We start from the raw sequence: 113,716 nt of genomic DNA, 5'->3' as shown, positions 1-113,716 counted from the left end.
AAAGACATACAAAAAACATATGTGATGCCGCGGAGCGGCTGCGCCCGTGAGCCATGGCCGCTGAGCCTGCGCGTCCGGAGCCTGTTGCTCCGCAACGGGAGAGGCCACAACAGTGAGAGGCCCGCGTACCGCAAAAAAAAAAAAAAAAAAAAAAAAAACATATGTGAGGACTAAAAACAGTGCCTGCCATATGGTAAGTATTCAATAATTTTATGTATCATCATAGTCATTTCCATAAATATTTAAAAATACATCCAATTCATTCATTCACTCATTCTTTCAACAAACATACTTAGCAGTTATGATGCTAGGAGCTGAATAGTTTATTGTATTTTGTTACTGTTCTTTACGTCTTTTTAATCTGCTTAGAAATTGCCTGTAGCAAATGCCAGGTCCTCATAAGTCTAACTTACCCTCCTCAATATATTTTATTTCTGTTCCATCATCCTGCCAGTTAAGCAATTAGTTGAAAATACAGCCAGAGTTTTTACTCTTTATATTAAAACCAATACTATTGACTCATCACAGGATGTCCCTGCTGTTAGCATGCCAACAATGATATAGAAAAACACAAAAGGCTGAAAAAAAGAGAAACAGAAAGTGGCTTTGTCACTTAAGGAGCTGTGATTGTAAGACAGTCATTTGCAAAATGAAGACAATACTACACTGGCACAGATTTTTGAGAGAAACAAATGAAATTTTTTTTTTTTTTTTTTCAGTACGCGGGCCTCTCACTGTTGTGGCCTCTCCCGTTGCGGGGCTCCAGACGCTCAGGCTCAGCGGCCATGGCTCACGGGCCCGGGCCCAGCCGCTCCGCGGCATGTGGGATCTTCCCGGACCGGGGCACGAACCCGTGTCCCCTGCATCGGCAGGCGGACTCTCAACCACTGCGCCACCAGGGAAGCCCAAACAAATGAAATTTTGAACTTCCCTGGTGGTGCAGTGGTTAAGAATCTGCCTGCCAGTGCAGGGGACACGGGTTTGATCCCTGGTCCAGGAAGATCCCACATGCTGCAGAGCAACTAAGCCCGTGTGCCACAATTACTGAGCCTGTGCTCTAGAGCTGGTGTGCCGCAACTACTGAACCCATGTGCTGCAACTACTGAAGCCCGCGTGCTTAGAGCCCATGCTCCTCAACAAAAGAAGCCACCGCAATGAGAAGCCCGTGCATAGCAAGGAAGGGTAGCCTCCACTCTCCACAGCTAGAGAAAGTCCACACGCAGCAACGAAGACCCAATGCAGCCAAAAAAAAAAAAAAATATATATATATATATATATAAAGTTTCTAGACTTACAATAAATTGTGATAAATCTGCTTTAAAAAAAGAAACAAATGAAATTTTATATGTGAAAATGCATAAATTTATTATTATGAGTAGACCCTACTCATAATAGGTTTTGTTATCAAAAATAACATACTACTCCAAAACTAATATATGTCAATTACACCTCAATTTTTTAAAATTAGAAATTATTTTCTTTTGATTGATAAAGATTTTTAGCAATAAATATATTTATATAGTAATTTCCTACTGAAGAATTCATGAATTTAGGTCTCAGAATTCCTAAGAGAGCTAAGAGACAGAACTTAATATGTTACTCTGAGTTTATATACCATTTTTTATTGTATTGAAGAAAGGAAATTATCCAAGATTTATTAATGGGCACTAGTGCTAGATCTATAATTTGTATTTCCTACTTCCCAAATTTGCATTTCTCCCCTTGATTCTAAGACCCTTAGCCTTTCAAAAGGAAAAACATACTTTTAGACCAGAGGTTTCTCAACCCTGGCTGCTCAGTAGAATCATCTGGGAGCTTTTGAAAAATACTAATGCTCAGGCCTTACCAGTTACATCAGAATCTCTGAGTGCGGAGTCTGGACATGTGTCATTCTAAAAGCTTCCCAGGTGATTCTAATGTGATCCAATGTTGAGAATCACTAGTAGTGAATTAAGTGTCAGTGACGCAATTTAAAAATCACACACGTGCAACAATACACTTTCTGATGTCAACTTCTCACCTGACATGGTTTTGTTGAGCAGGACCTGCACACAAGGCACAGCGCTGAGTGTTGACTGTCATGGCATCCCCATCACCCTTTTTTTGTATCCCCATCACCCTTTACTTATACTTGTTGAGGTTAATAGTCCACCTTACTGTATAGATATTTGTGTACATATTTAAGCCAACTTTTAGAATATACCTTTCTTGAAGACAAGAACGATGACAGTGCCCTTTAATGGCAGAACTTCATTAATTGTTTTAGTTGCCCGCCTTATAATTTCACTGTAGAATGGCCCTGTATCCCATCTCCCCAGCTTTCACTCCCACCTTGCACCTCCCCTCTGACTAATACACCTATTTTCTTTTCCTATTTTCAGCTTTCACATCCACACACTTAATTTCGTTTTCATAGAATTCCATTCACCATTCATACTCATTCTTCCAAATGTTTCCCCCCACCCCAAAATCACCAGAATGGCTTTACAATTCTTCCTCTCCCTCCATGGTTCTTCCCTTACAGTTTCACCCTTTTCCACTTCCTGCTGACTCTTTGCCTCATTCCTTCTCCCTACCACTTAACCGCCTTTCTTCTAAGTTCCCCACAAGGGGTATTAGCCCTATTCAAAAGTCTTAGTTGCCTGAGGACAGAGCTGGGCTGTTCCGGAGCATCACTTCTGGCCAGTGTTGGCGAGGCATTCCATGAGAGCTCGACCTTGAAACAAAAGAAAGGGTAGCAGTGGGGAAGACCAGATCACCCATTCATGCATACTGGATAGGCAAGGTGGGGGACAAGCAGTGGGTGAGGGTATGGGCCGTTGCTGAAACGCCAAGTGGAAGAGGTAAGCCAAGAAGAATAGCCAGCAAGTTCATGGATCCAGCCAAGAGGAGACAGGTTAGAGTCAGGGACAGATAGAGAGGAAACATAGGTAACGAAGTGCAGAGATCAGAGTCCGTGAGCCAGTTAATGAATGGACTATTTAGAGCTTCGAGCGTGAACAGCACTCCACACCTCTTTCTGCTGTACCCTGTCAGTCTTATAGCCCTTAGATGCTTTCTCACTCGGCTCGTTATAGACCTTCTTCCTCAGTGTTACCACACTGGGACTTGGTGGCATAAGAGGTGAAAATTGCTATGAAGCTATAGTCCTTAGACGGTAGACAGATACGTTATTCTTATATGTGATTCCTATCAACAGGGGGAATAAGGAGGTAATGCCAGGAATTATGGGGGCTGGGCTGAACCAGGCAGAAGTGCTGACCCATAGAGGTGGAAGCAGAGGTAATCTTAGGGGTAAATGCACGTTACTGTTGTGAAGAGAAATCGAAAGTCCATGCTGAAAGGACAGCATCAAGCATGAGATTGGAGGGACAAGTATAAAGCCAGAAATAGGAGGAGGGGCAAGGGATCAAGAGCCAGAGGGATCAGAAATATGTTCATGAAGCCGAGTGCAATCATGAAATCAACACTCATCGGCCCAGCCTGTGCACAATGTATCAGCACAGGCATTCGTGAGGATTGGACTCGTGTGCTAGGGGTAGCTAGCCAGCTTACGGACACAGGGTCAGATTAATTTCCTCCAATAGGTCCATCCTACCAGGCAGGATAGGCCCAGAGCTGCCCATCTGGGTTTTCTTGATGGAGGTTGGAGCTGCTGTCTTGGGTGTGTGTGAGTAGCCCGTGGCCATCCTTCAGTCTGTGCCCCTCCCACGGGACCAGCGTTGGAACAGGTCTCGAAGGCTGTGGCTACATCAACCTCACTAATCATTTATCTGGGCCTCAGGTAAGGTTGCTGGGGTGAGTCTTTAGAGCGTGTAATAGAGGACAGGTGCTAAAACGTGTGGACTAGCAGGTACAGGGGGAACTGAAAACGGAAGGCAATCGGAGCTATGAACTTTGTAATTCCGAACTTTGTAACAGACTCCCCGGCAAGTACAGACGGGGAGGACGGTGGAAGGAGAGCCAGGAGATCTCCCATCGGAATCATTCCCCTTGCTATCTGCTGCTTATTGACCATGGCCTTGGATTGTAGTGTCCCTTGTAATGCTGAGGGAGTCCTACTGGTGTTTCTGAGCAGTCTGAGCTCCTGTACAGAATTGACCAGGAGCTGGGCTCACAGAGGTGCTGGCTGATACCAGGAAGAGGTGGTAGTAAGACCATAAATACCACAAAAGGGTGTATTCAGGGGACATGAGTTCAGAGAGCCGTTGTTTCTGGACTACTCGCTTATCTTGTTCATCTTTGCCGTCATTAAGGTGCACAAAGAGTGCCACTTTCCAAGCTCCTCTGAAAATTGTTGTCCACGATAAATCCTGCAGCTGCATAAGAATATCTGGGTGTTGAAGATGGTGAGTTCCAAACTGTCCCAGGAGAGTCATTAATGCAGACAATGTTTCAGACTAAATCACAAGACATAGGGTCCTTGAGCACAGTCCTGCCCTGTCCTCCCCCAAATGGGGGGTAGAGGATCCACTTGGGGGTCCTCTACCCTCAGCATAACTTGGTGACAGTAAGCGACAGCTCTATCAGAAGCTCTCCCTTGGCCTTGTTACAACCATCCTCCAATCCCATAAGGTGAATAACATCACCACCTGGGCAGACAGAGACACGGCATGATCAAGTGACTCGCCCGGTCACATAGCTCTGAGCCGAGGACCCAGAACTTGAACCCAGGTTGGCCTTGTTTCAAAGTCCATGATCTTACCAACTAAGTTAGCACTGCCTCAAGGTAGAGGACAGTACTGGGGGACAATAAAGCACAGCTGAAGGCCACGTCAGTCAGATGACGGTCAGGGCTTGTTGATTTCAACATTAGTTCCCATCACAGCCAAAAGGGAAGGGAAAGTGAGTACAAATTATGGGCACCTGGTGTTCCAGAAAGGCACTGGAGCCCAGCTATGCTAGAATCCATCTAAATCCAATGTGGAGGTTTTCAGTGAGTCTTTGCTGGGCTGCCTAGAAAAAGATGTTTTCGCTGTTGTTGCTTGTTTGTTTTTATTTCTTTTTATCAAGGGCCAAACCTGCTTCTGATGGTGAATTGATGACACTCTCAAAATGGCTATGTTTATACTCACTCAAGGCTCATTCTAGGGCCTAGGACACATCGGGACAGCAATAAATTAATCAAAAGAATCATTTAAATCAAAGAAAGAGTCTAAATAGGAAGAATTACAGTATCTTTAAAACAAACACAACCATATTATAGAAATTTGGAAAATAGAGAAAATAAAATCACATGTAATTCCAACTCTATTACACAATCACTGTTACCATTTGATACAATTTATATACATATTTTATATGCATATTTACATATTTTATATGCATATTTATAGACTTGTAATAAGTCTGTGCATATTATTTCATATCTTCTTAAAACAATATTATATCATATGCACTTTTCCATCTAGAGTAATAATCTTCATAAGTTTACCTAGTTATATAATATTTCATTAAGTGGGCTATAACTAAAATCAATTTAAATCATTCCTCTGCTGTTGGATATTTAGGTCATTGCAAGTTTTTGCTATTATAAATTATTCTGCAGTGAACATCTTTATGCAAATGGCATTTTATTTGCATAAAATATTTTAGATTCATTACTTCTTTTTTTGCGGTACGCGGGCCTCTCACTGTCGTGGCATCTCCCGTTGCGGAGCACAGGCTCCGGACGCGCAGGCTCAGCGGCCATGGCTCACGGGCCCAGCCGCTCCGCGACATGTGGGATCTTCCCGGACCGGGGCACGAACCCGTGTCCCCTGCATCAGCAGACGGGCTCTCAACCACGGCGCCACCAGGGAAGGCCTAGATTCATTACTTTTTATATTTCCTACCACTCTAGGCCAGATCTTAAGCACCACACAGCTCCATTAATGCATTCATGTGCTAGCCAGTGTCCCCAGCTTCTGATCTACCCTGCATAACACTAAGAGATTAATCATCCTAAAATGCTACTTTCATCATGTCACTTTCTTACTTAAGATATCCTTCCCTGCCTGCCCTCCACCACGTCGTCTAATTGGACTACTCTATTATAACCTTTACAGACCAAATTGGAAGTAGATTGGGGCCCCAATGGCTAATCAGCAGGACCCAGGAAATACACTGGAGCCAGTGGGACTAGATTTAGAATACACCAAGCCAGGAACAGTGTCGGGTCCCAAGATGCGTGTCACAGTGTCTCTGGAGCAAGAAATTCTTGGGTCCAGTTCAAGTTGGATCCACCCAGGTGGGCTCATCCGGTAAGGAAGGGCCAAGCCTTAATGCTTACTGAGCAGTGGTAATGCACGTGGTCAGGATGGACCGGAAATCAGAGTCCACGGGAAGTTGATCCAGTGGATGGAGCAGTGTCACCCACACTGGGCGCAGAAGCCAGCAAAAGCTAGACAGGGCATCAGAGCCCAGTAGGTCCAGGTTTGTGCCATGGTTCCAGAACTACCGATTACTAGAGTGCAAACAAGGAGCAGGACAGAAGCCCGGCACTATGACCTAGGATTGCGTGGGGAGCAACAGGAAGGGCCGTACCTACAAGCAGCAGGCAGGCTTGTAAGCAATCAGGTTTTCAGGGAGTCACTACATTAGATGTGTGGTTGAGAGCGGCAGACGACACCTGGAACTAGCGGGCCCGGTTCTTAATCAATTACCCATAGACAGAGAAAACCTATGACTCAGAGACTGTGAACACTTAGCCTGTGGGTGCGGGCACCCACTATCTGTAGGTGGCAGAGACTGACATCCAGAAAGATCCTCCACCAAAGACAAAATAAGGAAAACACACGTCTACGTGTGTATAATAAAATGCACATGTCTGCAGCAGCCCACCAGCCTCTCAGCACTCCTTTTGCTCTTTGGTTAGAAGACATTATATGGTTAAAAAGATATATAATGCCCTATCAGTTTCACATAAACAACACTCTAGTGTAAATCATCTATTTCTCCACAAATTAGGAATTAGCCGAAAGCTGATTTAGGTTGAGGGCAGAAAGAAGGCAAGAGAAATTCGGAGCAGGTAGTACACTATTAGCCATTGTATTAGTCAGGGTTCTCCAGAGAAACAGAACCAATAGGCCATATATATATATATATATATATATATATATACACATGTATATATATATATATATATATATATATATATATATATATCTCCATATATATATATGTGGAGAGAGAGAGAGAGAAATTTATTTTAAGGAATTTTAAGGAATTGGCGCATGCAGTTGTGGGAACCAGCAACTCCAAACTCTGCAGGTGGGCCATGGGCCAGCAGGCTGGACCCAGGGAAGAGGTGATGCTGCAGTCTTGTGTCCCAAGAACTCCTGGAGATAGAATTCCTCCCTCTTTGGGGAACCTCAGTCATTTTCTCTTAAGGCCTTCATCCGATTGGATGACCACCCTCAAACCCCGTTATGGAGGGTAATCCGCATTACTCAAAGTCTACTGATTTAAATGGTTGGTCATATTGAAAAAGCAACATCTAAACTGGTTTTTGACCAAACAACTGGGTACCGCAGCCTAGCCAAGTTGACACACAAAAATAACCATCACAGCCATGAAGCAAATCGGGGTCGCTGAACCCCTGGGCTTGGGAGAGAGATAAAGACAAATGTATCTTCTCCCACCTCTTCCTAGATGGTGTGACCAAACCCAAATTTCTCATTCTTATGTTTAAGAACTTAGTCCTCGTGGCGCCTGAACACAAGCCTTCACTCGAGTCAGGTCAGCTCTGCCTCTTTCCCATTCACTAGCGTTCACTCGCGGCCACCCCTGATGCTGTGAATCTCAAACCTCTCTGCCTGTCCAGTCCTCCCAACTCCCTCAAGAACGAGCTCCCAACGATACTTCTCTACCAAGATCTCTTTCGCACGTGGGCTCACACCTGTGGTGGCACTGTCCTTCTGACCAGCTCGTAAAGGAAAGATACAACGCGGCATCAAAAAAAGCCACCGTTAGAGGAATGAAACCTGGAACTAGGATTCTCCCCTCTGCATGTTAGTCAACCTGAAAGACCAGCCATACGAAGGAACGCGTTTGAGAGCCATTCTCCACCTACTCATGAAGCTCGAGAACACGGCGGGGACTCTTCAAGGTCAGCAACACTTTTTCACAGCTGAGTCCTGGTTCCTTTAAACTTTCCCGTATTGCATCATATATTTAGTTGACTGTAGCCAACTGATGATAATACAGAGTTGATTTTTTATTTTTGAGATAAAATTTACATGCAGCTAAATGTATAGATTTTAAGTGTACAATTAAATGAGATTTGATTCATGTATACACGTGTGTAAACACCACCCTGGTCAAGATAAAGACATTTCACTACAATGCTTTCCTCATGGAATTGACTTTTTAAATTTCTTCTATTTTTCTTTAGTTTGTAAATTAATAGAATTTATTCTTTAAGAGCAGTTTTAGGCTACAGAAAAACGAGCAGACAGTGCAGAGTTCCCATGTACCCCGTTAATCCTCCAACCAAGCTTTCCTTACTCTCAGCGTCTTGCATTAGCATGGCACGTTCGTTACAATCGATGAGCCTAAATTGATACATTATGACTAACTAAAGTTAACCTTCTGGGTAGACTTTGCGTTGTACGTTCTACGGGTTTTGACAAATGTATAATGACGTGTATACACAATTACAGTATCATACACAATAATTTCACTGCCCTAAAAATCCCTTGGGCTTCACCGATTCATCCCTCTCTCCCTCCCCTAACCCCTGGAAACCACTGGTCTTATTATTGTTTCCGTAATTTTGCCTTTTCCACAATGTCATACTGTTGAAATCATACAGGGTGCATTTTTCTGATTGGCTTCTTTCACTTAGCAATATGAAGTTAAGTTTCCTCTATGTTTTTTCATTGGCTTAATAGCTCATTTCTTTTCATCACTGAATAATATTCCATAGTATGAATGTAGCACAGCCTGTTTACCCATTCACTGACTGAAGAGCTTCCAGGTTTTGACAATGATGAATAAAGCTGCTGAAAACATGTGTGGGCAGGTTTTCATAAGGACATTAAGTTTTCAACTCATTCGGGTAAATACCAAGGAGCATGACTGCTGGATCATATGGTAAGATTATGTTTGGGTTTATAAAAACAAACAAATAAGAAAAACTACTAAAGTGTCTTCCAAAGTGGCTGTATTCTCACCAACAATGAATTAGTTACTGTTGCTCTGCACCCTCACTAGCATCTGGTGTATCAGTGTTTTGGATTTTAGCCATTCTAATAGGTACGTAGTGATATTTTATTGTTGTTTTAATCTGTGATTCCTTAATAACGTCTGATGTTGAGCACCTTTTCATATAATTATTTGCCACTTGTATATCTTCTTTGGTGAGGTGTCTGTTCAGATCTTTTTCCCATTAAAACAAATTGAATTGTTTTCTTATGGTTGAGTTTTAAAAGTTCTTTATATCTTGTGAATATCAGTCCTTTAACAGATATGTGTTTTGCGAAGATTTTCTCCAACTTGTGGCCATTTCTTTCTCTGAACGGTGTCCCTTGCAGAAGTTTTAAAAATTTTAATGAAGTCCAACTTATCAATTTTTTCTTTCATGGATCACGTTTTAGTCTTTTTTTGTCTTTTTTTTTGGCCACACCACATGGCACGAGGGATTTTAGTTCCCTGTTCATCTGTCGATGGAAACTTAGGTTGCTTCCATGCCCTGGCTATTGTAAATAGTACTGCAGTGAACACTGAGGTGCACGTGTCTTTTTGAATTACGGTTTTCTCAGGGTATATGCCCAATAGTTGGATTGCTGGGTCATACGGTTAAATACCTTACTTTTAAATGCAAAAGGACAGCCCATGATCACTGGGCAATTGAGGAACACCTCCAGTGTTGTTCTTTTTCAAGATTGCTTTGGATATTTTAGGTCTTTTGCCCTTCTACATAAGTGTTCTGATTTTTTCCGCCATAGATCTGTTTTGTCTGTTCTAAAACCTCATATAAATGGAATCAAATCGTATGTATTCCAGCTTTGTTCACTCAGCATACTGCCTGTGAAATTCACCCACAATGCTGCATGTACAAGTAGTACATTCCTTTTGATTACTGAGCAGTATTACACTGTATATCATAATTTTTAATACATCTTCCTACAGATAGATTTTTTTTTCTCCAGAGTTGGGCTATTATGAAGAGAGCTGCCACAAATATTCTCATCCAAGTCTTTGAGTGGATATACAGTTTCGTCTCTCTTGGGTATATACCTAGGAGAGAAATTATCAAACCTTTTCCAAAGTGATTTTATAATTTTACATTTTACTCTCAGCAATTTCTGAGGGCTCTGGTTGCTTCACACCCTCCTCTCAACATTTTCCGTCATCAATTTTTTTAAAATATATTAGCCATTAGAATGGTATCTCACAGGTTTTATTTTGTTTTCAGAAGTGCGTATTTACTTATTTTGGAAACAATCTCCAACTTAAGAAAAGTTGCAGGTAAAGTACAAAGTACATTAGCCCACTTGAACCAGTTGAGAGTAGTTGCCAGTATCATGTTCTTTACTCCCAAACAGTATTTTCTACAGAAAAGGATATCTTCCCACTTAATCACACCTTCGTCAAAATCAGCAAGTTTGCATTATTACATTACTACTATTTAATCCTTTCATCCCATTTAAATTTTACCAATTGTCCCAATAACATTCACATACGTACATTGCATTTGTTTGTCACATCTCTTGAGTGTCCTTCAGACTAGAACGGTTCCTCAGTCTTTCCTTGATTTTCGTGACCTTGACAATTCTGAAGATTACAGAATAGTTATTCTGTAGAACGTCCCTCAGTTAGATTCAGCTAATGAATCCTTGACAGGAGGATTGCAGAAGTGATGTTGTGTGTGTTTTTCTCATTGCATCCCGTCAGGTGGCTTTGACTTCCATTTGTCCCATTACTAGAGATGCTATCTCTGCTCATCTGATTAAGATGATGTCTGCCACGCTTCTCCACTGTAAAGTTACTTTTTCCCTTTGTAATTAATAAGTGCTTTATGAGTAGGTAATTTCAGACTATGTAAATATCTGTTCCTCATCTAACTTTCAACTCATTCACATATTTATTTATTTCAAATGTGGATTTATGGATTCTTGTTTTATTCAATGGCTTCTAATTCATTACTATTATTTATTGTGATGTCATACTGTCCCAGATTTTGCCAGTGGGAGCCCATCCAAGCTGGATTCTCTGTCCTTTGACGGATCACCACCATTCTTTGGAGATTTACTTATTTTCTGGCACAAAATGTTCCAGGCTTATTTTGTACATTCCCTACCCCAGTCCTCAGATCATTCATGTAGTCAAAAAGCCTTGATTCTTTTGGTTGAGAATGTTTTTCAGAAGTCAAGATTAGGCCTTTATATGTGCTCATTGCCATTAGGATGCTGATGCTTTTGAGCCTTGTCTGTGATCAGAGCTAGAAATTATATGGGTGCGTGTGTCTACGGATATATATATCCACATATATACATATATTCATGGACATATATACAGGTATATATGTACATACATACACATATTACATCTGTATTTATGTGTTTACTTATGTATATTGAAAGCCATTGATTCACATGAATTCCAATACTACTGGTTCATTCTAGTTTCCTGCTCTTATGTTTGTAAACTCCCTTTTCTGACCATAAGAAACATAATACCCACTATCATTAATATACTTTCTGCTATTTGTTTTCTATTTGTCGTATTCATTCTCTGTTCCTCTGTACCTCTTTTCCTGCCTTCTTTTGGGTTATCTGAACATTTTATAGTATTCTACTTTGATTTCTCTGATGGCTTTTTAGCTATATAGCTTCCATTATTTCTAGTACTTGCTCTAAAGATTTCAGTATACGTCTTCAACTTGTCACAATCTACTTAGGGTTTATATTGTACTACTTTACATAAAATGTAGCAGACAACACAGTTATAATTTGCAGTATGCAGTCATATGACTTTTCAAGAAGTTAAGAAAACAAAAGAAAATATGTACATACCCTTATATTTACCCAAATACTTACCATTTCCTGTGCTCTTTATTGCATCCACTGAATCCAAGTTACCACCTGGTGTCATTCCCCTTCCACCTGAAAAATTCCCTTTAGTACTGCCATAAGAAATACTAACTATACAAGTCTGCTGGGGATACATAGTCTCAACTTTTATCTGAAAATATCTTTTTTTTTTTTTTTTTTTTGCTGCACCGCGTGGCACGTGGGATCTTAGTTCCCCAACCAGGGATCGAACCCACTCCCCCTGCATTAGAAGTTCAGAGTCTTAATCACTGGACCGCCAGGGAAGTCCCAATCTGAAAATATCCTTATTTGCCTTCGTTTTTGGAAAGATAACTTTGCTACACATAAAATTCTGGGTTAACAGTTTTATTTATTTCAGTACTTAAGGACATTATTCAATTGCTGTCAAGGGTTGGGCTCCCTGGGAGACAGACTCTGAAATGGAGCTTATCCAGCAGTTTGTTTACTAAGGAGTTTCCTTGGTATCAAAAGCTTGCAAAGGGGAAGGAAGCAAGAGTAGCGAAAAGGAAAAGTTGGGCTGTGATGCACGCCCTGTAACAGCCTCAGCTGACCCTCTGGGGGAGATCTGGAGCAGGGATGGCTCTTTGGATTGTCTTGTATTTCACCAAGATGGTCAGTTCTTTATACTCCTGCATTGATCAGTCACTGGCTGAAGGCATTCCAGGAAGGGACATGACCTTGAGCGAGGCAGCTCTCTACAGCTGAGGCAAAGCCTGAAAGAGGCTGACAACTGAAGGCTCCTCGCAGCTGGGGCAACAAGTTTTTCACTGAGGGAATCTGGGTGTGCATCACGTTCTTCTGGCCTCCATTGTTTCCGATGAGAAGTCTGCCATCATTTGTATTATTGTTTCTCTTTATGTAACGTATAGGTTTTATTTTCTCCTGGCTCCTTTCTCTTCAGATTTCAGCAGTGTGTCATGGGTCTAGTGTAGTTTTCTTAGTATTTCTTCTGCTTGTGGTTCACTGATCTCCTTGGATCCATAAGTTAGTGTTTCTAAAGTTGGAGGTTTTCAGCCATGATTTCTTGAAATATTTTTTCTTCCCTCTTCTCTTTTACTCCATCTGGTTACATGGATTTGACTGCTTGGTATTGTCCTACAGCTCTCTGAGGATCTATTTATTTTTCTTCTATACTTCCTCTCCTTTTTCTTGAATTTGGACAATTAGTCTTCAGAGAATTCATTTTTAATATCTTCACCCAGATTTTATCATTGTCATCTGGTTGGGAAACCAACCAGGCTAATCCCCCGCTACCAGGAGCCGAATTTCCCAGTATTACTATTTTGCTCCATGCTGGAATCACACCCCCTTGCCCATCCCAGTTTTCTTTGTTAGTAGAACAGAAATTGTATTAAAATGTCCATCCTCCTCCCATGTATCTCTGGGGGCAAATCCTGATTTGTCTATGCCAGTGCTGTAATTCATTTCCCCTGCTTCAATGATATGTTTAGGAAGGGTCATCTCTCAGTCAGGAAACTAGAAGCTACTCTTTGCAGGCTAGATATAAAGGGTTCTAATACAGGGAACTGGTGGTTTACCCAGAAAAAAGGCCTAAGGGAGCGGTGGTCAGATAAATCACAACTGACCTTCTCAACTTGAAGCGCTCAAAACTCACCTTGAAGTTTCTCCGAGTATCACATCCGCTCACCGTTCTGGCTAAAACAGACGGAGAATAACGGCCTCTCCATCGCTCTGACTCAAGGGTGCCTCCTGTCCACATGCTCTAGTCTGGAACCGTACGCTCAAGGGGATTCTAGCAAATGTCGCTCCTGCCTTCTCCTCTTCAGAGCAAAGGAGACCTTAGAAGGGGTGGTGACAAGGCCAAGTCAACAACGGGTAATCCAGCACGTGTGCCAAATCAGCGGCGCGGGAGGCAAAGGGAGCTGGAGAGCTTCTGATAAAGACTTATTTGCTGATAAACTAAAGAAAACAAAGACTCACAGTAAGAACAGTCTCTCTTCGTTTTCCACTGGATTTTTTTTCCATGTGACTCTTGGAACCAAAGCCTCGATCTTATGATCACGAGAGGAGCCAGTTGAGATGCAGGCAGACAGCATCTGTGTGAAGCTTGTCCAATCTGAATTTCCTTTATGTGAGAATAAATGTTATTATTTAAGTCATGTTCAATTGTTTTTTTTTCTGTTAATTGTAACAGATGTAACACATTACTTAGATCATGGAGGTAGATCCCAGAAGAAACCACTTACAGGAGTGAAAATGGGAGCCTTGATAGAACAAGACCAGGGGTGATGAGATGTGGTGCAGAGCACATTGGTTTTTATTCTATGCCTCATGCTATTTCACATCACAAAGAGGATATATGTACTTGGACAAAAAATTGAATTAGAAAAGGGACAGTCTGACATCTCATATCCATCTCCTCATTGTGCTTTTCTCGATTTACTCTGATCTATAGAACAAAAAGAAACGGCAGCTAAATGCAACCGTTCATCCTTGCTCTTATTTCAGGCGATCATCAATTCCAGCTGCCCGCTGAGGAGCTTCCTAAGTGAATTCCATTCTCATCCCCCTTGATCTACTACCTGTCACCAAAATAATCATTCCTTGGGGCAAATATGATCACATCCCTCTTCTGCTTAAAATCCTTAATCCAGGGACTTCCCTGGTGGTCCAGTGGGTAAGACTCTGCGCTCCCAATGCAGGTGGCGGGGGTTCGATCCCTGGTCAGGGAACTAGATCCCGCATGCATGCCACAACTAAGAGTCTGCATGCCACAACTAAGAGCCTGCATGCCGCAACTAAGAAGTCCGCATGCCACAACTAAGACCTGGTGCAGCCTAAATAAATATTTTTAAAAATCCTGCTCTCACTAGGGTTGTCGCAAGTGGCTCTGAGGAAAGCCAGTTTGGGGGGTGTCTTGCTCTCGCTGAGGGGGCACCTTGGGAACGATGGAGGAAGGAGATAATCGCAGCACCAACCTGCCGGCCGCGGGGACTGCAAGTCTGGAAGAGCAGCTGCAAGGATGGAGAGAAGCGATGCTGATGGCAGATAAAGTCCTCCGATGGGAAAAGGCCTGGTTTCCACCTGCCATAATGGGTGTGGTCTCTTTGGAGTTTCTGACTATCTACTATCTAGATCCATCCGTTCTGTCAGGTGTTTCCTGTTTTGTTATGTTTCTGTGCTTGGCTGACTACCTTGTTCCCATTCTAGCGCCTAGAATTTTTGGCTCGAATAAATGGACCACTGAGCAACAGCAGAGATTCCATGAAATTTGCAGCAATCTAGTAAAAACGACACAGAGCTGTGGGCTGCTGGAAACGCCTCTTTACGCTAAAGGAAGAAAAGCCTAAAATGTACTTTATGACCATGATCATTACTCTTGCTGTGGTTGCTTGGGTGGGACAGCAAGTCCACAACCTCCTTCTCACACACCTGATAGTGACTTTCTTACTCTTGCTTCCTGGACTAAACCAACATGGAATCATTTTGAAGTACAGTGGAATGGCCAAAAGAGAGATAAACAAGCTTCTCAAACAAAAAGAAAAGAAAAATGAATAATGCATCTGCTTTATCCAGTGTGATTAACGGCGTATACGTTGTCCTTGGGGACAGTGTCTGTTATGCTGTCTGGATACTAACACGTTACAGAAGTAGCTCTTTGCTGTCCCTCATTCTGCCCTTAGTTAGTAGAAATTCCGACTTGCCAAGTAAGGCTGTATGCCCAGTGTCTTCATGGGTATGTTCTCATCAGCTGGCCTTATATGGACAACTCATTCATCATTACCACCTGTCTTGGTTTTTCTCACCCAGGGTTAATTGAACTCTTATTTTTAAAATAATACAGTGGTGAACGTCATCCTTTAGTACAGTTAACAGTGGCTTGGGATAACTGTTCAAGTTGATCTTTGCTGTAGCTGGATACAAGATAGTGGTCTGTGACTACAGGAAGCTGGTTCTACTGTCTGCTTCCACAGTCTGCTTAAACAACTGTCTGGCTTCATGAATATACAAACCAAGTTTACCACTTCTGATGAAGAGACCAATTAAGATTCACTCCTCATTCTATCTTGATACCGTGGGAGAAGAATCCTCGTGGAATAAAATGAAACTAATTCCATGGCCTAGTATGTGTTGGCTTCTCCCTTGTGCAGAATTTAGCAATTTGTTGGAAACATTGATCCTTCCTCCCAAATGGGGAATCTGACAGGCTTAGAACTCTTGTTCCCTTGCACTTAAACTTGAACTTAGTACATCCTTAAAGACTTTTAAGTAGCAGGCTTACACGAGATGGTATTTAGGATTTTTAGCATACTTTTAATTTCAGATTTTCAGCTAACTGAAACTAAAGTACATAAGAAGTTAAGAGTCATGTCTATGGCCTTCCCTCCAAGACCAGCCAATAAAGAACAAAACTCATCCCGTGTTTAGTTCAGTAGAAAATCCTACTAGTTTTTCAAGACCGGAATAAGCCTTTAAAGGTAAGCCTCAAGATTCTCATTTTATGGTAACACTGGCCGCTTTTTGTCCCCATAGATGGAGTGGTTGAAATCTGTAAGAATGAACCTCCGAGGGCTGGAAGCGTGACATATTTGGGAGCAATTCTTAAACTGATGAACTAGCTGTAATATAGTTTTGGGAATTGATTGCACGGATGTTGTAAAATCTGGACCTTGTGGTATATCTGTTCCTAGATAAGTGCCGTTTTCTCCCCTTCAATATTGCTGTAAACAGTGGCACCCAGGGAGCATATGTTTGACTTTTCTTTTTTAATGTTTCGTATACAAACTACCATGATTTACATGTGTTTCCTCACTGTAAATAAACTTGTCTTCCTATCTGGATTTTTGTGTGTATGTGTGCTCTACCAAGTAACTACTTCTGCAGTTTTAATCCTGTATTATTTCTTCTACTTTGTTTTGTGTAAAAGGGGAAAAAGAAAAAAGCTGGAATCCCCCCACCCCCCCCAAAAAATCCTGAATCGGGATAACCAGCAAGGACCTACTGTATAGCACAGGGAACGCTGCTCAATGTCATGTGGCAGCCTGGATGGGAGGGGAGTCTGGGGGAGAATGGATACATGTACGTGTATGGCTGAGTCGCTTTGCTGTGCACCTGAAACGATCACAACATTGTTAACCAGCTATACTCCAATATAAAATTAAAAGTTACAAAAAATCCTTAATCGGACTCACACTGTCTCTACCAGATGAAGTCCGAATTCTATAATATGGCACCCAAGACTCTTCATGATTGGCCCCTAACACTCTCATGTACATATTCCAGTTATTCTGAAAATTTTACTTTTCTTCACACACGCCATGTTCTCTCAGACTTCCATTCCTTTGCATACACTGGTTCTTTGGTTTGGAAGGTCCTTCCTAACTAACTCCTTTTACAGCTACCTCTTGTGTGAAGATTTCTTAGCACTACCTTCCCCCACAGTCCTTCTGCAATCTTTTCTTCCCAGTCTGTCATGAATACCTATAGCCTCCATCAGCACCAGTTAGATTACAGATCAAAAGTCACTTACTGGGAAGTCTGAAATCCAGAAAAATCTATGAAAATGAAAATATTTTTTGGTAACTCATTGGATGGCAAAAACTGAACTATTTGTATTTATAACCTCAATGGATTCTAATTTTGTTGCAGAAATATTAATGAGTTTCATTAGAGTGAAGCCTCAGACCCTACTGGCGTTCCTATGTAACGTGTAGCATATATACCTGAGGCCCATTCCAAAAATGGCTACTGCAATATTTCTCGTGCCACAAGTTCTAGAACTTTCACTACTCATCAAGAGGTGAGTTCTATTTCCTCTCCCCTTGAAAATGAGAGTAATATTAATATGGACTTGATGAGTAAAAGCAGTGAATGACACCCATTGACTTCCAAGGCAGAGTCATTAGAGATGATATGCCTTCTGCCAGTTCTCCTCTCTCTCAGAATTCTTCCCTTGGAACCCAGCCACCATATCATGAGGAAGCCCAGCCACATGGTAAGACCACTTGCCCACAGCCCCAGCTAAGGTCTCAACCACCAGCCAGCATCAACTGGCAGATGTGTGAGTGAGTGATGCCTTCGGATGTTGACTGCCCTTGGCATTCAGGTGCCCCAACTGTTGGCCGAATGGAACAAAGACAAGGTGGTACCACCACGCCCTGCACAAAATGCATATATATGAGAAAAATAAACATTTTTGTTGCTTTAGGGCACTAAGTTTTGGGGTAATTGTTCCGCAGCCGTAGTCACTGGAATCCCATCTTCACAAAAATGTGAAATATTCTTAATTCCAAAACCCATCAAAGGTTTCAGATATGTATACTCTAACTGTGCATTTATATATCAATTTTCCAATGGAATTACAAGTTTCCAAGAACAAGAACTAAGTCTTTTTATCTTAGTATTCTCAAAACCAATGTCTAAGATTAGGTAGGTCCACGAGGCATGTTTATTGAACGAATTTTGAATGAATGGGTCAATAAACAAATGAATAAACACAGTCCCAAACAAACAGTTATTTTAAAATAGTTTTGTGGGGGACTATACTTTCATTTAACTCAATCCATTGCTCAAAAATCATTTAGAATGACTTATTTTTATAATTATTTTCAGTTGAGGAGCTATACAAAAAGTCTCATTAATGTTGCTACTTTGTTTTTATCCAAAAGTGTTACCTGTTATGATTACATACTTTATCCATCACAGTATGTTCCAAATTGTCTTTGGCTGTTTCCAAAAGTCAAATGCGTCTTTAAGGATGAAGATTTTCCATTACTGAGAACAATCAAAATAATTTGACGTAAACTCTGAAGGTAATTCCAAAACAGAGACCCCAGTGTTTTTGAACAAGGCAATGTTCAAATGCAACGCAATGATGCATAAATGCAAAGATTTCAACATCCACGTCGACAACTTCGGGGAAAAAATTCCATTAATTTGGAGTGTAAGTTCTACTTTGCATGACAAAAATGTTTATCTCATGGTCACACATCATGTCACACATATATTTATCTATATGAGGGGAAAGGGAGGAAAGGAGGTAAAGAGGAAATCCACAGTGTCATGAAGACATGAAAAGATGATGTCAATTTATTTTTTTAATGTTCCTGTTGAGAATAACTGTTTTAGTGCTCCCAGGGAATCTTATAAAGATGGAACAGCGAGGCACTAGTTTTACAGTTTTGCTGCCCAACATCTGTTTGATCAGAGTTTGGTGGATTCTTACTGCTCCGCTTTTCCCCCTCTTCACTTTGTATGAACAGCATAAGCTAGGTTGTATGTAGGTGTACCCGAGGATAATTCACATCCCAAGGAAACATCACTGTGACAGCAAAAGGTCATTAGATAAATATAAATATTAACCACAGTGTCTCAGAAAATGCCAAAAGGGGACAGATCTTACCAACCCCAGCAAAATTTCTTGAAAATCCTCTTTCTTTCTTTCTCCTCTCTGAAATCTTCACAGGAACAGTGCCTCCAGACTCCCTTCTTTCTCTACATTTCCCCTCCAAACTCCCCTCTCCCCCTCTGTCTCATATCCCCCCCTTCCCCACACACACACACACACACACACACACACACACATCGCCTTCTTCCTTTTCTGCATTACCGCTCTCATCTTCTGAACCTGTTCCTTTCTCCTTTTGTCTCTTTCTGAGATCGGTGGAACTGTCCTCAGCTGCATTTAATTCCCTCCCTCTCCCATGAACCTGGTGCAGGGCAACCCGGGACCAGAGACACAGTGCCGGTGAAGACAGGATTCTCCTTGCCAAGGTGAGAAGCGGGAGAGGCTGTGAATCCTCAAGTATTTTTTTCTCTTGTCATACCAACAACTTACAGGCAGAATTACGTTTCACTACACAGCATCATGGGCAACCTTAACCAGATATACTGTTAGGACATCATCAGGTACAACATGGCCCGGCTATAGCGCCCAGGTGAACAATTGAGGGAACATACTCACTGATAAATATTGCTGCAGTCCTGCTGGAAGCTGGTTAAATTGGTATTGATTTCAATGGCTGGGTAAAGCAGTCCTACGAGGAGGTTTCTCACATCTGGGGCTACCTCATTCCTGAGGACCTCTTCCTTTTCCGGGTACCTCAACACCACTTTTCTAGGCCTAAGTTGGTGTTTAAAGCTCCGGAAAGTCCCAAGAGCCCTCCTACATCCCCATCCCCTCCCCTTCTCTCTGGCCTCTGAACCCTGGGTGAAGTTCTGGAGATTAAAGGGTAGGGAAGCTGCCGGAACGGAAATTCCTGTTAATGATAGGGTTGCCAAATAAAATATAGGCCACCCAGTTAAATGTGAATTTCACGTAAAGAATGAATGATTTAAAAAATAAACTATAAGTCTATCCCGTCAATATTGGGGGCATACTAAGAAATTATTCATTCTTTATGTGAAATTCAAATTTAACTGGGTGCTTCTGTTTGATTGTTTGCTGCTACCTAGCTCTGGTAACCCTAATTTATGATAATCAACCACGAGTGAAAACCTTAGGCTTCAAAGTGGGAATTCCTAGGCATACACTGCCTCTTGAGTTGCCCACAAGAAAATATACCTGAGACATCAAAATATCAGAAAAGCAGTCTCTGAAAACGTCAAGATCAGACAGAGGGAGTCTGCAGCATTAAGATGCTTAAGTAGCTGGAAATGTTTTATTGGTGTCCTACAGACAGAGACCAAGTCAGCTGGTCCTTCGAATATATGGTGTGGTAGCCACATGAAAATGTACTTGTCAGCAAGTACAGATGAGCTCAAAGTCTCTTCTCAGCTCCAGGAAAGGGAGCTGGGAATTTCAAAGCAAAGAGCTTATAGGAATGTTTAAAAATCGGAAGGAAATCTCCATTGCCAAACTGACATGAGGCAGATCAAAGATGCTACAGTGAAATAGAACTACACCGACCCGGAAAACTTAAAGACGGTTGAGGGTAGCCATCGGCCAAAGTGTTCAAAAAACACATGATTTTTTTCTCCTTGAAAAACACTAATACAATTGAGTAGAAAAGTGAAAATTTGGAGTGATAAAATACAGTCTAATCTGGCTAATTCGCACTTTCTTATCTTCAATCCTGATCATTCTCATAAAAGAAAAAAAAAAGACATTTCACCCTAATTCTTCAGAAAATGAAACTACTGCAGTCTCACTTCATAGGGCTAAATCATTATTTTAGAAGCAAATATGGAATATATTTTTACATAGTTATACACTATTTCAGTTAAATTAGTAAAAATTATTAGAATTGTATGATGTATCTATATAGATTATTGATTACTAATAATCAAATTATAAAACCAGAAGAATCACCAAATTACCCAAGTTTCATAGCAGATATCTAATTTATTTGTTTTGCTTTGCTGTTTTAAAAACTATTGCTACATTACCTCCACTAGATACAGATCTCATCAAAGCATTCTTGAGCAAAGGTTTTTAACGACAGGGCTTCCCTGGTGGCGCAGTGGTTGAGAGTCCACCTGCCGATGCAGGGGATGCGGGTCCGTGCCCCGGTCCAGGAAGATCCCACATTGCCACGGAGCGGCTGGGCCCGTGAGCCATGGCCGCTGAGCCTGCGCATCTGGAACCTGTGCTCCGCAACGGGAGAGGCCACATCAGTGAGAGGCCCGCGTACCGCAAAAAAAAAAAAAAAAAAGAAAAAGAAAAAGAAAAAAAAAAAAGGTTTTAACTACAAAGGATTTCACAGGTGAAATGAGCCTGTTTGGTCCCCCAGCAAGGATGGAACAGAGCCCGTACAAGATTAGGGGCAGCAGTAGCTATGGAAAGCAATGAGTGCGAAGCAGCTTCCTGCTCGTACAACTATCCCCTGTTGCCTGAATAGGATGGGGGCTCCCAGGTGAGTTTGAGTCAATGGTAAGATTCAGCCTGAGCAAAAGCAGAGCTTCCCTGAGAACAGATCAGGGAACTAGGAAGAGGCTTCAGAGTGAAGGCACAGGCAGTAACAGATGACAGTGCTGTTTATGTCTCCTCCGAAGAAGTCCAAAAACGACTTCGCACGTTCAGCGCTCCGTTTGAAAGGATGCTATTCTGCTGAAATATGACTTCAGAGTCATGATGGTTAATTTTATGTGTCAACTTGACTAGGCCATCGGGTCCCCAGATTGAACGTTATTTCTGGGTATATCTGTGGGAGTGTTTCTGGATGAGACTAGAAGTTGAATCAGTGGACTCAGTAAAGTAGATCCCCCTCCCCAGTGTGGGTGGGCATCATCCAATCCATTAAGGGCATCGGTAGAACCTTGAATAGAAAAAGGCAGAGGACGGAGAAATTTGCCCCTTTTGCTTGCTACCTGCCTGCTTGAGACGGGACACTGACCTTCTCCTGACCTTGGACTGGGATTTGCACCATCAGTTCCTATGGCTCTCAGGCCCTCAGACTCAGACTGGAATTACACCACCAACTTTCCTGGGTCTCCAGCTTGCAGATGCATTTCATGGGACTTCTCAGCCTTCGTAATCACACGTGCCAATTCCTCACATAAATCTCTTTATCTGTATGTCTACTGTTAACCGAAAACAATAAAGCGGCCAATTATTTTACCAGGAAAATGGGTTTATACTGGGGCAGCAAAGAGTTGCCATTCACGGTACGCAACCATGGCGAACCACCTGCAAGTCTGGTAATACACAGGAGAGGAAACTTTATAGAGGAGAAGGGAGAGTTGGGCGGGGCTCTTACAAGCAAAGAGTCCATTGGAGGAAACTGGGAGTTGGAAGTATAGTGGCTTTTCATTGGCTGAGTTGTAACAGTCTCTAATTGGCTGAGCTGTTGCCAGACAGAGAGAAAATTTTTCTTCCTCCTACTGGCCGTATTAAAGTAGTGTCACTTCGTGCTGGAGATACAAAGTAGGTCTCTTACTATTGGCATCTGTATTGACCTCAAGCGGTATGTGTGTGATCACTGTTCTGCCTCCCAACTCCATTTCAGTGAAGTTCCCTTCATTAATTTTCACAGTATGTATATGTATTCTATATGTATATGTATATCTATATATCTATAGCTCTTCTATTGGTTCTGTTTCTCTGGAGAAGCCTAAAACAAGTCCATTAAGCATCACAGAGGGAAATGAACCCATACTCGCCAACCTGGAGGCCTCCTCCGGCACGTCCTCTCTCCCATCCACAATCACTCACCATCTGAATTCCATTTCCTATGTTTCATTCAGCGTTTTAGAAGTGACGGCCCTGTAAAAACAGCAGCTCTTTCTCATTTTAGCAGCTAACCAAACTGTAAACTCACCGAAGGCAGGAGAAGTCTCTCAGATCTGTATTTCCAAGTGCTTTGCGCATAGATAGGGGTTTCAGTGAATTAATGAGTGTAATCTCCGAATTGCTAACATTTGCAAACAGTAATTAGCATGGTATTATTAATCTCCAAAACCAAACAAGACTGAATCACAGAGACCAATCTGCCTTCACAGTTCTCACCCGGACTCCTTCAGAAAAAGACCGAAGCACTCTGCCAGGGGAGTGGAGAACAGACTGCAGCCTCCGGAGGTGTGGCTGTGGCTTTACCAAACTTTGACCAGCATTAAATTAGCCAACAGAAAATGAATGAAAGTCCTGTCAGCATGTTACGCACATCGGGGAAAAGAACATAAGAAATCGTATTAACAAAATACGCCTCTCTTTCTATAGAATTTGTTCCTTTGATCTTTATCCCAAACCTTCTTTGACATAATTAACTAAAGACTGAAAACCGAAGATGTGAAACACACGAAAGCCCATTAGATTACATAGCCCACGTTATTGGGCCCCATGTACAATTAAGTGTTCTTTATGGAAGTATTTTCTAGAACTTTGTCTAATCCATTTCCAGTAGACTTGCTCTAAATGTTTCAAAGTCTTCTTCTGAAGAACTTATTCCAGTTAGGCACATCTTTGATACCTGACTGTTATTCTGAGATTTCTGTTTCAATTTGTCTCATTTCATTTTTGCCCCATTACTCCTACTTAGACCCTTTCCCCGTCACCATATTGTAGATAGTTTTCATATTCCCTTTTAGGCATAATTTAACCATGCTTCACACATTAACTTGAGTAGACTGTATATGGTATAAATTACAGAGAACAGCGATGTGTGAAGACATACTGTGAATAAATTAAAGCATTAATTTCAGGCATATCAAACTAACACTTTTCAAATTTGTGGTTCCTATAATTTTCAGACCTGTTTCTGAGGTCTTTGGAATGGGGGGAATTGAATGGAAAATTAGTCTAAAACTTTTACTTTTATTTCATAGGATGGAGACCGGCCATTTCCATGAATATTTAAAAGAGGAAGAATTTTAAAAGGTGAATTTAACACAGAGGACCTACTCAGATTTAAGGAGATGTTGACATTCAGACATACAGGTGAGAAAGACTGTTTAGCAACTCACCAGACGTAATCACCACCAATCTAGCAGTGAAGAGAATTAATGCTATTGCCAATCAGGAGAGGACTTTACGGCCCTCTGAGTATTTGTGCAACTTGGTACAATGAGTCTGAGTTGACTGAAGAAGAGAACATGTTTATAATATGAAGGGAAGATTTAAAAATGAGAACCTAACTCAAATTTAACCGAAATCTCTAGGTGGAAATGAAAATATTCCCAGCACAGGCTCTCCTGGGATCCTGGGGTTTCTGGTTTCCACAACTGATACAGAATCACAGGATATACATGGAACTGGCACCAAAACACACACACACACACACACACACACACACACACACACACTTCTTTTTAGGTAGTGAGACTTGAGAAGAAGGATCAAGTTCATTCTTGTTTGCAGTTTTATTACTCTTCATAGTATTTATCACTTATGCCATGCCTGACACAGAGTAGAAGTTAATAAATGTTGGTTGAACAAATTCATTTATTTGGCACTGATTTCTCTAGTTAAGGAATCAAATAGAAAGATACCATGCGTACTTCTCTGCTAACCCTCCCCCCGCAAACCAATATAGAATGGGAAAAAGTTCTTTAATTTCCTAAAGGTAGGCTTTGAGATAGTATTAGTCCTCAGAATATAACTGGGAAGCATCTAACATCTCACCATCTAATGAAGGTCCTAAAGATGACGCTCATGAAGGCAGAGGCAGTGTCCCATTTTTCTCTTGATATCAGCTCATGACATGGGCATGGGATGAGGTAATAAATAAGAGCCAGTTGGAACAGCTGACCTACACTGTGTTAGCCCCCTATCTGAGCGCTTACATGCTTTCTTTTTGGCTGCACTGGGTCTTAGTTGCGGCATGCAGGATCTTCACTGTGGCATGCGGGATTTTCTTAGTTGCGGCATGAGGATTCTTAGTTGCAGCATGCGGACTCTTAGTTGCGGCATGCATGCGGGATCTAGTTCCCCAACCAGGGATCAAACCCAGGCCCCCTGCTTTGGGAGCACGGAGTTTTACCTACTGGACCACTAGGGAAGTCCCCGTGAGCACTTACATGCTTTAATCCATTTACTTTTTACAATAATTCTGCGTGGGGGTATAGTTCTTACCCACAGTTTCCAGTTCTTACCATAAGGCATTCTAAGAGGATTAGTATCAATAAGTAACTGCCAGTTATCAATGTACTGTCTCTCAGCTCCAAACCCACCCTTCTGTGAGCGGGAGGCTGGCGGAATGTGAGGCTGTCAACAGAGGGCGCCAGAGAGACACTGCAAGGCCACAGCCCCAGGAAGACCCTCCATGGCAGGTATTCAGGTGGGAGCCCGGTGGCTAGCTTGGAGGAGTCCAGCTGCACTTCGGGCCACAGTGTCCTCACTGGGAGCTGTTTCTGCAGACCAGCTCTGGTCCCACCTTCGGGAACGTCTCTCCCCACTAGCAGGCTACGTGTTCACGAGGTAGCCACAGCTTCTCGGAAGGGGAGTGACTCCCAGCCTTGGGGTTGGGGGTGGCTTAGGGGGATGGAGGTGGAGGTGGGAGTGGGCCCCTCCCTTCATCCTAAGTCCCTTTATTGTCTCCTTTCCTTCAGCCAAGACGCAGTGGCTGCAACCTCTGTACCCCTTGGATGCTTTTTATCCCGTTTAGGAGCTAAGCTCCTTCTACTGGTTAGGAGTTCTTCATATTAAATTGTCCCGATATAGTGCTGGGAGGATGCTGTATTATATCACACCCCGAACTGACCAAGATGGTGCCACTAGGAAGCAATCAACCTGGACTTCAAAGCCAGGAGGTCTGATACCAGAGGACACGCTCCAAACTTCAATGCTATGTTGTCTCAAACATTTGGGAGAAAATCCAGGTTAACTTCCCCTATGGCCTGGGCACCACTAATGCCGCAGGAAGAATTTACTTATTACCTAGGAATTTCATTCAATGGCAAAGATGAGAATTGTGATACAAGTACGGCACAGACTAAAACCATGACCGTGGATTTCAATATTTCAAATCACTTTCACATGCAGGATTTTACCCAAACAACTTTGTAGAGGGAATAAGCCATGTGTTATTATTCCTGTAGATATAGAAACTGAGGCCTGGAGACATTAAAAATTTACATGGGTAGTTGTACTAAGGTCTCCCAACTCCCTGCCAGAACTTTGTCTATAATATCACCGTCTTGTCTTGAAGTTTAGTTGCTCTGGAGTCAATCTGACAAGGAGACCAAAAAGACCCACGTCCTAATTCTTGGAGCCTCTGCGTATGACCTTATATGGAAAAAGGGTCTTTGCAGATGTGGTTGAGGATCCTGAGGCACAGAGATTATCCTGGAGAATCAGGGCGGCTCTAAATGCCATCATAAGAGTCCTTATAAGAGACAGGCAGAGGGCTTCCCTGGTGGCGCAGTGGCTGAGAATCCGCCTGCCAATGCAGGGGACACGGGTTCGAGCCCTGGTCCGGGAAGATCCCACATGCCGTGGAGCAACTAAGCCCGTGCACCACAGCTACTGAGCCTGCACTCTAGAGCCCGCGAGCCACAACTACTGAGCCCGCGTGCTGCAACTACTGAACCCCGCACGCCTAGAGCCCGTGCTCTAGCAACAAGAGAAGCCACTGCAATGAGAAGTCCGCGAACCACAACGAAGAGTAGCCCCCCGATCACCACAACTAGAGAAAGCCCGCGCGCAGAAACGAAGACCCAACGCAGCTAAAAATAAAATAAAATAATAAATAAATTTATTTAAAAAACAAAGAGAGAGACAGGCAGAGTGAGACTTCACACACACAGAGAAGGTGTCATGAAGACAGAGGCAGAGACTGCAGGGATGCGGCTACAAGTGAAGGAATGCCTGCAGCCTCCAGAAGCTTGGCCTCCAGAAAGAGGCCAAGAAAAGTTCCCCTCCAGAGCCTCTGGAGGGAGCACAGCCCTGCTGCCACCTGAATTTTGGCCCAGTGGGATGGATTTCTGACTTCCGGCCCCCAGAACTGTGAGGGGCCACCAAGTTTGTGGTAATTTGTTACAGCAGCCTCAGGAAACTAATAGATTGACAAATTCAAGTTTAAAAGAAAAGCATGCATATAGAAAATAATTTCTTTTTCTTTTCTTTTTTGTTTTTTGGCCGTGCCACGCAGCTTGCAGGATCTTAGTTCCCCAACCTGGGATCGAACCCACACCCTCAGCAGTGAAAGTATGCAGTCCTTACCACTGGACCACGGGGGAATTCCCTAGAAAATAATTTCTTAATGTGATATAAAAAGATCTATACGGTTGATCCTTGAGCAACACTGATTTTAACAGCACGGCTCCACTTATACTGTACTTGGATTTTTTCCAGTAATAAGTGTTACAGTACTGCATGACCCGCAGTTGGTTAAATCCTCGGTTGCAGAACCTCTGATGTAGAGGAAACACAGATAAGGAGGAACTGCATATACAGAAAGCAGACTATAAGTTACATTCAGATTTTTGACTGCGCCAAGGGTCAGCGCCCCTAACCCCTGAGCTGTTCAAGGGTCAACTGTAAACCTACTTTCATTAAATTTCAGAATGTTAAGAACATTCAGAATGAAAATACAAGCTACAGATTAGAAGACATTTGTAATATAAATATTCTACAAAGGATTTATATCCAGAATCTAGAAAGAACTCCTTCAAATTAATGAAAAAGACCAACAACTCAAAAAGTTTTAAACGGCCAAAAGTCTTGAACAGGCCCATCACAGAAAAGGATATCCAAACGACCGACAAGCACATGAAAATGTGCTTAATGTCACTGCAAGTTAAAATCCCAATGAGAGGGCTTCCCTGGTGGCGCAGTGGTTGAGAATCCGCCTGCCGATGCAGGGAACGCAGATTCATGCCCCGGTCTGGGAAGATCCCACATGCCGTGGAGCAGCTGGGCCCGTGAGCCATGGCCACTGAACCTGCGCGTCCGGAGCCTGTGCTCCGCAACGGGAGAGGCCACAACAGTGAGAGGCCCGCGTACCGCAAAAAAAAAAAAAACCAATGAGACAATGGTGTACCACTACACCCTGATAATACCAAGTGTTGGTGAAGATAAGGCACAGCCAGCACTCGCATACACTGCTGGTGAGAGTGCAAATTGGTACAACTACTTAGGAAAACTATTTTACAGTACCTGCTAAAGGCAAACATACACACACACACACACACACACACACACACACACACATAATTCAGAAATTCCACTCATGAACATATACACAAGATAACATGTGCTTATATCCACCAAAAGACACAAACTGAAATGTACAAGAATATCCATCAAGAGTAGAATGGATAAAACTTTGCAGTATGTTTATATAATGAACTAATATAGAGCAAAGAAAAAGAATGAACTCATACTGTACCCAACAACAGAAGTGAACCTTGCAGACCTAATGTTGAACAAAAGAAGCCTGACACAAGATGGTACACACTGTACGATGCCATTTTTTTTTTTTTTGCAGTACACGGGCCTCTCACTGTTGTGGCCTCTCCCATTGCGGAGCACAGACTCCAGACGCGCAGGCTCAGCGGCCACGGCTCACGGGCCCAGCCGCTCCGCGGCATGTGGGATCTTCGCGGACCGAGGCACGAACCCGTGTCCCCTGCATCGGCAGGCGGACTCCCAACCACTGCGCCACCAGGGAAACCCTGTATGATGCCATTTTTATGAAGTTCAAGAACACGTGAAACCAAGCTCTAGTGATAGAGGTTAGACTTGCGGCGTCCTTGTAAGGGGTATCTGCTGGGAGGGGAGCAGCTCCCACAGGGGAGCTGACCGGTGTGCTGGAAGTGTTCTAGATCTTAACCTGGAGGGAGGGCAGTTATATGGATGTAGACGGAAGCAAAAGAAATTGATTGAGGTGTACACTTAAGAGGCATGTTCTTTACTGTATATAAGTTAGATCTTAATAAAAAAAGAACATTAAATTTTTATCTTAAAGAAATGGCAGAAAGGTAGTAAGGTTAACGTATCACATTTAAGAGTCAGGAAACCGGTATGGCATTCGAGTTTCACTAAAAAATGGTCTTATGAAAACTGATTGTCCTCATTTGCGAAATTGGAATATTAATATCTACCAACCTCCTATAGCAATTAAGAGCATTAGATAATGTGTAAGTATTCTTGAGTTCCTATAAGAGAAGCCTCATATAAATATAAGGTAACATTTTGGGTGACACATTCCAAGATCTCATTTTCACTTAAGTAATCTCTTACAGATATTACCTCCTGTCTTTTAAGTTACAGTCGCTAAACTCATAAAGTAAATGAAAGTGGAAACTTGAGTTATGCCAGCAACAAATTGATAAACTGAGGCTCCAGGAGAGCCGCCTCTTATTCTTTCTATGACCCTTCTGAAGGGCGATCATCATAAAATGAAAAGTTAATACTTATTAAATCTTCCTGAAGGATTCAGAATCTACTTACAGGATTTTCAATTCCAGAGACTCCAGTCAAAGATTTATAAACAGCCTCGAGCCCTAATACCATCCTGCTTATCTGCTTCTTTGTGAGGGTTAAACAATAACCAGGTGTAGTCATATCTATGTACACAGCATGGTTGAAATCATATAATTCCTCTGCATCTGAGCCGCCTCATGTGGTAGCACTGGCCGTATGTAGCTGTCAAGCACTTGAATTTGGCTAATCTGAATTGGTTTGTCCTCTAAGTGTAAAATACACACCCTTTTCAAGAGATTGTACACAGAAAAAGAATGTAAACTATCTCATTGATATGTTTATATTGATTACATGTCAAAATGATAGTATGTCTAATATACTGGGTTAAATAAGATACATTATTCAAATAAATTTAACCTGTTTATTTTTACTTTTTAAAAATGTGGCTACTACAAAACTTTAAATTCCATTTATGGCTTGCATTATATTGCTGTTGGACAGCAGGGCTGTGAATAAAGATGGAGATCTTCATGATGCTATTCCTCTCAGGACAGAGTTTTCAGAAATGGAGTTTTAAAAATTAGGGTTAAGATTGCTTAAATGTTCTCTGGCCAAATTACCTGTCTTATGTCAGAGATTAAAACCTACATTTAATCCTTATAATCAACTGAGTTTTAGAATGGTCATATGATAAGATATTTGGCCTACCTGAAGTCATGGAATATTTGACCAGTTTTCCCTGAGCATTAATCATATGTAAACCTGCGGTTCTAAAACCTTTGGGGAAACTTGAACTACTGAAACAGAGACGTGACCTTAGTACGTCTCCTACAGGACTATCCAGAACACCCCGACACAAAAAGTATATTCAATTAACCAGAAACAATACTGCTACAAACTGAACTGTGTCCCCTGTCCCCGAACTCTTATGTTGAAGCCCTAGCCCACAAATGTGATGGTATTGAGAGGTGGGGCCTTTGGGAGGTAATTAGATTTGGATGAGGTCATGAGGGTGGAAAAAAGTCAAGGAGAACGATCATTATTTTAAAACATTATCACAATGAAACATTTTTTCTTAACTGTATCAAAATTATTTTCTTAAGCAAATGGAATTCATATTCCCACTTGAACTGAAAATGCTAAGTTTTTAATATCCCCCTAGGGATGTGCTTCCTGGTGTGTCACCTTCAATGATTTTATCATAGCTTGAGCATAATAAAAATCTCATTGTATGCTCCAAGGCATGAACGATCCTAAATGTTCCTCCATCAGTACAGTGCTCAGCCTTGTGGCTTCTGGAATAACATTTTTGTTTGTTTGTTTTTATTTATTTTATTTGTTTATCTTTGGCTGCGTTGGGTCTTTGTTGCTGTGTGCCAGCTTTCTCTAGTTGCAGTGAGCGGGGGCTACTCCTCGTTGCGGTGCGTGGGCTTCTCATTGCGGGGGCTTCTCTTGTTGCGGAGCACGGGATCTAGACACGCGGGCTTCAGTAGTTGTAGTGCGCGGGCTCAGTAGTTGTGGCTCGCGGGCTCTAGAGCGCGGGCTCAGTAGCTGTGGCACACGGGCTTAGTTGCTCCACGGCATGTGGGATCTTCCCGGACCAGGGCTCGAACCCGTGTCCCCTGCCTTGGCAGGTGGATTATTAACCACTGTGCCACCAGGGAATTCCTGGAATAACCTTTTTAAAGGCATTACAAAAAAAGAAAGAAAGGGTCCCAGCCCAGGGAGCAGCCTCATATGCTTTGTTTCTTTAGAAATCTTCAAAACATCTTTAGGTGTTTGGTTTTAAAGAAAGAGGGGGAAAAATGGTAGAGAACCAAATAGGGTAGTTGATCAACCCTTGTTATCACGTTAATCCCTTCTGCCACCTTTTAGAACTCCAAAAAATCTATACAAAATTTTGTCCTGCACATATTTTCTTGGAAAAGGCCCTGAGCTCTGAACATAATCTCCAAGGAGACAGTGACCAAAAAAGTAAAGAACCTCTTATTTAAGGGTTTGCTTTAGCGCACTCGGTGAATGGTCCTCTCTCTCACCTCCATGCCAGGTATAACCAGCCTCCCCACTTGCCACATACAGGCCACCTAACATAAGACCTCAGAAGGCATACCAGGCTCTGCTTCCACTCGTTGCCGGGTTACCTTGTTCCTTGATTTAATTTCCTGGTGTGTATATGTTTACTCAGGTTGCTGTCTCCTCATTTGAACGAGACTCGCAGTGGAACCTGTTACCACACTTATCAACATACCCTTTCCCCTTATTCCTCTCTACTCTTTTGAGGCCACCTGAACTTGTCACAGTGCTGGATGGGTTGTCCATCTCTTTACTCTCTTTGTGTTCTGGTCTAGAGATGATCAGTTTGGTGGCGGTACTCTTAAGCTTGTCAGATCACATTTCTGTCCCGCCAGTCCCAGGTGGTATAGAATTCTCTTCCATTCCCACAATAAAGTTGTTGTGAGAAAGCAATGGTGTGCTCTTAGCTCCCTAGAAAAGAATATTGTATAAAACTAATACAAGCTTTCGGTTTCCTCCAATTATTCTGGCGTTGTCACACCAGAAGGCAGAGCTCTCTGCACCTGCCTTGGCCATTTCTTCCCTAAGAGTCAGCAGGGCGCTCGGGCACCCCCTGACGTCGCACCGCTCACCCCTTCCGCCCTCCCCAAAGCCCCCATTTCAAGTTCTCTCCTTGAACATAACTCCCGATCTTCCTACAACCCTCCTCGTATTGGGGTAAAGAACTGAAGCTCACTCTTTTCCATACTCGGCTCATCAGTCAATTCTAAAATCTCTTTTCCTTGCAGAGCGCAGATGGGTAAGTTTTTGGGTTTCGGTTGATTTTTTTTTTCCCCCTAAAACTTGCCTGAAACCAGTGAGTCTGGCCCTCGCACACCCGGAATCCCAAGGCGAGGAGTGGGCTGGCCAGGAGGGTCCCCGACACCCAGGGCTGTTGAGAACGAGATCGGCCCCGGGGAGCGGCGAGGAGACGCAGGCGAGCTCGGGGCCCGGAGTCGGGCCCCCCGGGCAGCCGCGCCCCGACTCGCCGACCCCCGCGGCGCCGGCGTCCGGACCCCCGCGCCGGGCAGGGCCCTCGGTCCTGGGGGGACCGGAGGGCCGGCCGGCCGGGCCGAAAGCGCCGCGCCGCGGCCTCCGGCTCCTCCTCGAGGCCAGGCCGGTGGGTGGCGGCGGCCCGGGTCCCCGGGGATGGCGGCAGCCGCGCTCCGCCAGCAGGTGGCCCCGGGGTCCCGGCGGCGCCGCCTCCTCCCGGCGCCCCTCCTCCCGCGGGGGCGGTCAGCGCCCCGACCCGGCTGGCACCCCGCCGCCGCCGCCGCCGCCGCCGCCGCTGCCGCCGCCGCCCTCAGCCCGCCCGCCGCGTCCCCGGGGCCGCGCTCGCCGCTGCCGCTGCCGCTGCCGCCGCCGCCGCCGCGTCCGGAGCTGCGCCCAGGCCGACCCGCGGCGAGCGCCCAGGGCGCCGGCAGCCCCGGCCCGCCCTCCCCGCCCCCAACTACTCGCTCCCCAACGGAAAGTTCGGCTCCGGCGGCTTCTCGCCCGGCAGCGGGGATGAGCCGGGGTCGGGGGGCGCGCTGAGCGGCGGCCAGGAGGGGGCAACTTCTCCCGGGAGAGCGCCTCCCGCCGGGCCCCGCCGGCCGCAGCCCCCGGCGGGCTCGAGTGGTTTTTCCCTTGCCTGTGCCTCCCCCCTGCGGATCCAAGAGACGGACCTAGGTCCCCGCGCTCCCGCTGCCGGGTGACAAGAGCCAGCGCCGCCGCCGCCGCCTCGGCCGCCGCTCCCTCCGTCCCTCCGCCCGGCCGGCTGGCCGCTCCCGGCCGCAGCCCCTGCCCTGCCCGCCCGCCTGCCCGCCGCACCATGGAGTTCTCGGAGAGGAAGCGGAGCAGGAAATCCCAGAGCTTCAAACTGGTGAGCCGAGGTAAGCGGCTGGCCGGGCCGGGCCGGGCGGGGGGCGTGCGGGCGGCGGAGCGAGGACTTGGCGCCGCGTAAACAGCCCCCGGCCCCTTGCCCGTCGCCCGGGCCGCGCAGCCAACTCCCGCGGGGCCGGGGCTCCCGGGACCCCCCGGTCCCCTCCCGAGGGGGGGCTGCGGCCGCCGGGCGGCGAGGAAAGTTGTGCCGGGGGGAGGCAGGATGTGATTCCGCGTAAACAAGTCGGAGGGCACATCAGGAAATTAGCAAACAATGACACTTGGGGCGCGGAGAGCCTTCTTTGGTATTCCACTCTTGCGGCTCGGCGGCGGGGTGGGGGAGGACGCCTCTCCATCAGGCGGTGCGAACACCAACCCGGACCAGTGCTTGTGGTGGGTTGGGGGTCGGTGTGTTTTCCAACCCCCAAAGAGGAGGAAGAAAGGTGCTGGTGGCGTTTGGAAGATGGAGAAAGACGCTCATTAGGTGTCCAAGCCCAAATAAGAATTGTTGACATTCAGCGTCTTTTCTGGGTACGTTATTTGGCCTGGAAAGGTGTTTTGGAATAGATCACTTATCCATCAGGTAAGTATTATTAAAAAAAAAAAAACATCCAGCCGACCCCTGACGATTTAACAGGTGTACACCGCAGTCTCTGGGCTTGGATTTATTTCATCAGGCGAGGGGAAAGTTGAATAGTCCTGCCTGTGGTCAGTGACTTGTTAAGAGTCTCTGTTTTTCCTGATGTGACTTCGAAAAACGATGAGAACTTAAGGGCAGATGTAAAAAAAAAATCGAAATGCATTGTGTTACCTTAGAGGCAGGTGACTTTTTTCTCCCCATCATGTCACAAGTCCCAATATTGAGTTTAGAATGCTCCTGTTTAAGTATTGCCTTTGAATCAGCTTGAAGTCAGAACCAAACCAGAGAACCTGTCCACTTTGGTCCTCTGTTGTTTTATCTAGCATGGGCATCAGAGCAGAGAGCAAGGCGATTGTGTTACCAACCTGGAGAAGTCCCATGTAAGCTGATGAAAATTAGAGGGCGATTGCAATTTCCAGCTAAGCTGAGCTAACTATGATGCAGATTCAGTAAAGCCTGCTTTGGGTTACTCTGAAAATGGTTTGATTATAGACATTTTGGAGATCTACTCCTGTTTCCTCCTGTTGAGTTCGGATACTGTTTAATGAAAAAAGCCTGAAGTAGTTTTACGTATTCAAAATATTTGGCTTTTCCTTGTCTCTACGTACATTTTGTTCCCCCAGCAGTGTTGATTGCTCAGTCATTTGTACTTTAAAAGTCCCTCCATATTTGACTGGCCTGTTGGTCTATCTGATTCATTCTGGAATGTAGGCTGCTTTCTTATTTATGACCTCAGGAAACCTACTACTTTATCTTAAAAGTGAGAGGAGTTTTGTAGACCTTGTCCTGGGAGGTCTAAGGCCCCAAAAAGGGAATCGCTGTTAACAAGGGACCTCGTCTAGTTTCTTACCTAAGCGATCCTACTTTTTAGAAACAGACAACTGCCAAAGCACAGTAGCCTCTATAGAGAAGCTTGTAAAATACTGTGTCTTAAAGTTTGACCGACATAGCAAGTTTGTTTTTTTCCTTTTTTTAAAAAAAATTATGGGTCTGATTTTTCTCTCTGCTCTGCAGGTGCATTTTTAGAACGTAAACGGTTGCATATTAAAGTGCAGTAGCTGAACGCAAGACTCACTTTCGTATCCAAATTATACTATACTTGACATAACAACTCAGTATTTTTCATGTGTGCTTGCCTGTAAGCTGCTCAAAGCCTGGGGTTTTTCTGGGTAAACTGAGAGTACCAGGTAACTCGAAAGCATACTATCCATCTCCTCATGAAAATGGGTTGTAGAGATAAATTTGGCATCTTCCCCTGGCCTCTGATTGGGCAAGCTTCTTTCTATTCCTTGTAAACATACTTGTCATTTGGAAGAAAAGAAGCCTCGTAGGTAATTGGCATCCGTGGGCCAAATTTCCTGCGAAAACTGTGTGATCAAGCAGAAATGTTTTCTAAAGTCAAAGTAATAATGTCAAGTCTGTGTACTTCTCCAGAGTAAGCGAAGTTGTAGGGATGACCATGACTACAAATTCTGTGATTAACTGAGTTCTCGAAAATTATATTTATAAATTAAAGTATAGCTTATACCTACTATATATAATGAGATGCTAGCCTTTCTTGCTGATTCACATCTTGTAGGTCATTAGAATTCTAATTTTTCGTTGTCTTCTTACCCCAGATTATCACCATGAGGTCTGTAAGATCTCAGAATTCAGCACCGATGTTAATGGGAAGGCCAAAGAGACACAACCCATTTTTTTAGGTAGGTTCTCATGTCAATGAATTTCTCAGCAAGACAGCATGGCCATTTGCAATTAGAGAGAAGGAAAAAAAAAAAAAAAAAAAAAAAAGATTGTGCCAGAATGGGAGATGTCTGCCATTGCTTAATGTCTGCCATTCTTTTCAAGACCTTTTATTTTACGGATTGCCAATATATCCCTTATTAACATTGCTAAAAGTTGTAATTTCAGACATAAATGTTTATTAGTGTCTACACACAGTGCTAATTATCACTCACACCCAGAGCCAGGTGCTGACCGTGCAGTTCTGTGGCTCTGCGTTCGCCCCATTTACATTGCATATTCACTGGCATGCTTCACCGGCAGTAGTTTGTGTAATTGGGGTATTACATCTTTGACATCTGGGTAACAGAAATTCAATTTCCAAGAAGCTGCTATTTGTTTGGTTCTGCCTCTGCCTTGGGTGGGACAGAGGATTAATATGCTGTCTGACGATAATGTCCCTTCACCTCTGTGGCCTGGTTGCTAATCCTGCCACGACAAAATTAAATTAACTCTCCAGCCAAAAAGCGGAAGGAAGAGAAAAGTGTGATTGTCCGCCGAACCACCTCTCGATAGGACTAGCGATCACGGAGCCGCTTCTCATCTGTCTGGCTTTGTTTTCATTTCACACCAGCATCGGTGGTCAGAGAGAAGAGCCACACTTTGCTCTCCCCACCCTCCTTCCCAGCTCACCCCAGGGCCAAGCAGAGCCAAGCAGCATCTTGGAGGCCATCCGACAAGAGTAGCTGCCTGATGGATAAGTAGGTCCCCCAAGACGATGCCCCTCTCTCCAAGTGTGGTTTTTGGTGCACATACTGTACCTGAGGGGCCTTGCCTGTGCAGTTTGTTATTTGCAGACCATGAGCCCCAAATTAAACGATTTAGGGTTTTGCCACGAAGAATGAAGTACCCGTGAGGTTGGAGTGGAGGGTACATCATGGCGCTTGGCCTTCACCTTGCCCATCCCCAATACCTCCTCGAGCCCCAGGGGCAGGGTGAGAGCCGGGTGCCGCACACGAGGAAACAACACGGGAGACGGTCCTGGCAAGAGCCATTGAAAGCAAGGGCCAGAATGGCTGTATCTCTGGGGAGAGTTGATAGGTCTTAAGGAAGCAGGATGTGTGCTCAGACCCAATGTACTGCCAATTAAAACAACGAGGAAGCCAGGCAGTGGGGCCTTCTCACTCTTTTGCTTTGAGGAAGAGAAAGGGTGGGTTGCAAAGGACCAAGAAGTCAAACAGATAATGAGTAGAGGTAAAAGAGGAGGGAAATAATGGCATTTCTTCCACAAGTGAGCACCAGAGGCACGCGAATCTTTCCATCCGGGCAGAGAGCATGACTGAGGCCAGCACTGTTCTTAACACCTGTTTACTGTTCAGAGGTCTAGAACCCAAAACGTTCACAGTCAAGCGAAACGCTAAGACCCAGCAGGAGCATATTCCTGGATTGTACTCTCTTCAGTTCCTTCAGCTTACTCAGAATCCTGTATTTTCAGTTCCCTAAACTCAATCGGTTGGAAATTCTATATATCAAAGCACCACCCGATCTAACCATTTGAAATGAAGAACTTGCCTATTAGTAGAAAAACGTACATTTAACATAAAAAAGAACATCACATCCTTGGTTTCGTTCATCTCCAACAAAGCAGGCTTTCCCCCCCTTTCTGCTCCCTATTTGAAAAATGGTGAGGGCGCTCTACAGTAGGTGGATTCTGGGTACGAGAGAGTGAAGGATGCAGAGCGGGAAGATGCTAGCGCTCGGAATTCGGTAAAAGGTAAACTCTCCACGGGGCAGGGCTGGCTTCGTTTTTCCTAGCTCGAGTCCAGGAAGATAAGAGAACATCAGTGAAAGGCCAGGCTTGGGATAAGTTTCTCAGTTGTTGGTCAGGGAGGCCTTTGACATCAAGAGACAAAAGATGGACCAGCATAAAATGCCTGGGTTATTCTCAGTCTTCTGCTCATTCTGGGAGAAGTGTGATATGGTTCCCAAAGAACATTTCTCTTTTGTGATCTTCAGGTCAGTTTGGAAAAGAAAAAAAGTGGAAGAGCAAGCGATGACACAAACCTGATATCTAGAGTAATTGAGAATAGTTACTGATAGCATATGAGAATCAGAATTCTGTTGTTGACAGTGTAATACAGTGGACTTTTATTTAGCTAATAGTTCTTATTCACAAATGTAAATCATGTTTGTTTCGTAAATGGCTTGAGTCTACCCACAATATTACTCATTATGGCGTAGAATTCTGCGTGAGGTCCGTGACATCCAAGGGAGTCTGTTAGCAAAATAGCAGAACTGTTTCACCTATAACGCATTCCTCACACACGGCCCTCGGGATGCTGTATGGGATTTTCTGTGTTCACACGTACATATGTGTCATCTTGGCTACTATCTGCGCCTATAAGATTACAGTTCATGTCTCAGGGGAAGAGAACGCTCCAGAATCCGGCAGAGGTTCCCACCTCAAATCCGTTTCCTAGAATATTTTCAGGCTGTTCATTCAGGCAGCACATCCGGCGAGGTAGGAGAGCTCAGTGGTGTGAATGGCTTGCCTGAGCGCTTCGGGCGTTCCTCACACATTTTTAACTTGATAACGGGATCCGAAGAGGTTACTTTACCCTGCGGACACTGGCTTTGTCAGGTTGGCCGTGATGGGCCGCTATAAAGATGGGGTCACTATTTTGGAGAAAAACAACTTAATTCGTTTTGATCAATTCAGCAGGTGTTTTTTTGAGAATACATGACGAACTCAGCACTTTTCTAGAGTGGCAGTGGGGTCAGGGGAAACCAAAGAAGTGGATAGGACAGGGACCCTGCTCTCAAGGATTAAAATCCAGTTGGGGTGATAGGACAAATTCAGGACACAGCGAAGGAGCGAAATTCGGTCACCCGTAACAGCTGCGGTTGTCTGAGTGCTTGCTCTGTGCCCGGCATTGAGTCCAGTACTTGACGTGAAGGATCTCATTTACTCCTCAGAGCAAATCTGTGAGCGTTATCGCCATCCCTGTTTTGTAGATGAGACTGAGAGGTGTCAGGTGGGCTGCCACGGGTCTCCCAAGGGACAAGCGCCACAGCCGGGACCCCACGCAGGTCCCCCTGAGCTGGAAACACCCCACAGCACGCACAGCGTGTGTGCATGATAAATTGCAGACGTGAACCTTCAGGGCGATGAGCAAAAGCAGAGCTGGGAGGGAAGGGTCACAGTCAGGGTCGGGTGGAAAGCTCTGGAAGGGGGAGATCTCGAACCAGGGGAGGATTTGGGTAGGCAGAGGGGAGTTGGAGAAGATTCCAGGTGGGAGGGGTGATGTGAGTCTCGGTAGAGAGCCGAGCATCGCTGTCATCGGACTTTAAGGGCCAGGTGCACTTTGTCGTTTGGACAGTGCGGGCGCATCTGTCGTCCCACGACTTTACGGTGGACCCGTGCGGTAGCCTGGGCGGTGTTGTTATTCCCATTCCCCAGAGGAAGAAACTGAAGCTCAAGTGACTTGCTCCTAAGGAGCAGAACCTGGAGTAAACCCAGGTCTCCTATCCAAAGATCTTTTGCCTCCGCCTGGTTGAGCCAGGCAAATCCCAGGGATCATCGGAGAGGCCTCAGCCGGCAGCAGGGCACTTTTAGGAAGTACTTTAATGCGACAATGAACTTACTCTTCATAACTATAATACAAACATTCCATCAAATCTTTTATATTTGGATTTTGTTCTAGATTTACTATTGTAATAGATAAATAGGAAACATGTCTGTTTTTCAGGTGTCTGGTCCATTTATTCATTCAGATATTTCTTGCACTCCAAATACGCGTCGGGCCCTGGTCTAGCTAGTTGTTCTTTTTAATATAAAGTCTGTGACACAACTTTCAGAAGCTGAAGCTCAGGGTGCGGCCGCCAAGCCAAGCGAGCAGGGTGTAGGTCTCTGATACTTTGAATCTCTTTTCAATGGCTTTCTTGATGACAGCGGCCTCTACCAGGGTCCCCAGAGTCTCGAAATTCTCTTTGGGTTGGAAATGCAGCCAACAAGAGTAGGTGTCATTCATCGAGTTTGCTGTGTTGGTTTTTTTGGCCGCACTGCACGGCTTGCGGGATCTTAGTTCCCTGGTCAGGGATTGAACCTGGGACCACGGCGGCAGTGAAAGCACCGAGTCCTAACTACTGGACCTCCCCGGGAGTCCCCATGCTAAGAACTTTGTTACCCCATTATTTGTCCCATAAAAGATATGATTATTTCCACTTCACAGATGAGGAATTTGAGGATTTCACAAAGCAACTCAGTGACAGAACCAGGATACAAACCGGGGTCTGTCTGTCTCCAAAACCATGCCCTTAAGCACGGGAAAGGCTCGTTCAAGTGAACTCCTGGCTGGGACCCCAATATGTACAGAAGTGGAAGGGGAGTGGGGCAGCCAGGAGCAGGCGGAAGAAGCCCAGAGCACCTTGTCCCATGTCCTGCCCTCCTCTGCCAGCCTCTGCAGAACTGTCAGGGTGCCCTCACCACTGTGTAACAGCCTCTCGTCCAGACGGTTTCCGAGAATTCCTGCGGCGCTGAAAGTGTACCTGGTTCTACCGTGGGTCCAAAAATGGCTTCAAAAACAAGAGCAAGCAAAGTCCGATTTGAGAGCCTCTCGAGGAGACCTAAACACTGATGGCTTCTTTCAGTGTAAGTGCACATAAGTACCTGTGCTTCTGCAGCTGTGGGTGCAGACTTAGTTGTCCTTGGAGAGCACTTACTTTATTGCCTGAAGTTCTGGAGCATTTGCTGCTAGGCCTGTCTCATACTTCCATTAATCACTGAGTTCATATCATCACCACACCATGAGGTAGGTGTTATGTCCCTTAGACAAATGGGAAGCTGAGCTCAGAGATGACAGTGACCTGCCTGAGGTCACACAGGAATTAGTAGCTGGCCCCGCTTTAAATCGGGTGCTTTGACATCTAGTTCTGTCCTCTTTTCCTTAAGCCAGAGCGGCCTGTCCTCCCCGTCCCCTTCTGCCCACACGAGCTGATCTTAGTATGTAATTCATTATTCTCTCCCCTGCTCAGAGACTTAAGTGCCTTCTCGTGGATTCTAGGGTCAAGGTGAAATCCCTTAACTGAGTCTTGAGTATCCACAGTCTACCCCTAAACTGCATCACCATCTTCGACTTTGATGTAACTTACCTCCCTGGAACCCAATTGCCCACCCCCAGCAAAGTAGGACTTCCAGGTGAGAAAGGGGGCCCCACCGCAGGTAGAAGGAAAGGGGGCGGCCAGAGGCTTGGGCACGGGGAAGCCCGGGACCCATTAAGGAAGAGAGGAACTAAGGTTTGTTTAACATCCACCAAGGTCGGAAAACCCCAGCTTGAATCTCAGGTTAACAGCTCAGCACACCTCGGACAAGACTCTGGAGGGTTTCCTTTATCTTCCATAATGCAATACTGGTGGTGGTCCTGAGCCCCTCATCAGATGCCCTGACAGCACGCAGGACGTCCTATACGGTGAAACACTTTTTCAAACTAGAAAATGCTGTATTCTTATGTTTATCCCCTTCTCCCTTCTCCTCTGACTTAGAGGTTATGCTTTCTTCTTGGACACCTCAGCACTGAACAGGAACACCGCTCTCCCATAGCACTTACCATGGACTGCCTAGTAGTTCCTCATTTTTGTACGTGCCTTTGCTGTGCTCCAGGTCACCCCAAACACTTCCCACGTTGAATTGTGGTCGTTTTTGCCCCATCTCTCCTCATGTACATTGGAGGATCACAGAGCAAGTGGGACCTGGATTCTGTCTTGAATCCTTTAGACCACTTAGCACAGCATTTTGTTGGATCACAGTAGGTACCCAAATTATCGGTACTCAAATCTGCGTTATCTCATTGCATGAGTATACTGGATACGGTTGCGTAGGACTCTGAAGATTTGCTTTAAAATATTCTACCGTGGGCTTCCCTGGTGGCGCAGTGGTTAAGAATCCGCCTGCCAATGCAGGGGACAGGGGTTCAATCCCTGGTCCGGGAAGATCCCACATGACGAGGAGCAACTAAGCCCATGCGCCACAACTACTGAGCCTGCGCTCTAGAGCCTGCGAGCCACAACTACTGAGCCCCCATGCCTCAACTACTGAAGCCCGCACGCCTAGAGCTGGTGCTCCGCAACAAGAGAAGCCACTGCAATGAGAAGCCCGTGCACCACAGCAAAGAGTAGCCCCCGCTCGACGCAACTAGAGAAAGCCCGTGCACAGCAACAAAGACCCAACTCAGCCAAAAATAAATAAATAAATAAATAAAATATACTACCGTCTTGAGATTTTAGAGACAGTTAGCGAACCAAAGATATGCCTCATTTAACTGAAGAAGCTTTGGTCATGTACTAAGCTAGCGTAGAAATTGGGGATTTCTGTTGTTGATGGGTAAGAGACAACTCGAAATATAATATTTTTTTCAAATCTAGAAAAGACCAAAAAGGAGAGGAGCTCGCATATGAAAGCAGCGGCATGTTGCAAACCCAAACTGAAAAATAACATATGTTCTGCTGGCTCCGTACTCCGCTGTGATTTTGGGACACCTTTATAAAGGGGCTGAGGACTGTCCTGTCCTGTTTGTAAGCCCATGTTTAGAACTGATTGTCTGGTTCTCCACCTGCAGTAAGTTTACCTACCTGGATTTAAGAAAATCCATGCATTAAGTAGCAGCAGACCTTGGTGAATGGCCCGTTTGGGAACCCTGCCCCAGCCCCATCACACAACTGCACGCACCTGTCTTTCTGTTTCTCGTAAGAGCTCGGTGTGGGTCAGCAACCGCCGTATAAGTGAAACGTGTGATGCGTTGTGAGAGTTGGCTTTTCCAGTAACGATCACGACCGCATCGCTGAAACAAAGAAATCTTCATGAGGGACAGAATCTAAGAAGATGTCTTAACAGTTTAGCTTCCCTGGTTCCCATGGGAATATGGATGTTTCCTTTTGGAGGAAAAGAGCCTGGCCATCCATAAGGTGAAAGAAAGACTCCGGAACAGTGGGTTTTGCATCTCAAAGTTGAAAATAGATCTAGGACGTTTATGCAACAAGTCTGTTATTCTTGAAAGTAACAGATTCTTGGAGAGAACACTACCTGGGAAGGAATGTTAGTGCAGTAGCAGGATGCATGCCGGGACCTATGGTGACTGAGGCAGGGGGCGCATGGAGGGCCCCTGGAGAGTCACCCCCTTGCCTGAACCTCTGGTTGTCTGTGGCTTTCAGATTAGGACCCAGATGACAGATAAGACCCTGCACGAGCTGCCACCTGCCTGCCTCAAGCTTATTCCTGACACTGCCCTTCCCACCAAACCACTTCCCATTCCTGCAGCGGCCTCACTTCCCCTCTTTACCTCTTCGCCTTGGTGGCTGCACGGACCACCTCCTCTGCTGGCAACCCCGCACCTGCACCATGCTCCCTTCGCTTTGCTTGGCTGTCTTATCCCTAAAGGCTCCAAGTTGACTTCCTCCAGGCAGTCTTCTCTGATTTCCCCCTCCCCTCTCCTTCCACAGCATCTCTACCAAAGCGAAGGCACTGCCAGTTTACTTCTGTCTCGCCCCCCCGGGTTGGAAACTCCCTCACGGTCATCTCTGTGTCCCCAACGCCCAGCACCACACTGGTCACATCACAAACATCCAAGGATGCTTGACGAGTGTGCCAGGAGCCCGATTTCAAATTAAAAATAAAGTAGCGAGATCAGCCATCTTGAAGCTTTATCATTCACCTCTTTTACCTCCCAGCTCCCATCCTGGCTGCACGAGGTGAAAATCTACACATCCTCCTTAGTAGCTACCTGGACCTCACATGGCAGGAGTAACATACACCAACACTGACAATGGAACAGTTACTTTTCATTACACATTTTTTTCCCCTTTCTTACTAGGTTAACAGCAGGCCCCCTTTTATTTCTTTCTTTATTTTTGGCCGAGCCACATGACTTGTGGGATCTTAGTTCCTGGACCAGGGATCGAACCTGCGCCCCCTGCAGTGGAAGTGAGGAGTCTTAACCACTGGACCACCAGGGAAGTCCCCAGGCCCCCCTTTTAAAGTTGAACTTGGGAATAGGACGCCCTTGTGTGTATCCCAGCCCCCGCCCCCAGGGCCTCGCAGGCTTAAGCTGCACGGTGTGAAGGTGCCCCTGGGATATTGCAATGCCGTGGGCTTGGCATCTGCTCTGCTGCTCCCAGCCTACAACCACCTCTACTAACTGCCTTGCCCATGAGATCCTCTGTTGACCCCTTGAGTCTCAGCTTGAATTCCTGCAGGGTGAGACTTCAAGCTTCCTGTGTTCCCAGTGCACGATACCTGGCACCAAGTAGACTCTCGATCGCTAATTTTGGATAAATGAATGAGGACCCTGTTAAGACATGTTAAAACGTAGTTCGCCGCCAGTTATTAGCTGATCCGAGTGGGACAGTGTGTTGAGCCGAGACGGTTTTCTTGGGCAGGACTGTCCTGTGCGTGGAAGGAGGTCTAGGTCTCACCCTCTGAATGCTGGCGGGTCGGGAGCATCTCACCCAGTCATTGTGATGATCAGGACTGCCCCCAGCACATGCGGGCCAGAGCGCGGTCCTTAGCAGGCCAGGGGTGTGGGGTCCTTCAGCTCTGAGTGGAGAAAAACTATTGCATTGCCATCGACTGGATGCCCTTCCCTCGCCGTTCTCTCTCAGATGCCCGTATGAAGGGGGATAACAAATGACAGAGGCTGTGATGGACCAGTTCAGCTGCATCACCATCCCGAGAAGAGAGAGATCAAAGGGCACATTCCATTCAAGGTCAGGTTACTGTGCCTCCTTTCCGCACAAAGGACAGCTTATTGCCGGCATATTTGATCATATATTTAAAAACCATTAAGAAGTTTAGACAGATTTTCTTTCGAGATTCCAGACAATCAGTATCCTTGTAAATAAGAATCCATTAAATGGTTTTCTTGGTGTTGTATTTTTTTCCGAGTGTGTACAGATATACACTGTGTTATTTGAATTCCAAGGGTTTTACAATGTTTTTTTTTTTTTTAACTTGGAAATCAAATTTTATATCTGAAAGGTTAATGGAGAAAACTGATTATGCTATCTGGTAACCAAATGTGTGATGAGACGTTTGTCTCTGTAATTAACAGCAAGGGACTTTTATAGTTTCAAAAAATGGAATGCTACATAGAGTATTCTGTGAGCATTTGTTTGGACGAGGTGTCCAAAACAGAGATGTTTATGGATGATATAAAGTTGAACTGAAATGTAATGAAGGTGTCTGCTGTGCATCTCACAGAATTTCTCATTGTCGAAATGGAAGCCAGAAGATTAATAACTTGACTTTGTCATGATAAAATAAGTAATGTGTTCTTGGAACACACTTCTTGGTATGTAAGTTACTCCGTAATTCCAAGAATTTTTTTCTGTTCCAGGAATAATATCCTGAACAATCTATTTTTACAGAAAAAGTTGATGCAACATAATAGCCTACGAAGTTGCTTGTATGGCTAAAGGAATTATATCTCAAACGTGACTTGACACCCACACATAAAGTATAAAGAACCCCACAGAAACGCAAGGTTAAGGCACATCTTTTTTTTTTTTTTTGCGGTACGCGGGCCTCTCACTGTTGTGGCCTCTCCCGTTGCGGAGCACAGGCTCCGGACGCGCGGGCTCAGCGGCCATGGCTCACGGGCCCAGCCGCTCCGCGGCATGTGGGATCTTCCCGGACCGGGGCATGAACCTGTGTCCCCTGCATCGGCAGGCGGACTCTCAACCACTGCGCCACCAGGGAAGCCCTAAGGCACATCTTGAAAGGAAGAAGTCAGGAGGTGCAAAAGTAAAGGTTCTTCTGTGAACATTAACTCACCCTCCTCACACGTATATAATTTTTTCAATTACCAGCAAGACTTTAATGGGCACCTTAATAAGCATCGTGTGAAATACGGTGGAACAGCGCTTGCTGTGGGAATGGGGGCTCCAGAGAGCCCTGTGAGCTGTTTAACTCCGCCCTGATAGCCGGAGCAGTGCAGCCGTGAGGGGCCCAGACCTAATCCACCTTCCTCGGGTTCCCTTTGGTCATTTTGGGTAACTCAGTCTTATCCTTTGTGAAATGGGGGAAACGGTGCCCTGTCTGTCGTCTTCGATAAACTAGGAAGGCGCTGAGGATGAGACGCGTTCCCTTGGGAGAGCTTGCCTAAAAGACACGATTGACTCTAGGCACCAAGTGGCCTCATCTTGCAAACCCCACGCCCCACGGAAACAGGGAGAACTTCCGTCACAGATGTTGGTTGACGCCTTGTACATCAGTAGTGTTTTGGGGTTTCTTTTTCCGCAGCTTTCCTCAACAGTAGCGTCCCAGCATAGCTGATACTAGAATTAACCCATTCCTGTATCCATTGGTAGGTCTTTATTGAGCAGCCCCTGGTGCCAGGCTAGGAGATTTGACAGCCCACTAGGGTGTGACAGGAACACAGAACCAGGGGACCTCACCTGGGGAGTTAAGGGATGTGACCCTTGAGAAGAGGACATTTAAGCAGAGAAAGACCTGAAGAGTAAGTATGGGGATGGGGCCGAGGCTGTGAGTCGGCCAGGAAATGACAGGGCCCCATGACGCAGGGAGCCCTCTGGCCGTCCAGGACAGTCGCTAATGGGATTCGGATTTAACTGTCCTGAAGCGAGGCCTGGGCGCTGGTATTTTGTCACAGTTGTCCAGGTGATTCTACTGTGTGTCAGACCCCAGAGCCGCCATCTAGAACAAGGCGAGACGTGGCAGTAGCCAAGGCTGGACGAGCCCCCCAGCGCGAGCGCTGGGCCCCATCCCCAGGTGGCCGGCATCCCACCGAGGCAGGCCACGACGTGATGCGGTTTGCATTTCTGAAAGATCACCCTGGCTTCAGGATGGACGTGGCTGGGCGGGGAGCAGTGCTGAGGGCTTTTGGCCGTAGCCCCATCAGGTGGTAATGGGAGGCGAGTGGAAGGACTGAAGAGCAATCTAGAAGTTATAATAAGCAGGACTCGGTGATTAATTGGCTGTGAGAGGGGAGGGATGGGAAATGAGGCCCAGGTTTCTGACTTGGACAGCGGGTTGGTGCTATTTATTAAGGCTCGGGGATCGTCATCATAAAATACATTTTTGGATGTGATTTTAAGGTTGCTCTTGAAATGTGCAAGTGGAGCCGTCCAGTGGGCAATTGGATATGTGGCCTGGAGCCCCGAAGTGGGATCGGGGCTCCCGCAGACAGATGGTCGCTGGAACCAGAGAGAGGCTGGGGGATCCAGGAAGTGTGCGGAAAGGCCCCGGGGAAACTTGGCATTTAAGGCAGTGGCCGTGACCTGTAAGTGCGTGGTCAAGTCAATTTAGCAGATTGTCACCAACAGGAACAAGAAGAAGAAGAGAAATAGAAAATATAGGAGTGTCTTGCGTGCAGGAAGGATACATTTGTGAAACTTTGGTTTTCTTGCTGTGAGTCACAATCAAAAAAGTTTGGAAGCCTCTGATTGAAGTTGCGGTTGCCTCACCCCTGGAGATTTTCCCTTGGCCTCACGCAGGGAAGGCGACCACTGCCAACCTCCAGGTGCCTTTGGGCCCAAAGTCATCAGAGTCTCTTGAGATTCTTGGAAGAGAAAGGTGCTGTGAATGTGATCCGTTTTCATCATCATTAACATTATTTACATTGAAGATGAAACTGTATGACAGCATGTGTATTTAAGTTGGAATATTTTTAAAACTTTAAATGACTGAAGAAATATAATACCGCCAGTCCATAATCTTGTTCATCCTTAACTGACCCACGGTGTAAATATGTGAATTAACATCTCAGTCAGGAGGGGGGATGTGTACTTCTGTACTAGCATTCTTTTTGAGTTTTCTGTACAGTAGAGCAGAGGGTCAAGATTTCAGATTATATTGAAAAGGATTGTCTCTTTGCAGACAGTAAATTATGAACATTTTCTGTCATATTGAATGAAGGCAAGATTTTGGTTATGATACTCTAGGAAAATGGAAGCAGCCCTTGATCTACAATCTTGTTATATTTTTCCTGTGTGTACTGTCAGCCTTCGAAGACTTTTGCTTTATGTTTCACAGAACCATGAACACAAAAAAATTCTTATTCTCCTTTTTCCAAGTTAAAATATTTGGCTTTTGTAGAACCAACAGGACTCACATGAACCATGGTTTGAATTTATAGGACACGTCTGAGCCGTCTTCTTTTAGTTTGAAACAGTACAAGTAAGTTGGACTCCATAAACATAGCTTGGTCCAAAGGTTTCATTGTTTCCACCATGTGTATTAAGATAAGTAGGGGGTTAAGGTGCTGACGAGTTCAAACAGCGCCCAGCGCAGGTCACAACAGCTTCCTGGTTGCCACACAGAGGGACTGTTTTGTGGATGGAGCCCTTCCTGCCATCCAGCTAGTTCGTTTCCCGAGCGTCTTAATAGAGCAGTGAGGCTCATGGACCTTGGAGTGTGGTGGGTCTCTAATTTCTAAACTCAAAGCCTCTGTTTTCTCCTGGGTAAGATGTATTCATAACATCCGAACCTCTCAGCTTTGTGATCAGGACTAAGTGTAGGCAGCATGCTCGCCAGAGGGCCTGGTGCATACTAAGTGCTCCATAAATGGTAGCTTTAACACTTCTCCACCGAAGTACGTCCAAATTCCTTTAAAAAATACGTGGCTTGGGCTTCCCTGGTGGTGCAGTGGTTGAGAATCTGCCAGCCAGTGCAGGGGACACGGGTTCGAGCCCTGGTCTGGGAAGGTCCCACATGCCGCGGAGCAACTAGGCCCGTGAGCCACAATTACTGAGCCTGCGCGTCTGGAGCTTGTGCTCCGCAACAAGAGAGGCCGCGACAGTGAGAGGCCCGCGCACCGCGATGGAGAGTGGCCCCCGCTCGCCGCAACTAGAGAAAGCCCTCGCACAGAAACGAAGACCCAACACAGCCAAAAATAAATAATTAATTAACTAAATTAAAAAAAATACATGGCTTGTAATGAGCTCCAAAAGAAAGTCATCTTAGGCCTATATCCCAGGGGTTGCAAAATATGCCCCACCCCGGCCCCTCCTTCCTTGACCTTCTTTTGCTGCCGTCTCTGGCCACCTACTTCCCCTTCCTGCCCAGCTTCATCTTTCCTGGGTGACTTAGAGAAGATTTTTTTATGTCCAAAGCTGCCTCTACCAGTTGCCTTATACCCAGCTTTACATTCCCACAGGGAGAAGATGGTACATAATTCTTCCAGATTATTTTTTTCTTACAAAAAAGTAATACATATTCATTCCAAAACCACTTTGAAAGTTTTAACGTATAAAGTTGAAAACAAGGTATAAAGTAAAAAATCATGTCCCAGTCACACTCTCCAGCAATAACCACTGTTTTTTTTTTTTTTGGTTGCACCGGGTCTTAGCTGCAGCAGTAGGCAGGCTCCTTATTTGCGGCTCCAGGGCTCCTTTAGTTGCGGCTCGCCAGCTCCTTAGTTGCGGCACACGGGCTTCTTAGTTGTGGCATGTGAACTCTTAGTTGCGGCATGCATGTGGGATTTAGTTCCCTGACCAGGGATCAAACCCTGCATTGGGAGCGCAGAGTATTATCCACTGCGGCACCAGGGAAGTCCTGAGAACCACTGTTAACAACATGTGTGTGTAAAAAGTACACGTGTGTGTGTTATAAAAAGGAAAATTGAATCATCCTGTATAACGTTTTGTAACTTTTGTTTTGCTTAACCAAATCTCCATCTGTTCCACACAGGTTGAGTGTCTAGTTTGAGCCAAGTAGTTAGGCCCTGATTATCCAGTGGTGGAGGAAGTGATCATGGTCTCAGACGTCGTGGAGTTTCTGGTTCATCCTTCACTTACTTCCAAATGACTATAAAACGTCCACTTCATTCTTTACAGACATGTAAAGATATACTGTAATCTCATTGTACTGATATGCCCTAATTCACTTTTCTAACGATCACTCATCGATGTCTGGGTGGTTCCCGGTGTCTCCCTAGCAAAATGATGCTACTGTGAATGTCCTTGTACTTGTGTCATGGGTACTTGTCTGAACGTTTCTGTAGGATAAATGCCTGTGAATGGAATTGCCGAATTCCCTCCAAAAAGATCCCCCAACAACAGCCTATGAGAGGGGACCATAATCCTACACCTTCACCCAAAATGGGCTTTATGAATCTATAGTTTTTGCCAAATTAATAGATAAAGAATTTCACATTATTTAACTTCCATTACATTAATAATTAGGGACCTTAAGAGATTTGAACTATTTATTTCTCGTGTGAATTGCACGTTCACGTCCTGTGCCCATTTTCCATTGTCAGTACGTGTCCTTTTCTTCATTGACTTATAAGACCTCTCCCGTGTATTTGGGAGTTTAGCTCTTTGGCTTGAGTATTCCTGAACATTACTTGAAGTGGTGGCTTCTGACCTACCCACTTAATGTGGCTGGAATTACAGTCCATGTCTGATGAAGCAACGTTGTATTGGGAGGCCATGTTGTATTTACTGTAAAATCAAAGTTTTCCATGTTATAAGAACACTTGGGGGAGAGGGAAGTAGATAAACTCTCTGAACTGGTTGGGTAGCTATAGTGGTATCATCGCACTCTCTTCTTCTCATAGAAGTTTATTCTCCTCTGTAGATGTTCTTTGAGGGACACGTTTGAGAAGCAGTGTTGACAGTCCATTTTGATTCATTTCCTGGCATTTCTCTGCTCCCCTGGCCCTTCTTGCCCGTCTTAAGCCCTTCTTGCCCTTTCTGCTTTGAAGGCCTGTTTTCCAGCCTGGACCCATGGCATTCTGTCTTGGGACCTGTCCTGGCGTCACCTCCTCAGCCTTGATTAAAAAGAGCTCTGGCCTCCAGCCCTGGTGCGCCTGCCCACGTGTTAGGAGAGAGGCCCTGGGTCCTTAGAATCATTGTGCATCCATTTGGGTCCCGTGCTAGGCTGTAAACTCCTGCAGGGGAGAGACCGTATCTTGTATTTTTTTTCCTTTTCTCTCTCTGCTCCCACAGTATCTCATATTTAGTAGTAGTACAGTAAATGTTTATTGAATGGATGAACGAAACTGGCATTATCTAAATAGATTTGAAAGGAACCTCGTTGTCCTTTCAGTGAAAACGCCATGTACGTGCTGAGCGGCTTAATTATTTTCCACCTAAAACTGCAGCTGAACGGGAGAGAGGGTCCTCCAGCACGTGGCAGCATGCAGGCGGGTTAACGCCTCCTGTTCAGAGCTTTTGTCAGTGGCGTTTAGACCCCGTTGTGTCCTAGAATGGACTCCAAAGGCTGTTTCAGGACTGTGGGTTCCGGCACGTTCTCTTCAGTAGAGCTCGCTTCCTCTTTATTTTGGGGGGTTCCACTTCAGATTGCTGGGGAGGGAAGGGCTCACTTGGTAACCACCGCTCTGTTCTGTAGGGCTTCTCAGACCGTTCTTGCCGAGTTAGAACCCCAGGCTTGCGTGTCCCTGGTAAACATGGCTGTGGTCCCTGGGGACGGCCAGTTGTGACCCTGCTGGCATCTGCAAGCCAACACGGGTTTGGAGTGAGGATGCCAACCCCAGGTCTGCTCAGAGCGCAGAGTGTGCCCCAGATGCCTGCCTCTTTGGCTCACCTGTCAAGCCATGTGGTGAAGAGAGCCGTGGCCTGGGCCTGATGGACCCTGCCTCCTCTTTCCTGCTGTTTCTCTCACTGTTGTCATTTGACAGGTTGTAGTTCAGCCTTTTCTGCAACATGGCTCCATGCCAACTTCTACTCGTGTTTGAGAAGAGTTATTTGCAGCGTTCAGTATAAATCCTGGTCATCTTAGTATTTCTCACTGATAAACTCAGCGTTTTTCTATTTAACATATCGTTACCTGGAAAATGCAAGGAGTTTTAAAGCTTTTTTTTTTTTGAAACGTATATCCACAGTGACACACAGCCATCACCACTGTTTCCAGAACTTCTTCAACATCCCAAACAGAAAGAGTTCTTACTGTCACTCCTGCACATCTTCTGAGATGCCCCTCCTCTGTTTCTAGAACTGGAAGGGTCAGCTCTTTAGACCATAATGTCGCCCAGCCTCCTCCCTGGAAGCTACAATTTGAGTCTACTTTTTCCTCGTGGATAAAGAACAATGTCGGGCTTCCCTGGTGGCGCAGTGGTTGAGAGTCTGCCTGCCGATGCAGGGGACACGGGTTCGTGCCCCGGTCCGGGAGGATCCCACATGCCGCGGAGCGGCTGGGCCCGTGAGCCATGGCCGCTGAGCCTGCGCGTCCGGAGCCTGTGCTCCGCAGCGGGAGAGGCCATGGCAGTGAGAGGCCCCTGTACCACAAAAAAAAAACAAAAACAAAAACAAAAAGAACAATGTCAGTAATAACTCGTAGTGTATTTGAAGATAATTAAGTCACTCAATAGCCATTTATCTCTCAGAGAAACTACCTGACTTCTTTAACCTTTCCTTGTTCCTTTCATCTTTTTCGTTGACTTTTGCACGCTCTCCTCAAGTTTCTCAACAAGCTCTTTAAAAGAGCGCAAAACCTGGACATGATGGGAGTTCCCTGGTGGCCTAGTGGTTAGGATTCCAGGCTTTCACTGCCGTGGCCCGGATTCAATCCCTGGTCAGGGAACTGAGATCCCACAAGCCCCGAGGCCCCAAAAAACCAACCAACCAACAAACAAACCAAAAACTGGACATGATACCATAGTAGGAGTCGACCCATACTGGATGCAGTGGTGACTGTCCCTCCGTGCTTTAAGTGCCTGTTGGGCCTTTGGTAGAGGTGAGTTACCCAGTGGCACCCTGGGGATGGACTTGACGGTGGGTCAGGGCACGTGAGGAGCTGGAGATGACGCGGTTCTGACCGCTGTGACCGCTGCCTGCCACGGGGACGGGGAGTCCAGGAGGCATAGATGGCCTCACTTCCCCAGCTTGGACACAAATGAGGTGATAGCTCTTTTAATGTTGAAATGAGGGTTTTGAGCTCTCTGCGTCATTGTTAGATTAATAGGAAATCTGGTATCTCCGAATACAATGACCTTCCACCCCCTAAACTGTTGGTGAACCCCAGGGGCTGACTTAGTCTAGAAGGCCAGCTACCACTAGTAGTAATATTCGCTGCTGCTACTACGGGAATAGTTCAGGAGCATTGCTTCGTCAGCTTCATGTACATTTCCAACTGCCTGCCGATTACCTAAGCTGCCTTTGTCAAAACTAGCCTCATTGTATCGCCACTTCGCTGCACCCTTCTAATTCTCTGACTGGTGTTAGCATCCATCCAGTCCCCCAAACTAGAAACCTTGGAGTTATCTTTAATTGATCCTCCTTCACATCCCGCCCCCATCCCCACATCCAGTGAATCACCAAGTCTCTCTGGGGAACCTTCTTAAATGTCTCTCTTTCCATCTTATCTCTCCAGTCCCATCCCCCAGTACTGGTACAGACTGGCACGGTCACTCACATAGCCTTTAGCAACAACCCGCTGGCTGGTTTCCCCTGCCCACACCACTTTCACCATAGTTTTGCCAGATTTGTCTTTCTAAAGGAAAGGTCTGGTTATTTACCATCCTTATGTTAAAACAGGTAATGAATTTTGAACTACCCAGAGATAACTACCCAGTTATCTCCAGCGCAAAATTTTTCTTCCATAACCTGGTACCTTACTGGGATGACCTCGCTGTACATTTCCACTTCATCACCTGCCACTTCTCTTTATGAGCCTTAAACTCCCGGCACACAGACCCGGCACACAGACTGCTGTTCAGGAAGAAGGGTGGGAGGTGATACAGCTGTGGCATTAACTCAGACAACAGTGAGCTTCTGTCTGGGGCCAGAAGAGTGATGTTTGCGGGGGGGGGGGGGGGGCACCGTCCCCAGCCCTGAGGGAATGGGAGGTGAATAATTTTCATGAGGGGCTGCAGGGAGGCAGGGACCTCAGAGAAGAGCTGATTTTTATCTCTAGCAAGGAAGCAGAGGCATCTGCAGATCGTGGGGCAATCTGCTACCTGGAGTTCCGGGGGCACAGAGTTAAAAGAGGCGTAGGGCCAGCAGGCTGGGGAGAATCAGGACCATTTCTTAGAACAACAAACCAGTATAAAGGGATTTGGGTAGAAGATGTTGAGAGGTTTGGAGGGGGAGTACCTTTCAATTTGGACAAGACGATTTTTGTATCTCTGGGGCCCAGGAGATGCTTGATAAATATTTATGGAATGATTTATTTCTGGTACTTTTTCAGTCCATCCTATTAATATATTGTTTGTGTATAACCTTAGGATCACATTTAATTCTACTGGACTTCACTCTGCTTTTGATAGAACATTTCTTTCATTTACTTAAGAAAGGTATACGGAATGCCTACTGCATGTCAACACCGGTTAATTTTTAGGGCCAAGATATGGTGATTGCTCCTCGTGAAAAGAAGGCACATAGAAACGGACACACAATGTTTACGCACGTCAGCTCACTCTGTGTCTGGGCATTACCGTCTTTTTTTCCTTTAATACCCCAAACCATGAATAATCGTGTTCTGCGTAGTATATCTTTCTCTCCTGGCCAAGTTAAAGGAGATCCTGTATGGTGACTTGTGTGTTGCAAGACTCTGTATGTATTATATAAATTCTTTACGTAAAGGAAAGTGATCTTGTAGAGTCTTGAGGTTTAGCAAAGGGTAGAATCCAGCCTACTATCTTGTAGACCTTGTCCAAAGGAGTCTAGTCAGTAAGCGCTCAAAACGTTTTTCATTTAAGGCTGTTCTACCTATAAGGCAGCCACATAGCATGGTCCCATGTCAGTAAGATTTCTTACTGTTTTGTCTTTTCTAAAAAGATGCAGCCCCTTGCGGGTAAACATCAGTAAAGGCATAGGTTTGGAAAGGAATCAGGAAAGTGCACAGGTTTCCTTAGGGAATCCTGCTTCTTTAGAGCTTCCTTTTCCTGACATTTGTACGTGGAGAAGACATTGCCTTAAAACTGGAAAGACAACGAGAGGTCAACTAGTGCTTCGCATCTCAATCTCTTAATACTTCCTGCCCTTTTTTGTTTTTGTTTTGGAATCAGAGAACTCAGCTTCACTGTGACAGTCAGAATAAGCCCACTTTTTCTTTCTTTCTTTATTTTTTTCTTTGCGGTACGCGGGGCTCTCACTGTTGCAGCCTCTCCCGTTGCGGAGCACAGGCTCCGGACGCACAGGCTCAGCGGCCATGGCTCACGGGCCTAGCCGCTCCGCGGCATGTGGGATCCTCCCGGACCGGGGCACGAACCTGTGTCCCCTGCATCGGCAGGCGGACTCTCAACCACTGCGCCACCAGGGAAGCCCAAGCCCACTTTTTCTGAGAAGGACTTTTAGAGGCGTTCGGTGCCCTGTGAACATCTTGGTAACGGAAAAACCTGCATCCCTCCTAGACTGCCCTGTGTCTCCCTAGGTTATGCCCAGCAAGGTCTGGTTCAGAATTCATTTTACGGTTCAGGAAGCTGAAGTAGAGAAAGGCAGGTGACTTGTCTTGTATCAAGTAGCAGGTCAGCGCAGTTGGGAAGCGAGTCCAGGTCTGGGGAGCACCAGCCCCGGCCTGTCCCCTGACCCACACACCTGCGTCTGTGGTCTGAGCCTCTACGGTGCCCCTGCTTGCCTGCAGTCCGCACCCATTCCATCCCAGTGCGTGCAGGCAGCTCGGCTTTTTCTGTTGTCCACACCTTCAGTCTTCAAGTCTCCCCGGCCCCCGGCCCTCTGCTCCATCCCTCCCAAATGTGCTTGTGCGAGGATACTCTCCCCCTCTCTGCAGAGCGCATCATCGCCAGCCAGCCTGTGATCCGGTTCCAGGAGCTCTTTCCCCAGGCGGTATGGTCAGGGCTGCTCCCGACTTCTCTGGCTAAAGGAAGGACAGTTCAGTTACCCATTGTCCCCCGGGGACGCCCAGCGTGTGTTCTCTAAGAAGCTCCCCGCAACCAGCCCGTTTCCAGCCTTCCCCACATCTCTCAACTTTCCTCTCCTTGACTTGGGCAGTTGTTGCACTCTTCTACGTTCCGTGCTTTCGGATGCCCCGCAGTCAGACGGACCGTGCGCTGTCTTCTCAGGACGTCAGCCAGCTCCGCTGCCCTCCTTCACAGACCCGTTTCCTTCCTCCTCGGTCCCAGGTCCTGATCTGTTGTTGTGGTTTGCTTTTAGTTTTGATTTTAGAAGAAGCGTTTCTAAACGTCAGCCCACAGCCAGGATCCCCCTTGATGCTTGCGCCTTCCTTCCTCCACCGAGGAACCTGGACTTCCACGTGAAAAGACCAAGTGTGCAGAATTCACACTGTAGCTTCAGTCTTGTAATTTTCAGAGCTACAACTTCTAGGGCTGTGAAACTAAGGTCATGACAAAGCAGATTTGCTCTTAGAAAGTTCCAGGATCCTCATGACTTCTTTCCCCGCCCAAGACAGCACTTTATCATAGAATTCAGTCCCCGCAGCAGAGGTGGAGCCTTTGGAAAGAGAGCATCCCTTTTGCTGTGATGTGTCACGACTCATGTGCTGCAGGCACTGACCCAGGAGCCAGGCCGTGCGCCTGTCTTCATCTGGCTTGGCCGGTGCAGCTCTCGCCAGGGATCCAGGAGGGAGGGCAGTGGCAGCCACCGGCCAGTGCCAGCTAAGATCAGCGTGCTGCAGGTGGACGCATGTGCAACGTCCTTGATCTAGAAGACCAAGAACAAAAACCCTGCAGGCAGGAAGCTCCTTCTTGCCGAAACTGCGCTGCTGACCTAGCCAGGAAGGTTTAGCTTTGGATGCTGAAACTAACGCCAACCACACTGGCATACAGATTGATCTTTCAGAATTCCTCTGGGACCTCTTCCAGACACACCCTGTTCCCCAGACATCTTGAGAAACTCGTAAATCCTGCTGACTCTGCATGACTTAAATTGTGCTTGGTCATTCCTTCTCATAAAATCTGGAACGTGATTTATTGTTTCTATATTGTCATTGTCGCAGGTGTTTGAAGTGAAAAGAGTTTTATTACAAATTAAAATATTTCTCCTCTCAAGCACATGCCCACACAGAGCAGAACTGTCAATTTGGAAACCTGTGTTCCTTCTGTGTTTGCTCATGTTAGATGGTGGACAGTTAATATTTTTATTATTTTAAAAATTGAAGATACTTATTTGAAAACAGTATATAAAAGTTGCCTTATATTCAGTAATGTCTTCATATATTAATTAGCTAAATATCTAACTAGACAACACAAAATACCTACATTCATTGTGCAGTTAGTGCTACAGAGAAACCTGGCTAATGTGATGCTGAGTGCATTAAAACATGATTGTATTAAATGTGCCAGATTTATCTGCAAGAGCTGTGTTTTTCCTAATAGATACTTTCTGTGGGCCTTTTCCTTTTCTTGTAGTTGAAATCGCAGGCATTTAGTAGAGTGACTGTATGAGTGTGTATACATACCCTGGCATTAGACTTTTATTTTAACACCCAGATTAGAGAGAAAAAAAAAAAACTACTTCTCTTAATCTTTGTAAAGATCCTGGCTGATGACAATTTAAGAGGATAGTATGTTTGAAATAGCTCCTACTACATCTAGGCATCCTCTAATGTTATTATTTATAGAAAATATTTTATAGCTGTATAATTTGAATCATGTTTAAGTAATATTTATTAAGTACCCTCAGTGCAATACAGATACTTTGGTTCAAAAAAGAAAAAAAAAAATCCTCTGAGGAAGGAAGATTCTTAAAAGAGAGGCTTGCATCTGGAGTCAGTAATCATTCCCATTTCCAAAGAAGGAAGAAGGGGTGGCCTTTGTTTTGTTTTGGTTTTGGTTTGGTTTGGTGGTGGATTATTTTTTCTTTCGCTAATTTACAGTGATATCTCTGGCCCCATTTCCATTAGGAGACGAAAGCATGGAAATTAAAAAACAAATTACAGGAATGAGAAGATTACTGAATGACAGCGCTGGGAGGATCTACCAGCGTGTGGGCAAGGAGGGGGAGAAGTTGAAAGAAGAACCCCAGGATCTGGATTCGATGTGGCCTCCGCGTTTGAACCCTGTGGAGGCCCTACCGAGCCTGCACCCGTCTTCCCGGGGTGCATGGAACGAGCTACCAGCCCAGAGCGGGCGGTTCTCAGGGCAGTATGGTACCCGCTCCAGAACCTTCCAGAGCCAGTCCCACGCCGCCGGGAGCTCCAATGGTATGGCTGTCATCAGATGCCCACAACGCTTCCGGGGCCGTTGCCCCAACGTGTTTTCTGTCTAAATATTCAGCATGTTCTTTGAGTTCAACATATTAAACCCTCCCTTAATAGCCCACCCGCCTTAGCTGAGTTATCTTAAAAGACCGGGAAGACATAAAGGAAGAAGTTGAAGAGCATCAAAACCCAGAATTGAGACGCAGGAAAACCTGGGGGTTCTCCATTAGAAGGGATAGTTTCTTGGTAGAGATTTTAGCCCTTTAAGAGGTTTAAAGCCATCATTTGCAGAGATAACGATACTATTGTCACAAAAGACTGAACAGTTAGGGCAGAAAGAGCTCCTCCCGCTCTGTCATTTAAAGAAGCTTCCTGGTCACGCAGTGTATTAATACGTCCCCTGGCCTAGGCTTGTGCTTTCTTCATTATCGGAAGACTCAGATAAAGGCAGGATTGATGACCCCGCCCCCAGGTGACACCTTCACTTCAACCTCACATTCAAGCTACTGAACCTGTTGAGCCATATTTTACAACCTGCTTCATTCAGGTTGAAAATTATTCCTTTAAAGTAAAATTTCCTTAATTTAAATTCCTAATTTTTTTTTAGTAATTTTTATTGGAGTCTAGGTGATTTATAATGTTGTGTTAGTTTCAGGTATACAGCAAAGCGAATCAGCTATACACATACATATATATCCCCTCTGTTTTAGTTTCTTTTCCCATATAGGTCACCACAGAGTATTGAGTAGAGTTCCCTGTGCTAGACAGTAGGTTCTTATTAGTTATCTATTTTAAATTCCTAATTGTTAAGAAAAAAAAATCAAATGGCAAATTTTTTTCCAAAGCATAAGGAAAAACTTGATGATTTCTCCATTCACGTTAATTTTCCCTCCAGTGACATGAGATGTTACTCGTTCTATAAATTACGTACAGATGTGCAGAACTGTAGTTTTCACACAGAGAACAAGAAGAAAGGAAGAATGCGTTTTCAGTTTCCTTGAAAAGTTAAGGATTTTTTTTTTCCCATACATCATCCTTCAAGAAAAAGAGAACTACTGTGATTTTATTTTTCTTTTTAAACACAATTTGCAAGAACCAGTTCAGAGGTATGAAGAGCCATTCTGAGCCACTGCTGATGAGACAGGGAGGGACCCCAAAAGATGTATGGGTGTCTTCTCTCTCTCTTAATTTTACATAAGCCAATATCAGATTCACATGCTGGCATGCTTCCAGGTTAGAAGGAGATGGCTCTTTTAAGGCTCCTTCATAAAAATAAAAGGGCAGTTCTCTTTAAAATTAGAAAATGATTTATAACAAGCTGAAAAGGGTTGGTTTTGTCCTCTAAAAATGATAAAGATAGACTTGGAATAGTGACTAGGAATATTCTACAACGTCCTCCTAACTCTACTGCCATGGGAGAAACGATGAGAGAACTAAAATAGCCTTAGGTATGTATGAAGTTAGTAAGCCCCGCATCAATGAGCGTCGGGTGAACAATGTTCTGTTTTCCAGGATACAACAAGGATAGTGGATTTACTTTGGAAAATATTAGTAATGGTAAAAGTTGAAAACATGAATTCCCCCATATTCGTTTAAAAATAGATCTTTTTGTGTTGATTGCTTGCATAGTTTCGATAGGAATGCATTTGGCGGCTCGTTGGAATTATCTGCACTTTTAAAGTTGTAACATCTCAATGTGCTACAACTCTGAATGTAAATAATTACGCTGTTCCAAAGATTAAGTATATCCACAAATAATGCATATTGCGGGATGTAAATTACATTTAATGTATACTAAAAGATATCACTGGACCAAAACCTTAGAACTTCCCTCTTCCACCTGTGAAAAAACCGAAGCGATAGCAGTCTCTTACCCTGCTCCACTTAAAGGTAGCAGGGTTGGATACTGAGACTGGGAGAACTGCGCTGAAAGCGTGTTTTTCCAAATGTCCCGTTTTATTACAGGGATAATAGGAAGATATTTGTTTACATGTAAGGGAAACAGGATAGTTTCATGAAGGAAAAGATACTAAATTTAAACAGTGGGAAAGAGACTAAAGTGAAATTAAAGAAATGGGAACGGAAAAAAGATGTAGAAGGATCTCCTTTATGTAGCTGGAGAAAATCTAACACCCCAGCACCCTCTAAACCCTCAAGTTCAAATGGATCCTCCCAGACCCTCCTGCCCCCGCTTTCTCCATCCCAGACATACCACACCCAGAGTGAAAGTTTAATGTGTTGACCGTTCTTAATTTTTGGAATAACATGATTAATGATAAAACTATTTTTTAAACAGACACATTTAATTCTTAATATGAACCCTCAGGACATATCCAACTACCAGGTTTTGTTTTTTTTGGTAACACTGTTCTCAGAGCTAGTTTTTTGTGCAATAGCATGAGCGTGTTTCTAGTGAATTTTTCTGGAATTGTTTTCTGAGATGAACTGGGGTGTCAGTAGGGAGGCCTGCCGTGACAGTGAATTGTGTGTGTCCGTTCACGCAGGCTCTGCCACCCGAGACACAGCACGCACCTGACAGTAGAGAAGCCTGGATAATTAGACGAAGTCAGACCCCAAAATTTAGGCTGTCCGAATTACTGGGTACATGTTCCTCAGGCACGACTTCACAGTTAACTGCTCGGGCTTCAGAAGCCTGTCACGGTCCCTTCCTTTTTTTTTGACTGTTTATAATCTTGCTGTTGCCTGGTGTCCGTCATTCTTTTCTTTCGTGCTCAGGAGAACTTCCAGTGGTGAATTCGTCAGTTGGATCAAACTGCTGTACTTGTAACTGCCAGTCGACGTTGCAGGCCATTCTCCAGGAGCTCAAGGCCATGCGGAAACTGATGCAGATTCAGGCAGGTACGGAGATCAGGCCTCGGATGGAGGCCTCGGGTTTTGAATGCATGCGTGACATCTCCAGTCAGGATGTTCATGGTGCTTTGATTACTCTCTGCTTCCCTCCTTGCTATCTTTTTAGTTTTTTTAAAAAACATTTTTACTGGAGTATGCTGGATGCCATGCTTCTTCAATTAGCCATTTTCTCCACTTTTTCTACAACCCATCTTCCCATTAGCAACTCTAACGAATGCTTTATGGCTGGTACATGTGCTCCGGATACTTCACCCCGACTCCCCACACTTCACAAATGTCAGCTAATTAAACTTTGAAACAATTATACCCGAAAGTGGGCAGAGCTGCTCGGGCTCATTTTCCTAATGGGAATCAACAAGGAGGTTCACGTCAGGGAAGGAGGTGAGAACGGCTCATCTTCCCTCCTGAGGGGCTCGGTTTGGGGGCTGCATGCGTCTCACACACTCCCACTCCTGCACGAGTTCCACACACGCGCGCGCGCGCGCGCGCCCCCTGCACTGGGCTCCGTGCGACAGGTGGGGAGCCACGCATGTTTGTGCGCACGAAGGAGCCCTTAGGAAGCGTGGGCTCCGCCGGTGAAGATTCCAGAGCATCAGCTGACAAGAAACGTTGGCCCTCGGGCCCTGCCTGTGGCTTTTCTCCTTAACATTCAGGTCAGAGAAACTCAGAGACACCTCCTGTTTTGTCTTTTTATTTACACGACACTTTTTTTGTTCTCGCCCCTGTTGGACAAGTTGAAGAACAGAAGAGCAGTGAACTTGCAGTTTGGGGTCAGAGTCCCAGTTTCTCCTGTCCTAGCTTGTTTAACTTCTCTGAACCTCAGATTTCTCATCTGTAACTGGAGTATTAATATCTAACTCACAGGGTTGTTGTGAAAATGGAATGAGATAGTAAATGGAAATGAACTCTGTAAGGCATGATCCGAGCCTCAGCTATTTCGTTAGCGTTTGTTATGAAGACCTGTAGCATTTCATAGAGGTCTAGAAGTCTAGGTCCTTATTATAGTGGATGTGTTTTCTAGTCTCCACAATTAGGGGAGAACAAAAGGACATTTGTGTGACAGGTACAGAAAGTAACAAATCATTTTATTAAGCCCTCCCCCTTGTCAGGAAAAGCTGCTCCTTGAGCAGGAAGATAGCACTGTCTTTTATGACTATCCTCCCTAACCCCCTTTTCTCTGTAAAGGTATTCAGAAAGGTCACTGTTCAGAAACTGTACCTGGTGCCGTTTAGTGAATTCTAGTAAAATTTTAATATTCAATGATGTGGTTTGATGTAAAAAGCTTCATACTAAAACGTATCAGTCACCCAAGATCACGTGAAAGTAAAATGGGCCAAAGGCTTTCTGAGAAGCGACATCTAATTTTATGTGCTGGATTTGGTCTTATCCCAAAGGAAAAAAAAATAAGCATTTTGGTCAGGCCAGTAAGCATTTAACTCACCTTGTTCCACCAGGATAATCTGTGTTCTTATTAACCTGGTAAAGGCTAACATCTGCTAAATGAGGAGCTCAGGAAAAAAGGTTACTTCATCCGGTACAGATTCTTTCCTCAATGGAAGAATTTGTTAGCACTTAAGAAAATGTGCGTAGGAAACTGTAATGATTTATTTTGTTACTTAAGCTCCTTACTCCTGAAATGGCAAACTACAAATTGCAACCCTTTAAATCCTTGACTGAAGCCTTTTTAGGATCTATTAAGTAAATGCCGCTATGTCACCCTGTTTTCTTTTCTGAACCTCTGCAGATTAGGGTGGTAAGCGACTCCAAAGCTGTAGGAGAACCCAAAGGATAAACTGAATAAATTACTCTCCTTTCCTTAAACTTAAGAATTTGTGTTGAGTGCGTAGATTTACTTAAGGTTGATTGCCTATAAAACGTAGATTTAAATTCTATTTAGAAAGTTTCACCTTTACTTCAGGGAGAAAGCCAGGATTAAGATCAAGCGATAAGATCTGGATACAACAGACTACGGCTCGCTCTGTCCAGACTTGCGGAAGGAGGAGAAAAACTTAGACAGTACCTGTGTTCTTTAAACTTAAATCATTTTGCTTTTAATTTTGGAAAGTGAGGCTGGAGTCCTAGACCGTAGATAATTGCTTCGGTTGTCCATCTGACTTTCGGGATGGAGACCCAGCCGCCTCGGGTGAAAATCTGGACCAAACAGAGAAAAGTTCCTGTCCGGCTTGCATAGTAGGATCACTTGAGGAGCTTTAAAAAAATCCTGATGCCCAGGCATCACCCCTGGAAATTCCAATTCAAATTAATCTGGGGTGAGGCTGAGGCACTGGCTTTTTTTTTTTTTAAAGCTCCAGGGTGATTCTAACGTGTAGCCGAGGTCGAGAACCGGTGAGCTAGACTAATTACTGCATGGGCGGTCCAAAAACTTCTCTGCTCATTTTACAGTGCAAGTAGTTTGTTTCTAATACTTATTTATAAATTTCTGTCCAGCCTAGAGATGCAGATATCAAGTTCAGAGTACAAATATTCTTTATTTACCACCTGATAGGAAAGGATCCATATGGTGTGCATGTGAAGATCTTTAGATTTTCATTTGCTTATTTTTAGAGGTGTACTTCTGTAAAAAAAAAAAAAGCAGCTATGTCCTGTGGTTGTATTTATCAAACCATATTAACACATGAAGATTTAAGTAGTAATGCCATATTTTCCTACTAAACTTTGCATCAGAGTATTTTTATTTATTTATTTATTTAGGTATGTATTTGGCTGCGTTGGGTCTTCGTTGCTGCGCGCGAGCTTTCTCTAGCTGCGGTGAGCGGGGGCTCCTCTTCGTTGCGGTGCGCGTGCTTCTCATTGCGGTGGCTTCTCTTGTTGCGGAGCACGGGCTCTAGGTGCGCGGGCTTCAGTAGTTGCGGCACGCAGGCCCTGCAGCTCGAGGGCTTCAGCAGTTGCAGCACTCGGGCTTCAGTAGTTGTGGCTCACGGGCTCTAGAGCGCAGGCTCAGTAGTTGTAGCACACGGGCTTAGTTGCTCCGTGGCATGGGGGATCTTCCCAGACCAGGGCTGGAACCTGTGTCCCCTGCATTGGCAGGTGGATTCCTAACCACTGTACCACCAGGGAAGCCCCCAGAGTATTTTTAAATGGTTACTAAACGTTACTTCTCGAAGGGCACCAATGAGAACTGTAATTAGCGTCCTTGGTTCCCTTAAGTACCTAGGCAGCATCAGCACCCAGTACTTGATGGGTGCTTTTCGTCTTTGGAACTCAGACTGCTTCTGGGTCTTACTGATTGGCTCTCCTCGTACAGAATTATAGCCTTCCTCTTTTTCAGCTACATGAAACTGAGGCAGAGAGGAGCAGCCTGGTCGGAACCCAGGAGAGCAGTGTGTGGACATAGCTGGTGTGTGAGGCCGGAGTAACTGGACCTGAAATTGACCAGCAGGCCTGGCCCACATGCTTACTGGTCATTCCTGAATGACGCTTTTGATCAGCTTTGCCCCAGTGACCGTCCTTGCTCAGCCTTTGTCAGTTTTGGCACCTGCAGGTTGCTGGCTACTGATCAGTTTAACCTCAAGTGACAACTGGAATATTCCTGAGACTGGCTTGCCAGAAAGCATGAACATCCACACCGCAATTTAATTTCCGGAGTTCTCAGTTATACAAGAGTGTCATGGGATGCGTAAAGTCATGCTTCAGTGTTTTTTCAGAGCTCATCATCCCTTCCTCCTGTCGATTACCCACCAGCATTTGGAGCAGAGTATTCTCTTGGGTTTTTCTGCCTGTAGACCTTTAAGGCTGCATTTGGTTATCTTCAGGTCCAGCGTGAGGTTGATTTCAGTGTGCCTCGTCCTTGAGTGAACCCACTTCAGCCTCAGTTTATGAAGCAAGTACATACTCCTGAGTTAGAGACAAGTGCCTATACCATATTTTTGTTTGTTGTTCACAGTTGGAACCCAGAACAGACAACAACCCCCAATTTCCCTCATCTGCTCCCAGCGAACTGCCGTCTCGCGCAAGAGAAATAAAAAGAAAAAAGTGCCCCTGAAGACTGTGGAACCTCTCACTGTGAAACAGAAGCCCAGTGCGTTAGAAGCCGAGAAGAAGGCGGTGGCGGCCCCCGAGAATCCCAGTCTCCCCTCGGCCGAGCACACCTCCCCCAGGGAGAACCACATACTAGGATTTGGCATCGTACTCGAATCACCAGCCTCTGATGTAAGTTGATGTTTTCTGGCTGCTGACGCTAATGTGTAACTTTGCCCTTAACTAGTTCTGCCCAAGAAAACCAGGAAAACTTGCAGAATACACGTGGGAAAGAGGAAAGGAAAACTCTTAGTAATTCCCTTGCCCAGGATTTTCTCTTCTGAAAATCTTGGGCCTTATTTCCTTAAACATGCTTGCATTCTCTCCGAAAGGAGAGGGATGAAGAAGTTCTGCTCACTAATTTCATTAACATTTTTAACTTTGAAGCAGCCGTTTTCAATTTCCTCAGCGTAGTGAGCTAAAAGAACATAATTGAATCCTTTCTAGATGCGCATAAATGAACAGAACCCTACAGGTAAGGTCACACCTTTCTAGAAACGCAAACTAATAATAAAAAAAAGAGCAGTGGTGCTACTTCTGTTTTATAGATGCAAGCCACACTGCTAAGTAAGTCGCAGTGCCGTGCCACTGAGTCTGTGTAATGATAGGTTAACAGTCTGCAAAGGTTTTTCTATTTAAATATCATCGCTAGAAGGTCGTCGCAGCCCAAGATGCTGAATGACATCTGAGACATTCGTCTGACTTACCATTTTGTAGTCACACGGCCATAAACGAACTTCTTCAGTAATGTGCTCTATCGGCCACGGCGTACCCTCCTTGCAGTACCTTGATCTGAGTACACTGATGCCGTGAACCCCAACTCGTTGGGAGAGTTCCTAAAATAAACAAGGATGGGTGAGCCATTATTACCAGATGGCATAGGATGAGAATCCCGCCGAGAACGCCCACAGGCCTATATAGGATGAGAGTTTGGCCCCACCTCTTCAACTTTAAATAAGAAATAAATTGCTATTTTCAATCAGCTGTTCCTTTCAAGCTGCAGAAAGACGGTCTGCTAGCACAGGTCTTTATAAAAGGGAGGCAACAAAAAGAATCATCTCGTGACTTGGTTAGACTAGAAAATCATTTGACCTTTTATCCAGTCCTTGGCGTGAGGGGTTCCTGTTTATTTGTTTCTTTACCCACGAACACACACACAATTGTTAAGAAGTTCTTCTAGACTAAAAACTTAGTTTTAAAAAATCATTAATGACGACAGCATTCTACCCTGGACCAGCTGGCTCATTTGATCCTACCCCATTGTTACTGCAGCCGAGGCCCTGGTTTCAAAGCCCACGTGGACCACACGTTTGGAAGCAGAGGTAAATGATTCCACAACACAAAGTACATTCAGTCTGAAGCAGTTTTCATAATACTTTTACATTTTTCTTGAATTTTTTAGGCCTTCTTTTCTGTGATAGGCATTAATGTATCAGGAGCAGTCATTTGAGTTGCGAAAATCGTCTCCTGCGTGAGTCGATCTAATGCGAATAACTGAACTTGCTCCTTTTTAAAAAATTTTTAAGGTCTAAATGTACTTCAGAGATAACTTGAGAAAGGTCTGTTAAAGGCTTTATGTACATTAGTGAAATAGAATAGAATTTTTCTTATCTTTACCAATACCAGTATCGTAATTTGAATACCAAAAAATAATTTGCTTTTTATTCATGATGGTTTTTGCTAACAAGAGGTATTAAATTTAATAAAGCACGTTCAGAATTGTCCATGTAAACTCAGTTAGGGGCTGACTGTCTTTGACTGGAGAATAACATGCTTCTAAAGAAAAGCAAAAGCGTACACAGATATTATCTTTACATCATCCAACTGATATGCCCTTTGATTCATCTATTCCACGGAAATTGTCACTGCACCTAGAGGACCACACAGTGAGTCCCGTCATCAGAAATTGTGTCCCCGGATAGTCTTGATGGCATGAGTGAGGCTGGCCCTTTAGGTGATGAGACCATCAGTGCTAGGGCATCTACATTGAGGTGCCCTTCTAGTCTTCTATTATTTCTTAGCCGTGAGCCTTTTAAACTTTGGTGGAAGTCCAGAGGAGAAAACAGAAAATAGATCATAATCTTGTAGGAATTATTCTATAAAATCAATTGGAGAAAAGGTAATATAACTGGATTATATATAAGAAGATGGGCATTGTGTATCTGAAGATGGGCTCTGAAAAGTACCCAGTGTTGGGACGATTAAGTCCAAAGTTATAGGACTGGGCGTGTGGTCCATTGTAGTTGGAGCAGCTGTGTGGCCTTCACTGATAGCAGATGATGATATAAACATGGGATCGAGTCAGACAGTGAAAGCCCTGATGTGTCCTGCCGAGGCCCTTGGGCCTTTTTTATCTTGTGGGCACTAGGGAGCCATTGCAGATTTCAAGTAGAGGAATAATCATACCTGTGTTTAGAATGGAATCTGGAACAGCACTGTGGATGATTGATGAATATAGAAAAGAGACTAGAGGCAAAGAGAGCAGGAAGAAGGTAATTCCAGGCGGCCAGGCAAGAGATGGGGAGCGTCTGTACGTGAGCAGTGAGCCTGCAGGGACAGAGAAATGAGAGGCCCCCGGGGGTGCCCACACAGAGGACCTGGTGGCTCAGGAGAAGTAAGCCCCGCATTTCTATCCCGGAAAACGAGGTTGGTCACTAGATGCTACTGATTTCCTTAACTGAGACAGGGAGGACGGAGCAGAAGCAGGCCTTCAGTGCTGGATGGGAAGTAAAAAGAAGCCGAGTGTCCTCAAAAGGTCATTAGACGTTTGGAGCACAGGAGAAAGATGAGAGCGGGAAGCAATGAAAAAAGGACACATAAAACCTGTGCTTTACTGTTTTTTAAATGTAAAAAAAAAAAAAACTACTGTAAATTGTTTAAAGTTCACAATGCATTATCTTTTTTTGCTGTGACTTTTAGAGTCACCCAAATACAAACTTGTGTATCTAGGCACAGGCACGAACGTGAGGGGCTGTAGATCACTGCAGGTGGACTGCCAACCCTCTGACCCCTGACGGGTATCCCTGCTCCGTGCAGAGAAACAGGGAGCCCTAATCAAAACCAGCTACAGCCCAGCACCTCGGAGTGCTGTCAGCACTAAATGACCCGGAGCGCATAGGGAAATCCTCCTGCAGTGCCTGGCACATAAAAGGTACTCAGCATATGGCCAAACGTCTCCGTTTGTGTTAAGCACAATATACAAAATCACCTTTTAAAACTCTGGGTCTAGGACTTGGCATTAATCAGAACGCTCTCCTCAATTTAACTCCTATTTTCTTGTTCTTTCCCTGTTATTCCTCACTGTGCACACATCCCCCCGCCCAAAGCACCAGTATGATTTCAACAATCCTTTATAGGACTTGCTATACCAGTTTGTAATTATTTACGTGATTTCCTCTCCTTCCCCCTTGGCTTCTCAAGGGCAGGGAATAAATTTTAAAATAATAATAATAATAGCATTAATAGTAGCAGTAGCAATAGCGTTTGTCTGCTATCCTCTGCCAGATAATTTTTCAAATTTCATCCTTACTCTTCGAGGTACTAGTATTATCCTCAATTTATAGATGAGGAGACGGTGGCATAAAGGCCTTAAGCAACCTGCTCAAGCCCACAAAGCCAGAAAGGTGGAGCTGGTTCCCAGACCAGGGCTGAGTGTGCCCTCACCCACTGAGTGCCAGACTTGGGCCCCTGCTCTAGCCCTGTTCTTGAACGTGACCACCGCTCACTAACTGTTGATGAGACGATTGTGACACAAAGGAGACCTGGAAGGTTAGACTACGGCTGTGTGTGCTGTTTACTTGGAAGTCTCTGGGGGAGACCTTCATGGTTAAGGGTGCAGCCTCTGAGGTCAGGATGCCCAGGCTACAAGCCCGGCTGCGTGACCCCGAGCAAGTGCACCCACCCTCGCCTCCCTCAGTTTTCTCTCCATAAAATGGGAATGATGATAGTGCTAACCTCAGAGACGGGGCTGGCTGGAAGAGTTAAATGAAGACATCTATGTAAAGCACTTAGAATATAGTACCTGGTATGTTTTAAGCACTCAGTAAATAGTGGGTCTTTTTTAAACCTTAGCAGTCCTAGCTAAGTACCTTTATAGGGGTAAATATACATGTTTGTTAAGTAAACTTATGTGTACATAGACAGGAACAAATACACAGGAGCTAATAGTGTTTTTAAAAAGAGAGTGGCCAGAAATCCTGCCCCTCTTTGGGGGCCGGATTACTTGACCCATTTTAAGTTAGCACATTAAATAAAATTGAAACCTGAACGACACAGAAGCAAAAGCAGAAACCCCAAACCAAATTTCATATTTAAACACAATATTTAATTCTTTCTTTAGGAGTTCCCAACCCAGGATTCTGCCAGTACTCAGACCAGACAGTTGGGAATATTTTGCAGTCACTGTTTCTCCCTACCTGGTTGGATTTATTGGTTTTTCAGGGCAGATACACGTGGCTTCGGTTTATTTCCTTGTTGTTGCTTCTTGTTGGGCTTGCTCTTTGGCCACCGTGAAACACTAACATCAGTTTTTTAAAAATATTTCAAAATGTTTTTTAAAAAACATAGGAAGTGTTTTTCTATTTGGTGTCGTTACTATGAATACCTTCCAGTAATCCTAGGCAACACAGAAGTTATCAGAAGATACAGCTGTGGATACCCATCAAATTAAGATCATTTTGTTAATGTGTATGTCATTCTTAAAATAAATAATTTAAAATGCATTGGTGCTTTCCACATAAATAGCTCCTGAATTCAGAATCTGTTTTCTTAATTTCGTCTTAGCCCAATAAATAAAGTAATCCACTGGGACCTGGTAAAGCAAATCAATCAAGCAAGTGATTTTTTAATTTATTCATCGACACACTGAAGTTAAGGCAGTCATATGCTTGAGAGTTTAAGTTCTAGTGCAGACTGCCTGGGTTCACATCCTTGCTTCACCACTTATTAGCCGGATAACCTTAAACAAGTTACCTAATCTCTCTAAACCTTAGTTTTTGCATCTGCAGACTGGGGATCATGAAAGTGGCCGCTTCATAGGATGATGAGAATTAAATTAGAAAACCCATGTAATGCGCGTTAGCCTAGGGCTTGGACTATAGTAAGTAGCGAAGACACGCTAATCGTAGCGCCATTTTCCAGGGCTACTGAAATGAAGTAGTCCTCGCCCTTCAAGTATACCATATGAGGAAAACACATAAACAGTCATCACAGGGTAGTAGGACGTAAGGCCAGCAGGCTGTCAAGGTGGAGCTGGCCTCTGCCCAGAGGGTTAAGGACTGGCTCTCAGTGGTGGACATCTTCTCCGAGGAGCAGTTTCACTGGAGTTGTGATGCAAGAAGCTAGACTGCAGTGGTTGAAGTCTTATGTGTTAAACATTCTGGCTCAAATAGCTTGAGCATAAATCAAGCCCAAGTCCTCAGTCATTAATTTACCACCTGAGAAAGGACGATGCTGAAAACATCCCTGAATGACTTGACAGTGTCTCATTATGCAAGTGCATGGAGGCGTGTTCAAGGAGCCAAACTGTATTGTCTTTTTAAAAATTCATTAATTCGTGAATTAATTAATTTTCATTTATTTTTTTGGCCATGCCACGAGGCTTGCGGGATCTTAGTTCCCCGACCAGGACCAAACCCAGGGCCCCGGCAGTGAAAGCACCGCGTCCTAACCATGGACCGCGAGGGAACTCTCCCCTGTGAAATTCTTAGTTCTACCAAAATTTTGTCGAATAAAAATCCATAATTGACTTAATAATCCAGAATTGACTCTTTAATGACTTCCTGTAATTATCATCCTATTCAACGTCCAGTATGTGCTAGTCTAGAGATCACGCCTACTTTTGGATGGAACTCTTGCCTGAGCATTTTTTACTTGCCTTTTTACAAAATGGGTCCACCCACCATGGGGCCTCTGCCCCCTCGATGCAGTGGTTCTCGGTTCTGCCACGTCCCCAGGCCGCGCTGTTTTGAGCTGTGCCAGCTGGACCAGCGAGAGCAGGCCCGCCTTCCAATCCAGTGGGTTCTTGGGGCCGCCCAGCTTATTGGCCATGATCTTGGAGTGGCATTTAATAAACAGTAATGGTGATACTTGCTAAATCTACCTGGAGGGGACCTGAGTTATAGGGAACAATTTCAGTTTTTCTCAAACAGAAGCAGATTGCATTTGCGAGCAAAATACAATCAATTATGAAGGGGTTTTGTGTGTTTTTTTTGATTTCATAAGCTAAAGCTCATTTTTGTAGAAGTACATCTAGTACACTGCTAAATAAATACTGTGAGAAAAAAGGATCATTGTGTATGATAATACTATGAACAGAAAGGTTGAATTTATAGCTTTTAAACATTCTTAAAAATTTTGTTATGTGTTTTCAGTCCAAATCCTGCCTTTTCATCCATAGTTTCCTTGTAGGTTTCAGTCTTGAGCCAGTCTGAAACTTGACTAGGTGGCAAGTCAAGTGTAAGAACTATTGTGTATAATTCACCAGTTTGCAATTAAAAACCTGGGGCTAATGCCCAATATGAACATTCACGCACTTCCTTTTACTCTTTTAACCAATGACCACATGTAGCTTTTTACGTGTCTTACTGTAATTTGCTACTGACAATACCTTATATAAAACAGCCAATATCAGAAATATTCCCTGTGTGATTAATTTGTTATGATTGCCTTAAAATAGTTTTACATTTTTTCTTTAGATTATATAGAGGAGTCACATGATATGTTCAGAGAGACTTAGGGGAAAATCTTGTAGTCTACCAGGTGTTATGGGATCCCCCCAGCCAAACTAGACCTTGACCCCAACTACTTCTAAGCAAAGGGAGACCACAGTTGAAATGCAGAGAGAAGCAAGATGGTTAGTGTGTCCACAGGCCTGGGTCCAAGAACATTTTCAAGAGTCCTCATGACTACATGCAGTTTTTGCCTCCCGAACTTCACTGGGTGTAAGATGAAACACCACTGGGTAGGAAAATTCAACATTTGGTGCATAACTGTGCTAAGTGGCTGAGGTACTGAAACTCGGCAAGACATACATGGAAATCCAAACTTATAGCGGGAACTCAGACTCTTAACTCTTAAAATGGTGACTCCAGCTGTCGTAAATCCTGCCCCATACTTTGGATGTCATCATTTAAAGATCATATTACTTCAGTAATCAGTAGAATCTGTAAATTAGTGTATTAGCTGTCTGTCCTCACTCGAGTATCAAATAGTAATTCTGTCAAAGGAAGTGTAGCTTTTAAAACGATACTCATTTGGAATAGTGGTGGTTTCTATCATAGCCATCGTCAGTAAGCAGAGAGATCTCGCTTCGACCAGACAGTAAACAAAAAGAAGAGATTCAAGCATACAATTAAAGAGTTTTAACCTGTTTTTAAATATAAGTGCAAAGTTGTGGATCATTACACGGCTGTAATCCACCTGCCATTATATTTCTAAAGTGGGAGAAATAAAAAGGTTTCAGAGTAAAAATTTGAGATTAATCAACCTTGTATCTTTTCTTCATGTCTCAGGACGTAAAGCTCCCCTCTTTTCTTTTTTTTAAAGGAATTGGTTCGTTGCGTTGTGGCCCCTTAGTGCACACCGACAACCAGCTAAGAAACTTGCATGAAAGCAAGCGTGCGAGGAGCAGGGAGGGGCAGAGACCAGTCACCTTGGCCTCTGCTGCTGGCCTCCACCTAATAAAACTGACTCCTTTGTAAGGGACGCATAGCTGGGCCAGTTCATGTTCCTTGATCTGGAAGGAGCGCTCCAAAATGACAACAACCGTCTGGCAGTAGAAGGTAGAACACGAAGCACCGACAGCTTCCGCATCGGGAGAGCATCTCAGAAATCAAAATGCTACTCTGACCCCACAGGCAGTCTCTCGGCTCCACAGAGACCTCCAGAGACTTAGTTTTAGGGGTTGCAGCAGATGCCAGAAACAGCGACTGCATCTCTCTCCTAAATCCTACCTCCAGGGCCCTGATAAAATGCTATCCTGGCCCCCTAACCAAAACCCCTTCCCCCCTCACCAGCCAAACGCTGCCTAACGGTCTGTACCCCTCTTGTAGCGCTTATCGTTCTCCACTTTGTATGCTGGGGGTTTGTGAACGTGTCTCGTCTAGTGAGCCCGACCTTAAACTCCTTCCACACGGAGGATGCTGAGTAAATATCGATTGATTGAGCCAGGGCAGTGTTCTCTAGGTAGCCTGCTCCCTGAGCTAGCGTGGGCCCTGCGGGGAGAAGACTGGCGTGCCGGACCCGGGCAGGGCAGACTCCACACATGCTTCCTTTATGTGGGGATAAAAGACCTCGAAATCAATACTAGTCATTTTTTTTTTTTTTTTTTTTTTTTTTTTTTGCGGTACGCGGGCCTCTCACTGTCGTTGCGGAGCACAGGCTCAGCGGCCATGGCCCACGGGCCCAGCCGCTCCGCGGCACGTGGGATCCTCCCGGACCGGGGCACGAACCCGTGTCCCCTGCATCGGCAGGCGGACTCTCAACCACTGCGCCACCAGGGAAGCCCAATACTAGTCATTTTGAATGAATTCTTACATAGTGTTTTGTTGATTCTGAGAAAAATCTATCAGGCACTAGTTGGGTGTTTGGCACTCTGAAGGCAAAAGACAGTACACATTCTGATGAGAAACACAAACTCCCGACTAAATAAATGCAGTGTGAAAAGTGCCAGAAACGTAGTTCGTAGAAAATACTCTGCATATGTGAAGAAAGAAGTGGCTAGTTCCGCCTGGTGGCTAGTTTAGGTCAGAGTCTCTCAAACCGGGTCCAAGTCCTACAAGATGGCTGAATTTTAAACACCTGCTTGGGGGTACCAGAATCCAGCAGAGATACCTGAACGAGAGAAGATGGTATGGTTATCTTTCCCTTTTCTCTCTTGCAAATTTAAGGGCTACTGTATCCCCCAGCCCGGGTCCTCAAATAGCTGTGAGTTGCTGTTTCTATAAAGTAGACTGCGGTCCTTTTTTTTTTTGTTGTTAATGGAGTGCTTAGCAAACATCTGTGGTCAGTTCATTTAGCATAAAAGGTCTAAAGTCAGCCGTAGGATGTGCAAAATCAAATTCTGATTATAAATGAAACGTCATCTTCGATTTTGATGGTAGAATTCTCTCAATCCTAACATGGCTACATCGAATCATTCAGCCAACGTGCATTGAGTGCCGAGTGTACAGCTTCTGTCCCAGGAGCTGGGGGCACAGAAGGTCAGCCTCTGCAGACCTTCACCAGCACTGAGGTGCGAAAGTCAGGAAACCATCCGGCAGCACTGTGTTCATAGTGATATTTACCAAGCATTCAGAGACCAAAAGCCAAATGGCAAAGCAGAGCGGAGAAGTGAGATGACTTTCTGGAAAATCCAGTTGAGAACTCCCTTTGGGAGCAACAGGGCCCCAAGTTGTCCCCACGTCATCTGATTCATTTAAGCCCTTCTCTGAGCCCTTTACTCTGACCGCAGCACAAACAAAAATAAGTCCTGCTCCCTAGGAGAAAAACTAGTCCCAAATCCTCACACTTCTAATATGACTTAGAAAATCTAAAGTAGTATCAGCTTTGCAAAGTTTTAAACATGGTATCTAAGAAAAAGCTTTTATGATACATCCTAAGTGAAGATTCCTTCTGACTTTTTTTCTAACAAAAGTTTACCAACTGCACTTCTTCACCTTAACGTTATTATTTTAAAGTCCTCGTGTTACAATCAACAGTAAATGACTTAGTAGTTGAGATAATGACTGATGAACTTTTATCTATTGAACAAGAATTTACTGAGTGCCTACAATGTGCCAGGCCCTAGAGATAACAAAGACTGAGTTCCAGGCAACAGGAGGGGCCGTGATCTAATCAATAATTATAATACGGTCTAGTAAACACAGTCATATAAGTATGTCAAATAAATAGCAGTGACAAAGCATGCAGAACCGCCTCCTCGGGAAAGAAACAGTTAGGAAAGGCTTTGAAAAGGCAATGGTGTGAGCTGGGTCGAAAGATGGGAAGGTGGGTTGTAAACGTCCATGGCATGTACATAGAGAATGTACTATCAGTGTCTGAGCTTATGTGGGAGAGTCCAAGTTGAAAGGGCCCTTATCGGCCTTCTGATCCAGCATCCCAGTCAGGAAACCCCCAGCAGGGAAACACTGTGATTGGCACACTGGTTTTCCATTGGTGCTCTGGGATAGAGCTTCAGATTTTCCTCCCAAAAGCAGGGATCAGGGCACCTGCTCAGCATTGTTGTTGATGTATCAGTTGACCTAAGTTTTCACTGGAGGAAAAAAAGCTCCACAGCTTAAAACCGCTGGCCTAGTGCCAAGAGCATGGGACCTAGAGGGTAGCCTCGTGTTTGTGTCCTTAGGCAACTGAGGTCAAATTATTTAACGCAGGAGAAAGTGATCTGTAAATAGTAAGGCACTGAGTACGTCTAAATTAGTTCTAAGTCATTTTTATTGTGATCTCTTTGGGCCTGTGTTCCCTCCTTTACAAAATGAAGACGTTTCACCCCAAAGTCTCAAGTCCCCTGGGTAGCTCTAGAGTTAAATGCTTTGGGAATTATCCAGCTTTCTCTTAACTTTCTCTAAGGCCGAGAATGCTTTTCCGGCGTGCTCCTTTCCACTGCTTTTGACGAGACTTAATATTGGAATTAGAGCATCTCATTTGGTGAACTGTCACTAGTAATTGGTTTTGTAAGTCGCAAACACTGTCACACAAAGCCGAGGCTGTGTGCTTTGCAGAGTATATGGCCATTGCAAGAGCTAGTGATGTTTTTTTGTTGCACGTATGCCCAAAGTTGGTTGCTTCCAATCTTGCTTTTAATGACATATTTATGTTCTTTTGGTAGCCAGAAGTGCAACTTGCTGAAGGCTTCGATGTGTTTATGCCTAAATCTCAGCTGGACTCTATACTGTCAAACTACACTCGCTCAGGAAGCCTTCTGTTTAGAAAACTGGTGTGTGCATTTTTTGATGACAAGACTTTGGCTAACTCCTTACCCAATGGGAAGAGGAAAAGAGGACTCAATGACAACCGGAAAGGACTAGACCAAAATATTGTGGGTGCAATAAAAGGTTGGTCTGCATCATTTCATTTTACGGGGTCTTTGTTAAGCTTTGCCTTCATTCCATAAAGATGCAGCTTAAAGTGTAGTAAATGAACTAGAGGCGAATTTAACTTGCCGCTGGCCATCTGCCCACCGGCCTGGCTTTTGGGTGTGAGCTCCCTAACTCTCCGCCCCAAATACCACTAGAAATTGCTATTTCAAGGTGATGTTAATTTGTTAAAATCAGAATTTAAGAGCCAGTCTGATGTGCTGCAGAACTGAAAAGTTGTTCCTTAACTAACTTTGAAAATGAAAGTATTTTTTCCTTTCAGTCATTTCTAAGAACTTCATCAAAACAGGATTTCTACTTAGATTTTTAGTTGTAAGTAAGAATAAAGCCGTGATGCTCTTTTGAAAAGAAGGTAGAAGAGTTCTCTCCAAAGTTCAGAAGTTGCTTTACTAGGTCACTGCTTTTAAATATACTTTAAATGGAAGCGATCCCACTGTGAAGCCAGACCCTACTCTGCTCCTTCTGGTTTTGTGACATGGAGTCGTGCCAGTTACATGCAAACAAGTCCCTGGGTCTCCCCATTAACACGTGTGAAGGCGTGTCTGAATCCCACTGCGTTACGATAGCCACGCAGGCGCACGTATGTGTAGATCCTCATTTACAACCAGGTCCACATCCTAGATGTACTGCATATTTTAAATTTAATTTTCCTTCTCATTTACTTCTTACTTTTAAAATGTCCTTGGGACTTCCCTGGTGGTCCAGTTGGTAAGACTCTGCGCTCCCAACGCAGGGGGCCCAGGTTCGATCCCTGGTCAGGGAACTAGATCCCACATAATGCAACTAAAAAAAAAAAAACGATCCTGCATGCCGCAACTAAGACCCGGCACACAGCAAAAATAAATAAATAAATGTTTTAAAAAATAAATAAATAAAATAAAATGCCCTTACTTAGGACTCTGATAAATGTAATTTTAGGTAACAGAAGTATTTAGATGTGACTTTCAGAAAGAATGTAAATGAATTTGCAAATATAAATACAACTGCCATGAAAATGAAATTTCGGATCAGGCCTCAGTTACACCAGAATCACCGCTCGGGATGTCTCTCCCCGGCCAGGGTTGCCGTGTTGTCTGGCTGTGGACTGACGGACAGAGCGCTGCCGCCCAACCCCTGGTCCCCCCACCGTGCAAAATGAGTAAACGAACTCAACAGCACTTAGAGGGTACTTGGAATCCCACAATTAACTTTGCAAAATAATACGATTTTTAAATGGAGTTAGCAAGTACCAGGCAGCCTTTGTTCACGGCCAGAAGGACATGAGCCTTCATTAACAGAAAACTTCTCATCCTCCAACAGAGTTTTTTCACTTAAAGTGACAGCTGAGTTGTATTAAGTAAGCTACAGAGATATCACAATCTGTGCCATTTCTGAAAAGAATGATTCAGCCTGAAGCGACACTAAAAACAAGATTACAGAATTTGACAAAGAGTCAATGATGTAACTAGGACTTGCTGAAGTGAAGAAGGGTCCCATTTGGATTTAATATGTGTGGCTGGGATTTCTGGCAACATGAAGGGCAAGGCTGCCGATGCTTTTCATGCTGAAGCTTTTAAACATGCTGAAATGTAGCCAGGGATTGTTTTCATTTTCTTTTTTTCCAGGGCAGTATATTAACAACATGAAAGGGTTTGGAAATTAGGGAATCATGAATGACTGTGTTCCATCTTAATGACAGAAGAGTTACCCTAATCATAGATGATAATGAAATATATCATTACAAGCAGACTGATACGGGTTTTATGCTACCAGTTTCAATCTAGACTGGACATAGTACAGTAGTTTGAAAAAGTATATGAGAAACAGAAATAGAAAACATCCCTTGATCATCTTCACAGCCCTCCTCTTTAGCTAGAAATAAAAATGGCAACGAGGGCTCTTCTGCCCCAATGCATAATAAAGCAGGTTATTCAAACCAAAGAACTTACACTTTTCATACTCTTCTTTTATTGTTGAATTAAACCTGGCATTAAAAAATTCTTTTAGAACAACAAAATAACTTTAAAACAGACAGAGATCCACCCATGAGGCACCAACAACCTAAGGCCACAGATATTGTATCTTCACTTGTTTACCTGCCGTGTTGATTCATAGAAGTATTTCAATTTTGACTTTTTTTCCTTGATTACAAAAATAACACATGCTTGTAAAAAACCCAAACCATAAAAAAGCATAGACAGCTGAAAGGCCTCCATCATCCCACACTTCAGAGGGTACCGCGTACGTTCCTACAATCCTCATTCAGAGTATGAATATGGCGTCAGGTGTGTCTCTCTTACGAAGACACCCTGTTCATACTGATCGGCCAACGTTCCTACCTGATTTATTCTGACCATTTCTTACAAGCGCCTCGAGAAGAAGCTTTGTCTTCCTCTTTTTTATTACCTGTTGCACTTCACTGAGAGCTCTACACACAGTCAGGTTTCCATAAATACACGTTGGGTGAGTGAATGGACATAGGTTTTTATTTTTCATCTTGACTTTGCCCTTAATTTATTGACATAATGGGCCTAGTATTAACATCCATCCGCAGGTCTTCTCACACCTAACTTGGAAGGATTGATGTCAAAATGTTGCTGTAAATTTCTACCACTTAATAAAGTGCCAATGAAACAAACAAACAAAAAAAAAATGGAAACCAAAACTGAATATAAATTTGAATACAATTCTCTTAATTCCCTAATATTTTTTTTCTTTTCATGCCGTACTTTGACTCGCTAAACATTTATTAACCCACACACTATACTATAAAGCGATTTTTGGAAGTAGCTATTCATTGAAGGTTTTTTTCTTTTCTTTAACAAGAGAAAAATCACACAAAATTTAATACCATGTATACATGGGAGAGACCCAGGAAGTCTGAGCAACTCCTAATTGACGGTCTTATTGAATTATTATACCCAGTTTTTCATGCTATTATTAGAGTTAAAAAAGAAATTGACTTCCCTAACCAAGTCTTTTGAATCTGAGTAATCTGGCAAAGCGATAAAATTGTTTCTTTCTACATAATAATGGCAAGAAGACTACTCATGTTACTACTGCTGTCTACCACATATTTTGAAAAGATTTTGCAAATACTAAATACTCAGTGTTTCTTCCTCCATCCTTTATGGGACAGTGCACCAATACTGTATTCATTTGAAAAGTTCTACAACCTAGGAATATACATAGACTGGTTGATTTTATGAAACCTTCAGTAAAAACAACAGTGGAGGCTGGATTTTGTTTCAAACAAAGTGATGAAGTTGGTTAAGACAAGAATGGGAAACAAGATAAGGAAAACCTGTAAAATGCTCATGAACAGGAACAGAAATGGACTTAAAAAGCAGAGTTTATCGTGGGATTGTTAACATATCTCTTCGTAGTTATAATCAATATTCCCCATAGTACCGTATCTTGAAAAAGATGTACAAGCCTCTTTGTAGAGATCATGCTTTTCTTTTCTCAGTCTCATCTGTTTTATGGTAGGTACCACTTATTGGTAATTCACTAAAAATTCATTTATAGGTATGACCCAAGGTGTTGATGATGAAAGGATCCTTAATTAGAAACTTTCACCTGAGCACTTTGAATTTAACTCTGGGAAGAAGCAACTTAGGATCTTATTAAGTGGAGTCTTAGGTTTTGGGGCTAAGCATAGTTCAGTATCCTAGATTTAATCTGGAAATGATTTTACAGCCAGGATGCAGATGGAGGTCAGGACCCAGGTGTCCTCTCCTCCCTTTATGCTTTACCTGACAAAGACCACCTAGTTCTTGGTGTCCTATGCCCAGGAGACCACACAGGGTGACCTAGTGAGAGTTATCCGATATTGACGTAACCACTGCACCTCTGAATGCTCTTCAGAAAGTGTAGCTGCAGTGAAGCCATTTTTAGAACCCGGGTTATGGTTTTTAATTCAGCTTCATAGTGATTAACGGAGAAAGTTTTATTACTATCAAACTACACTAGGTTTTTGAATCCTCTTGCATTCAAAGGAAACGACGTCTCCTTATCGAGTGCAAGAACCACCCTACTGCCCTTCGTTCACTCCATGTAGCACAAACTGCACTGCTGCTGTCGGGGAGCATCAGTGCTGCTGACCGGCCGGGATGGCCCGGGGGGATCAGAGCATCCCTGGGCGGGAGCCCTCCTTGGGTGGCGGTGCTCCAGACACTCGACTATGCTTCTGACACTTCATGTGACCTCACCCTTTCATAGGCTCTGCTGAACAGACCACCAAAACCTCTCCTCCTATTCCAGCAACTCTAGAGACACGTAGGGTCTATATTTGCCATTTTGGAACTCCTTTATTTTCCATTTTTATTGTATATCGTCACTCATTTCCTTGGATTTATTCCCAAAAAGTGAATAGCTGTTTTCTATCTGATCTCAAATAGACTTTAATATGTTTGGGAGTGGAATCTACATCTGATTTCTTATTTATTGATAGTAACTTCTGTGTGTTCTGAGAACTCCCTGTAAGGACAAGGCTGGCACATCAGCTTGGACTCGAATACCCCTACGATGTTGATGATTTTAGTTCCATTTATGGGAGAGGAAACTGAGGCTCTGAGAAATTAAGTAAACTTAAAGGAAACAACTAGTAAGTGGGAGCGCCAAGATTTAACCCCAGGCCTCTCTCACTCCAGAGCCATTACTTCATACCTTCTACGAGGACCATATGAAAAGAAAGAAAGGGGTCTCAGCTTTAAATTTCTATCTTAAAATTTAGCACTTTGGATTCTTTATAAATTCCACTGGGAAGGTGGCCATACTAATGATTTTAAATGACCGCTCAGTTGTTGTGTTGTATTCAGAATGAATTTCTAGGTAAAGCTTAGCTGTCCTCAGTTTATTTATTAGCTTCAAGGGCAGGTCTTCCTTTGAAGACAGTGAGAATCAGTCCCGTCGTAGTAGAGGGAAAGATAGAAGTGTGATCGCTTCCCCAGGGAAAGAGACTCTTCCGGTGCACAGGACCACAAAGAAAGCGTGTGCAGGTTGCCCTGCGTGAAGCAGTCTTCCAGCGTTGTATGTAAATTCAATTCTAGTTGAAGTGTTTGGCCATTGGAACCAGTTGATAAATGCTTTCATTCAAGAAATCCTTTTGGAAAATGAATATTCATTTGTTAACTAATCTGTTCAGATTTTTACACATCAGATCAGCTTAAAACAGGATAGACCTGCATAATATATGACAACAAAATAATCTGTAACGACTGTTTAATGACATCAGATTCCTAGCTTGTCTGTAACTATTACCTAGTTGTTGTTGTTTGCATTCTCCCTCTTTTTATGGAGGCCCAGTGACAGGTGGGTGATGTTGAATGTCGGTCATTCCATACGCAGAGCCCTGTGTGTTCAGCCCCTTCCATAGCTGGTCTCATATTTCAGTGTGCACCAGTATTACCTGAGGCATTGGTTCAAAATTCCCAGATTTCTGGGTCCCATCCTCGGAGATTAATTCAGTAGGTGTAGGGTAATCCCAGGAATCTGGATTTTGAACAGGCCCCTGCAGGTGACTGGGGCAGGCTGTTTCCAGACCACCCTGGGAAGAGCAGTGCCATCCCAGCTCCGATGCTAACCGCCGGTTCGATCAGTCACGATCTGTACTGGCTGCACAGCCCTCCGGCACACGTTCGCCTTCCTCTGTTGCTAAGAGCACCCCCTTTTCTGTAGGCTGCCCTGCGTCTCTCCTGGAGCAAATGAGAAGATAACGTGTGTCAGCGGCTCTCATCCGATGACTCTCCGGGGCTTAAACTGATTCTTCCCTGTTGTGTTGTTACACAAGGGCCCTGGTTTCAGACGAGCCCGCAGTGCCTCCCAGGACTTGAGTGGTTCACTGCCTCGTGTACCAAAGTGGACGAACAGCACTGCCAGACTTCTGCGCGAGTCTAGCAGGTGGAGCAATAAACAGATGCGTACTTTTCTGTGAAGCTTTATCATCGCTACAGAAAATGTCATCTCCGTTCTTGGCAAGCACTCGGCCCGGCTCCCCGACGGCGTATTTGAAGCGCGGAGCCAGCCAACTTCCGCAGCAAACAGTGCGATACAGAAGACCCACTGGTCTTTGCCGCTTTTCCGAGACTGGAGAAGTCACGAGAGCACCACAACGTTGGCGGTATTTTCATGGACCTCGCAAACGCAGAAATCATCAGCAGGCATGGCGTTGCTGTTAACCACACTCGCGCTTACCACGCACCCGCTGTGAGGCAGGAACGGGTGACGGAGACTAGGGAGGCGTGGCCCCTGACCTTCAGGAGCGTGCCGTCCAGCGGAGTGACACACACGTACACGGTGAGCCAGGACCTAGAACCGTCTCCGAGGTAGAACAGAACAAACGTCAAGTGCCCATCATTCACGGAGGGAGAAAGCACAGAGGCTGGACGTCCCAGTAAGACAAGGGCTCACGGAACAGGTGACATCAGAACCAGACCTTGAAGGATGAGCAGTGTCCCAGATGCAAAGAGAATGGAAGAGGTTAACTTACAGAATAATTTCAATGCAGCTTCAGTGAAGTAAGACATTGGGTGAAAGCCTTTCGCCTCCAGAACTGTTTAAAGTCTATTCTAAGCGTTGGGCCTTGAGTCCTCACCAACCCGTTCACCTTTAAGCGTTTAACTTCATGTATATAAACGCCATTGCAATGGACTCAAACACAGTTTGCCCCAGGGGTTTTCAACCGGGGCTGTGCTTCTTAAAGCTGCCTCGGCTCCATCCCAGACTTAATGAACCAGAATCCTTCGGGTTGGGGCCAGAGACAGTGGCAAGACTGTCCCTGCTTTGTCACTGGTCTTCCGTAAGCTCGGAAAAGGAACCTCCCCTTCCTCAAAATGACAACTCTATCCGCATGAGGAGCAAAGGGAAACGTGGAGACGTTTGTTAAGAAAGAGATTGTGGCTTTTGTTGATCTGTCTTCAGCCCATCACACCACGGATGGCAACCCATTGTGGATTAACTCGCAGGGACTCAGTTCTAAGTCCCGGTGACTGAATTCTCACCCAGCCTGCATTTCATTACATAAACAGCCTCCTGTCAAAAGAGATGAGTTTCTGTCGCACAAGCAGGGCCACTATAGCATGACTGTGTTTTGCAATGTTGTGTACACCCTTCCCCTGGTGGACATTGCCGATTTGCTTATTTATCATGACAGTTTTCTGGCAGAGGCAAGTCAGAGGTCCCAAGGAAGGGGCAGTGTTTTCTGTGTAGCCCATCTCTTTTTCCTTTAGACCCCTGAATTGTGTGGCCGATCTGAAACGCTCACCAGCATCTTCAGGTAATGCCCCATCTCTCCTCTTTTCTTTCCCACTGCTGGGAAGCAGAATTGGATAATGAGTCCAAAATTGGTCAAATTGCATAATTCCTCGTAGCTTTTCTCCTGGACCTGTCGTTGGTGCTCGTGATCTGACAATTATTTTAATTCATTTCCACGAAGAGTTATTGACTCTCTCATACAAGGTGTGCTGCAGAAATCTGAGAGACTCGGGAGTTGACATTTGCTTGGATCGCTGCCCTAGAGGGGTTTATGCAGCTGATCATGGAATAGTTGCTGTCACCGTAGTACCAGGGACTGATGGTAAGCCCACAAAAAAAAAAACTAAGGATCTGTGTCAGTTTCCATTAAGAAAATGCCTCAAAATCCATCGACCTTTATTTCAAATTGAACTGAAAGCTGTCATCTATTGTGGCTGCCTTGAAGACATCTTTGTATAAGAGCAAGCCTGGCTGCATCTGTCCGGTTAAAAGCATCCTTAGAAGAGAGAGACGCTGCCTTTTGGAATGAGTCGGGTTTTCTCACCGACTGCTCCTTGAGTCAAGCCTTCTGTTACGCTGACTGTGTTTCCAGGTTCTTCTTTCTGGTGCTTCCGGCTCTTGGTTAGATTTTCACACCTCTCCATCATCAGCTCCTGGGATTTCTCAGAACCCTGGTGCCCCTACATCCACCCTGTCCCTTTGATCACAGAGCACATCCAGTGTCGGTTATGTTACGTCCATGTCTCCCCCAACCTCTTCATCTCCCCCCGTGTGGAGGCAGCTTAGCCATCTACAACTAAGTGCAGGCAAATCCTAAGTAGAAATGTGGACGCAAGCCAGGAGCAAGAGAGACAGTGGACAGCAGGCATCAAGGCACACAGGACATCCAGCCTAACCAGCGGGCACGGGGGCCTGGCCTGGCCTCTTTCTAGAGTCAGCGGTGGTCCTTCTTACCCACACGTGCATCACCTGAAAGGTGGCCTGGGGCTTCTAACACTAACACCCCCAGCAGACACATTTTTTTATACAAGCTATTTATTCATTCATTCCTTCCTTCCTTCCTTTACTGAGTGCCTCTGTTGTATACCAGGCTCTGGGTAGGATCCACTCCCTGTTCTCAGTGAGCTGAAAGTGTTAGTATGGGGAGTAACTGGTACAAGTAGAGAACAGAGGTCAGGGGAGATAGAAATGTAAATAGGTTATTGATGTAGCAGACACATTAATTTTCACAGAGGCATCAACATTCTCCTACTTTTCAAGTTTGAAAGTTCAGAATCACCGTCAATGCCTTTTTTTTTTTTTTTCCTTCTGCTACTAATCCCACTTCACGACCCGGTCCCGTCAGTTCTTTTCGTCCCTTCTCTCCCGTTCACCGGCCTCTGGCTTCTCTGACACCATCCTAGTCAAGCTATCCATCACCTCGTCCCTGAAGTTTGGCAGAAACACTCTTGAAATATCCTCCCTGACCCTCATTTCTTCTTCTGTAAGACAAGAGTTCATGACGTTTTTCCTACCGCTTCTTTGCCCATGAAATCAAGCGCAAACCCTGGCCTTACCCAGACTTCCCGTAACTTGATTTTCCTCTCCTCCCAGCCACATTTCCCTGGGCTCCTACCCGGCGACGCAGCCCAGCACTGACACTGTTCCTCAAGCATCACATACTCATTCTGGACTTTGAGTTGTGCTGTGTTCCCCAGGGCTACAGGCTCTTCCTCTCTTCGTAGACAAATCCAGCTCATTCTTCTTGGTCCGGCCCAAGTCTCATCATCTCTCCCATGAGCCTTTTCTCCTGATGCCCGAGGCTCCATTGATTTCTCCTTTCTCTAATTCCTATAGCACATGTTACCTTTAGACCGCTTAGCAATACATCCTGACCCTTCGCTTTGCTACTCATGGTTTATGTGAAGGACTGACTGTATCATTTATTGCCCAAACCGGGACTCTTTTGAGAGTGAAAATGGTGCTGTTAATCATTTCACCAGGAAAACAGACATTGTGAACTATCCTGGGCAAATCAGGATCTATGGCCATCCTACTTGTGTTTAGACATCTTATCTTTCCAACAAGACTGTAAGTTCCTAGGGGGCAAATCTTACATGGGGAATATTTGCTTTGCATATTCCGTGGCATGTGAAACACAATTAACGATCAATAAATGCAGGAAGGAAAGAAAGAGGGATGGAGGGAATCAGGCAGTCAATTCATCCTCACTGAAAAAGGTGGTTTCTTAAAAATCAAAACACAACTCCAGGACTTCCCTGGTGGCGCAGTGGTTAAGAATCCGCCTGCCAATGGAGGGGACACGGGTTCGAGCCCTGGTCCGGGAAGATCCCACATGCCGCGGAGCAGCTAAGCCCGTGTGCCATAACTACTGAGTCTGCACTCTAGAGCCCGTGAGCCACAACTACTGAGCCCGCGCGCCTAGAGCCCATGCTCCAGAACAAGAGAAGCCACCGCAATGAGAAGCCCGCGCACCGCAAGGAAGAGTAGCCCCTGCTCGCTGCAACTAGAGAAAGCCCGTGTGTAGCAACGAAGACCCAATGCAGCCAAAAGAATAAATTACATAAATAAATGTATTTTAAAAAAAAAACCACAACTCCACCCGATTGGATGTATACAAGGCATGAATAACAGGATAAGCACACAACTTCTCCATGACCAGTTGGAAGAGGGCAGCTGAAATTCGAGAAGGCAGAATATAAGTTTGAAGATAGAAGAAAAACAGCAACAGACAAATCAAGTGGTGCAGAGCACTTAAGAAGGGTCTAAATCGTGTCAGTCAAAACCATCAAGGCGACCCTGAATATAAAACCTAATCTGTATTCCACGGGGGCTCTGAAAGCGTGGATTATTGTTAAATGTCAAAGAGCCGTCTCCACGACGCGCAATACAGGAAGTGTAGTTTCTCGCACTTTCATTCATGCCAGAGAGTAATCATCTCCAAAAGGTAAAGTATAATAAGTTTCTTGTGGGATTTTGATTTTAAATAAACCCCAAAATGGAATCCGTAAGCAGGCTATATCTGCCATTTTCTGTCTTTTCCATCTCAAGACTCCTTGCTGTATCTGTACACTTATCCATCCCTGTGTTTTTCTAGCATCCATCCTGATGGCCTCAAAGAGAGTATCAAGGAAAAGTTTGAGAACTTTTTAATTGTCCGCCTCAACATAAGCCCCAAACTTCCTTCAAGCTGATCTCAATTAGAAGGGAGTTGTCACCGTTAAAAAAGAACAGGAAACAAAGTCTGAGGCATCAGCCCTGTCCTAATGCCCAGCATCTTCACCCCAATGTTCACTCTGCGACATCAGCCGCAGGTAGATGCAGGCAGGGATGGGGCAAGTGTGTTGCTCTGATGACCTGAGCCCCATGGGCAAGGCCCGCATCACCCCCACTGCTCTCCCAGCTCATCATTCTTATTCTTCCCACCTTGGCCATCTCTGAATTTAGGTGGTTGTGAGGGATAGGATGGTCCTTGAACTTCCCAAATGTGTCATAACTCATTCTGGTCCTGTGGCTGTTACTGGCTAGTGAGCGAACTCAGGCCCTCATGGAATGACTTCGAAAGTTCATGTGCCAAGAAACCCTAGCTTTAAGAACTCAGAGAAAAACTCAGCACTTTCTCCTCATGCATTTCTATAAAGAACAGATAAACATAGAAGCATTCTATGAGGCAGTGCTTGGGCACTTGGCGGACACGTGCTTTTGTGCCACTGACCAACTGTCTGAACTGAGGATTCTCGACCTTTTAAATTTTGTTTCACTTGAGGCTCTCAGTTCCAGATCTATGAAATAAATGAGTTACACTATTTCCAAGATGCCTTCCAAGTAGAATTTCTATAAATCTATGATCTTGAAATAGTTCTCTTTGCCAAAAAAAGGGGTAAAGAGTAAAATACCATTTTACCAAAGTTTGTTATCAACCAGATCTTAATATTTAGCAGATATAATACATCCCCTTAAAATACACCAAGCACGTGAAACAAACGTGTTACAGCACTGCAAGCCGAAGGAAAGTGTTGTACTTCCCACTAGTTGTGTTGCAGACTAGGTCTGCTGAGGGCTTTCTTAAATAAAAGTAAATTAAAATTAACTTCGTTTAATGTAAGACACCATTAAAGGCACTTCCTCTTAGACAGAGACCCCATTGTAGCAAAAACTAAAGAAAGGGAGACAGAGGACACTGTTCTCTTCCTCCAGACTACTCTGGCCTCAAATCTTTGAGAATCACTGTGATTCCACAAGATTGTTGAAACCTCCAAGTCCCAGCAAGTTTGGAGACAGTGAAAGGAGCATCATGGGACGTAGGTTTACTCCCAACCCTGCCACGTAAGGTCTTGAAACACTACCTTCTCTTGAAAACAAAAGAGTGTGGCTTGGCTAATTTTTCAAGTCTCTTCCAGTTCAGAAATACTATGGGTCAGTGAATTTTGTCCAAATTCTCATAATTAAATACGACTGGGAATCAGTTTTATGGATAACTAGATTGCTTTTCATTACAACAACCAACTGGAAGTTACAGCCCCGTGCAAGGATCAGCAGCAAGGGACGAAGTATTGGGTAGTTGTTACTGTAGCTATCACCCTGCTGGGACAGCCGATCGCCTTGCAGTCTCCTGCATATGCAGTTCAGTAGGATATTCGGATCTCATCAATAAACACATTATTGTTTGCATGACTGTATCTCCTTATCTTTACTTCTAATCTGGAGACTTCATATTTAGGTGCATTCATTGACGAACCACTGTAAGTCTTATTGTTAAATCAAACCTGAAATGAATTCCAGGACTCCGTGTATTTCAAGACCAATGGCTATTTACTGAAGAAACTCTTCCTTCAGTTCTTTCAAGTTAAGTCAAAGACCAGAGAAAAAGAGTTTCTCAGATTTATTCTTCCACAAACCATACATTTATGCTGCCTGTTATGTGCCAGCCATGAACGAGAGAGCTGTGATCTCTGCCCTTGTTGAGTTTATAGTCTAGGAGATCACTAGATGGTATTATTTAAAAACCACTGGTTAACGAACTCAGGGAGACCTTGCCTGAGAAGGTCGCATTTCAGCTGAGACCTGCAGGGTGATGGATTCTTGCCTTCACCTGTTCCTCCCAGCAGGCCGATCACCTAGTCTTCCGGTTCTCTTTTAAGGAAAGCTTTTGGTGCTCATCCTGAGAGACTGTGTGTAAGGAGTGTGCTTGAGACAAGTCAGCATTGGCATTTCCATGCCCTCATCCTAGGAGACACTGTCTGATTTCTTCATAGACTGATTGAAGAACAGCGTTTGTCCCCATTAGCAGTAAGTAGTCTTGAGGTCAGAAGTGGAAATAATGGTATTCATCTTCATCTTGAATGTATTGAAGACATTTTCCGCGATTCCTTTTCTCTCCGTCTTACCACTGAGATTGAAAACAGATGTTACTTCATAGCCTCCCCACCACCCCGCTCCTTTAGTTTAAGAATCAAAATGTTCCTCACCAGACTCTTTCTCCCCGCTGCTGCAGAGTAACGTGAAGTTGCTGTTCACGCTATTTTTCTTCCCTGTTCTTCCCTGTTCACGCTATTTTTCCTTTACCGCGTAAGTGTGTATCCATACCTCACATTTACTACCGTTTTGCGAATTTGTGAGTCTATATGTTATACACGGCCTCAGGCTCTACTTTTTGCAAGCTTGTGTCTTTGTTTCTCAAGTTTACTCATAGCAGCACACTTATAAAACTAGTGCATTCATTTTAACTGCTCACCACTGTGTAAATAAAGCGCTTTCTTTCCCCGGCCTTCTGCTAAGTTAGTTGGTTCTCCTTGCTCACGATTTTCCATGGAGGACGACGTGCAGTGGGCAGTGGAATTGAGTCTCGGGGTAGAAGCGTCGTCAGCACCACTAGGTGTTGCCAAATGGCTCTCTAAAGCCAACAGTATCACTTAGACATCCACCAGCAATGGATACGAAATCCCATTTTATCCTCATTCTTGCCAACATCTGGTGTTAACAAATTTTACTCTTTGCCAGTCTGATTGGTCTCAAACGACACCTCAGTGGTGGGTTCCCTGATAATTAACAAGGTTGAGCGTCATTTCATATTTATGACTATTTGGTTATTTTGCTCTGTGAATTTCCATCCTTTTCCTATTTTCCCATTAGGTTTTTGTTTCCTTATTGACTTACATGCATTCTTTCCTCTGTTACAGGTATTAAAAATACTTTTTCTCACTTTCCGACTTGTAGAAACTTTGCCGGTGAAGTCCTTTATCATACCAAAGTTTAGATTTAACAGTCAGATAGATTACTTTATGCTTTGTGCATTTCTTGTGCCCTTTTAAAGAAATTCTCCCTGCCCTGATTATGTAATGACATCCTCTTTTTCTTTTTCCAACAAAGTTTTAACGTTTTCTCTTTCATATTCAGGTCTTTTATCCACCTGGAATTTACTTTTGCCTAAAATGTGAGGGAGCGATTGAATGTGTTTTTCTCTATGGGTCGTTAGTCGTTTTAACACCATACTTCTTTTTTTTTTTTTTAACGTGAATTGTAATTCCACCTCTTTCATAGGCTAAGCTCCCCTTTTCCATGTTTACACTTGGTCTTTTATCTGCCTCTGAGCCAGTATCACACCGTTTTCATTAGTTTGGCATCGCAGTAATTCTTAATATCCTACAGGTCATGCCCTCCCTTTCTTCCCCTCCACCCCCATCTTTCCTTTCACGTTTGGTTTCTTTTTCCTCAGGTACATACAGCCTTTAGTAATTCTTTGAATGCTGGTCTGTGTGACATAGTCTTTCAGTCTTTGTTCTGCAGATGTCCTTATTTCACCCTCACTATACACCCAAGCTACCGGAGTCCGTGTCCCTCTCCCTTCCATACCAAGGCCACCTGGGCCCCTTAATATGGGGGGACCATGATCTCACAGACCTGCCGGGGTCTCCCTCCCCCGTTGGCTGCCACACTTCTGCTTCGTGTGGTTGAAAGCAGAGCAGCATTCACAGCTCTCACATGGAAGCATTACCTGAGCTGTCAGTTTGCCTCTGGAGAATTCGGTCATTATTCCTTTACAGAATCTGTGTGCTCATATACAACGCTAAATTAAAACTTAATTAATTTATGTGGAAAATAATCCCTATTAGCTGTGCCATCTTGGGCCGGTCATTTAACCTGCCCGAACTTTGAGCTTGTCATCTGTCCAATGGGATCACAATACCTGTGCCACCGGGTTCTTGCCAAGATTAAATGAGATAGATAGATGGTACTTAGCACGTGGGAGGTTTCAAATCATAGCTTGGAAAGAGTCAAAGGGAAGAGGGAAATGTGGGAGGGGCACTGGCTTTTATCCTCACTTGATGGGAGGAGGTGGGCACAGCCCGAACGCTCGGGTTCCCTTTCTCACCCTTGACCGGGGCCCGCACAGCCTCAGGCAGTTTGGCAGATCTAACGAGGACCCCACTTTCAGTTCTGCTTGATGTTAAGTCTTGATTTCCGCTTGTCTGTCTGACCAGAGGTTAACACTGAGTCAACAAATCAGAAGCTGGGCTCTCACAGCTGGCCGGAGTTTTAACCCAGTTAGAGGATTTCACAGTGAAATTAGAACTCTATAAGTCTTCTCCTGCTTCTTAAATTGTCTGTGTGATCCAGTGGCTTTCTTTAAACATCCGTACCATATCCTGCTTTTCTCAGTGCAGAGAGCCAGAAAAAGCCTCATGAAGAGTCCTCTAGGAACTATCGTGTGAACAGACAGCTGTTTGGGGAATGCAGCCGATCTGCTCTGTTCCCAGCTCATCACATTCAGACACGCTACACAACGCCGTGTTCACTGACGATTATATTAGATGCCACGTTCCCAGGGAAGGATCCACTCAGCCACCACTAGCTTATTCATTATTGATACACAGTTAAAGGGCATGGCTCGAATGAATGCAAGCATCTGAGAAAAGTCCTTATTCACGTACAGATCAAACTGAACATCTGTCATTTCCCTGGTGACCTCACATACTCTTTTGTGCCTTGGGACCTCAAAGTATGTAAGCAGAGTAGATGCTTCCACTCTTTTGTTTAGTTTAATTGTTGGCCTTAATCCACTTGTTCAGATTATTCGGACGTGTTTAAAATTATCCCTTGCTTCCCCTTAATATATTAAAACAGGAGGAGAGGGAAATTTCTTTTTAGGACCTACTGCATTCTAAGGATAAATGCAAACTGTTCTACTCTGATTCTTAATGACCCACTATTAACATAGTAGGAAACCCAGTACCTCTTTTCACATCATTACTCCTAATGGAACTATTACCAGGATAATAGCTTGACCTTTAGCTATAGATTCACATAGCAAAAAATATGTTCTCCTTACCCGATACCTCTATCCACATAGCATATGGAGTGTTCTCAGATCAATACAATGACTGTCCTTTGGCCCTGTTCTCAGGACTCATCTGCGCATGTAACAGAAAGAATAGGATTTCGTCCTCTGTAGGTAGATTCTAGTTAAAAGTTTCTTTTAAGTTTGAGTGTAAGCCATGAACCAGAATGTCAATAATATGCCCGATGGAAATATCTGTTTGTAGAGGTATTTTTCGGAAAGCCCAATGCTTTGCAAGCAAAGGGAGACCCAGGAGGCAGAGAGTTCCCTGGCTTCTTATGATTGAAACCAGATAACTTTTCACTGCAAGGAGAAAATAATAACCAGAAATTGTCACCTTTTGAACGAGCGGCAGAACACTTGAGCTTAAAATGGTGAGAAAGATCCGCTTGGAAGCCACCTACACAGTGGGAGACCTTCCCTCTGTTTCTCCTGGACCTAGTCGTTGACACACGTGGTTGCCGGGAATCACTTTGATGTTGGCATAATCCAAATCTGTGTTGTTAATTTCGAATCTCTGCTTCCTAATGTGGGCTAATTTGAATGCATGCATTTCCCAATCTAAGAAGAGAGGGGTTGCTATGGAAATTAATTACATAAATAACATTACAAGGAAGGAGGGAGAGGTTTACCTGCTAAGACGGTGTATTCAATCATTTCTGTGGTATACATTTTCCTATAATCGAATAGGGTGCCAAATACAAATATTGTCTTTTGTTCGTTAAAACACGATTTCAAGAACTTTTCGGCAGCCCTCTGATTAAGAAGTGTCACTGTGGGCATTTGAATGTAATAAAACCTTGTTTCTTTAAATATATGCTATTAAGACTTCCTACTAATTCAGATAGGCCTTTCTCCCCCAATTAGCCTAAATAGCTGAGCTATTGTATTTACTTCCATTAGAAACAAAAGTAGAAAATATGTTTATTCTTCAAATGTTTATGGCGTTCTTAGTCTAGGGCACTGCAGTAGGTGCTTTTAGGGAGAGAAAATAAAGACCCCCGAAGACCCCTGTCTATAATCTGGTACAGGAGATTCAGAAGCACCCCTACCCCGGGGATGCTGTCCCCTCTGCATCTCTCCCAGGTGGAGACTGCTTACTCGCGTGCCCCATGTATCGTAGATTGGGCAGCCTGGTTGATATTCTCCCTGGACCTTAACCCTCCCTCCTCCTTATCTCTCCTCCTCTTCTCAGTTGGGGCTAGGATGGAGCCTTTCCATCAGCACACCTCTGCATCTTCCTTCCCCTCACTCCCAGGTCCTGCTGCCATCTTGGATAACTTCACCATCCACATGAGAGATCCCGTGACCCCCTAGCTAGAGTGTCCAGACCTCGTCCTCACTGGCTTTCATCTCCACTACACTTCAGCCCCACACCGTTGACCACACGTCCTGCTCGCTGCCAACATTTGACGCTCCACCATTATATTCTCAGTTGCCCCTTTTCCCCGGCATCTCCTTGCCAACCCCACTGATATATCCATTCCCTGATCTCCATAGATTTGCCCGAGTCTAAGCCATTTTCTGGCTTCACGTGCTTCCCAGATATGGGTGGAAAGGAAGGGTGGGTGAAGAAAGCTGTAATTTCATCCCAGGGGGCATCTTCACCACCACCTTCAACGCTTTATATCCTGTCCTTCTGCCAAACCTGTCCGGCGAACTCCTAACCCTACACCAGCCCTCCCATCGGGTGTCTCCACCCCAGACGAGGAGCTGCCAGGTGCCCTGGAGAAAACACCCGCCCTATGGCCACTGCCGCCACAAGCACGCGGCCCCGCTCCTACTCGGCATCCTGCGCTCTCGTCTGCTGCCTTCCTGTTCCTGTTCTCCTCTGGGCACTTCCAGACGCTCCCGCACTCTCCACGCCCTTCACCACTGAGTTCATTGAGGCGTCAGGAGCGATGAGGACCCACCTTGATCCCTTCTAAGTCCACCCCTGTCTTCTCCTCCTCTGGGTTCAGAGGAGGAAGCTTTCCTCCTGGTCCCGGTCGAGGGTAACCCCCCATCCCTCTCCCGAATGCCGACCCTCCCCCAGTTCCTCTGGTACATGGTTCCTTAGACTGTCCCCCCATCCTCCCTGGATCCCCACTGGCCGCCTCCCCCATCCCCATCCTTCCTCCCCCGCCCCTTCCTCCCCCCAAGCCCACCGCCAGGCCTGGCGTTTGGAGACTGTCCTCTGTGGCCACCCTCCCCACGCCCTTGATGACGGCCTCCAGGGACTCTTTCCTCACCTCTTTCCTGGCCCTTCGTCTGCACTCGGGGCTGTGGGTCCCACCACTTGCGCCTGCAAGACCACGCTTCCGGCTCCTTCCTGGTCTCCCGTGCCTCAACCTCCCTTCAGACCCGGGGGTCCTCTCTGTGCTTGGCCAGTGCTCTGTCCACTCGGAAACTTCTCCCTGGTCACTGTTTTCTCTCTTGTCGTTTTAATGACCACATATATGTTTGTGCCCCTCGAACCTGCATCTTCCTCCAGGACCCCTTCCCTGAACCAAAGGCTTCTGTGTTGAAATACCCGCCAGCTGTCCCCATGTGAGGACTCCGCAAACACCCCGAACTCAACGTGTTCCAAGCCACACCTGATGCATCTCGCAGCTCCCCTCACACACCTTCCTCCTGTATTCACCGGGTCATGCTAGTTCCTGATCTGTTCCCCGTCACCCCTTCATCTTCGCTAGCGCTGGCCCCGATTCCCGCGATGGTGTCGATTCCTGAAAGGCATCCCGTGCTCCCACCCCCTCACGTCCACCCGCCCCTTGCTGCCCTGCATCTCTTCCTGCACAACTGCATTGTTGATGTTTATACACTCGGCCCCTCGGATCCACAGGCTCTGCACCTGTAGGTATAACCAGCTGCCAATCAAAAGTATTTGAAAAAGAATTCCAGGAAGTTCCCAAAAGCGACACTTCAATTTGCCAAGTGCAGGCACCTACTGACATAGCATCGACGTGGTATTAGGTATAATAAGTCATCCAGAAATGATTCAAAGTATGCAGGAGGATGTGCATAGGTTGTATGCATATAATACACATTGTATATACGGAACTCGAGCGTCCGTGGATTTTGGTACCATGGGGGTCCTGGGGCCCATGCCCCACAGAGACCAGGGGACGACTGTTGATGACTTTTTTCCCTTCTTCCATATTACTATTTCCTTAGGATACATTTCTAGGAATAGGATTACCAGTCCCAAGGAAGAACAGTTTCATGTCTCATTATATAGAACCATCTTATTTCCCAAAAGGGTTTTGCCAATTTATGCCAACAGTCATACTTGAATGCGCCAGATTCACAGAATTTTATCCATCTGAAGTATTAGCGTAATTGTTTTTCTAATTTAGTGGGTATAAAGTGTTTTGCAACTTGGGGGCTTACAAATTATTTGAACGTGTTTTGCTAAGTGTACTTCTTCCCTTTATCGGTGGAGGCTTGAAGTTGCTCTTTCATTTGGGATCAGCTCTTCCTATCGTGGTAGATTTAGTGCAACTAGTTCTGCTCATTCAAGTGAAATGTTTATTTTTTATTCAATAGAAATGTTACAGCTTTGTGTAGTTGAATCTGTCAACATTTTCCTCTGTCCTTTCTTTTTAAAAGAAACCTTCAAAATGTTAAAATTATCAATGTTTTCAATACCAAGGAGGCAGTGCAACGTGACCGCATAGCAGGCCTTGACCTTGAGGGGAGCAGGTTGAAAAGTGCTCAGGAACGATGTGTGAAGTAGAAATGGCAACCGCAGCGCTGCGTGCACCATCACACGCTGTGCGGCTTTACTGAGACAACTGTCATAGCACGTGACTCCAGTTTCCTTTGTGCTTATTAGGGAGCTCTTTCCTAGGAGCTGCTCGTACAAGATGCAAGAGGTTGACTCAAAGTAGGATTGGAACTTTCACTAACACCCAACTGCACTGCCTCTATTTTGAGTGCCGATCGACTTAGCAGGAATCACCACGAGACCATCATCTTTTTGCGTAATTTTCCATTTGATTTTGAGTTAGCAGAAAAGTGAAATATGTTGATACACTTGAAGAATTCTGTCATGGGGCCAATGGACCCCTAGGAAGCATTTTCTGCTCTGCCCGTAAGACACATACACATGGACGTGGAGCCATTAGAAAGAGTAGTTTCCGTAGAACTACTTAATATCTGTAACCAGTTTCATTTGGAAGCACAGGACATAGTATGTAGGATGGACCCTGCCAAGCTCCATCTTCACCAAAGGAATGCCATATGGATTTTGAGAATATCCACTGCAGAACTGACATCTTTTAGAAGTACACTCTTTTTTTTTTCCTTCTTGGGGTTATATTCCTTTTTCAGATCTGCATATTTTCTTTGTTAAAATATTTAACAATATTTCACATTTTCTTTCAGTCTTCACAGAAAAATACTGCACTGCTAATCACGTGGATAAACTTCCCGGCCCAAGAGACTGGGTTCAGATTCTACAGGATCAAATCAAACTGGCCCGAAGAAGGTTAAAAAGAGGCTCAGGTATGAATCAGCTGCAAGAAAATAATTGCAGAAGTGCTTTGTCGAATTTTTAGATGATACAAAGTACAGTTCTTTGCTCTCGGCTACTTCATTGTCTTTTGTCTTTTAAAGGAGAAGCTTTATATAATGTGCTTTGGTTTTGTATCTGAAAAGCTTAGTCAAATGATTTTGAAATTCACCTTAAGATTAAACAGTGAAAATTACGTCAGGCCATTTACTTTAAATAGTACAAATGAAAAAGATTGCTAATCTCGCTGGTGGTCTTATGTATGAAATGAGGTCTCTCTTTTGTGATTTGTTTCTACTGCCTATTGATTTTTATTTGTTTGGACCTCCATGACCTCATAAAAAGTACTAGTTGCTTAAGGTTAAAAAAAAAAAGAAGATTCTGTGGAAATATATTTAATTGCATGGAAAGGTGTTCTTACTGTACTAAGTGAATAAAATAAATTATAAATTAAAACACACACACACACACACACACACACACACACACAATAATCATCTTACCAGAAAGACCATGTAAAATAGAAAGAGATTTTTAAGTCAGATATTTACTTTTTTCTTTTTTTTCCTTCAATCTGGGCTTGGTGGTTCTGGGATCATTCTTCCAGGAAAGGTGAACACCAGTTGAATTATGACTATTTAGAGATGGTCATTTGAAATCTCGTTCTCCCCAAAGTGACGGTGGGACAATTTACCAATGAAGAATCCTTTTGAGGTCAGTTTTCTGCCATTATGTAGGAATAATCACCCCTAGGAGGCCACAAGCCTCTAGATATTATTTTTAAAAAACAAAACAAAAAACAACCGATCAAACCTCAGGCCCCCTGGCCTGCTAAGAGCCTTCTGTGCTTCTGTGGCTGTGGTGTGAGAGTTTGGGAGACAGGTTTTGCTTGAATGTCACACTCTGGGGGTCCATAGAACAGCAGTACAAACTTGTGAGACTGTCTGTAACACAGCCTCTTACTTGAACTTTCACTGTGAGTAGGAGTAACCGTGACCAAGCCTGCGGAAGAGCCCAGCCACCAGCCCCGGGGAGGAGAGCTCCGGGCTCAGGCTGGGAGTGCTCTTGACTCAACAAGACACAGAGCACCGAGGGACCGAGTGGTTTTTCCGGGTGAAAAACCTTACAGTTCTATAAAAGTAGCTAGCAAGATGCTACACTATCCAGCTATAACTGGATGAGGTTTTTTTTATTAAAAATCTTCCCTCCCTCCTTTTTTAACCTTTTGACTTCTTTTACACTTAACTGATGCTCTTTTTATAAAGAGCAATGGACTACTAAGATTTTTCATTGGTAACCAAATGGATTATTGCATTAGGTAACAAGTCACATCAGAGTCAGTAGATCTGGTTTCCAAGGCTCACGTCCGCTCTTCACCAGCTCTGGACCTTGGACAAGTCACTCCATACTTCTCATCTCGGGTCCCCATCACGAACTGGACATAGACGTACAGCCTGTCTACGTACAGAGCTGTCCTGAGGCTCCAGACGCGGGTTGTACATGAACGTCTTTATCAGTGAAGCTAGCGTACCTCTCGGAAGATGTCTTTGCGCGCAGCCATGCTTGGCGGCATGGAGGTCACTGAGGCAGCCACACGTCGTGTCCTCGGTCAGGGGACCAGCCAGCCTGCTGTGCTGGGGCAGCCGCTTTGCTCCTGTTGTCCCGGCATGATTATCAGTGATGCCCCTTTCACTCTCAAAGGCTTTCAGTCTTGGGCAGTAAATCATGTGCTTATCCTCCCCCTGGGTCTCCCAGTTTTCACTGCTGTCTTCTGCACCCCCAAATCATCGCATATCAACACAGCGTGGTGCAGTGGAGAGAACAGGTCTGCTTTCCTGGCTCTGATCTGCCATTTACAATTTCCTGGGAACCTGGACTAATTACTCAACCTCTCTGAGCCTCGGTTTCTCCATTTATATAGCGAGGCTGATACCTACCTCCGGGTGCTTTCAGAGTTAAAATTAGATAATGTAAGTATTGCCACCGATAGACAGCTGACATGTAATAATGCTCAAGAAATGCCCACGACCTTATCGTCCTTCCCTTTGCTAACCAAAACCAAAACAAAGCAAACAAAGTTCCTTTCTCCTCTGACACTGTTGGTCAGATTTCTTCCAAAAGGGCCTTCATTCCCTGAGTCTGCCTCCCCACCCAGTTCACTTTAGAATCCAGGGCATTTTGCCCCTGACCTCACTCCTCTACGTACGTGAACCTTTGCTGCGTTTGCGTCCTCCGGATCATCAGATTTCACTTGTTTATATTAACACTCAGACTTGACCTCCATACTGATTGTTACCCTTTCAAATCACATCCTTCTTGAAACTGTCTTCCTCCAGGCTCTATGATTTCATTCTCTTTGTTTCTCCTCCAATTTCCCTGTCAGTGCCTTGGGTCTCCTTCCCCACCTCTTTCTCCTCTGCCTGTCTCCTAAACCCGGGTCCTGGTTTCCATCTTTGGTGCTTCTTCTCGTTCTCGTTGTGCGTCCTCCCACGTGACTTGCACTGTCCCATCATCGGGGGCTCCCCAGTGTGCAGCTCCAGGCTCGGCCACGTCCTGGGACCCGAGCCTCCACTCCCTGAGCCTCTGCTAATGAGGTCCGGTCATGCCCCGCCCCAGATTAAATACTTCTGGCTTCCTGTCCGCCCAGATAAAAACCCTTCTACATACCCCCCAGCACAGCGACGGTCCTTCACCTCCTGCCATTGCCCGGTGCGCCCCTGGGCCACACCAGACCCCGCCCCGCCCCACCCCGTCTGAAATCGGCGGGCCTCCCACACCCAGGCTTCCCCTCCGCCTGGAAGCACGCAGCATCTCAGAGGCGGACTCGGCACTTTGATCTTCTGCCACCTGAATAGTGACAGGGACACACCCGTTTCCCCCACGAAATCCTCAGGAGCAGAGGCTGCATGTTTCTGTCCTAAGCATTGAGAACACTGTGTGACACAGTGTGGACACGCCAGGATGTTTGTTGAATGGACCAGCGAATGGGAATGAAGGGACAGCTGTCCACAGCAAAAAGGTCTCAGTTCATCGCGGTCACGTGAGATCTTGGAGACTATTCCAGCAGTTTCTGACTGGAGGTTCAGAGGCTTCCTCATCCCCCATCCCCAGAACCCACGGGGTGGCCACGTGCTGGGTACGCGACTCGCCTGGCCATCCCTGGGTGCCCCGTCCTTCGTCCTCAGGCCCTTTCTCTCACTTCTCTGTCCCCGTCCTCTGAGGCCTCTTCACTCCTGATCGCCTCTTCTCCCAGCTCCCCCAAAGGTTCAGAGTCTCGGGTCAAGGCGCCCAGACCTCACTCTGGGTGGCTTCACTGAGAAACACCTGGGAAGATCACCCTCCTGCTGGCGGCTCTCTTATCTCTTCTTAGGCTAAAGGCCCCCTGCCTCTGCCTGGAGACACCTCACAAAGGCCCCTTCGTGACTCTGCCCCTTAGATTTCAGGCTCCAGGGAAAGCACTTTTTGCAATTGACAGGTGTTATAAAAGACAGCACCCCGCGAGTAAGCCCTCATTAAGCAAGCACTGGTGTCCTGCTGGGTGCGTCTCTCCTCAGCTTTACTTTCAAGTATAAGCTGAGCGGTGTCCTTGCTAGTTAAGTATTAAGTTGGTCTTATGTTGCCTAGGTTCTGCGTTAGCAACCCTGATGGTTCTGAGTATGTGAGAACTTGTACCTACCTGTTGCTTTTCAGAGCAAGTTGTCAAACCCAAAAAACAAAGACACTAAATACAGTATCAGAGAGATCTAAGATTTGTCATAGTGAAGAGACTGAAATGTAATACTCAGTCCAAAGGAAAGGCAAAGGGTCAGAGTGGCCAGGATCCATCCACCAGCTGCCCTGTGGTCCCCGTGCCTTGGCCCCAGCTGTGCCACCAGCTTCTAGCAAATCTGCACTTGCTTCCTCTACCTAGGACCTCTTCCTGCATCACAGGGGGTGGCGGCAGGACGTGGGAAATGCTTGGAGCTCCTTGGGAGCTTGAGGGAAAAGGACGGCATAAATTCAGGATCCGGATGTTACTGATTGAGGAGCTTTGGAGACAACCCAGAGGAAGCAGGAAGAGGGCTTGGTGTCCCAGAACCTGTGCCTCTAGCTGAGGAGAGTGAATAACAGTCTCTAAAGGAGCTGAAAAGTTTCCATTTGAAGAGTCACCTTTTTTTTTTTTTTTTTTTTTGCGGTATGTGGGCCTCTCACTGTTGTGGCCTCTCCCATTGCGGAGCACAGGCTCCGGACGGATGCGCAGGCTCAGCGGCCATGGCTCACGGGCCCAGCCGCTCCGCGGCATGCGGGATCCTCCCAGACCGGGGCACGAACCCATGTCCCCTGCATTGGCAGGCGGACTCTCAACCACTGCGCCACCAGGGAAGCCCTGAAGAGTCACCTTTGAAGGTGGAAGACATACACGTAGGGAGCGGAGTGTTGGGCGTATACTGAGTATATTGGAGAAGACTGTTCTCAGAGACACAGGAGCAGCTCTGCTGCCAGAGGCCACATGACTAGAAGAGCAAGTTCTGTTGCAATGTTGTTCCCCTTCTGTATGTATTTTATACATAAACACACCTTTTTTTTTCTGTTGTCAGATGCTGAGACCAGTTATTATCATAAGTTCTGGTCTCCACTCCCTTCCCCACAGCATACACATGCACACAGTGGGGACCTTCCTCCACGTTCCTGTCTCTCTTTCCCCCAAATAGACTGGCCAGTGAGCACGTTTCTTAACCATCTCAGGGTTTGGATTAGTAATTCGTGTGCCTGTTGGTACAGAATGGGGTGCAGTCCCCCCCCGCCTCCTGTGGAGCGTCTCGCCCGCTCAGATGATCGGGTACCCTGTTCTGGAGTCATCTCATTTGATCGAGGATGCTTCCACTCTGACACTGGGTTTAGATTCTCTGCCTAGAGAGTTGTGGTTGGCACCTTGGCAGGTTTCCCCAGCCTGTCTAGCAGGTTCCATCAGCGTCTGAGAAGGGGAGGGTGGCTGAAGGACAAAGCTAGCCCTGACACACAGACCACACAGGAGCAAGATGACAGCACACCCACGGTGACCTGCCAAATAGGCTTCGCCTCCCAATTGTGTCAAATCCTGTCCCACCTCTTTCTCCCCAAGCGGCACAGAAGTGGGATCCCCGCAAACCGGAACTGGAGCCGCACGCGTTGCTGTCGTCATGCGGATGAGAACTGAGGGGCCGGGGTCGGTGCTATTGCTTGCTCTTTTTTTGTCTCCTTTTCGGTCTAAATGACAATATGGCGTCTCATGGATATTCCACAGCTTCAGTCTTAGTTATCATATCTGGCTCACTTCCTGGAATAAGGTACAGACTCTACCTGGGCAAGTAATCAATTCGCTGCTAAAGGCAGCCGGCGAAGCCTCCAGAAAAAGGAAGTGCCCGTCACAGGTATGAAAGGTTGTTCTGCGGATCCAAATAGAGATTCATTTGGGGCTCTCACCACATGTAATACATTTTTTTTCGATAACTGGAATGATTCCTTTTCTGGTGTGCATTTTTATCATTTTCATTAGATTATTTCCTCAGTGCAAAACTCGCAATTTTTTAATTTGTGTTGGATCTAAGAATAAAGCTGTCACTGCTATTAAAATTTTATTGGACTTGCTTCATCTTTCCCGAATTTCACAACTTGCCTGTCCCCAGAGAAGAAAGATTGTGAGCTTGTTGTTACAGACAGATGTTAGAATCACATTTAAGTTAACAGTCATGTTCTTAATCCACAACACTTGGCCCTGTTTGTGCAGCGGGCAGCTACTCATTTATACATAATCCTTTACAGATTTGGGGTTGCGTATGTTTGGTTCTTAGTAAAGCACATAATTGCACAGGCCTGGTTTTTTTTAAAGTGAGGAGAGCTGAATTACAAAGGGAAGATCGACTTACACCCAGAACTGATTTTTGTCATCACTAAATGAAAAGCTGCTTTTCATGGAAGGTAGAGAAAGTTACTAAAGTGTCAAATGAACTAAAGCCTGAAGTTTTACAATTGCAGCTTATAGTGATGCCTGTGATTTATATTTGGACTATACATAGCGAGCGAAGAGGTCAAGCCCGGGCATTAACCTGAGTCAAACCCTTGGTACGTCTTAACGTCTGTTTGTCTCCGTTGCCTCATTTCTTAAAATGGGCGTAAGATAGACCTGCCTTGTAGGGGTTGCCAAGGGTCAGCTGACACAATGCATATAATAACTGCTCAGGAGGTGGTATTCAGTAAATGGTGATGCCTATCATAGCTATTATTATTATTATTACTGAAGAATCTTTTAAATCTTCTGGTTCCTTTAGCCGAGATGCCTAGTCCAGCTTTTTTTTCTCCAATGAATCACATCCTGGGATTGATGATAAATCCAGTATTGCACGTCCCGTGCATAACTCTTCTAAAGAATCTTATTTTATGTACTATATGTATCAGAATAGTGTACACTGCCATGTGATGTAAAAAAGAAAAATCGTCGGAAATAATGCAGCCAGCTATCTAAGTGTTATACCAACTAAAACAATAAATAAACCTTGAACAGTGAAAATAAATAAATAAATCCCAATGAAAGAACTACGGTGTACTTCATCTTCCTATTCAAGTTCACTCAAGCCAATCAGAAGAGAATAATATCTTCTAAATATAAAAATAACATGTTATTTTTTAAATATATAAGAAAATTTTAAAAACTCAAAGCACAAAATTTTAAATACCCATAAGCTTTTCGTCCAGAGAGAAACACTTAACATTTTAGTATGTCCTGTGTTTTGTCCATAAACCTGTTTATAGAATTCTAACCTTACCATTTATCCCATCACTTGACTGGAATGCTTTATGCAGTATTAAACATTCATCTACAACATAATTTTTAGTGGTTGCTGTTTTTTGAATTTTATTTTTATACAGCAGGTTCTAATTAGTTATCTATTTTATGCATACTAGTGTATATATGTCAATCCCAATCTCCCAATTCGTACCGTTTGTTCTCTACATCTGTGTCTCTATTTCTGCCTTGCAAACCGGTTCATCTGTACAATTTTTCTAGATCCCACCTATATGCGTTAATATGCGATATCTGTTTTTCTCTTTCTGACTTACTTCACTCTGTATGACAGTCTCTAGGTCCATCCATGTCTCTACAAATAACCCAATTTCATTTCTTTTTATGCTGAGTAATATTCCATTGTATATATTTGCCACATCTTCTTTATCCATGCATCTGTCAATGGGCATTTAGGTTGCTTCCGTGACCTGGCCATTGTAAATAGTGCTGCAGTGGACATTGGGGTGCATGTGTCTTTTGGAATTACGGTTTTCTCAGGGTGTATGCCCAGGAGTGGGATTGCTGGGTCATGGCTGCTGCTCCTCTCCAGCCAAAACTTGTCTTGACTACTCTGTCTCGGTGTTTTTGTGGTGGATTTCGCAGGTGAGGGTCTTTCACCAAGGCCGTCGTGTGGCAGTCTGAGGGCAGGATGGTGGAGGGGTGAACCAGGGGAAATCTCTGAACGTCTCCATCCATCTCTGAACCCTGATTGCGTTTAAAGCCATGGCAGTCAAAACAAGAACACACCATTAGTTTGCTTCCCAGCAACTCAGCATTACAACGTGTTACACGGGGCAGCCCTCACCTGACTGGCCTCACAGACCCATGTGCAGGAAACTTCCAAGGGGGGCGGCAGCCCTGGGACAGAGGGAGCAGGGCCAGAATTACCCCAGCAGCCGTGGAATGTTCTGGCCTGTCCACAGCACGTTGGGGAAACTGACAAGCCCAACACTTATCAGGAAACGTACGGGCACCTTCTTTTTTGTACTTGCTGGAAGGTTTTCTGTGACGGAAGGATCTACCTTTGGAAAACTCTTCAGGAGATTGAAATATATCAGAGAAGAGCAAAGTTTTGCATTTTAAAGCACAGAAGGGACAAATCATTTGAAGAAACGCTTACTCCTTCTGATTTTATTCATGACTCAATTAATGCCGATTTCAGATTGAATTTCCAGTCATCTCCAAAGAAAGGTTCGTTCCCAAGCTGTCCTAAGGTGCCCCACTAGAATGGCTCTGAGGATGACAAGTAAAATTCTACCATAGGAATTCCCTGACCTCCATGCCTTCGACGATCCCGTTTAAACAATTCACGCCAGATTCTGGGTGGATACTTAAGCCTATATAAATAAGCGCAAATGAACTGAAATCATCAATGACTGATAGAATAAGTTTCCTGAGATATAAAAAATGTTAATAGAGGAAAATGGATTTTATATCATTTTAAAAATATTTAAATCATGGTGCTAAAAACTCTAATGTGAACTGGCTGAAGCTGAGAAGGGAAAAGAAAGGTGAAAACTATCATGTACGCTGGAGCTTTTAAATTGTATTACCTTATTCGGCAGAATGAATGAGCTCCCTGAAACTAATGACATTTGTGTTTCATGTTTGTAACCAGCAGAGGCAGCTGACGGTGATGAACGGCTGGACTGCGTTTCTCTACCCCCAACAGGTAAAACACATTTCCCTTTTCATCACCTGCTGCAAAATACAGCCCGTGAGAATATTTGCATGGAAAATGTTTTTAACATCAGAGAGGCAGATGCTTGAGCAAACTGCTTCTGTAAGAGGCCCAACCCCTAGCAATCAGAGGAGCTCAATGCCCTGCATTCAGAGAGATTTTGCACATTGAATATGAAAAGCTACCGTTTTTTCACATTCTGTTTCATCCGCCTGATAACCTCAGAACAGCAAGTCCTAAGAAGTTAGTGTCACAACGTTTTGCCTCCCCAAGCCCTGGGACATTAAAAAAAATATTTTAACATGAAATGACATTTCTGTTTAGATCAGGGATCATCCATTTTATGATGAAATTCACATGCGCTCTGGCCTCACTCACCTCCCTCGCAAAAACCTTTGCAAGGCAGTGTCATCGTGCTTCCTATCATGGGCACCCGATGAATACTGTGTTTTAAGTGACGGATTGAATGTGCTCGATCCATCTAGGCTGGGTGGCACATTCCTCACGCTGTAACCCGATCAGCTGAATACACCATCTCACCGCCACACCTGCTGCAGGGTTAAGCCACAGACTTAATTCCGACTTCTTATTTGACTCTCAAGTAATCCTTCCGACCCCGGGCTCCTCCCTCTGCATCGGTTCTCACCCGAGAGCCCGAGGGACAGGTGTCTGATCAGTGAGCCATGTGACCAACCCTCAGTTGGTCTCAAGACTCTTTATTCACTTCCCTCAAAATACCTGAAGGTTCTCTAACAACCAAACCCAGACACACCACCCCCCCCCCGCAAAAAAAAACCCTGTAAACGAAAAAGCTCAACTCAGTGTTTTCTCTCCATTTGGGGTGGTAAGTTTTAAGTTAGGTCCAGCAAGGATGAGAGGAGTCATGAGTCTGTGTAGGAACTCGGCGAGGCCCGTGTTCACAGACAGCACTTACCCTGAGTTCACGGTATAGCAGAAATGTACGTTAGCGAACTTCAGAGCAGCCAGAAAACTCGGACACGCAAATGATACGGTGCTTTCTCTGTCACTGAGTAGCTAAGCAACAGATCGATGGACAAATAATGAAATGACTGCAGAGGGCAAGAGCAACCGGCTTCTATCACGTTCTCACTGTATATAGTCATTATAGAAATTACAGAAAGGGGAGTTCTTGTTTGGCTATGTTTCCACACTTATGAACCAAGAGAACTGAAATGCATGATCTCTATTGTTCCTTCCCAACCTGTGCTCCTCTGAGTATCAGGACAACTCCTATCAACCTTGTTCTGACCACCCACTCCAGGTAGAGGCATGAAGCATTGCTACTAATGAGGAAACTGTGCCCTTTCGGGAGGCCCTCTGGAGGAACACCTTGCTGTTCTAGTTGTACTTTCCAGGGTTCCTCCCCCATCAGCCCCCATGACCCCAGGACATTTGCACTGCCCGTCCTGGCCACCATCTGACACAGTGGGCTTTTAAGAAGTATTATTATTGGAAAACCACTCCCTTGAAATAATACCTTTGCCTTTTCCTGTCTGAAGATGGAGGCAGAGAGATGTTTCAGATGAGAACACTGACATACAGGATGGTAGAACCACCTCATGGAAGTGAAAAGAATTTCCAGGAATCTGAGAAAGAAGGCGTGTTAGAGATCATCTAGTCCCGTCCCTTCTTTTTATCCAGTCCTTTTATTTTACAGGTAAAAAAGCCTGAGGCCCAGAAACACTAAATGACTTTCTCAAGGTCTCACAGCTGGTTGGTGGCCTGGCCGGAGCCCAGGCCTCTCAACTCCCAGCCAGTCCACCGCGTAGCTTTCTTACACCTTCTCTGCATGTTTCCTAAAGATCCTAAGAGGTGACGGATGTCCTAATCCTTCTAGGATTCCATCTCAGTGTCACCCCGTCTTCACAGTTAGAGTGTCTGGCGTAAGTCAGCCTGAAGTCCGCTGCAGCTTCAGCTCTCAGGTTCTTCCCAAGAAGACCCCACCCAAGGCCGTGAGGCCCTAAGGAGGAAACTAGTAGGACCCCCTCCTGCAGTTTTTTTCACTAGACTCCTGATAGATATTTGATACAAATCACTAAACAGCATGATAAATAATACCACTTATCACCTGGAAAATGGGAAGAGACGTCACGGATTGGTGCCCAAATTTTGCAGTAATGGAATTAAACAATCTTGATTAGACTGGCATGTCTCTGGAGTGCCCCTCACATAAAAGCCCAGTCTGGGGCTTCTCTGAACACAGCACCACGACTTAGTCCTCCCCCCTTGTACGTGTCTCCTTAATGAGACCGTCCGAGGGATGAGCTCCACCTTTCTCGTCCATGCAGCTTCTTCCCTGGATTGGAGACTCACTGGCCAGACCTTCCTCATCTGGTCTGTCTGAGCTGGCAACCGTTGGTCCTTTTTAAAGATTTAACAGTGCCTTTATTACCTTATTAAGGTCTTTTTTCTCCTCCCAAATTCATGCGTGTTGGGAAGGGGTGGGACGGGGGAATAAATCCCCAAGTGTTTCGATGAACCAGAACCGACCAGGCCACGGTTACAGTCAGGTGTCAGATGACATTTATCTCAGTGCGTTAACACTTAAGCAAACTTCTGTTTGTCTAGCTTTAACAAAAATGGATACAGATTTTTCGAGTGGAAAAACATATTTTCTTAATTTCTTTTCCCTCGACCCTGTCAGTAAGCGTTTTTGAGCGATGCCAGGAGTCAGCACTGAGTTAGGTTCTGGTGAACAAATCCCACCCTCAGACCAGAGGCAGAGGCTACTACAGCCCAGGGGTGGAGACAGAGCTCTGATAAAGGAGAAAAACCACCATAAGGGAACAATTTTGGGGGGGAAAGAGTACAGAGAATAAAATCAAAACAGTACTGAAATTTAAAGGAGGCTTCTGGATTTGAAATAGAACAGTGCAGAGCGCACCTAGGCTTAGCATTTTTTGCTCATAAATTGGCCTTCTTTTGCACACATTTTAGAAATTAATACAGAAAAGTGTAAGGAAGAAAATGTAAATTACTTTTACCACCCAGAGACAACCATTATTGTTGGGTATTTTTTCCCAGACTTTTCTCTATATTTTTTTAATTTATATAATGGAGGTCAAATCCATCCAATTTTGTTTCCTAAAGTTTTGTTCTGTTTGGTTTTACCACCTAACAAGCGTTTCCCATTTTATTACAAATCTCCACACACATTATTTTAATAGCTGCACTATATTCCATCTTACAGGCCATATCGTATTTTATTTAGCCATTTTCTACTCCTGGATGATAGATATGAACATACTCTAATAGGAACCCACATTCATGGGTTTTCCTGTAAAAATCATCATTACAGATTTCTAATGGCTAAAATTACTCATTCGGCACACCTAAAGCCTTGGCTAAAAAATACTGATTTAGAGGTGAAACACAGACACCTCACCAATGAGGTCCTGCGTCTGGCCGTGTCATAGACAAGCATACAACTCTTCCTTAGAGAAGCGGCCCCCCTTCACTTTCTTGTCTCTGTTGTAGGTCATATATTTGACACCAGGAGAGAAAACACGGAAGACACAGAGACAGCTTTCACTGCCTAGACTTCCCTTTAGCGACACTTCTTAGCGCACGCATCTCCTCCACTGGAATTTCCTCAAAGATCCACTAGCATTTCAGGTTACTGCAAAGTGTGGGCGTTCTGTGAAGCTGACCCGTCACGTCTGAATAGTTTTCATATTCTTTCTTTGTAATGTGTGATAATCAAGCCTCCAGTTTGGTCTAAGATGTTTAAAAATCATCTTCAGAGTTGAATTCTCAGCCTTTAAATGTCCAGCGTATCACTGGGTTGGTTCAATGTCCATGAAAAAGAAGCAGTTTTATTTTCCCTGTTTTTTTTTTTTCTTTTTCAGTGTGAATATGGTATAGAGTTTTGAAGTGTATTTATTTTAATGTAAATTGCTTAGTTGCAGTATAGAGGAGAATGGCTCTTTCCGGACCAAGGAAGCAGTGTTGAAGGCCAAACTTAATTAGAATCTTCAACAGCTTAGAAGATGGAAAAGTTGTTTTGGGAGACAGGACAGCTCTGATCTATTAGATGAAATCATTTGTGGCATCATTTTCTCCCCAGAATAATCATTTGTCACTGATAAGTGCAAACGATACGTAAATTCTTAGGAAAGAAAAATCTTTCACGTAGGCTGTGTCAACACAGTGACAAAATAACTAATTAAAAGGTGAGAAGCTCAAAGTAACCAGCTATCCACATGACACCTGACTACTATTTTAACAGATGGTTTTAGCTGAGTGGGCCAGGGTTGTGGCATCATGTGGCAACTGGCCACAAATGTACTTGATCTTCTATACTTCACGTGGCTCTGGTACACTTGCCCCCCGCTTTATATAAAACCAACGAGTGAAAATGTGGATTCATTTTAAAGAAATATTTTGGGCATGTGGGTATTTGTTTCACAGAGATATTTGCCTCCAGATTCCTTTCTCTAGTAAGGTGGTGAATTCAAAATGCCTGTTTATTTGGAGGCATTGCATTTACACTTCGTTTATTGTATAAAGCAAATTACCGTGAAGTTTTGGCACTTGACCCAAAGGCCAAAAGTTGGCTTGAAAGAACTTTGGACAGTAGAAACACCAGACCCCCGGGGCGTGGGGAGGGGAAACGCTGTGCTACCAGTTAACACACGTCCCTGGCACTTATTTTATCAAATCGGAGAGTGTAAGAGCTCAGAGTTACCGTTAGTCCCACTCCCTCGGTTTGTGGTGAGGCAGCTAAGGAGGAATGAGGATCACGGATGCCCAGCGCCGGGCAACAAGCCATCAATGGGCTAGCCAAGCTGGGAACCTCAGTTCCTGACTACCCCATCCCAGGTACCTGTACCATCACGTCACTCGGGGCAGCTAACCCTGGGCTAGGAGGGGAGCTCTAGGGGGAGGCAGTACCCACTAAAGACCAGCTAATCAACCCAAGACCATAGGAGGCATTCCTGTGATGTGACAAAGCTGGTCTAGGCGTGGCTTATGGAATCGATCCACCTGCTAGACAGCTACATCTCATACACGTGTGTCTTTTATCTTCTTTTCGGAGCCTCAAGGAAGGTTCAGATCAATGGTTTCCATCACAGGTTTAGCTAGCCTTTTCGATTTCAGGCCAGTTAGTAACCCCTTCCCTGACACCAGCCTCTCTGTTCGTCAAGGAGTCTAATGAAGTATTGTGAACCCAGGCTTTTGTTTTTCTGCAAGATATGTTGTAAAAGTTGTCTTCTGCCTCTCAGAAGGAAGCCTTTCTCAAGGGAATTGAAAAGATTAATTAGTGACCTTTCAACTCTGTTACAGTAAGATGAATACATTGCAAATAAAAGTAGAAACATTTACCTTACAGCTGTGGAATCTGTTAAATATACACCATGAACCTTCAAAGCACTTCCTGCCAAGACTGGGCGAGAGCTTGAATTTTTCACTACTTGAGGGGTGGGTGGGGTTGTTCGGCTCTCGGATATGTGCAATGGATTCACAGATTGGAAATACACAGCATAAAACTGCAACCGTAAAATCATATTTTATAAATTAAAACTGTTTACTTAACTGCGACTACTGTTCAGACTTTATTCAGAAATCCTTTTTATAGGTTTTCTTAGCAAAAAAAAAAAAGAATTATTCCATACCTATGGATAAGGTCTCAATCTTCTGTATGTATGTTTTATTAATATGTAAATATTTAGATTTTTTTAAGATTACTATGTTCTTTAAAAAATATTCAACACAAGGCTAGTTGTGAAAATGGTGTATAACACGTGCTGTGATATCAATTTCCAAGACGCCCTTTATGTCTGTTCTGGAAGAATACAATAAATTACTTTAATTGAACGCGCCTGTCTCCTGCCTGTGTGCCAGCCCTCCTGCCTTTATGAAGTGGAGACAATGCTAGCCATTAATTAAAAGGTATTTATTAGTACTCTGGTGATCTTATGCAGAAAGTTTTCTCTCCGTATGAAGTTAATTTTAAAAATTAAACGAACGAACCAGATTGCCACCAGAAAGAGTGTCTTGGAATGCATTAAGTCACAGGCTCCGCCTGGAAGTTAGATCAGTGGCAGGTCCCACAGTAACACTTGAGAAGTAGTGATATGCTTGAAGCCTAATTTTAACTGAATTAGGTAGCTTCATAAGCATCACTTAAAAGGCTAAGCCCTGCTTCTATGGAAACAACACATCAGAAGGACAAATCAATCTTCTCTAACGCAAAGTGGCTGTTCAAACCTAATTGCTTTATTCTCCCCTCTGAACACAGGGGGGCGCCACTCCTCGTGGGGACTTGCCCCCTCCTGCCTCCAAAGGCACCCCGGGCTGGCCGGCCAGCTCTGTCGGGGCTTTGGCTCGGGGTCTGCGTCTTGGGCCCTCCTTCTGTGGAGGCATTGGCGCTGAGCCAGTCTACAGCTGGGAGGAGTGCAGTAGTCGCGGGTGAGAAAGCAGCCGGACTGCAGGAGAGAAGGTGACAGGGTGAACTGCTTGCAAAGAGAGAAAATCTAAACTACTGCCAGCTAGAGTCTTCCACGCACGCGCAGCCCTTGGAAGCTGGGGGCCTGGCACCAGCCTGTCCCTCCTGTTGTAATCCCCCCAGGGCTTGGTGCGGCCCTTGGTGCGGGGAAATTATTTGTATTATTGCATTATTGCCACATCACATGATTTGGCCCCAGGCCCCCGGGATGCCCTTGCTCCCACTCGCTGGCAAGGATCTGTGCCTCGTATGTCGCCTGGCTAACACCCTGAAGGGCTTTTCTCATCCAGTGGGAGGGGACCCGGTCTTACCCGCAGAAGGGGCACCATTTGCATTCTCGTAGAATAAGAGCGCACGCACCTGCCTCAGTTGTTTCCCCTCCTACAGGCCCAGCCTTAAAACCAAGTGACAGGGGGACGGCGGCTGACTCATTTCCCAGCTGCACCCCGAGTCCAGCTCAAGCATCTACTGAACACCCACTGTCGGTAGATGCTGCGTCGGTTTAGCACAGCCGGGGTTGCGATGCAAGGGACGAGGGCTGACGCTGGGGAGGTCTGTCGGCCTGGTGCTATCCACGCCAGGCCTTATGGACCATCCCGAGAAGCTGGGAGCGCGTAGGGGCCGCTGAAGCATTCTGAGTAAGAGGTCCAATCAGAGTCATAGGCTCTCTTGATCGGTCTGGCTGAAGTCTGGGACGTTAACTGGAGGGGGCCCAGCCTAGAGCAGGGAGTCCCATTAAGAAGCCGAGGGAATAGCTAGAGGTGAATGAAGAGGACCCAAGAGGACAAAGCCCCACGTGCTGAAGCACAGGAGGACCAACAAGACTTGGAGATGCACTAGCTCGGGGTGGAGGAGGGAGGAGGTGTGGAAGCCGACACCCAGGTCTCTGGCTGGAGAATCGTGCTGGTGTTATTGGCGCTCCCGAGACTGGGAAGATGGCGGGGAGGGGCGACTTGGAGAAAGATGACGGACAAGTTCAGGTGCACACGGGCTCCTCCATCCCTTCCTTCACCGAGTGGTCACTGAACATTCTGGGTCTGCCTGGTACTGTTCTCGGGTCCAGGAGCACAGCTGTGAGCCCCGGGGAAACACCAGCAACATAAGGCCTGTTGAGTTCCTGAACGAGAGGAGGGAACTGAAACTGGGTAGCTTTGTCCCAAGCTAGAGTCGATCAAGATTTGAAGCTCCATTCATTCCGCATAATTCAAGTGTGAACTAAACGGCATCATCACAGAGCTCACACATAGCCCCCAGTCTCCATCAAGCCACAGTCTTTTCGTCCCTTTGGGTCACTTACCACACTCTGAAATTGTCTTTTTTTTTTTTTTTTTTTTTCGGTACATGGGCCTCTCACTGTTGCGGCATCTCCCGTTGCGGAGCACAGGCTCCGCACGCGCAGGCTCAGCGGCCATGGCTCACAGGCCCAGCCGCTCCGCGGCATGTGGGATCTTCCCGGACCGGGGCACGAACCCGTGTCCCCTGCATCGGCAGGCGGACTCTCAACCACTGCCCCACCAGGGAAGCCCCTCTTTGCTTATTTATGTGTTTACTAACTGGTTTTTCTCTGGAATCTAAGCATCGTGATGTCGGGGATCTTATCTTTAAGGCCACTTAAAGATTAAAGATGTTTCCTTGGGGAAAACATGTTTTTAGGAGCCCCGACTCCCCATCGTCCCCAGCAGAGGTGAACCAGGACAGACATTACCCTCTCCCTCTTCCGTGTCTCGTAGCCTTAGATCACGTGGACCTCCTTTGTCCCTATGTCGACACTCCTCAGAAATGTTGGCGAAACCGTGTCCGTAAATCTGCCAGAGAGATACTGGGTGCATTCCATGAGAATCCGGTAACTCTAATGATTCAGAGCAAAGCTTTGAATTTACACAAACCAACTCCTTTTGCATTTTGTGACCTCTCAAAGCACGCTATTGATCATTTCCCCTAAAATACATATATTATATGTGTTTATTATTTATTTCCGTTTTGTTATCAGTGAAATTAAACAAATGTCAAGAGTCATAACAGAAAAGCCAAAGACCAATCTAGAAATGGATCCCGTGTGGGATAACCCGTAGCACACTGTGCTTTACACACACTGATGTTCCAAATAGACTCGACACTTAAGGGCCTTTTTAATTGCGTTTTACTTTTTTGCCATTTTTATCTGTTAATGCTGAGAAACTGAAGGACATTTTAAACCTAAACTTTGAAACTAAGCTCCTTCAGCTAATTCCTTTAAAACGCCTTCCAAAAATGAAGCTGATTGTGAGTGTGTTAAAAAGAAGAGCTGGGGCTTCCCTGGTGGCGCAGTGGTTGAGAGTCCGCCTGCCGATGCAGGGGACATGGGTTCGTGCCCCGGTCCGGGAAGATCCCACGTGCCACGGAGCGGCTGGGCCCGTGAGCCATGGCCGCTAAGCCTGCGCGTCCGGAGCCTGTGCTCCGCAACGGGAGAGGCCACAGCAGTGAGAGGCCCGCGTACCGCAAAAAAAAAAAAAAAAAAAAAAAAAAAAGAGCTGATCGGAAACAAGCTCTCCTG

The 113,716-nt window shown here is 44.9% G+C and overlaps 1 protein-coding gene and 1 pseudogene across 2 annotated transcripts; both read left to right on the top strand.

Moving 5' to 3' along the window:
- Positions 1–14,878: 14,878 nt before the first annotated feature.
- Positions 14,879–15,557, top strand: LOC307182696 (ADP-ribosylation factor-like protein 6-interacting protein 1; annotated as a pseudogene). The gene has a single exon. The product of its transcript is annotated as an ADP-ribosylation factor-like protein 6-interacting protein 1 (transcript).
- A 17,671-nt stretch (positions 15,558–33,228) lies between these two features.
- Positions 33,229–110,459, top strand: BEND7 (BEN domain containing 7). Its single transcript, XM_079914173.1, has 9 exons — positions 33,229–33,722; positions 35,971–36,054; positions 57,867–58,205; positions 60,900–61,022; positions 64,939–65,204; positions 75,898–76,123; positions 96,105–96,224; positions 104,652–104,705; positions 108,213–110,459. Exons 1-9 carry the CDS (start codon positions 33,662–33,664, stop codon positions 108,272–108,274), a joined length of 1,335 nt encoding a protein of 444 aa, XP_079770299.1. The 5' UTR covers positions 33,229–33,661; the 3' UTR covers positions 108,275–110,459.
- The last annotated feature ends 3,257 nt before the right edge of the window (positions 110,460–113,716 follow it).

The sequence above is a fragment of the Stenella coeruleoalba genome, assembly GCF_951394435.1.
Source record: "Stenella coeruleoalba genome assembly, chromosome: 2".
Lineage (NCBI taxonomy): Eukaryota > Metazoa > Chordata > Mammalia > Artiodactyla > Delphinidae > Stenella > Stenella coeruleoalba.
The sequence above is the reverse complement of the archived record's forward strand: the minus strand, read 5'-3'. Positions and strand labels throughout refer to the sequence as shown.

What these genes read in the sequence shown, in the direction of transcription:
- BEND7 (XM_079914173.1), top strand. Translation starts at nt 33,662, where the DNA reads ATGGAGTTCTCGGAGAGGAAGCGGAGCAGGAAATCCCAGAGCTTCAAA. An exon ending in TATTGTGGGTGCAATAAAAG is followed by an intron (nt 76,124 to 96,104) that starts GTTGGTCTGCAT and finishes ATTTTCTTTCAG; the next exon opens with TCTTCACAGAAAAATACTGC. An exon ending in AAGGTTAAAAAGAGGCTCAG is followed by an intron (nt 96,225 to 104,651) that starts GTATGAATCAGC and finishes GTTTGTAACCAG; the next exon opens with CAGAGGCAGCTGACGGTGAT.